This window comes from Phyllostomus discolor, chromosome 9 (assembly GCF_004126475.2).
Source record: "Phyllostomus discolor isolate MPI-MPIP mPhyDis1 chromosome 9, mPhyDis1.pri.v3, whole genome shotgun sequence".
NCBI classification, from domain to species: Eukaryota; Metazoa; Chordata; class Mammalia; order Chiroptera; family Phyllostomidae; genus Phyllostomus; species Phyllostomus discolor.
In genome coordinates, this window is record NC_040911.2 from 8,969,480 (window position 1) to 9,112,117 (window position 142,638).

Below are 142,638 nucleotides of genomic sequence, written 5' to 3' on the forward strand. Positions count from 1 at the left end.
AGAAGAACTGGGCCTCATCCGATCTGACTGAGGGACAGTCGGTTTGGACTGGAGGATCCAGAGGGCCCCTTTAGGTTTGCTGCTGGGTGAGCCTGCGTGGTATAATCAGGAATATTGATTTGGATTTTGTCCCAGGTTCCTGGCACAGAGCTCTTCAATCTCTTGGAACTTCCTGAGTCGTGGGGTGACAGGACCATCTTTTGTTATTCATAATGAGCTCCTTTCAGCCGCTGAGTTTTTGCTAATGAGAGCACTCTTCGCAGGCGGGGGTAGCTTCAGGGTGGGGGCTGGTGGCTAGAAAGACCAAGCAAACCAGGATCAGAAGTTTGGAACTCCCTGAACTCTGAGGACGGGAGAGCAGCTGGAGTTTGCGTTTCATCACCGATGGCCCATGGTTTAATCAGCCACGCCCACTTAACGAAACTGTTATTGGTGGAAGTGGGGTTCTCGCGATGTCTAAAGGAGAAGAATTCCCTCACAGGAGGATGTGGGTCTGTGCTATAATTGATCGATGATGTACAACAAAGGGGTTCCCCTCCCGATTTCCCAATGTCCCATCTCTGCACGTCTCGCCGTGGAAAAAGTCCAATCTTGTCTTCAGTGTGGCCAGGGCGAAGGCCACTGCCCAGAGTCCCTGCTCCATGTTAAAGGACAGTCCAGTCCAGCATCTGGCTAGCTCACATGTGTTTCCAGCGGTAGTCCATTGCTGCACACCAGAGAGAACAGGTGTGTGTACCGTGTCAGTGTGGGTCACAGGTGAGAGAGAGAGAGAGAGGGAGAGAGAGAGAGAGAGAGGGAGAGAGAGAAAGCGAGAGAGCACGCAAGCGTTTCTTTGTGCCCCTGGGGTTATGACCAAGAGCTTGGGTTTGGGACGGACCAGGTGCTTTCTCAAAATGCCCAATCAGCTCCCCAAGTTTCCACGGGCTGGGATAGGCCCCTCCCCTAGTGAGACTGGCAGGCCGCTGTGATCCAGCCCCTCCCCCTGCGCACCCCTTCCCCCAGTGATCCGGAGCAGAGAAGGGAAGGGAGGAGTGGTGGTCCCCCTGGCGAGGCAGGGCGGTGCTGTGCTCCGCTGGAGAGTGACAAAGCTGTAGCTTCCCGGTGAAGCACACAGGTTTTTTCTCCCCAGGTTATTAAGCTCAATGTCTAAGTCCCTTTTGCTCCCCTTCTCAAAATCTAGGTAAACACCAACAGTAACAAACCTTCAAAAATCCTAAACAAGGGAGTTCAGGGATCTTCCAAGTTGGTGAGCACACCTCTGTGTCGGGGCGGGGGGTGCACCCCAACTTCACAAGGACGCAGGCCTCTGCCTTTTGGACCCTTCCAGGCTCGCCCCGTATCCTCTCCTTCCGGCTGCTCACTGGCATCTTTTACAATAAGCTCTCTTACTAAGTAAACCTTTTCCCGAGTTCTGTGAATTGTTCTAGGAAATTATTGAACTTGAAAGGGGGTGGGGCAAGGGAGCCCCAAAATTTGTAGGCAGGTTGCAGGGAAGGGCAAGCAGCCTGGGGGTCCCATTTGTGGCTGGTGTTTGAAGTGAGGACAGTCTTGTGGGGCTGAGCCCTTACTCCCGTGTGCCAGCTCCTGGGACTTAGTGTCAGGATTGAGTTGTTGGACACCCAGTTGGTGCCAGAGAATCAAAGAACCTGAGAGCTTACAATGACCATTTCCAATGAGTTTTGGAACCCTTCCCCCCCCCCCACCCTCCGCCCGTCTCTTGTTTCTAGACCATTAAGTAGAAGGGAGGCTGGAGTGAAGTCTCTCAGGGGCCTGTGTGTTTCTTCCAGCATCGGCACCACGTGTGTGCAGTGACGCTGACCGGGAGAACTGACTGCCTGTCTCCTCTCCGTGCTGTTATCCAATGGGCATCTTCGAGTGAGCAACCAAAGGCGCAATGGGCAAGAACGTAGGAAAGGCAGTGTTAGGTAGCCGTGGTGGCTAAGACGGGACTGGGAGCCAACAAGTTCCAATGAAGGGCTTTTATTGGAGGCGGGCCACTTCGATCAGGCGGGTGGAGTCCAAGCAAGGGAAAGGGTAGAAAGGTTTTGAGGATGTGTAGCAGACCCCTGGGGAGGGTGGGTCAGCCTGCTGGCCTGCCCCTGGTGTCCTGGGTATAGGAGTTTGCAGAACAATGCCCACTGATCAGGGATGGCTGATTCGGGACAGAACGTTGGGAGATTTACGGGCCCCATTTCTGGGAAAAGCTCCACCGAGAGGAGAGGGGCAGTGAGGATTCAACTGGTCTCCAGCAGGACCCCTGCAGCTTTGCCTCAGTGGCTTCTGAGAATGGAGAGTCTCAGGGCCGGGTATTCAGCCGCTGTTGCAGACCGTCTTTGTGCCGGCACAGGCAGAGGCTCAGGTCCTCCGTGTCCCAGTACGTTCTTACAGTTAGTTACCATGGCCAAGGTCATCCTTGCACTGCCAAAGGGGGAGCTATGTGCATGACCGCTGGCGGGTGCCATGGTCAGCCTTGCAGACTGTTCGAGAAGCTGCCCGTCCAGACTGAACATGTGCCCCCCACCCCACCCCCTGGCTCCCCGGGGTTTTCTCATTTGCAGAAGTGGGCCTGGTGCAACAAACATACAGAACTGTCCTGTCTTCACCATCCTGTAACATCACTAGAGTGAATCTCATTCTAAGGGGCGCCCACGCCCTCGGAGCCCTGTGTGTACGCCTGTGGTTCATATTTTCATCTTGAAAAGATGGTTTCCCACAAACCATCTCCCTCCAGTTCTGAGCCCGTGAAATGACGCTAGCTTCCTTGCCCCCTTTCCTGGGGTGCGAGCGCAGCCCTGTGAGGCCAGAGGCCAGGGGACACGTGCCATGATGCTTCATGAGAACGCAGAACTGTTCTCCAGGTTGTGAATTGCTTTTGTTGTTTATTTAACTTCATCTTTCACGGACTATATATTCAGCATATGCCTTCGGAGTCTTTTATACATTAACAATAGAAAAACCATTGACCTACAGTCATATTAAAACTCTCATTTTATCTCCAGTTTACCCATAATTGAATCCTCTTACATGAGCTGGATGGAGGCCTTGCAAGTAATCTGGCCTCCAAAATACAAGCTTTATGGAGTAAGTAGGGATTGCACATTTAAATTGTGGGCCTTTTTATTATTGTAGATTCTGTCATTACCATACACTTATATAGCATTCCAAATTTTATTAGTTATTCTCTTTAGCCACCTCCTGATCTATTTTATTTTACTATTTTATTTTATTTTTATTATTTTGTCAGGATTACTGACCTTCCCAACAGGTGAACATGAAAGCAATTCAGTGAAAACCGCAGCTTCCAGGGGCCTCCAGGTGACAGAGGAGACCCCAGCATCTCAGTGATTCAAAAGCAGGAGGCCATTTCCGCAACCTTGGGTGGGGGGATTGGATGATGTCCCAAAAGCACCTTGTCCTCATCAAAGGTCATTTAAGCTTTGGGACATTTGGAGCCTTATGTGAGGGTGGTCAGCGACTCGGCTGTGAAAGAATTCACAAAGAGCAGGAAGTGAAGAGGGTAAAGGGTTTATTTTTACTTTCCCAAGGGAGGGACAGGGCTGGATTTGGAGACGTGCGCCAGCCCCAGCCCCAGCCCCAGCCCCAGCGCCAGCCCCAGCCCTGAGGGGTCGGGGCTATGAGTTCTCACTGGGTGATGGGGCGGTTGCAGAGCAGGGTGTTTCAGTTGGGCTGCAACTTGTTTCGATGTCATCTTCGGGTGCGGGGTCCGGTGGTCACTGTGGTCTGGTATGTCCTGTTCCGTGGGTTCCTGAGCCTCTACCCCTTCAGGGTGCTTCTAGCAATTCTCTAGTCCTGAGAGTAAAGGCTCACAAAACAATTCGGGTCAGTCCTTTTTGGCGGTCCAGCCAGCTCTGGGAAAGAGGGCCTGAGAAAGTGACTTTTGTCCTATCACCTTCAATGAAGTTCATTTCTCCAGCTAAACTTTGTCGTCCTTAATCGCTGAGGTTAGTCCCTCATCCCGAACCCAAGTGGAAAACCAAAGGCATTCCTTTAAAGTAACAATTATGCTGAATGGCTGCCAGGTTTTGATGATGCAGGCGAGTCATAATGTCATGTTAATGATAGCTTGATCTAAATTTCATTATTCAGTTTTATTGGGGGCTATAGCGTGAGATCAAAGAGAGACAAGTGCAGCGCTGTAGCTAGCTACACATGGTCAGTCAGTTAACCTTCTCTGTAGCTGTTTATTGTATTTGACTTTTGCACAATTATTTGAATACCCTGTAGTTAAGCCAACTGGGTCATTGCAACAGAGATCAGAATCGACTGTGTAACGGCATATTTATTTTGGCCATGTTAGGACAAATGAGATAATGTTTTAAGACTGTGCAACCAGCTGAGTGAATGGAATGATCCCAGTGGACACAAACGGGACGCGGCGGTATTTGTGTTTCCCTCCACAGCTCTGCCGGACCTCTGTTCCCTGACCCGTGACGGCACCACGATGTGCCTCCTTGCTTCTGAGGGGCTTTCAGTGATGAGAGCTCTCTCCCTGCGGCAGCTGTGACTCCCTTTCCAGAGTTCAAATGTCTCCTCTAGTCTAGATCAAAAGTTGAGTCTCCCCATTCAATCCAGAGCTGCCTTCTTCCCCACCTCCGCCTCGCCCTAGGCAGGGGGTAGGGCTGAAAAGGACCAGTTCATCACTCTCCTTCCAGCTTCCCTGGCCCTCCCTTTGTCTTCCCGAAGACCCCGCCCCTACCCATGAGCTGGTCTTGGTGGCTTCCCACTTCTGGCCAGGAGTGGAAGGAAGCGGTCATTCTGACACTTGATCACTTTATTGAATTCCTTTTCCCTATCCCTAATCATTGCTAAATAAGCTGGAGGTGGACCACAGGGATTTTTCTCCTATTATTCTCAGCATTGGGGCTGTCCTCACAACATATGAATACAAGAAATGTCCCACTAGACATCTTTTTACAAACATGTGTATCATCGCACAGGTGGATTCCTGTGTAGCAACTTCACTTCGCATGATCGGAGTTCATCAGAGATCAGCACAATGCTTAGAGGTTCATTCTCTAGGAAGGAAGTGACTACAGAAAGTGAATGGTGAAATAATAGCCAATATTGACCTTTCAATGCTGTTTTTTTACTCATTAGGGCCCAGAGGATGTGAGTGTCCTCTCAGGTTGTCTCCCTTGTGCATGTGGAAGTTGATACTGGTGTCCACATTGACGCCAGGGCTCCCATGGGTTGGAGACGGAATCAAGGCCACCCCTCTCCCCTTAGTACCCACTTGCGCTCTCTTGGGTAGTGGGCGTGGTCTGAATATGGAGACGAGTTCTGAGCTTCATGCTGTCTCTAATTTAATTTGTTTATATTTTCATTTCTTTCGTTATTTACTGATTTTTAGAGAGAGGAAGGGAAAGAGAATGAGAGGGAGAAACATTGATTTGTTATACTGTTTATTTATGCATTTATTGGCTGATTCTGGTATGTTTCCTGACTGGGCATTGAACCCGCAACCTTGGTGTGTCCGACTGATGTCCTAACCGACTGAGCTACCCAGCCAGGGCTGTTTATATTTTTATTTAACTACTCTGTTGGGAACTTTAAAACGATGTGATAATTTCTGAAGAATATAATCTAGAAAACTCAATTATTTCATGCCTGGAAGCACTTTCCAAAGATTAAAATACTGTGTAAAAATGGTGTAAGCATTTATTATTAAAATTAAATAAGTGTTTGCTCCATGCAATTAAATTTCATGGTCAAAATGGTGTCTATAACTCCTCAAAACCCATTTTGTGTTACTTCTGTTTCGACTTTTTTGAATTCCCCCAGGCAGATTTAGAAATTGCTCTCCTCTGTTGCCCCCTTTGCTTTTCCTTTCCACCTCTACTTTAGCTACATTCAATCCAACATGATCTGATTCAGTTTGCAGGAACATTTATTAAGGGTAAACTATGTTCTTGTTATGGTGGTTGGCTCCAAGGGACAAAGACAAAAAGTTGAGTTGTACCTTCCTTCTAACATTAGAATGCATGAAAACACGTGTGTGTGTGTGTGTGTGTGTGTGTGTGTTTGAACTTTAATGTGTGGGGGAAAAAATGTCCAGACTGAGAAAAAGTCTTGTAAGAATTTATTTGAGCCAAACCAATGACAATGGTCGGGAAGCAAAACCTCAAAGGACTGGGGAAAAAAATGCTCCAGAGAATGGTGCTTTTACAGCTTATTTTGGGCCTTAGAATCAAAGCAGGAGATGAGAAGAGGGTTACGTGAAATCTAAAGTTAAAGACTGACCTTTGCCAAGGACCCTACGAACTCAGCACATGACTGTGCACCGTAGCTGACATTTAGGTAGGAATGTTCACCTTCAGACCACGCCGGGTGGTTCCTTTGGTCTTTGAAAAAGGAGGAGAAAAACATCTTCCTGTTTACGTCTTATCTATAAATATGTTTCACAGCCTATTCAAACTCAGAAGCAAAAACACTTTTTAAACCATTTTTGTGAGTTTAAACCATTTTGTGAGCCAGTCTGATCCAATATGAGGTTAACTGAGTGTAAAGGACCAATAAAATAAATAAATGGTGAAAGACAGGGGCAAGAGAAAGTGGAAGGGAAGGAGAACAAAATTAATGGAGTAATTTCCAGTTTTTACATGCTCTGGAACAAATTGCGGAGGATGCGTGTTTTTATTCCTTAGGAATTTGAAAGACTATTAGTAAAATGATTGGATTCTGGAGCCTTTTGGGGAGAAGTGTTTCTTGATTGTTTTTCAGCTTATTTTATTGTTTTTGATACAATACATTTTCTATTTCTGGCTTCAATTTTTGGAAATTTACATTTTTTAAATAAAATCACCAGTATTTGAAATTCATTAACATAGAGTAGAACATGGTATGATGATTCCGTGTCCAAGTATGTGCTACTCTAAGTTTCCCTCCATATTAGTTGTTGCATACTTTACCATTTCTTCTTTTATTTTAAAGATTGTATTTATTTATTTTTAGAAAGAGGGGAAGGGAAAGGAAGAGAGAGGGAGAGAAACATCAGTGTGTGGTTGCCTCTCACACATCCCATACTGGGGACCTGGCCCACAACCCAGGCATGTGCCCTGACTGGGAATCAAACCAGCGACCCTTTGGTTCACAGGCCGGCTCTCAATCCACTGAACCATACCAGCCAGGGCAGCACACTTTACCATTTCTAATTTGTGTTATTTCTATTTTTTTAACTCCCTTGAATTTTTCAGCCATGGCCTATTTTGCTTATTTCCTCTCCAGTTTTTTGAGCACAGTTTGGTCCTTGACCCTCCTCTCTTTCTTTACGGTACTCCTTGGTGATCTCATTCACATCTAGGATTTTAACCAATTTCTACCTGGACTGCTTTAAAATCTAACTCAGACCTAACATCAGTGATTCCGTCTCTCATCTCCAATTGCTCGCTGGCCTTTTCCACCTGCATATGCTACCGGCATCTCAAATACTTCCGGCTCCTGCATTCATCTTCCCTTCCAGCCATGCCCTTAACAGGCTGCCTCGGATCTCGGGGGGCACTGCTACACCGTCCCCACTTAAACGGAAAGTGCCACAGGACTCTGGAGGAATTAAAGACAGTTTCATTCTGATATGATTTGCGAATCACTGAAGGTAGCCTTCAGCCTGAACTGAAGGCACGCTCACAGGTGGAAAGAATGAGACAAAGGCTTTAAGAGTGAGAGTCAAACGGAGGGGTTGCTAGGGAAACCAGACCATAAATGTACATCTTTCATTTTCTGGTCGACGGGGGCGATTGGACTTTGAAGGGTCAGCTGACTCAGGGGTCAGCTAGCAGGGTTCTGGGGTCAGAACTACGGGGAGGTAGTTTGGTTGACTTGTGGTCAGCAGGGTATGGCCAACAGCTAGAGTCAGTTGATGTGATCAGCAAGGGGGTGGGGGTGGTCCCAAGCAGGGGCTGATGCCTCAGTTTCCCTTGGAGTCTGCAAAATAAATGAGTAAAACAGTTTTGTGGTGAAATGGACATGGCAGAGAATGCAGTTTGTCAGGTAAAAGTGTCTGAGTTTAAACAGCCCAATGGCCTAGTTGCTCAAGCAGGGTCAGAGACCAAATTGCAGATGGGTCTCGATATTCAGTCACAAACAGATGGTATGAGAACGCTTGCCATCCCAGTTGTTTCCCCATGGACCCCACTCATCTGGGGACAGTTGCGGGAACCCATGGGGAAACTTACATGGCTTGTTCCCCAGGGGACGATCCAGAGGAAGCCTTGGCCATGCCTCTCCTTTGTAATTAGCCACGCCCCTCACCGCCCCAGTCTGTCACATCCTCACTTGCTGGCATCAGCGGGTGCCGTTGTAGGTCACAGGGAGCATTTTTTTTTCTTTTCCTCTGAACCCTGAATGCAGCTGCTGCAGCGGAAAGCATCCATTGGAGACGGGTGAGATGAGGTTGTGGAAGTGAATTCTTCGGGCTATAAACCTTGTCATCACATTGGTATTTTTCTGCGATTAGTTGTCAAGTCTCATCAATGCTGTCTCCCCATTATCTGCAGTTTGTAGCCAAACGCCCCCCTCACTGCCCCCTCCCCCTGCAAGAGGTCTGACCAGTGCCTGCTGCCCAGAGGTTGTCCAGCCTGGCTGCCGATCGGAATCCCTGCAGAGCTTTTAAAAACTCCCTTGCCTGGGCCTCACTCAAGACCAATTCAATCCGAATCTCTGGGGTGGAGCTGAGACATATTATTGCAGTTCCAACCTGTGGCCCATGGTGTCTACAGGTAATGAGAAAAAGCGTCGCCTTGGGGTCTGCTGCTGGCCTGGCCCAGACATCCTCTCCCCCGGGAAATCGTGCACATGTGGTGAGACTCCATTTCCAGCTCCGTGGAATGGGATAACCCCTCCCGAGCAGGGTTACTGGAGGAGCAAATGAGACGGTGGCGTGAAAAGGTGTGATAACTATAAAGAATTAGGTGCCGTTGTTAGGATGATCACACTCGCTCTGCTGGCTGGCCTGTCCCTTCCAGCCCCGGTCACCTTCTGGGCACCAGGGTCATGGCTGCCCAGTTGTGCCCCTCACTTCCGCTGCCTCTGCCCTTCCGCTCACCTTCCACGCCAGGGCCAGGCCAGCTTTTCTAAACCACACTTGTGCTCAAAAACTATCCTGTTTAGAAATAACAACAATGACAACAAACTATCCTGTTTTTTATTTCCAAACGAAGTTCACCACACTAGACTCCCTCAGATAGAAACTCAAACTACTTTTCTGTCCTAGCTGGGCAGCTAAGTCGGTTGGTGGGTCACCCTGACACGCCAAGGTTGTGGGTTTGATGACTGGTTAGGGCACGCACAAGAAACAACGTTAAGTATAATCTCCAAAGATGCCTTGAATTTTTCCATCTCTCTGCCTCTGCATTTTCCAGTGCAAAGATGGGCACAGTGCAAACTGGGCCTTAAACAGTTCCCGAGCACACTTTAGGAGGTGAGTGGATGTGACGTCGTTGCCGCTGAATGGTAGAACCACTGGTATCTATTTCCCACGGTTCTGAGGATTGTAAGAGTTGGCTGGGCTGGCTTCATGGACCTATGACCTATGTAGTCACACAGGGTCCCACACTCTGAAGGGCCCAATACTTGCTTTTATACTCTGTTGTCACCGTTCTAAAATTCTTAATGACTTTTGAGCCACAGTGTCAGGCTTGGAAGCCACTTGTTGACCTTGAACACCCATGGAAGAGACTTGGGAGAGACTGGGATGGTTTTCAGCCACATCAAGCAGAGCTGCCTTGACCCTGTGTTCAGGGGGAGTGCTTTGGATTCAGCAGACCTGGGTCCAGTTCCTGGTCTCTCTTTACTGGTCATGTCGCGCTGGGCAAGGCGCTTACATTCTCTGGGTACCGGTTTCCTCATCTCTGAAGTGGGGACGATCATTCTGAGGTTCTTGCCAGGGCGAGTGGAAATGTTTCAGGTCATGGTCGGTAACTATCTGGTTCAACAACCCATTCACCAACAAGAATTATGTTATTTACTGAGTTTGGACTTGATTGCTATCCCGAAGTCCCCTTGCCCTGTGGCAGAATAATTTTTGTTCTTTAAAATAATCTACACCTGGCCAGGTGTCTTGGTTGTTTGGAGTGTCATCCTGTACACCAAAAAGTTGTGGGTTTGATTGATCCTGGGTCGGGGCACATACTTGGGTTGCCAGTTCGATCCCTGGTCGGTGCTCAACAGGAGGCAGCCAATCGATGTGTGTCCCTCACATTGAAGCTTTCTCCTTTCCTCTCTCTCTCTGAGATCAATGGGAAAAATACATCCTTGGGTGAGGATAAAAAAATAAATCTGTGTGAGCCTGATCTATGGGAATCTGTGTGCCCAAACCGCTATGGGCACTCCGAAGGGGGAGATACAAAGAGACCGAAGGAAAAAGATTGAGACTCTAATGGGGGTGCGTAACTCCACCCCTCTTCCCAGCACACCCCCCCGCTGGGCAGGGAGGGCAGTGGTAGAGGAGGAAAGGCCCTAAAGCAAGAAGAGGAAGCAGATACGTGGAGGACAGGCTACTAGGCTTTGCCCTGCGCTGACCTCTTCGAGGGCCTGACCTCTGGGTGATGCCAGAGGTTCCTGACCGCCAGAGGATACCCTAACTTGGTCCTCTGGGTCCAGAAGGACTGGCAACACACACACTTGCTCCCTTCTGTTAGAATGGCTGGCCAGTCTTGGCTGAGGGCAGTGGCAGCGGTGAGAAGGGGCTGGGTGGGGCCAGGTCTGGGCCTGCAGCAGGTACAGAGGTGCCAGGTCCACTCGGGTCAGTTGCAGGCCAGGGATGGAGCCCCGAACAATGGATCCCACAGGAACCGGTGCCGGCTTCTGGGGGTCAGTGTGGCAAGACATTGGACTTAGCCTTGGGTCTTAAACAATGGTGGCAGAACTTCCTCCTGCTTTTATTCCTCGTCTCCTGTCTCAGAGCTGCACCATTTCCCTGTCTGGTGTTGTTGGTCTAGTGGCCGGATGAAGACAGGCGCTAAGGAGGTGCCGGGTGTCTGACAGCTGAAGGGAAGGGAAGCGGCTCGGATGAACAGAAAGTGAGGTCGGCTTGGAGGGAAGTCGAACAGGACAGATGACACAGGGGCAAGAGCTGCTACACCTTGCGGTCGTTGCCTGGCAGATCAGACGGAGTCACCCCAAACCCTTGGGCAGTGAGAACTGTGTCTCGCATTCACCACGCGGGAGCTGGCAGAGTTCAGTTTATAACCACTCCCCTCGGCTATGCTCACAGCAAAGTCACTAGCAACCGGCTGGTGGGCATGAGGACCTTGCTCAACCCAAACGGCACAGATGTGGTGACCAACACCAGACACCTGCCATGAAGGAGGCTGTCCAGAGGACGGTGACATCACAGTCAAAGTTGACATGCAGCCAGGACATCCCCAAATGGCCATTTTGTTCACGGCCACCATCCAGACAGATCGGTGCCTATGTGAATATGGTCGCATGGTTGTAACCAGCTGTTTGGGAATGCCTGTTGTACAGGATCAAAGACGAGGTTAAAGGACAAGAGAGATGTCTCTGTTCAGCCCTTCCCACTTGGAGAAAAGCAGCCTGAACGTAGCTGCTGCAAAAAAATCCCGTGGGGTTTCCAGGGCACTTCAGTGTTCTGTCCGGGGGAGGCTGTGCTGTCCTCGGGCGGTGCCTGGCCCCAGACGCTGTGTGGGGGGCAACGCCTCCCTCTCTCGGGAGGTCCGAGCAGAGACAGGGGTCCGCTGGGGTTGGTTTAGGCAGGGCCCCCCCATAAAAGCCAGTTTTGAAAAGTGTGCTATATTTAGCCGTCATTATTACTATACTACACTATATGTATACCATACTATACTATACTACACCACATTATTACTATCTTATACCATATGTGCTTGAAGACTTTCTTTTGGGTTTTTAAAAAGACTAAATACACTTTAAGGGGGCAAATGTCCTATAAGGGAAAAGTGATTTTCAAGTTGAGGAAGAAAAGTTCCCTTTCCCTCCCATGTTTTCCCTCTTTACTTCTCAGACTTCTTCTGGTCAACAAATACGTGGATTCGCCTCCGCCCCGCAACCCGTTCTCTGCAGCGCCCGCTGGGTGTCCTGCGATTTCACTCGTTTACCCGGACCCAGGAGCAGGCCCCCCAGGTCCAGGGCTCGGTCTGAGAGGACCGCTCCCACCCCACCCACTGACGTCAGCCCCGAGTCCAGGTTGTTGCCTGAGCTTCTGACAGAGGGGCTATAAATAGGAGGGTCCCACAGCGACCTCCTTGGGTTTGAGTGATTTGCTGGAGCGGCACACAGAACTCAAGAACTCCCCTTACTTACTGCTTAGCCGTTTATTATAACAGGATATGGGAAAGGACACAGATGAGCACCCAGACAGAGGAGCTGTGCAGGGCCGGGGGCGTGGGGAGGGGCACGGAGCTCCCACGGGCTCTCCGAACGCACCCCTCTGCCCCCCCCTCCACGTGTGCATCAACCCAGAAGGTCTCTGAACCCCATACTTGGGGGATTTTTAGGGAGGCTTCCTCACGTAGGCGTGATGGATCATTAACCCCATTCCAGCCGTTCTCCCCTCTCTGGACAATGGGGGGTGGGGTTGAAAATCCCAAGCTGCTAGCCAGGGGTTGGTCGTTCTGGTGAGCAGCCCCATCCAGAGTCACTTCAGAACAACAAAAGGACACTCCTGCCACCAAGGAAATTCCAAGGGATTTAGGAGCTCAGTGCCAGGAACCAGGGGCGGAGACCAAAATGTACTTCTTATTTCATGCAAATCAGCGGGGTTAAACATCTGTTAGGAGGGAGGATAATGTAGTTGGTTAGTTACCCCCCTTTGTCTTCTCATTGAGGGCACATGAAAGTGGCCTAAAAATTAAGCAAAATAAAAAAGTGGTCTAAATAAACATGGGTGCCTGCTTCAATGTTTTTAAACAAATTTGTGAGGTATAATTTATGTCCCATAAAACCCACTTGTGTTACATGTGCAACTATTGCTATAATTCAGTTTCAAGATGCAATTTTAATGCGTAAACCTCCAGACCTGTTGAACAGAAGACTCAGCCTCGCCGTGGGGCGGGATTTAGGTCCTTAGGGTGGGAAGTGGGGAATGGGTTTGTTTCCCTGTTCTGATCCTCCTTCCCCTCCCCTCCCTCCTTCTCTCCTTTGCTCGGTGCTCTCCCTCCCACCTAGTGGGTCAGGTACAACTGGGAGCGAATTCCTAGCCCGGATCAGAAAGACAGACAAGGAAAGCCATGAAAGAGATGTAGACATTTTTTTTTTTTTGGTGGAAATGTCATTCCCAATTGTAATGCTGCCCTGGGTATTACGGGGTCACCTTTAACTAGGCCCCATCCACGTCCCGGGAGGTTTAAGGGCTCAGCTCAACAAGCATTTATCGGGTACCTGTGCTCTCTGCTGAGGGTACAGAGATAAGGACTCAGCCCTGTCTGGATTTAAGCAGCTTTAATCCAACCTCAGGTGACTTAAGCATGAATCAATGCAGTCGGCCTGACTGACCACTATCTGACAGAGCCAGTACCTGTATCTTGACCTTTGCCCTTGGGGAAATACAGGCAGTCCCATTTTATTGCACTCGGTTTTCATTGTGCTTCATAGGTATTGCGCTTTTTACAAACTGAAGGCAAGACCCGCCCCCACTCCCCCCTCAACCAGAAAAAGAGGACAACACGCTTCTTTGTGGTGGTCGGGAACCGAACCCGCAGTATCCTCTCCCAGGTCTGCCTGTGCAGGCCCTCCTGTGTTGTGTCCTCCCGTGTCCCCTGATAACAGGACGTCTTCCCTGTGGGCTGGCATGGCTTGTTCCCTCCTCCCTCCAGCTCTCCGCTCCAAAGGCACCTCCTTGACCATGGAGCTAAAGGGCCAGCCCTCTCTCAACGAAGACTCGATAACTCCCTTCCCTTTTTCACCCTGTGACACGGTGTATTTTACTTGTTGATGATGCTGTGTACGCTCTGCTTCCACCATTGGACGGTCAGTTCTGCGAGGGCAGAAATGTGGGTCTGTTTTCTTCTCTGTCCTACCCCTAGAACCTGGTTCTCAGTACACAGGCCGAACTCAAGGAATATTTGTGGAATGAATTCACGAACATCTGTCTGCTCCTTATCTCGTTCCCTGATGCTGGGGCCCCGCCCTGCCACTCTGCTTTATCAAGACCTGGGACGCTGCCTGGATCCTGTCTCACCCCCAGGCATGGGCAGGGCCGCAGCCGGCAGTGGGTTTCTGGAAGCTTCAGCCTGTAGCTCCGAACACTGCCGGGTCCCAGTGGCCTTGCTCCTGGAACTGTCTCCCTTTAGAATCTGCTTCCATGACATGTCGTTGCCTGTTCTGCCCCTGCCTCAAACAGTTGCTGCCTGCCCCCCACCCCCCAGCTAGTCTTAAGAACTGGCTTATCCCGGTCTGCCCCAGTTAATTAACCTTCTCTGTGTGACAGCTTTACAAGACTGGACAGAAGGCAGAACACCCAGGATGCTGCGTGAATTAAAACACCAGTCATTGGGAGTGAATGGCCAAGGATGGAACATTCGCCCCACACCCTGCTGAATGCTGGAATCCTGAGTTGCTTTGAACAGGGCTGAAAAATGTTGAAACATTTTTTGAAATCATTACCGGTCCCTGAAATTAGCTTCTTAAAAGTAATCTTTTAAAGTCGCTCTTGTAGAACCATAATCTTTCTGGGCTAAATGTTCCTGGTCAATTCTTGGGTTGTTCTAACTCCCCGTCCTATTCCAAGCCCCCAGCCAACATCAGAGTTTTCAATACTCTCGTTAGCTTCTCATTGAAAGAAAAAAAAATTTTTTTTTTCTGCCCTCAAGTTGAGGTTGAAAATACTCTTGACGTTTTCTACTCCAAGACCCCTTAGGCTTTTAGGACACACGTATTCACTTTCACACCTGCCGAGTGTACAGGAGAAGCTGCAATTTCAGGGGACAAAAGCGCACAGATGAGCCAGGGGAAGGCTGTATATAAATGGGGTCACCAAACTCCATCCATTTCTTGGCAGCCGGCTTCTGCATGTGCTTGGAAAACGTTACTAACAGGCTTTGTTTGTGGGACAAGACAGGACGGCCAGTCAACTTGAGCACCTTAGGGATTTCCGTAGGTCACAGCTCCCTCGGGTTCCCAGGGTCTCCGGCTCACCGCCTCGGCAGAAGCACTCCAGCCAACGATTGGGAGAGGTCTGCGCGGCCGCTCTTTCCTTGGGGACCCGCCTGCGCCTGCGGGGACTGGAAGACGGCTCAGTTCAGGCAGCTGGGCTGGGAAGGGCTCGGGTGGATGACTAAGGGACCCTTTTTTCGAACTGATGCGGCAGTCCGGGAGAGTGGGCAGGCTTCGCCTTCAAGTCATAGAGTTCTGGGCCTAGAAATCCTTCAAAAAGACGCCAGGACATGGAAACCTCTACCGGCGACCTTCCCCCTCCATTCTCCTACTTTATAGTTAACGCCAGAAGCGAGAGACCGTGTTCTTGGGGGAACCAGACATCCTGAGAGGAGTTTGGGTTTAAGGTGGAGATTAGGGTGGGCCAGGGGTTCGGTGGTCCGTGCCGTCACGGAACCCTCAGGACTTGCATCTCCCTGTTCCCGTTACCCCTCTCAGGGGGGCCGGTGGGAGGGGGATGTGTTGGGCCTCGGGTCCACGAAAACAGGACTCGCCCAGGCTGGACTACGTGAACTTTAAGGGTCAGCCAATACGTATCTGCGGTGACGCGGGTCCACGCAGTTTCTGGAAACCAGCCGATCTCAACTCCTCCCTCGCTCGGTCCCCTGGTCGGGAGCGGCGGACTGGTTCCCATTGGCCTCAGCACCCACCCCCCCTTCGCCCCGCCCTTCGGCGGGCTGGGCTCGGCCTCCTTTCACACCTGATTCCAGCGCAGGTCCCACCTGCCAGGGTGGGAAAGATGACGTCAAGGACCCCCGCTAAGGGTGGGCCCTTGGGGGCAAGGCCGAGAAAGGGCAAGAGGGAAGGTGGGCTGCTCCTCACCCCTGGGGGTGGTATGCGATTCTGGACGCACTTACTGACGTCCGGGGCAAGTGGCGTGGTGGTGGGGAGGGGGGGCTGGAGGAGGTGGAGCCGCCGGGCAGGGGCGGTGCCGCGGGGAGCAGAGCCCGGCCTCTCACCCCCCACCCCTTTGGTGCCTTAGTCTGGGCGTTGTTACAAAAAGCTGCCGCTCGCTGCTGAGCGGCAGTGTCCAGACACTGCCGGGAGCGCGAGGGCGTTAGGGCAGGTGGGGCGCCTCCCCAAAGGCGGGGCAGGGAGCTGGGGCTGCGGACTCCGCGCTCCCGGCGCTCGCTCGCCGCGCTCCACGCCGCACGTCTGGCCGAGCGGGTGGCGGGCTCGGCGGGACCACCGAGTGACGCTGCCGCCGCCGCCGCCGCCGTTTCTGTAGAGCACTCCCGAGTGTGCCGCCGAGAGCGGTCGGTGAGTTTCGGTTTGTCTCTCTGCTCTGCCCCTCCTGAGTCGGGGGCGGCCAGAGGGGCACGCCGGGATGTCAGCGCCCGCAAGGCGGCCGCACCCGGAGCAGAGAAGCAGGAAGCGGGGAGCCGCCTCCTGGCGCGTTGGGGATACCTTTTGGCCGGTGGATGGGGGGTGGTAGGGCCGAAGGGGGTTCGGGGAGGGTAGCGCAGGGCGTGGGACGGGAAAGCCCCGGGGCGTGGGGAGGTGATCCCTAGAGTCGTGTTTGTCCCTGGCGCTGGTGGCGTTGGGCTGTCGGCTGGGGCCAGGAAAGGAGGGGTTGGTTTATGGTGGGGAATGGCGCTGTCGGCGGCTTTCGAGTCCTCGGATGCCCCCTGGAGCTCCGGTCCGAAGGAGCTGTCTCGCCCGCGCCGCGCGCGCCCCCACTCCGCACACACTGGAGTAGGTCCTCTCGAGAGCCCCTTGTTGAGCGCCTCCCCCACCCGCAGAAGTTGCCCTCGCGCGCCCCTCTGTGGCCCCACGGCCCCTCCGGGGAGGATAGGACGCGGTGGTGGGCCAGATGTTGGGGGTGTCTTTTGTGCAAACCCACGCGCCTGGGGCTCTTCCTCCTGGAAGCGCAGCGGCAGGACAAAGCAGGCTGGACTGGTGGGACGCTGCTCCGGAAGCGGCGCCCCACACCCCCATCCCGCCTGGGGTGGCGGTGGGTGGGGGGAGCGCGGCGAGGTTTTGGGAAGAGTAGAGGAATCGGCAAAACAGTGACAGTGACTTGATGAGGTGACAGACGGCGTGAAGGAAAGAAGGATGCTCGCGAATGCAGCGCGGGTCTGTCTGGCCGGGGGACGGGGCGCCCCGCATTCCCATCTATCCAGGCGTACCTGGTATATTTTTTGCCAGTGTGTATTTGCCCCAAGATGTTATTCTCCGCTTTCTCTGTATGTTTTTCGAATTTCTTTCTTGAGGGGTTACAGTTGCCAGCAAAAGCGCTACCACCAGGGGAGAACTTGGGGGCGGGGGACACTGCAGAGGAGCGGCGGGAGGTGGTTGTGTCTCCAGTAGAGACAATTAGGAAGCGTTCCGCCCCCTCCACCCCCTCCACCCCCTCCGCGGCCCGCCAGCCCTCCACACCTCCGCCGCCTTCCCCCCACCCGCCCAGGGCATCCGCTCCGCCGCCGCCGCCGCCGCCGCCGCGGGCCGGCAAGATGCTTGGATGTCTTTCTCTGCTGCGCGTATCTAACCCTTGCTGCCTGTGTTTCACTGCAGGCTGAACCCGGCTCCGACTCAACTGTGCTTCCTGCTCGGCAGCCTCGAGTCTCCCAAAGGCGTAGCGTTTCCACTTGATGTCATCGCGCAGAAGGGGGTGAAAGGGACTCGGTGACAGATTCAGGTAACCCCCGATAATCTGGGTAGCCGCCTGGGTGTCTGTGGGTCATTTGGGCCAATGGCGTGTGCACGGGCGGGCGTTGGGCGGCTTCTGCTTCGCACCATTCCTTTCCTGCCTGTGGGGAGGTGGGGGCTGCTGGAAAGGAATTGCCAGTGACTTGAAACCTTCCTTTTGAGGAAGGCACTGAGGCCCGGCAGGGTGCGTTGGGGGTTGTGTAAACTCCACCTGCTTCCCTTCGATGAGAATAGGCAGTTGTGTCTGAACGTGGGATTTGGATCTGTACCTGCTTTCTTATGTGGGGTAGTGTATTTGGGCTTCAGGGGGATAGCGTTTGTTGAAAAGGTATCCGTGTGGCTGGTTATAAATTGGACCAGGGCTCAGCTGGGGCACAGGTCAAACAGAGTGACTTTCCTGGGAAATAGTGTCTTTCCCCCGCCCCTTCCTTGTGATAGTGTTTGCAGCATCAGGGTGTCAGCTGCAAGTCAGTGGGAGGGGGAGGGGAGGGCTGTGGGGGCGGGGTGGGTGGGCGCAGAAAGAACAGAAACGGAGCTTTCGCTAAGTTCCCATTTATAAAGCTGTGAGCCATTAGGCTCTCAGTCTGCGTTTTATCTTGAGGTTGTTGGTTCTTTTCCAAAAACTCTGGCCTGTTCTTTTCTTTCCAAGGATAGTTCTGTTTTGATGTCCACCTAACCAGATCTGGGGTTCTCTTGGTAGAGCTCAGTGGAAACGTCACCTTCAGTCGCAGGAGGACACCTTGGCATTGACATTGTCTCCTAGAGGGCAGAGTCCTGGCGCCCGGCACGAGCAGCAGAGGATGAGGACGGTTGTGGGAACGGACCCAGGGCCTGCTGTGGAGGACGGAGGGGTTGCCGAGGGCCAGAGGCTCCTGGTTGCTGGGGCTCTCGCTTGCTCTGCAGTGGTAGTCCCTGCATGTATGTGATCAGTGGCAGGTTCTCTCCCCACAACCCGAGTCCCTTAGAAAAAGAAAAAATAACTGGAAAGGTTTGTCACTAGCCTCCAGGGTAGTTTTGTTGTGGAAGGTGACTTTAAGGAATATAAATGACACTGGCATTTATCCTTCTCCTCCAAGCCTGCAGGAAGCACGGGGAGAAGGAGGTGAGTGATCTGGTCCCAGCCGAAAACAAAGGCTGAGGCTTTATTTAGGAAGATCAGATTTGTGATGGTGTTGGGATAGAGGTATTTTGACAAGTAATTTTTATGTCAGCAATAATGCAGGGTGTGTGCTGTATTCCTGCGAGAAGAAGAGCCACGTGATGGGGTAAGAGGGAGTGTAACAATGCAATAGAAACAAAGGGTGTGGTTTTTTTTTTTTTTTTTTAGATAGAAAAAAAAATAAATACCTCATACACACAATTCCATTTGGGAAAACAGCTGCCTGTACATGTAAATGCATGTCCAGGAACAAAGATAGCCATGGTGCAGTGTTCGGTTTCACTGTGGTTTTGAACTGTGTACAGTAATAAATCACAACCGAGTGTTGTATTGGTGTTCAGTGTTGTTTTGTTGTTGCTGGTTAAGGCGGAGGCTCGCCCACCCCGGGATGTCTGCAGAAGTGGATTTGTTCAGCTCTAGGCGAGGGCAGCCCTAAAGGTTGCCCCTAGAGGTTATTAGAACAACCTTTTCCCTCCAGAGCTCTTTCTACAACGTTCATTTAATCCATTCAGCAGATGTTTATCAAGCACTTGATAGATAATGGGCTTTGTGATAAGGGCCAAGGGGTGGAGGTGGGGTGTGGAGGCACAAAAATGAACCACCTTCGGCAGCTTACAGGGCAATGGAGAAATGGTGACCTGGTTCTAATTAAGGTCACTGGAGGCTAGAGAGAGTAACAGCGTGGTATGGGACTTGTGAGCAGGGAGCATGTGGTCATTCAGCCTTGGCTTGAATGCTTCTTTCATTGGGGACCTCACTACTTTGTAAATGACTGGACCTGTTGTTAGAAGGCAGCCTTTTCTTCCCAGCCTTCAAACCCTTCAGCTGAATTTCACGAATGGTTAGGTTTCACTGCTGTGGAAAGGTCATTCTGTTTTCATTCCTTACCCTTCAGAGTGGTCTAACCTGTTGGCATCCTCTGCATTTCAAGGTTTTAGGGTTGTTGTGTTTTTTTGTAAAGACTTTATTTCTATTTAGAGAAAAGGGAAGAGAGGGAAAAAGAGGGAGAGAAACATCTACGTGAGAGAGAAATATCAGTCAGTTGCTCCTGTGCGTGCCCCAACCAGGGGACCAGCCTGCAACCCGGGCACGTGCCCTGACCAGGAATCTAACTGGTGACCTTTTCACTTCTCGAGACAACGCCCAACCCTCTGAGCCGCACCGGTCAGGACATACCTTTCGAGGCTTTATTCAGTCCCTACTGCCCTTGAATTTTGAAACAACTTCTGCTTTTCTGTATAATGCGATTTAGAAGACAAGTGAGGGAGGGGGCCTTTGCAGGTGTCTCTCTCGTTTTTAAACAGTGATGTACCAGCAGGACAGGCTAGTTTGCAGTGACAGAGGACCTCCAGATCTCAGTGGCTGAGGGCAGTTTCTTGCCCATGCCGAGTGTCCAGCGAGGTCAGCAGGTGGGCCCCGCTCGTCGCGGTCACGCAAAGACCCAAACCAATGGACGTGAGATCCCGAGGGTGCTTTCGGGATCACCGCAGCCCTGGGAAGGAACGTGGGGGGTCTTGTTTTAGCTTTGACACGACCTGACCTAGAAGTGACTGAACGCCGCTTGGGCCGGGACGAGTCCTGTGACCCCGTGTAGCCCCAGGCCAGTATTTCTTTCACTGGAGAGGGAGGACAGGGCGGAGGGGAGCAGCACCACTGACTTTCCCCGGTGATGGGCCCGGGTGGGGCTTTAAAGTGGGTCCCTCCCGGGCCTCGCTCAGAACTCTGCGGGTGTTGGGCATCACACAAGTATCAGTCGAATGCATGAACAACGCATTTCTTAAAGAATCTGGTCCCATCCCCCCCCATCTGACTGTACACTGGTGATCAAATAAAAGATTACAATTTTCTCTTTCCAGTAGTTGTTTATTCGGAAGTGCCAGGCCAGGAGGCATCTCCAAGGCTGCTCTCAGGAGGTGCGGTGCTTCGTGTTATGTAACAGAGAGGTGTTGCCTCCTGACCATGTCTCCCTCCCCGTCTGCCTCTTGTCGGACACTTCCTGAGTGTGCTCGGCACAGCTCGGGGTAGAAAGGCGGCAAAGGGCCGAGCGTCAGCCAGGATGTGGCCTTGCCTGGCAAAGACTAGGGGGCAACGGGGAGGACCTAGAACGGGCAGGGGTGCTTACAGGGTGGTAGCCTTAGGCCTCCCTCTGGTTACTTCCATGTTCAGAAAGAGTCACTTGGGTCACAGGGCCAGGAGGACATCCAGAGAGTTTGGGGGCATGCGTACTTCCCTTGGCGGCCACGGTGGCTACCAGGTCAGTTCGAAGGCCTTCCTTCCCCACTCTCCCTGCAACCTGTTGGGGGCTGTGAAATGGCATCTCAGAGAGCTGTGGCTCAAGCAGGTGGTGGCTCGTGGAGAGATTTTGCTGTGGGAAGTGCTGGTCACTCAAACATCTTGGCTCGTGTTGTGATAAATACATGTGTGGGTATGAATTTTTAGGGTTTTGATAGTACTTTTAGCATGAGCATGGAATTCAACCGAATAGCATTGCTTCTGACTCAATAATCACCTCGTTGACGTCATCTTTATAATGACGGCTCGCTGTAGACAGGTGACGTGGTGAACTGACCGTTGGTGGCCGAGACCCAGTGACTAGAGGACAGGAGTGTTGGCCTGAGAACGCAGAGGCTGCCCTCTGATCCAGCGTCCCCTGAGTGAGTGACAAAGATTGCACCCAAAAAGGTTCCGAAGGGGGAGCTGAGCAGCCCGGAAACCAGCAGGGGACCCAGACACAGCCTTGACCCCCCGAGAACCAGTGCAGGGTTGAGCTGCCAGCCAGGCCCGGGCTGAGAAGGAAAATTAAGCCCCAAGGGACTTGTCTTGAAATATATTTGGGAAGCTCCAAAATACATTTCTCTGTTTTGGTTGACCACTCACTCCGCACCACTTTAACTTCATAACAAAGCCGGCTGTCCAGGTAGGTCACTTGCGGAGGGACTGTGGTTCCTGGAACGACACACGCAAGGTCAAAGGTCACTGAAGCCGAAGCCAAAGGCAAAGGGAGGGAGGAGGCGTTGGCGTTCCTGCTCCTTCCCTCCTGGCTCTGGGAGCTGCCCTGCGTGTCCCAGGAGTCAGCCTCCATGATTAAAATCACAGTTTGGACAAAACAAGCCCTTGTTTTCTGTTTAAGGGTTTTCTACTGGTTGACTTGCTGTCATTGTAAGAGTTAAAGAGGAAAGCCTCAAGTGGTGGACACGAGGCCCGCATTTCCTCTGGGTGGGTCTCAGCCTGCCATTTCCTGGCCCAGGCCCCCGCCGGCTGCTGAGGCTGGGAGCCCCTCCCTGGCAGAGCTGCGGGCGCTGCTCGTGGGCTCCCCTGGGAGTGGAGCGGATGCCTGGGACAAGAGGCCTTGTTCGCCGCTCGCTTCGTTAGTTCCTGCGTGGATTAACCTCATCGCCAGCGCTCTGGCGTGATAAAACTTACCCTCCCACGCAGGGCTTCCCAGGGTAGCAGACCTCCATGCACTCTCGGGGGCGGAAATACAGGTGTGCCCAGGTGTGCCCAGGTGGCGTGTGGTCTTGGCAGTGGAGGTGCAGGTGCTGTGTCCCGCGTTTCTCTCTGCTCTTGCTGCTCCTCTCCACCCCCACCCTCCTCCTACCTACCAAGCAAATGTAACTTTTCTGGCTGAGTTCCCATTCATCAATCCAGATAATCACACTCGATGCACTCCTCGCTGCGTCTCTCTGTAAGAACTGATGAGGTTCTGGTAAAAAGCTTCTACAGATGCTGTGGAAATAGGGAGCATTAGCATCAATATTGGTGTTCTGTTTAGGAGCAGGTTAACGCTCTCTCCCCAGCGACCGGCCCCACAGTTCCCTTGGCTTCCATCCTAGCTGAGCGCCTTGTCTCTCTCGGGGCTGTTCGAGCTGGTTCTCTCACCCGCTGGCTCTCCCACCACCAATTCACATTACAGAATGCCCTCACCCTCAGGATGGTAGGTTGTTGTCATTGTTCATTCCCCTGCTTTACAACCTTCAGTGCCTTCTGGTTTGAGAGGGTGGGAGAGGGAGGAGTCTATATTCTTTCCTTTAAAGTGACCTGTAGCTTGACCTCTAGACTTCCTTTTCAACCTTGACTTTCATTCTGCCTGACTTTAAAATGCCTCATTAGCCGGGATGATTAACCCACTCTTCCCCCATTGTTAACTCACTATTCCCCCAAAACACTTTGCATAGCCTCTTTCTTAATTCTGGAACATTCTGTGGCCTACAGTATCCTCTCCCTGTGCTCCATCTTTAAAGGTGGACTCCGCTCTTAGTGCTTTTAAAAAAGTTAACTCGCCCTGGCTGGCGTGGCTCAGTAAGTTGAGTGCTGGCCTGTGAACCAAAGCGTTGCCAGGTTGACTCTAAGCTAGGACACACGCCTGGGTTGCGGGCCAGGTCCCCAGTAGTGGGGCGCACAAGGGGCAACCACACATTGATGTTTCTCTCCCTCTCTTTTTCTCTCCCTTTCCCTCTGTCTAAAAATTAAAAAAAAAAAAAAAAGATAACTCTATCACTTTAGACCTTACCAGTCCTTCATTCCTCCTGAGTTCTTTGGCAAAATTGCCTCCATGTTTCATCTCATTCAACATTCATTCATTCATTGTACAAAGGGCACTTATTGTCTCGTATTATCACCTAAGATTGGCATCCTTTTTGTGTCTGTTTAATTGCAAAGAACGGAAACCCATTCAAGCTAAAGGGAGGTGTATTGAAAAGATGTCTCAGACATCTTTTGTCATCAAGCCACATGCCACGAGAGTTCCAGTGGACAGGGCTCTTCCGGTCATTGCTGAGTGTGGGGAGAGGGTGAGGGGGACAGTTCCCCCCCGGGGGCCTTTCGGCGGGCAGCTGTAGAGATCAGGACCAGCAGGGTCTTGGTTCCTGGCAAGGTGCTTAAAGTCTGGATGAGGTTAGGCCCAATTTGTATTCCCCCCTGCCCTTCCACCTCCCCACCGATGTTTACACAAAGTCTCAGTAAATAATCATTCACAACTGAGAGATGATTTGACCTACAGTGATAAAGGAATTATAGGTGCTTTTACTCTATTTAAAGGAAGCCGAGAGACTTATTTTTAAGAGCTTTGCCTACTTGCATGAATAATGATTAAAAATGGAATGAGATTAGAGCTGTTGGGCTACAGTGTGCCCACCGATGCTTGAGAGGTGAGCGGTCTCACCAGGGACCACCCTTCTAACAACAGGAATCGTTATTGACAGTCTGTTTTTTTAGCTTCAATCTGCCTGCTTCTTCTGAAACAACAACAAAACAAAACCACTGTGTCCTCGGTGGCACACAGCAAGCAGCCTAGAAACTGTACACCCACCAGGACAGCCCACGACCTCAAGGAGCAGACTGAGCTGTTGGGGTTGGACACCAGTGGGGGAACATCATCCATAACCGGTGACCATCAAATCTCCCTTCCTAGTTAACTTGCAGTTGGCAGTGCTTTTGTGACAGACATCTGGTCTACCTCACTTCTTTTCTTTCTTTCTTTCTTTTTTTTTTTTTTTTTTTTGAAATACTCATCCACATGCCAGACGTTTTTTAACACCCAGGATGCTTGATCATTATGGATAGTGTTTTTATGAAAGAGGAAATGTGTTCAGCTGCTTGGAGAAAATGGCTAGGAATGTATTAACATTAAAATGTTCTCAGCTTGACAAATAGTGAATGGAGCTAAGATAAATGTCCCTCAAAGAAAGTATTTAGTGTGGCATTCTTTTGTGCAGTCTTATTGCTCTGGGGTAGGTTTGCAAATTGCCTCCTTGCGGGTTAATATGAGATTAAAAGTGGTTGCAGAGCACTGGCTAGATCTCTGCTTGTTGCTTAGGGAATCCGTCCCTTCGTTGCCTTTGGCCCTGCAGGTAGAGGACCACTGTTAACCCGGGAGCCTGCCTGTCCATTCCTGGCCCGCACTGACACTTCAGGATCCATCTGTTCACGTACGGTGGTGGGTGACATAGCATCTGAAAAAGGGAATATCAGTGACTTAAGTATACAATTGTATTTATTACATTTATTTAAATATTGAGTGCCTACTGTTTGCCAGGCACAATTCTAACGGCATTCTGTGCCTTGGGTAGCTTAATATGTGAATTTAACTAATAATTTAGTTGCTTTTCTGCTTTTTAGGCAGAGGGAAAACCAGAAGGGCAGAGAATAAAAGAAATGAATCTGATACCCTCCTCTCTCAGTTGTTGATCCCTTACCATATAGGTCCACCTTGCTTGATCCAAATTCAGTTAAGTGGTTAAAAATGTACAGCAAGATGGGTTGGGTTCCAGTGTGACCTCTGCCATAATGACCTTGAGTAAATAAGGTCTGACTGAGCATTTGTTCCCTGTGACCGAGTGGAGAGATCCGAAGTCCGGACTCCAGTTCACTGGTGTTCCTTCTCTCTGAATCTCTAACTCCTGGGATTGATGGTGTGGGGGGGTTCAGAGCTGGTCACCCCAACATGTACTTCTGTGGTATGTAGGTCATTTTGAGCTAAGGGCAGTTTTAGCTTCAGGCTCGAGAAACTTCTGCCCCTCCCTTTACCTAGAGGAACTTGAACGAGGGGCCTTGACGTAGTAAGAGATTATTTTTTGACCCGCCTATGAGATAGGGCAAACTTGCATTGACTAGACCTCTGCTCTTACTGCCCTGCGATGGCCCGTTGAAGCCCCCACAGTGTGTCACCTCACCACTAGCTCAGGGAGTCTTACACACCTCAGCCCCCTTTCTGTCTCCGACCTTCCTCTGCGCGAGGGGGAGGGGGCGCCTCTGACGCTCACGGATGTGTGTGAATTAAATTTGGTTATTTTCTCTAGGCACTCTGTCTCACGTCTATTTGATTATTTAGACCAGCCAAAGGAACCTTGAGGGCAGAGACAGGTTTGTTCCACCCCCTTAACGGCAACTGATAAGACCCTTAGATAAGCCACCTACTTTTCTGGTAGTAAGCTGATGCCTCAGTTAATAACCCTTTGTGTCCCGTTTCTTCTTTGGAGTGGGACTGTTTTTCTGGGGGTGGTAGGTTGGTGCCAGCTGACCTGCCCCGAATGGCCAGGAACGGTGACGAGCTTGCTGCTTGCACTTCCGTGACTCCGATGCACGGAGCGCCTGAAGGCAATTGTCAGACGTTTACGTCACCCTTTCCGTGGAAATATGCGTTTCCCTGTAATCGCAGGTATGCCGGGGTGTATTCATTCATGGCCCTGATGAGCCAGATTTCCTCGTGGTCTGCGCCTGCAGCTAAGAAAAAGGTAAACCTCTCTTTATGGAAGAAGGGGAATCTTCCAGGCAAATGGAATCCACTTAATAAATTACCTTGATGTCCGTACACAGAATGCAAAACATCAGCCCAAAGAATTAGTGTTTCTTTGCAGAGTGAGTTATGTACTTATTTTTTCCAACACTGGAGTCAGGTCTATCAAAATTTAATCGTTCACCCACCTTGGGTTTATGACAAAATAATAATAGGGTTTTTGAGAATTGCATCCTTTGGCGGTGATGCTTTCCAATATGTTCATTGATTTACAGAAAAATGTCTTCACAAACAAGTAAAGAGAACATGTCGGATTTTTACCCCAGATTTATGTCACCATATCTGTGGCGCCTGCCCGTAGCTGTGCCAAACCCCGTCTTTAACCTGCTCCCCAGAATAACTTTCTCTTGCGGTCAAGTCCAGTCTGCAGTGGAAATTGGACGAAAGCGGCTGTCCAGACAACTTCGAAGTCCTTGTGGATGAGAAGGGCGGTAATGATCACTTTCGCAGTCTAAACAGGATCCAGCCTGCTTCTTCCAGTTCCCTCGGCTCTCATTTCGTTCCTTGCCTCCGACTCACTGCAAAGGGCCCTGCCGTTAGATTCTGTCACCACCGTCGGTGAAGGTGAATGGGGTGTCGGTTGGGCGGAACCCTGGAAACGAATGAGCAATGGCCTGCAGTTCGGAATCCTCTCCCCTCCACCGGAGGGAGCGATTCCGGACACACTCACTCCCCGTGGCTTCTGCAGGCTGCTTCCCTCGTTTTAACTTCTCCCCTGAGATTCTGGCTTGTGAAGAAACACATTTCTTCCTTTTATGAGGCTTTTTAGTGCCAGGTGACTGGTGGTGTTCAATATAATCTATAGTACTTAATAGCTAAATACGCTTTGTTTTCCCAAAGCTGATCACGGTTAAAATGAGAAAAGGAGAGAGAGAGCGGCAACTGTTGGAGGGGAGAAGAGTGAGCACAGCGAAGAGAATAACGGGGTCAGTGATTGCGTAGGAATGTGGTATTTTAAAAATTCAGTGCTAGCTTCAAAATAAAAAATAACTGGTTTTTTTTTTACATGGTGAGGATTTCAGCTCTGTAATCAAAAACATCTTTGCCCCAAAAGCAAATTGCAGCTGTTCTTCATGATTTTGTACAAGGAATTTGATCAGATATTTTCTTTCCCAACCTGTGTTGGATTCCACGATTTGTAACAGTTTCGGGGGTGGAGTGGGGGTGCCGACTAGAGCACAGAGATAATAATATTTGGTGTATGCTTCAGGCTCAGGGCGAAGTGCTTTCGGCACGAGGCAGCTGAGCCTGGAAAGTTAGGTGACTCGTCCAAGGTCATGTGGCGAGCTTCTGCCCGAGCCAGTGTGCCAGACCCTGGCAGTCTGCGGTCTTCCTGATCTTCCCTGTGCCCTGGGACCCACACTCATCTCTGGGATTAAGAATTGAAAGAAGAGAGCCCTGGCTGGTGTAGCTCAGTGGATTGAGCGCGGGCTGCGAACCAAAGTGTCACAGGTTCGATTCCCAGTTAGGGCACATGCCTGGGTTGCAGGCCATGACCCCCAGCAACCGCGCATTGATGTTTCTCTCTCTCTCTCTTTCTCCCTCCCTTCCCTCTCTAAAAATAAATAAATAAAAATCTAAAAAAAAAAAAAGAATTGAAAGAAGAGAAAACTTTAAAAAAAAGCAAATGGGTTCAGTGTAACATAATTTAAAAGTCTGACTTCTAAACTGCCTTATCTTCGGGAACGAAGGTGGACAATTTTGGCCAGCCGCTGAATCAATCTGGTGTTGACTTTGAGGCCGTGTGGTTTGAAGGAGTTGGTGATGGGTTCCGCTGGGGGCTTGGCGGTGAGATTTCCGGTCATTGCCCAAGCTTTGCCTCCCGCTAACATGTCTCTGTGATGCCTGGTGGTGTGAAACGTTTCTGGGGGGACCCCCTGACAGGAGGCCGGTGTGCGTAGCCGTGGGAGAAACCGGATCTGGTGCTGGGAGCTGAATGAAGACTTTCGCGAATGCAGCATTTAAGAATACGTTTGAACAAAACCGCCCTTCCCCACCCCAGTTACTGCCGTCCTCCATGTTGGAAGGTGGGATAAGCCATGTCCTTTCATTTTTCCTTTGCTTTGTTTGTGCAGTTCCTCTCCCTGGAACAGACCCCCAAGTGCCCCCCCACTTCTGCCCCACACCAAACACAAACAAAAACAAACTACAACCCCCACAGCATCTCGATGGAAGCTGTAAGTATAGTCTTCCGTTGAGATCTCCTTCCCTTTCTCCTGCCCTGCGGGTCCTCCCCCCAGCTCTCTCAGGCGGAATGAATTTCCTTCCCATTTGCTCTTTTTAACCCCTCTCACCCCTGCATACGGCGACTCGGTCCGTGATTGCTCCCCCGCTCCATCGTGACTGCTTGGTCTGCAGGCACCTTGTCCCGTTTAGGAGTTCGGATGAATGAATGGGGGAACGAAGGAGCAGATGAATGGACAGACTGCTGACGGTGTGGACTTGTTGGGATTAATTAGAGTGTGTGCTAGTGGCACCCGGTGGTAGACCTCAGCGATGAGATGCGGAGTGGCGTCTGGCTCGATGCTTACGAATGTCAACGTTACCGACATTTTGGTCAGGTAATTTTTTGGTTTGTTCCTGTGTAGTATCAGTCTTATGGCCGTAATATTTATAATTTGTATTTTTATCAGGAAATAAGACGATGATAGCCCTAGGCAGTTGGCTCAGTTGGTTTGGAGCATTGTCATGTGGACCTAAAGGTTGTGGGTTTGATTCCAGGTTGGGGCACATGCCTGGGTTGCGAGTTCAGTCCCCAGTTGGGGCCCGTGTGCGGGGTGGCCCATCAATGTTTCTCACATCAGTGTTTCTTCTCCCTCTCTCCCTCCCTCCCTCCCCCTCTCTCCAAAATCAATGGGTATGTCCTCGGGCAAGGATTAAAAAAAGAAGAAGATGATGATGAGTATGAATTTGTTATTCTACCACTCTAATCATTCTGGCATGTGAATAATGAACAGTTTTGAGCTATAAATAACTTTAGTAAAAGGTAATAAAGCACCAGGTGTTCTAGCAGCTTCCGTTTTACTGTGTATGAATACGTACCTGCAACACAGGGTCAGGTTGAGATATTTGTGGGAATTTATGTTTAATGAGTTGTAACAACTTTGAGGGAAAATGACAGCTGTGGCTCCCCGACAGTCACAGCTGTTCCCCACACCATTAATAAATAAATCACCGCGTGATGTGGCAGGCTTCGGAATGGACTCATATGTGCTCAGTGCAGCCAAGGTGCTGTGGACTCGTGTCTTTTAAAAAGCTGAACTGGAAACCTGGCTTCATCAGATGCAATTCAGTGCCCAGTTCTAGATTCTCCTGCAGCAATTAATTGTATCTGTGGTTGTGTCTACGCAGAGCCGCCGACCGAAATGCGTAAGTCAACCGGCTTCCTTTGGCACCGTCCTGACTGACAACAGCGGGGTTGTTTGGGGAGACAATGGCTGTTTGTGGGCCGGCCCTCCATGGCTGAAAGCTTTGCGTTGGGTTCAGTGGTCCTGGAGCCTGCTCCGTTTTCATGGCACTCAGTTCATTGTCCTTCATTGGACAGAGAGCCACCCCCGGGGTGAATTTCGCCCTACCTATCAGTCCGAGGATCCCTGTCGGGAAATGGAGCAAATCTGGCTTGACGATTTGAAGACGGCAACGTCTCTCTTTCTAGTAAAAATCCTGCTAGGCGTTTGAACGGCCAAATATCTGATTCTTGTGTTTTTTCCCCCGCAGAAAACATTTTTGCAATGATAATAAGACTGACTACCACGTATGGCACTAATGATGTGCCAGGCTCCAAGTGTTTCTCATGCAGTATGTGCATCATTCTCACACAGTCTGCTGGGGGAGGTACTATTACTATCGCTGGCTGAATGTGTTTACCAGCAATTGCGAGGCATGGAGAGATGGACTGACTTGCCCAAGGTCACACAGTGAGTAAATGTCGGGGCTGGGATCGGGTCCCAGCCTGGAACGGCTCCAGGGTGTAAACTAGAAGCCGCTGAGATATGCTCCCTGGGATTTTTCATTCTGTTAAGGAGACTCCTTTTCTCTGAGATGCCTTAGATGTTCATAACTTGAGCTAATATCGATACAGGATGAGTAAAAAGAGTTACTGGAGGCTCTAGGCTTGCGGCTCGGTTGGCTGGAGCATTGTCCAATGCTTCTGAAGCTCACCACGTTAATTCCTGGTCAGGGTGCATACCTACGTAGGTTGCGGGTTCGACCTCTGGTGGGCGCGTGTCTAGGAAGCAACCACTCGATGTTTCTCTGTCTCCCATCCTGTCTTCCTAAAAATCGGTGGGCACGTGTCCTCGGTTGAGGATTAAAAAGAGTTGTTGCTATGAGTGCATGGGTTTCTTCACTTTTGCATGGGTTGAGCATAATTTCCCATGCAGCCGTCCGCTGATGCTGTTCTGTCTCCTGGAACTCTGGGCCTGATGCTCCGCTGTAGGAAGGTGCTCCTTCAGGAGGTGACCCCGGCAGGAGTAGGAACACAGGCACACCGCCAGCCAGTACTGGATGGAGGAGGGCTGCTGGACTTCGGAGGGGGAAGATCACTTCCTGCTAGAGGCTTTAGAATGGCTTCGTGGAAGTGTGCTCCTGCCGTCGGAAGGATAATATGTTGGGTACCACTGTTGGCTTAGTTTGTACTTGTCTACTGTTCAAAAGACATCGACTGTCTTGGCTGAGCCTTCTTCCCGGTCAGTTGATGCCGTGAGATTGTGGCGGTGAGAAGGGCGGATTAGGGCCCATTGCCCTGAGTTTTTTGCCTTTGGCTTCATGTAAGATGTTGGGTACGTTTTCAGGAACCAAAATACACTCCAAGGCCAAGTGGGTAAAACAGCAGAAGAAGCTCAATATTAGTTTTAATATTTCTGAAGGGAATCCGACAAAATCCACTGAGTACGGCATGAGGAATGCTTGCGAGTGCACAGAACGAGATGGTGCTCATTACGACAGATCTGGCACAGACCCCTGCAGGGCATCGGCCTTCTTGGTCATCCCATGAGGTTTGTTTGCTGATGCCGACTCGGTGGGCTCAGCCTCCTAAAGCCCCTCCCCCGCAACTATACCGATCAGTTAGAACCTGCCGCCCTGCACCCGGGCCTCTTCTGTGCTCTCAGAGAACAGGTCCCCTTTCCTCGGGTTTGGGGGAAAACTCTTATGCCTTCAGAGAATGTGGCAGGTGCATCGGTGCTCATCACTGACTTCTGAATAGTCAGGAGTTGAGTACATTGGCAGGAAGGGAAGCACAGGGTGTGGGCAGCCCCGCCACCGAAAGATGCGAGGCCTGCCCATTTGAAGGTGCGAGACTGCGAGGTTGCAAGTAGAATTTTAAACATGGAATATCTTTGAATCGAGTGTATACATTATACGTGAAAGAGATGATTGCTAATGTGGACTTGGCAGGAACTACATCCAGAACATTGTGTGATGCTGTATATAATTTACCCAGTTTAATTCTCAGGATAATTTAGGAATAGGTTCTGCTTTTTTTTTTTTTTTTTTTTTTTTTGTCGCCAGTTTTTGGATGAGCAAAAACTCTGAGGCGCAGAGAAGTCGAGGAGCTTGCTCAGTGTCGTGCTTCCAAGAGGCAAATCCCCATGGAAACCCCACATCTGATCAGTCGTGGCATCGGTGTGCCGGTCCCTTACAACAGCACCTTGGGTCTCCCAACTTTGCAGAAGTAGTTATTGTAGCAAAAGAAGCTGCAGCGGCTCTCAGAGACAAAATACACTAGCCATGAATGTCTTTCTAGTAATTAATTTCTGGACACAAAGATGAACATGGTATTAACAATGAAATACTAAAAATGCTGGCATTTTAATTTCAGTCTCTCTGTGCGCTCTGGCCATAATAGAGTTGTAATTAATTATCTTCTTGTGGCTGTGTTGTTTCCACACCAAACATGCATCTGGAAATTATAGTGCAGCAAATAGCTGCTGAAGGCGTGATGGTAGTGATTATACCCACGGCGAAATCGGGCGAGTATAGAATAATGAGGTAATTTTGAGGGAAGTTGCCTTAGTGGAATAGTGAATGCTTTCCAAATGCAGGACAAGCCAGAAAGGAAGGAGTCCGAATAATGGATTTGTAAAACACGTAATGAAAACGGATAAATTCTCAGGACCGTTTTAGGGGATAAAAATTAGACTACCCAGAGTTCCTTCCGAGTTTTTAACCAGACAGCATCAAGGTCATTAACAATACTTTTGGCTCTGGAAGTAAAAGTTTTTAAAAGTAAACATTGTGACTCTGTAGCCTGGCCTAGGCAGTCTCCGGTTCCAGGTTGGAAGTGACTCTCGTCACCAGGCTGGCTGCCCTGTGTCCTGCAGGGTCCTCTGGAGCCTCCTTCTCGAGACGCTTTAGCTTATGGACATGTTTGCTCCTGCTGTCAGGAGCTCACCCCGTCCCAAGTGGATTGTTCCCATTTTACGGTCAGGGAAACCGTGAGACCAAATGGGGCAGGACTCGGCAGTTCCCAGGTGGACAGAGCATACCACCCGCGCACCCCAGTCAGGCCCCAGGAGCTGCTCTCTGCCCACCCCGGCCCTTCCTTCCGAGAGCAAGCGTGTCATCAGCAGACCGAGGGACACCAGTGTGGTCTCATTCCTATAGGCCTGCGGAGTCTGTGGTTTCACCGTTAGAGATTCATCCCTCGTGCTGTGAAAATGGCGGGAATTGTGGTTCGTTCCTTGGTAGACTGAGGGCTATGTCCCTCCTCTGCTTATCTGTCAGCGGAAGTTCACGGTTATTCTCACGGCCTCCTGTCCACATCTGCTTGTATAAACTTGCTCGTTTTTTGTCTTGATGCGATTGTTGCTTGTATAGTTAGCAGAAGATAAGAATTGTTCGTGTCCGTGGGGTTCGCTAATTAGAATTTGGAAATGATTAAGAGTGGGGATTACCTTAGCCAGTCCTACTAACTGAGGACAGGCATTGATTGGACAAATGATACAACCTGCAAGATGTTAGAATGTTCAGAAAATCGTTCCTAAGAACCTCACATGTTTATGAAAGACCTGTGTTCTTACAAACGATAAGTGTGATTTAGTTCTTCTGTTGAATTGCGAAAGTGGGAACCCTAAGAACCTCCAGGATAAGCAACTCCTTATCAATCCACTTTTAAGTCACGTGTGAAGAATCCTGTGTGTCGTTGACCTTCTCACGAAGCTGCCCTGGCAATAGTGCCCGCTCCTGACTTCCTGCGCACTTTTCTGCTCTGCGTTTTCCCTCCACACAACCAACGACAGGGCAACATACCGGTATGTGCTTCTCATGCATTTGAAGTTGCTTTGCAAGCTGGTGCTGATCCTCGTGACGGGAAGTGGCCTTTTTGGGTGCTCAGTGCCCTGCGGGTCAGCTAAGGGTGATTGGCTGGACTTTCCTCTGTCTTGGGGGTCTCTGAACTGACCCAAGCAGGTGTGGCTGCTCTTGAGACATTGAGTAAACAGAGGAAAAATATATTGGAAAATATCTTCTTTCTGGGAGGAACACCCCGACACGTAACCCAGACCTGTGTTAGGAACCTTCCCCAGCTCTTGAAGGCCACCCTCTGTGTAGTCAGCAGCTTGTTCCGACTGCCTGGGCTGGCTGCAGGGACCAGGACTGGGGAAAGGGGAGAACCCCACCATTCCCCACCCGGAGTCCCCCTGGATGCTGTGTGTGAGACCCCCCCCACCCCACGCTGAGCTTGCAGACTGCCCCCTGGGGGGCTCATTAAGTCCTAAGAAGGTGAGCAAAATGGATTCAACATATTGTTTGTTTCAGCTAGCATATTAGCTTAGGGTGAAACTTACATAACAGTGTTGGTGTTGGGTTTTTTTTTTGGTGCATTTTGTGCATTTCCAGAATACCCAGGAATGTGAATGCATTTGTAACTGTTCCGTTGGAATTTAGGAGCATTATTTTAATGTTTTAAATGATTCCCGGTGAGTTACAGATGGTTGTTCCGCTCTGCTTTTCCTGCTGCATTGCTGTTGGTGTCAGGATTTATTTGAGGTCAGTAATGGATGCCTGGATGGTGGAAAAAAAAAAAAAAAAAAAGAACTTTGAAATATCTCTTTGCTCCCCCTCCTGCCGCCAGGAAACACCAATGAAAAAACACTGAGTTGTGGGTTTAGTTGGTCATCTCTTTGCTTTTGTGGTGCATGGGTAACCCTTGAGTTTTCACTGGTCTCCTTTTAGATCCAAAACAGGCTTCCTTCCTACACCCATTAGCTAGCAAGCAGACACCTAGGTGTTCTCTTCATCCCTGCTTGCCACATCTGAATGCTTGGTGGGGAAAAAAATTCCCTGACAGGCAGAGCTTTTAAAAAGTGCACACAAACCCTCTCTGTGTCCTCCTGCCCAGTCTTAAGAGACCCGACTGGGCCAGTCTGGGACGAGCCCCTCAGTCTGTTGGTTTTGTGTCACTGCTGATTGGCCAGAGCACAGTCACTTGTGTCGAAGGTTATAGGCCTTCTGATCATGGCCCTGCATAAGCTGTAGGAGCACAGGGGCAGGTGGTGGAAGAGCCAGAGCTGCTGCTGCCTTGGAGAAGGTTGCGGGCTCGGGGACACACACGTGTGCACCCCCAGTATCGGTAGAAAGCGAGCAACGGCACTGCAGGTGCACCTAGCAGGGAAAGAGGGACGTGTAGGGGAGGGGTTGGCGATGCAAAGCCCTCCAGAAGGAAAAGCAGAGGGAACAGCCTGTGCACAGAATTTGGAAAAGCCAGGTGGGGGGATGGGTGAAGAAGAGGATGTGGATAAGCTGAAGCAAGAAATATAAAATAGTCACCCAAAGACCCCGAGACCCGGGTGTGCACGTCGGCCCCACCCACTCGGGAATAAGGAAGGAGTAGAACGTTGGAAGCCGTGGGGTGGCATCCCTGGGTGGATTAAGACGTGGGAAATCGATCCGGAAGTGCGGGTGAGAATCCTGGTTCTGCCAGTTACTCTGCACCGGGAATGAGTATTTCACCGTTGGCTGCCATTTTTTGATCAGCAATATGGGGGCAGTGGGGGCGCCTTCCCTGAGTTGTCCCAAGGATAAAGGAGTCCTCTGTTTACGTAAAGCCCTGGCAGGGAGCAGCCCCCCTGAGGGCGGTGGGGATCTGGCTTGTCACTTAGGCGCAGTTCACCGGAAGGCTGGCTTGGAGGCGAGGGACCTGGTGTGTGGTGGTCTGTCCGGCAGTTCCCAGCAAGGTGTACCCTTTGGAACACTGGTCGTCTGAGCTCTGGGAACAGCCCTGCCTGTTTCTGCACTGGCCCAGGGTGGTTGTAGGGACAGACCCAAGAGAAATTTTAGGAGGCAGAATAGCCAGGGCTTGGTAAAAGAAGCTCAGAAGCATTTTATTATCTTGTCTTTTGGATGACAGGGTTACTCCAGTGCCCACTTGTTGGAACAGGGAAGGAGGGAATCACGCCTCAGCTGGCTAGCCTTCCTTGCGAAGGACACGAAAAAAGCCAATGTTAGCCTTTCATGCAGGTTTCTTTTCTTTTTTTTATCCCCATCCAGGGACATTTATTTCATTGCTCTTAGAAAGAGAGGAAGGGAGAGAGAGAAAGACGCATCAATTGGTTGCCTCCTATGCACACCTGGACTGGGGATCAAACCTGCGACCTTTCAGTTGTGGAATGATGCCCCAGCCAGCTGAGCCACACTGTCCAGGCCTCTGCAGGTTTTGGGGGCAGAGGTGGACAGTTATTATGGGGATATTTGCTATCCATGTAAAATGAGTTTTCTTGGAAATCCATTGGACTGTATGTCTAAACACTAATGTTGAGAAAAGTCTTTCCTGAGGCACAAAAGTGTCTGTTACGAGCCTTTGTGAGCTGAGACGGACTTTTTTTTTTTATTTTAAAGATTTTATTTATTTATTTTTAGAGAGGGAAGGGAGGCAGGGAGGGGGAGAGAGAGAGAGAGAGAGAGAAAGAAACATCAATGTGCGGTTGCTGGGGGTTATGGCCTGCAACCCAGGCATGTACCCTGGCTGGGAATTGAACCTGCGACACTTTGGTTCCCAGCCCGTGCTCAATCCACTGAGCTATGCCAGCCAGGGCTAGAGACAGACTCTTGAGTGCGAAATTCTTCAAGTCCTCTAAGTACTGAATTCCTAGCAGCGGGGCATCATCTAGGCCTTGGGTTTCGTCAGTCTGAGAAACAATTCAGCGAAGTCTATAATGGCAACGGGGGGAAATCGTGTTGCTCTTCCGTGCCGCGAACCGGCTTTGTCACGCGGCGTGGCCTCGAAGACTGGGACAGTCGTACATCACCACCTTGAGTTCTGCATTTAGTTTTGTCCCGGAAGCAATTTCCTTTCAAATTTTCAAGCTGTCGTTGTCATTCATGAATTGAACGTTCTGAATCCTGGAGAACTACTAATTCATTTTGAAGTAAGTAGACATTTAAATCTGGGGTAGAAAAAAAAACTTAACTTTTTTTTCAGTCGTGTTCAGTGTTTTCAAGCTCACAAGATACAGAACGGCTTTTTGCGGGCATCGCTTCCCAGGGTGGTTAGTGGGAGGGACTGGGGATCTATGTGCCCAGCATCTTGGCTGCGGGTCGGGGGGTGTTTAAGGTGAAGTCACGGTTTCTCAGTGAGCTGGGACTGGGTGCTTTCCAGAAGGCATTTGGAAAAGGCAGCCGATCAGAGTCAGCTCTCCACCCGAGCTTACTTACCTTCACTGCTTTCCAGCTTCAGCCTCTCGGTGGGATTCCTCACTGGGGCCCCCGCCATGCCACCCCCCTCTGTCCCTGCCGCCTTCTTCCGCTGGCCAAACGCCGCTGTGGGACGGGCTCCCGTGGTCACGAGAGGTTGTTGGACTCGTGTCCGTGGGGGCTCCAGCCTCTCAAACATTGCCCATCCCTCCGCGGGCAGGATGGCGGGCGTGGGAGCGCCCGGTGGTCACGGAGCAGCGCCGGGGGACTTGGGAGCCCAGGAGAGGACGGGACACAGCGGCCAGCGAGAGGCCTTAACGTTTCAGGCCTGGAACACGTCCTGCCCCGTGAAGACGGTTAATGCAGTAGAACGCTGGCCAGGGGGACGGCGGCTGTGTGTGTGCGGGTGCGGCGTTATCCCAGCGGTTGGAGAGGTGACGGCCTGCTTCTCGAGGCCGACAGGTTTGACTTGTTTTGCACGTGGAAGGCTTCTAGGACTTCTGTTCGACTTGTCTTTTTTTTTTTTTCCTTTAAAGACAATAGTTAGGGCTTCGCCTCCCCTTCACCTGCTACTGCACCTTTTGGAAAAGCCTTCTGCCTTGTCAGCTGGAGTTCTTTTTTCCGGGGGGGGGGGGGGGGGGGGGGGGTTACCTCATCTACTGGCACCTCCGATCTCCTCTGAGCCTCAGGACGGAGCCGATCATGCCTGCCCCTCCCCCGCCACACACGTGGTGCTGAGGACTGCGTGGGGTCCTGGGTGTGGACACACCTGGCCGTACCTTTCTGCAGGCCCATGCGGCAGAGGGGCGTGAGGAGGCTCAGGCTGGAGGAGGGGCCGGACTCTATGTGGCCAGGGAGAAAATTGGTCCCCCCCCTCCGGCCCCTGCTAGCATGTCCCCGCTCCTTCCCCAACTTAGGACCCGAATTCGATAGACCAGCTTTTTCAGGGAAGAGAGTTTTCTCTGAGGGACTCAGGGCCTCGTCCTCCTTCCTCCAGTCCAGCCAGGCAGGGGGCCGTGCCGGGAGGGTCGTTCCCGGGCACAGACGTGTGTTTTCTCCTTCCAGTTCGGGGCCCCCTCTAAATCAAGGGGCTTTTCGGGTTCCCCAGTTGTTCTCTCCCCCTCATATTAATTTCCCAGGGCTGCCACAGCAAAGCAGCACAAACTGTGGGGTGCAAACAGCAGAAATGTATTTTCTGACGGTTCTGGAGGCTAGACGGCCCAGGCCAAGGTGTCGGCAGGGGGGCGCTCTTGCTGGAACCCGTAGGGGACAGTCCCTCCTGCTCTTCCAGCTTCTGGTATCACCTGTGGTCCCCAGATGCCTGTGATCACATAGACGCATCGCTCTGCTCTCGCCTCTGTTGTCGCGTGGCCTTCTCTGCTTCTGTGTCCCTTCTTCTTCTCCCTAAGGACACATGTGGTGCTGGATTAAGGCCCTCTGCGCACGTGGCCCCCCCACCCCCAATCCAATGTGACCTCATCTTAACTAGTCGGCTTGTGCAACAGCCCGAGTTTCCCACAATGCCACCTTCTGACCTATGGGGGTTAGAACTTAACATACCTTCTAGGGAGACACCATTCAACCTATGACACACCCCCCCCACCCCCACCCCAGGGGGTTTGGAATTCGTCCACACCACAGCTTCAAGGCTGCCTTCAGAGGGGCACATGCCCCACCCTGGACGGGGGGGAGGGGGTGCTGTCCCCTGGCTCTTCCCGGAACTGGCAGCTGTGACGCCAGGCCTCTGGTGGCGGGAGTCCCTGGGAACACAGGCCGCGAGGGCCCCGCAGCATTCCAGAAGCTGCTCCGCGTTTGAATTAGCACCGAACAGCCCTCACGCTCCGCCGCTGGTTTTACGTCAGTCATCTGAAGCCGAGAGGCTTCCACGGTGCCTCTGGGAAGTACGAAAGTCCTTCCAGTTTTATTGGAAACAATTGGTTTTATCCGAAGAAGTGCTGAGCGGGGGATCTGAGCCAGTGCCCACTGTCCCATCCTGTGAGGTGGGGCGAGGACGCGGCGGCTTCTGAGCAGTGCAGGCCGGCGGCTGGGCTGCCTGGGCCCGGCACTCCTCCGTGCTACAGGGCGGGGCCCAGGGGCATCCGGGCGGCCCACGTGGGTGGGTGAGAAAGAGCCTCCTTGCCCGCCTGCACTCAGTGGTGCCATCCATCGCCTGGTGCCTGAGAAACAGGGACTCTTCCCCAAACGGGGTTCATGCAGGAAGGAGGAAGCCAGGAGACCCCACGTTTAGTCCTGCTTTTGTCCCAGTCTCACCGACTGTAAACTTAAGCACATTGCTTCTTAAAAGGGACCCCCGGGTTCCTCATCTCTGTGAAAATGGTGAAATGTGCTGCCTCCTCCTGTCTCCAGGGCAACGAGCAGGTTGCTGCGTGCGAGCCGCTGGCAGGCCTCAGGTGAACAGGGAGGGTGAGGACCATCACTCAGTAGCCCTCCCTCCGCGAAGAAGCAGTTCCCCTACCCAGCAGGCCTGGAAGGAGGGCCGGGTAGCAGCAGCCTGCACGTCCCCTCTGGGTGATGGCTTGCAGTGGGATGTTGAAGGAGGTGGAACTGGTGAGTGTGTCTGGAGGTGGCAAGTGTCCTAGGACTGGCTCTCAGTCTTGGGGTGCGGGACCATAGGCCTGGCTGGCTCAGGTGGCTCAGGGGACCAAGGGGCAGCCGGGAGTCCAGGGAGCTCCATGCCTGGAGGGCGCAGGAACCAAGACAGGACTCGGAACGGGGAGGAACTGGGGCTGGAAGTCGCTGCTGAGCTGGCAGTCAGCGGGGTCCGGCAGGTCCCAGAGTGTCCCACCAAGGCTGTCTGGATGCCCCAGTTAAGGTTCAAGCTGGTCCTAGAAACGGAGGTGGGGGAAGGGGTTCCGGTTGGGTGAAGGAGGGCGGGGATGGCCTGAGTCCACATTGGGGCAGACCATGCCTGGGACAGAGCCATCGTCCTCCTTTACTTCAGTTGAGTTAGTGACAGAGAAAACCCCAAAATAAAAACCACCCGCCACCCCCACACAGACTAGAGTTATTTTTGTGGCCGCTGATGTTTGGGTTACCTGATTACTTATAATCATTCTGGAGAACACTGTTGAACATAGATAGTTCTACACACCCACGACAAATTTACTTTCAGTGACTATTGATTAACAGGGCTGGGGCTGAAATGTCATGTGATAGGCTGTGGACCGAACAAAGGCCCACAGTCTTATCTTTGACTGCTGGCCGGGGCCTGGGAGACGTGGAAGTGGAGTATGGGATTCTTGGCTCCTGCTGCGCCCCTGTGGGATCGGAAGGTGACCGTGAACCCCAGGGCGTGGCCATGGATGGGAAGGAGGTGGCCGCGGCTGAGGAGGGAACTGCAAGAGTAGCAGCAGGAGGGGAGGAGCGTCCCCTGCCTGTCTCTGCTGGCAGAGACACCTCCGCGTCTGTGGCTCTTATGAACTGGCTTCGTTTTTCCTGGATTCAGACCAGAGTCTTTTGAGGCTCGAAGGGTTCAGAAGCAAGGTGCAGCCTAAATCGATGGCGGCTTTTGGTGTAAAAATGCCCCTGTGGACACAGTGTCCGAGGCCATGAAACAAGGGATTTGGCGATTTGGGTTTTGTTGTGACCTGCTGTTGGACAAATCATTCAGTTTCCTGAAAGTCTCAGTTTTCCCGTCTGCAGGAGAGAAGAATGTCTACACCTTCTCCCCGGTACGGCGTCCGGGGTCATCTAACGAGTACTAGACACAACAGAGTTAGGAGACTGATGTATTTATTATACCTCGGACGAGGAGGAATTATTGGCACAAAGCTAGAAAGTCAAGAGCCCCTCTCTGTTATGCTTGTTCCCCTGCATCTATTTTAATTATATTCGCTCCTGAGTGTTGATTGAAAAATGCTGGGTTTTCCTCGTATTTACTACTTAATTAATTTAAAATGTTGCCCTGAGTAATAGCGCTATAATCGAGGCGAGGGCTGTTCAAAAGAGCAGGAATTGTGCAGAAGGGTGTTTGTAAATAATGCTTAGGTGACACTCTGGTGATAATTATGGCTCTTTGAAGATGAGTTTTATAGCCAGTCCTCAATTTCCCTGTCACTTTTTTTTCCTGTGCTCCCACTTAAGCAAGCACATTTGTTTCCCCGAACTGGCTGTTCCGGGACCTGAATCCCCAGAGAGCGTGGCAGCTCAGCAAATCCAGTCTTCGTTTTATGTGGCTAATTTCGCGGACCCTCACGAGGACAGAGGGGGCTGTGTGGCCCCGCCTTCCCCACCCCTGGCATGGACAGGAGGATGGTGTGCCACATCCCCTAGACTTCAGGTTCCAGCTCCAGTGAGTCACCGTCCCTGGGCCTCAGGGGACTCGAATGGTGGGTCCTCAGTGGCCAGCAGGCCCTGGGGAGGATACCCTGGGGAATTAACCCCCCAACCCCCAGGATGAACCCCATGTTACCGATCCCTCTGTGCCTGTATGCGGGAGGCTCTGAGTGCTGGAGGTGGCATAAGAGGGCAGGGCTCTCCTGCAGATAAGTATAAGTCCCCTCAGGGGTCTTTGAAACAAGCTCTTGGGACCCCCAGGCTTTGTGGCTTTCCCAGGAGGAGGACCCATCACGTCTTTCCCCACGTCATTCTCCAGCTCATGTGTGTTCCCCAGCTCTTAGTTGTTAAGAGTCTCCAGCGTCAGCTTCGTTGTCCTCACTTGACTCACCCACTCCACTGGCATCTCATTTCGGGAGGAAGAAGTCAGCCGGTAAATCCTATTAATGGATCTTTGGGAAGCATCTAGAGTCAGAACTGGAGGAGCCCCGGGGGCTCACCTTGTCCGTTCGATGAGAACTCTGAGAACCAGGAGGCTGAGTGGCTGGTCCAGGTTATGCAGTGCATTAACAGCAGCACCCGCCAGCACAAGAACTCGGGGCTCCTTAACAACGCATGTGCCGGGAGACATCAGGGGGTCACAGGGAAGTCTGAAGTAGGGAATCCTCAGCAGGGGCACTCTCCTTTAGTTCAGCCAGGTTATTCCCAGGCGGTGGTATTGCCAACATGATGAGTCACAGCCACTAGAGCATCCTGACGTAGCTCCACGCTTATGGCTGACGGCTGGTAGACCAGCAGTCCCTTCTGGTGCCACCCTTGTTGAAAAGCTTTACCAAATAAATGCATTGGTTTGCTTTTCTGAATTAGTCACCAAAGCTGACTTAGACACACGGAATCTTGCTGTGCCCCTTAAGATCATCCCAAACATTGGTTATAATTGTATAAAATCACATAAGCCACAGGATGGATTCCAGCACTGCCCCTTCTCCTTGGCTAATTTAAAGTACAGTAGTCTCATCCGAATGCTTCCATGTGATCTTTAAAAGCCCTACTTGCTGTTAGCTTATAGTTTTGGGGAGGGAGTCGATGAGTTGCCTGTATGATACCAGTTGCATTCTGATGTGGCACTGATCGTCTTTTCCTTCCCCACTGTTTTCACGTCAGATTGAAATCAGGCAAGGCACGTGGCGCAGTGAGATGTGCGTGGCCATTGTTAAGGTCGCTGTGATTCAGCACCAGGTTCTTGCCCCACCCCCGATGGGGTAGTGAGAGGGGGGATGTGAACCTGCGATCATCAGTGGGACAGCGGCCATCACCTTAGAATATCCTTCCTGTAGAAAGCCTTCCCCACTCCTTCCCCAAGATCACGGAGACACTAAGGACTCCCCCCCCCCCCCCCCCCCGACTTGAGTCCTCTCAGTTGACAGGAAGACAGAAAGGAAGCATGGGCAGTCATCAAGGGGACGGTTTCCTATGGGATCCTGAACAGGTTGTGTCGAACCTGCAGGACAGGGACAGCATCTGTAACGTGTTTTCCTGGAGACGGTTACTGGGTGTGTCTCAGCAAGTTCAGTTGCTGTTGCTCTCTTAACATTGAGAGCTTGCTCCCCACCCCCTCCCCTGCCCCTGGGGACTTTCTCAGGTACTTGTGGCACCGTAGTCTGTGGCTCGCTGGTTCTTCTGCGCTGTGGGGGTCCCTTTGGAGACAAGTTTACCGGTGGTGCCTGGGACTGGATCTGCCACTCGGCCTGTATTGGAACAGAGATACTGCCTGGGGCAAAGTGAAACCACTTTTTGTTAGCAGTACAGTGAGGGCTCAGAAAAGGAAGTGATTTGTAAACATCACCTTATCGCGGGGGTTGGAGGGTGACAGAGTGCCGGAGAGAAAGGACTTTGAGTTCGAGGACCAGGCTTGCATTCAGCCCAGACATGGGACCTGGGTCAGTCCTGCAACCCTGAGCCTCCATGTCAGTTACAAAGTGAGGCTGTCGAGCGAGGGAATGGGCAATATGGTAGTGGTGGGGAGGTTCCTTTTACTCGGGGGTAGGCTGAGTAATGGCCCCCAAAGGTGTGTCCTCATCCCAATCCCATAAACCAGGAATGCTACCTTGCCTGACAAAAGGGACTTTTATAGAAGTGATTAAGGGTGTGGAAATGGACAGGTGACCCTGGATTACTGGGTGGGTCCAATGAAACCCCCAGGGTCCTTCCTTATAAGAGGGAGGCAGCAGAGGAAGATGAGGAAGTAGCCAAGTCAGGAATGCTGGTGCTTTTAGAAGCTGAAAAAGGCAAGGAAAGAGCTTCCTCCCCTCAGGTCCTCCAGAAGGAACCGGCCGAGTCAACGCTTGGACTTTAGCCCGGGGAGACTGATTTTGAACATCGGGCTTTCGGAACTGTAAGAACATTCGTGTTGTAGTAAGCCACTGAACTTGTGGTGATTTGTTACAGCAGCAATAGGAAATTAATACACTTACCTACCTCATAGTTTTCATAATGGTGAAATGTGACTGTATTTACCTAGATTTATACTTTTATAAATATCCAAGTGCTACCCAGATGTCAGTACTTCTAAAATGAATTTTTATATTCATCTGGGTTTCCCGGTTAAAGGGGTCAAGATACCTCAGGAAGACAAGGACAGTAAGCAGGACTTTTTGGTTATGCAGGAAACAGGTTGTATCTGGGAATTTAAATCCAAGTTACCAAATAGTTCTTCACTGTGCAGTTGCTGATAGCCATTAGTGCCCGTGAGTCACTCATTAGGTGAGCAGGCAGGTGTGTGCCTTCCTTTCTGTACCTGTGGGTTTCAACCTTGGATGCTCATTAGAGTCACCGGGAGAGCTTTGAAAAGTCCAGTGTCCACCAAAGCAATGACATCAGCAGCTTTGCAGGTGGAACCTGAGCGCTGGTATTGTTTTGAAGCTCTGCAGGTGACAGCGTTCTGTTGTGTTTGCTGAGCGAGATTTTTTTTAAATGTATTGAATTGATTATGCTATTACATGTGTCCCATTTTTCCCTCCTTTATTCCCCTCTGCCTGTAACCCCCCTCCCACCCTCATTCCCCCTCCCACCTGCATTCCTGCCCCCACCCCCGCTCCTCCACCTTAGTTCATGAACCTTAGTTCGTGTCCATGGTTGTAATACGTGTTCTTTGGCTTCTCCATTTCCTATACTATTCTTTTTTTTTTTTTTTATTGCAGGTTTAGAGTGGTCACTTTTTAAAAAAGATTTTATTTATTTATTTTTAGAGAGGGAAGGGAGGGAGATAGAGAGAAAGAGAGAGAGAGAGAGAGAGAGAGAAACATCAATGTGCGGTTGCTGGGGGTTATGGCCTGCAACCCAGGAATGTACCCTGGCTGGGAATTGAACCTGGGACACTTTGGTTCCCAGCCCATGCTCAATCCACTGAGCTACGCCAGCCAGGGCTCATTTCCTATACTATTCTTAATGTCCCTCTGTCTATTTTGTACCTACCATCTATGCTTCTTATTCCCTGTATCTTTTCCCCCATTTCCCCCCTCCCTCTTTCCTCTGATAACCCTTTATGTGACCTCCATTTCTGTAATTCTGTTCCTGTTCTAGTTGTTTGCTTAGTTTGTTTTACATTTAGTTTTTTTTTTTTTTTAGGTTCAGTTGTTGATAGCTGTGAGTTTGTCGTCATTTTATTGTTCATAGTTTTGATCTTCTTTTTCTTAGATCAGTCCCTTTAATATTTCATATAATAAGGGCTTGGTGATGATGAACTCCTTTAATTTGACCTTATCTGGGAAGCACTTTATCTGCCCTTCCATTCTAAATGGTACTTTTGCTGGATACAGTAATCTTGGATGTAGGTCCTTGCTTTTCATGAGTTTGAATACTTCTTTCCAGCCCCTTCTTACATGTAAGGTTTCTTTTAAGAAATCAGCTGATAGTCTCATGGGAATTCCTTTATAGGTAACTGTCTCCCTTTCTCTTGTTGCTTTTAAGAATCTGTCTTTATTTTTAACCTTGGACAATGTAATTCTGATGTGCCTTGGTGTGCGCTTCCTTGGGTCCAACTTCTTTGGGATTCTCTGAGCTTCTTGGACTTACTGGAAATCTATTTACTTTGCCAAATTGGGGAAATTCTCCTTCATTATTCTTTCAAATAAGTGTTCAATTTCTTGCTATTCCTCCTCTCCTTCTGACACCCCTGTGATTCAGATGTTGGAATGTTTAAAGTTGTCCTGGAGTTTCCTAAGCCTCTTCTCATTTTTTTGAATTCTTGTTGTTTCATTCTGTTCTGGTTGAATGTTTATTTCTTCCTTCTGATCCAAACCATTGATTTGAGTCCTGGTTTCCTTCCTATCACTGTTTTTTCGCTGTACCTTTCTCTTCATTTCATTTTACATAGCCTTCACTTTTTCCTTCATTTTGTGACCATACTTAACCATTTCTGTGAGCATCTGATTACCAGTGTTTTGAACTGTTCATCTGTTAGGTTGGCCATCTCTTCATTGCTTAGCTCTGTTTTTGGAGCTTTGATCTGTTTTTTCATTTGGGCTATACTTTTTTGTCTTGATGTGCCTGTTACATAGTAAGGGGCAGAGCCATAGGTGTTCACCAGGGCAGGGCAACCCACGTCACTGCGCTGTGGTGCTGTATGTAGGGGAGGGGGGCAAGAGGGAACAGTGCCACTTGTTGGGCTCTCTGCCAGCTTTCAGTCACTTCACCACTACCCACAATCAAATGGGGCCCTTCTGGCACTGATTCCCGGGTGGGTGGGCTTGTGTGCATTCTAGGACCCCGTGGGTGTCTCCAGCAAACTCTCCTGTGAATCTGGGAGTGTCTCCAGCTACCTCCTTAACCCCCAAGGTGTTTTCAGTCAGAGGCTTTGAGGCTTTATTTCCCTGCGCTGGAACCCTGGGTTGTGTAGTCTGTCTTGCTCCCTAGTTGTTCCTCCCAGTTTATCTGGGACTACCTGCTCCACCAGCCACTGCCTTGCCAAGCGTCCTCTCCTCTCCGGCTGCCTATCTCTGCCCCTCTTACTGGTCTGGGTGACTGTTTCTTCTTTAACTCCTTGGTTGTTGGATTTCCATACAGTTTAATTTTCAGGCAGTTCTGATTGTTTTTTGTTTTTAAATTTGTTGTTGTCCTTCTTTTGGTAGTACGAGGAGGCACAGTGTATCTACCTATGCCTCCATCTTGGCCGGAAGTCTGAGTAAGATTTTCGGCTCACCCTTTTTGAATTCCAGTGGTCTAGATGGTCTTCCGAGTGTTTGGGGCAGTGCCCTGCTGAGGTCTCTGTCATTTCTCCCAGTGATATTAACAGACCAGTTTCTGAGCTGTGGCGTGTTTCCAGCAAGAAACACACAAGTATCGGCCAGCATTCCTGACTGCTCAGCACACAGATGGGTGTGCTCTGGCGGCAAACTCAATTTCAACAAGCGAACATTGTCCCCTCATACTGCCCAAAGGCAGTCGTATGGGGGTAAAAAGGAATTTGTGGAGGCTTTCTCTTCAAGTGTGTAAGCATGTTGAGAATGAATAAACATTGTTTTTACATGTGTCATGCACCCTTATGTCTCCCGTGCGGAGGGGAAAATAATCATTCTGACTTGGGAACCGCTGTTGAAAATCGCTGTAGTTTCTGGGTGCTTTGAGCTGCAATGTGCCTGCGAGGGCATCTCTGGACCCCGTCACTGAGAGCGCCCTGGCCTTTGTGGGCAGGTGACGTTATCTGCCTTACGGATGTCACAAGGAAAGCATTACAGATCAAATTCTTGATCAAAATCACAAAGTGAAGACATTTCCATTATGTTTTCGGTGGGAATCCTGGGCTGAAGTTAGATGATGGAAAGCCTGTAGCAAAAGCTTATTATATTTATGTATAAAAAGAGTTGGGTGGGGGTCCTTATTTTCTAGGGTTCTTAGTGACCAAGTAGACTCACTGGCTCTGGTCCCTCTGTGTGGCATGTGCTTTCTTCCTGGTCATTGAATCCATTGCATTTCAGTTTCTTGTCTATTAATGGAAACATTAAAGGCTTGGCTTGCTTAAGGGTGCCCTAGGAGAATTTGGGTGTCTCAACAGTAGGGCTGTAGTTGGGAGTAGCTCTGGATTATGTTGTCTCAGTTTAAGTCTTGGCTCTGAAACTGTCTGGGGGACAATTGGGAAAGTATTTACCCCCCCCCCCCCCCCCGTGCCTCAGTTTCCGCATTTATACAATGGGCAAATAAGATACCTCCTCATAGGATTGTTGTAAGGATTAGCTAAAGCCTGCTGATCTTTTACGTACTAACGGCTGAATGGCAGCTCAGGAACCTGGATAAATGTTTTCTCCTCTTTTCCCTCCTTCTTCTTTCCCTCTCCTTAATAAATATTAATCGAACACTTACTAGTCATAGGAATTACACTATGGCTGTACTTCTAATGCAAAGTAGGCACTCTTGTCAAGGACTGTAATGGTTTAAAAGTTTGATTTAAAATACTGATACAGCCCTGGCTGGTGTGGCTTAGTTGGTTGGAGTGTCATCCTGTAAACCCAGAGGTTGAGGGTTCAATTCCCTGTCAGGGCCCATGCCTAGGTTTCGGGTTTAGTCCCCAGTTGGGGCACGTACAAGAGGCAACTGATTGATGCTTCTCTCCCTTTCTCTCTCCCTCCCTCCCCTCTTTCTAAAATCAGAAGCATATTCTGGGATGAGGATAAAAAATACGCATATTGGTACAAAGTGGTGATGAGGAAGGTCTGGGTGAGTAAAGCCTGTCTTTCTGATAGACCTAAAATGGAAAACCTCAAATGGTTTGCCTGCACCAACCAGAGTGCCTGGTTCTCTGGTCTGATTGGCCATGCGGTCTGTCATCTGTCAGTGAGACCCTGGCCACTGGGCATGTCCACGTGCCCGGCGCCTTGTTAACTATCTCGGGTGCGTGGCCTCCCTGCCCAGCGGGTGGTTCCCAGCACTCGGGACCGCACAGGGGAAGGATGGGGGCCTCCGCAGTGCGGGTGCTGGCTGGGATCCTCGGGAAGCCATTACTCATTCCCTGAGCTCAAAGAAGCGCTTTGGGTATTTCATGGTTCATGAAGTTATTTATTTTTTACCTTATTTTTTGAGGAACATTCACAAACAGGTTTACTTTGCGTCATGAATTTATACCTTTTTCATAGAAAGCAGTTCAGAATAAAACCCCCCTTTTCCAAGCTTTCCCTCACTAGGAATCTCTTGCGTTCCAGTCAATTCTGTGTAGCTTGGCCACGCGCTTCGCTAGCTGGGGTTTTATTCGTGATTAGAGAGCTATTAATCAAGTTCGGCGGTGATTATCATCGCCATTTCTGTTATGTGCAGCTCCACGTTTCAAGACTAAAAAGGGTAATTATTTCAAGGACCTAGAATAATTCCAGAGAACGCCCAAGGAAAATGTGTGCTTCCTCCAGTCCCGCTTTGAGCCGCGCAGGAGAAGCGCTGATGAGGGCCTTCCTGATGACGGTGACCGCCTCCCACCTTTCACTGGGGGTGCTCTGCCGGCCAGTGTCCTGAGGGCTTTGCACGTGGAACCTCACTTTCGTTTTATCACCCAGCAAAAGTAGGAGGGGCGTGCTTTCTCATTTCCCACACTGTACAGATGAGCGGCATGAAGGCGCAACAAAGTTGGATAAGTTGTCCAAGTTCAAAGGGCCCGTCGGTGAAAGGTCTGCCATTTGGTTCCAGGCAGGTCTGACTCGGAGGGGCTTTCCATGCCACTCACTGTGTTACTGCCTTAGGCATAGTGCACACTAAGGAGGTGGGGAGAGCGGAGCCTCTAAAAGACACGGGAAGGATCCATTGGCTAACTTGCTCCAATAGGTTCCTGAAAGGTCTGGATGAGTATCTTGGAGAGAGGGACGCAGAGGTGCGGTGACATTGAGAACTGCCTCGGGTCACAAAGCAAAAATCCCCCCCTGAAGCCGGGTGCCCTGCAAACTCATTCCACGAAGGAGGCTCGGTCTGCATCAGCTTAAAAGAATCGACGAAGGAGGGATCTGCTTTGTTTCGGGGAATCCGTCACCAGAGGTTTAAGAATTCGGCTTACGTTCTGGAACTTCCTTTTCAAATATATTTTAGAAGCCTGCCCAGGCTTGGGCAGGGGTCACTTTGGGGCTGGTTACTTCCCCTGGGCGACGAAAACTCCCTGTGTGTGCGGCTGCCGGGAGGGGAGCACGCCACTGACGCCTGAGCTGGGAGCTGTTAGCTTCAGTGGCCCCAGGACTGGTCGCTTATCATGCATCTGAAACCCTTTTAGAGGGGAGAGCAAGCGTTCTCAGGGGTCTGGGGAGATTCCTCAGGTTCACCGTCAAGTAGCAGAAAGGGGAATTTTCTGAAAAGGAAACGCTCTGGCCATACCACATAGCAATTGCATCTTAGTTCTCGTGTGTTGGCTCCTGGGGATCCTTCGGGAGTTAATAACTTGGGGTGCAAGTGGTTAACAGCACTATGGACTTCCTGCCACAGACTTGGTTCCTCCGTCCCAGGCAGGTAACAGTGAGGAAGTAAGAGAAGGTCACTCGCCCCTGTCTAAGCTTCCTTTCCGTGCTCCTCCCTGGGCTGGTCAAGAGCCCAGGATCCCTGTTGGCTAACGGGAGTGTGCCAACACTCTCCACGCGTCTTTCTAGGTGGTTCCCCCCTCTTCCCAGACCTTCTTGGGCTGCCTCACCTTGACTCCCTTGCCCTCTGGCTTCGGGTTGGGTTTGGCCACCAGCAGGAGATGGAAAAACATGAGAAGACAGAGGTTAGAGCCCTCCTCCCCTCCCCTGCCCCCTGCCCCCTCCCTGCAGGAGCCCCACTTCCCCACTGTCTGTTGGCGCCCGCTGGGCAGGCTGGCTTCTGTGGTCCACAGCCATGAGCTTCTGCTGCCTCTGGTGCCAGCTCCTTCCTCTTGTTCTTCAGCCCTGGGCTTGGTAGGGGCCTTCTCCCGCTGCCAGTCCCTGAGGGCTGGACGGGCCCCTCAAGCCTGCACAGACCTGCGTATACTCCCTTAGCCTGTGTTCAGGTTCCCCTTAGGAAAATGTAGCCGTGTCTGCCTAGGCCACGCACAGACTGGGTGGCAGTGTGTGCAAAGGCTGGGCATATGGGCGTTGCTTGCTGTTCAGTTTTGTTTGCGGGGAGTGATGTAAAGGACTGTATCTTTGATTGTATCTGACATCTAAGCTTTAGGATATGGAACGGTTCGAACGTGGCACAATTATTAATGGTCAGGAACACTGTGGAACACCATGTGCTGCCTTGGTATGCGGAGAACCCTGGTGTGATGGGACCGAGAGGGGGAGCAGGGGCAGTGAGAGCCCGTGCTGCTGCAGCCTCGCAGGCTGCCCTGTGGTGGCTGCTGGAGCCGAGCTGGCCGCTCCTTGCCAGGCACAGCTCTAGATCCCGGGAGCGCAGCACCGAGTCAGACACACATGGAGCTCACGGTCTGGGGACCTGGGGGTGACTCCCAGCAAAGTACAATGGGTGACTGACATAAGGCATTGGAAGGTGCTGTGTGTCTGGAGAAAAACAAGGGGAGAGGGGATGCAGGGAGGCATTGCAGTTTGTGAAAAAGGCAGTCAGGGAAGGTGACGGTTGGGCTCAGAACTGGAGGAGGTGAAGAGGAAAGACTCTTTGACATCAGAGAGAAGGGATGAGGAGAGGAGAGTGAGTCTGTGGCAGAGGGAGCAAGGGAAGGGGCGGGGTGCAGGGCCCTGTGGGCCCCGGTGAGAACTTTGGGTTTCCTTCTTGAGAAATGAGTGGCCAGTATAGGTTTGGGGAAGCCATAGCTTGCTCGATTCTGTTGTTCCCATCCCCTGAATGCAGTACCCAGAGCACGCTGTAGGGGGCACCGCAGAGGGACTTGGAGCCAGACTGGGATATGCACTGTCAAAACTGGTGATGGGGTAGTGGCCTGGGCCAGGATGGGGGGCAGTGGTGGGCGAAAAGGCGGTCAGATTCCAGACATTTTTATACAAAGATGAGGCTGGTGGGGTTGGTGGGCTGTGAGGTGTGACAGAGAGGACCCATGGGTGATGCCCAGGGTCGTGGCCTCAGCTTCTGGGAGTTGCCAGTCACCGGGCTGGGGACACTGCAGGGAGAGCGGGCTGTGGGGCAGGCTGGAGGGAGACCGGGCATGCTGCTCTGGACGCGTTCACTCCAACGCGTGTGCCCGGGCGTCATCTCCAATGAGTGACTTGTCAACCTGGGAACAATGGTTTTGTTTTCTCTTTTACAATTACACATTACCTTCATTTTTTAATCTAAGCTTTATCATATTTTTGTTCCATTACCATGCAACTCCCTATACACCCCCTCCCCCCAGCAATCACCACACTGTGGTCCATGGCCATGAACCCTTCAAGGATGTGGGGGGCATTTGATGGTTGCCAGATGGGAGGGGGGTGGGGGAGAATGGGTGAAGAGGTGAGGGGATTAAGAAGCACAAATTGGTAGTTACAGAGTAGGCGTGGGGATGTAAAGGACAGTGTAGGACATGGACTTACACGCGTGACCCATGGACGCAAACAGTGATGTGGGGACTGCCTGAGGGAGTGGGTGGTGCTGGGCGGAGGAGGGCAAAGGGGGGAAAATTGGGACAACTGCAATAGCACAATCAATAGAATGTAATTAAAAAATAAATAAACTGGGGAAAAAGGAGAAAAAGGAATGTTTACACCAGGTCCGTAGTGGTTTTAGAGCAGGCCTCAAGGCGGAGAATGCACTTCCTGTATTTTCCATGGATGCAAACGCCACCTTTGCATAGTGAACAGATTCGGGGAGACTCGTGGGAATGCCTTCAGAGCCAAGAGGCTTCCGGCTTCGTTCCCCCAGCTCTGACTGTGACTGCACGGGACCGCTTCTGGAGCAGAGCTGCCTGCTGGGGCATCGCACAACGAGGGTCTCAAGTCAGCCACAAAAGCGGGCCTCGTGCGCGTGGAGACGGCATGTTTAGCGAAGCCCCGGTTTGCTGTGTGTTAAAGCGTGGCTGCCCTTTCAGACACATTTTTATTTCAAATGTTAGATTCTGGCCCTGGCTGGTGTGGCTCAGTGGATTGAGTGCCAGCCTGCGAACTGAAAGGTCACCTTTTCAATTCCAGGTCAGGGCACAGGCCTGGGTTGCAGGCCAGGTCCCCAGGCGTGGGTGTGCGAGAGGCAACCACACAATGATGTCTCTCTCCCTTTCTTCCTCCCTCCCTTCCTCTCTTTCTCTAAAAATAAATAAAATAAAAATAAATGTTATTCCGGCATGTTTTTCTTGTGCTTTCTCACACGTCTTTTTTTCTTTCTCTCTCTGAAAGTTCTGTTTTTTTCTTGGTATGCCGCTGTGGCTCCCAAAGTGAGGTTAGACTAAGCGTAGGGGGAAGGAACACCAGTGTTCTTTCAGCAGCTATTGCGTGGGCCAAAAGGTCTGTTTAGTTTTTCTGTAAAATAAAAGACACAGTTTTCATTTTCACCAATAACGTTATTGGTCTGGATACTTTGAGCGTGTCGGTTATCTTCTGCTATTGGCTTCTCGTGCGTAGAGGCCAGGGGAGCTGCTGCTAAACATCTTCCCATGCATAAGACAGCCAGCCCCGCAACAAAGCATTATTTGGCCAACATGTCGATAGTACCAAGAAACTTTACAAGCCACTTCTGACACGTTCGATCCATCACAGCACCTTCTCCATACGCTGCTATGGGAAGCCAGTTTCTCCGGGAGTGGGGAGTGCATGTGCATTCGGGGGTAATCACGTACACTGGGCAGTGTCTTAAAGTGTGAATGGACCCATTTAAGAAGAAGTAGTAGACACATTTTCAAAGCCTGTTGTGCTGGAAGAAAACTTTCTGACTGTGCACTTCAAACTGCAGCGCCTAAGGAGAGGAAAGGTCGGTGCTGTCAAGCATGGCAGCTCCCAGGTGGCTCAACTGGCTCGCGGTGTGGCCGAAGGAATGGGGTGTGCTCTGTGCCCAGTCGGCGTGAGCTGGCATGTGGCCTTGCAGAGAGGCCTGGCGCTCGGCACATCTTTGCTGTTGAACCGGGTTTCATCTGAGGTCCCTGGCATTTCCTTGCTTAGACCGCACAGCCAGCCTGTCACCTCCCAAGTGAGTAAGAAGCTCATCCTAACCCAGCCTTCCTGCCAGTAGTATAAAATCCCGCAATGTCACCACAGTTGTTCTGCCCGAGTGTCCACTCACGGCCCTCGGTAGGAACAGAGCGAATAGAACAGGCTTTGTGTTACTTGCCCTACATCAAATTGTACATCACTAGGGTGAGGAGGTGAATACATGTCTTTCGCAAGGTCACTGTGGCTATCTAAAGGTCATCAGAGCCTCTAAAAACTAGGGTGAAGTGCATTCTGCACATTCCCTCAAGAAATCAAGTTTCACTGCATCTTATTGCCCTCATTGGGGATGCAGATTTTAAGCACATACCGTATTTTGCCATGTATAAGGTGCACTCACATTTCTGTGTGCGGTATACGCGGGATTTTTATACCCATGGTATGCAATCATTATGCCCATGTAGAATGTGCATCCTTATTTTTCCCCTCAAAAATTTGGGCAAGACAGTGTGCATTATACACAGCAAAGTATGGAATGACTTACGGGCCCATGTTATTATTAGTGTCATCTGCTTACAACCTGCAGGGTGTTGGGTTGATGAAAGATGAGTAATTTGTTGGACTGCTTGGGCTTGTGATGTAGAGAAAGAATTTCACCTTTTAGGGAAAAAGTGCTGCTGTGCACGTCCCACAGTCCCGAACACGGCTCACACACAAACAACAGCGACACACACACAACAAGCACAAGAGCCTGCGTGTCTCACACCATCAGACAGCGGATGGAACGATGGCTGTCCTTTGCTGTGCTGAAGGGTGTTTTTGTGACTTCCAGCCTCCTGTTTACTCACTGCCCTTTTCAGTTTAGTTGCATGGGATTTTTTACTATTATTATTTAAGATCTTATTTATTTATTTTTAGAGAGAAGGGAAGGGAGGGAGGGAGAAAGGGAGAGAAACCTTAATGTGTGGTTGCTTCTTGTGAGCCCCATACCGGGGACTTGGTCCACAACCCAGGCGTGTGCTCTGACTGGGAATCGAACTGTTGACTTTTTGGTTCACAGACTGGTGCTCAATCCACTGAGCCACACCAGCCAGGGCTCGTTGTATGAGATTTTCTAAAAAGAGTTTGCTCATGAATTTGACTTTGTTTTCATACAAAATGATAAGCAGCGTGCATGCTTTGCTGAGTTTTACACTTGTGTTTTTAGACACCTAAATAGCACTATAGGTTTTTAAACAACAGCCAACAATCCAGAAAAAAGTTAATATCTAATTTGGCGAGGCGCGACTTGAGAAACAATTGAAAATGGCTGGAAACACACCATTGAACCAAGTCATTTCCAGCGGGAGCTGGCTTCTCTGTCAGGATGTGCCTGAGTCGAAGACAAAGTAGTGTCCTTAGTCACTCGACGACAGTTTCAGGGTAGTCCCCCGGTGCAGGCCATTCTGAAATTGTCCCCGCAGAGCAGGGCAGCAGGCACCTGGCCCGGTCTGAACTTGAAAATGCAGGATGTTTGGGAGGAGACCACTCGCATGCTGGGGAGCCAGGTGGCTGTGGTTGAGGTGGGTTGCAGACCGGTCAGGAAACAGGAAGCGACTCGGTGAAGTTCACCCTGGAAGGTGCCACGCCCTTGACCTATTGCCCTGAGGGAAGGCTAGGTCAGCAAAGAGCCCAGTGCAGGCCCTGGCTTTTTGAGAAAACCAGTCTACAGGATGACAAAGCCTCGTGACAGCTGCCGGGCTCGTTGGAGACGTGACAGTGGCCTCCAGCAGCGACACGGGCCACCCGGGACGGGAGAGGACGGGTTCTGCTTTCACGCCTGGCGTGGGGCCAACTGTCAGTGGAGGGGCCGTGCTGGCAGCCGTAAAGCTCGGCCGCAGGGGGGCTGTCAGGAAAGGCCTGTGCGGTGGAATTGTGCTGACCCTTATTGTGTCGCCTGGAAAACGGAACAATGGCCTGTTCTTAACGGATTGTTCAGGAGGAAAAGTGTGGCGATGGGAATTTCTGGTTGAGTGTATACTCTAGTGAATGTGATACGCTTGTGGGAAAAATACATGCAAACCCTTAAAAAAACCAGCACCGAGTATAGTTCTGTGATTTGCTATTACATTGCTTACATTCCTTGTTCTTGCTTTAAAGTAATGCCTACCAGTACAGTCATGGGGCCAAGTCCAGCCCTCATTTTTGCTGTTTTAAAAGATTTTTAGTATTTACTTTTAGAGAGACGGAAAGACAGAGAGAAAGAGAGGGAGAGGTACATTGATTGGTTGTCTCTTACATGCCCCCAACTGGGGATCTGGCCCGCAACCCAGGCATGTGCCCTGACTGGGAATTGAACTGGTGACCTTTTGGCGCTCAATCCACTGAGCCACACTAGCCAGGGTCCAGCCCATGTTTTGTTTTTGTAAATAAAGTTTTATTGGAACCCAGGCACGTCCATTCGTTTGTCCTTAGGATATGGCTGCTTTCTGTCATGATGGCGGACTTGAGTAAGCTGTGACAGGTACTAGATGGCCCACAGAGCCTAAAATGTTCACCGTCTGTCCTGCACATGATATATACACGAACACACCACACACACACACACACACACACACACACACACACAGGGTCTGGCACAAATAACGCCCCCAGTTTTTATTACAAAAGCATAGGCATGTAATTCTGTAATATAACATCATATTCAAGCACACCATCTGATATATTAGAGGAAATGTTCAAATTAAAACTATAAATGACCACCCCCACATTATTACCCTACCAACCACACTCAAGCAGGCCTTACTGCTGCCAGATCCTGTGTGTGCGTGTGTGTACACACACATGTGTTCAGCCACGTGAAGCAGCGTTGGTGGCTCACCAGCATGTTGGAGTTTGAGAGCACCAGGCTTAGGTAGAGGTTCTTCGCCAGGGGTTTCAGCAGTGCAGGTCCCTGAAGCCACAGGCACGATTTGGGGTGTTTTTCTGGACCTCTACCCTCTCACAGACAGAGGGGTGTGTGCCCTGCCTCCTTCTGACTGGTCTGCAGCACCCCCAAAGTCAAGAATCATTAGGCTAGAAAAGAGATGGTTAGAAAGATCTCACTACTCTACGCCAAAAAAATGCCAGACCCAGCTTGGATGCATTTACTTATTATTTTTTTCCAGCACTTTTTATTTTACTTTATTTTTTAATTGTTGTTCAAGTACAGTGTTCTGTCTTTTACTCCCATCCCAGCCCACCCTCCCAACCCTCCCCACCTCCCTCCCATTTCCACCGCCCCTAGTTTTTGTCCATGTGTCTTTTTTACTTGTTCCTGTAAACCCTTCCCCTTTCCCCCCGATATTTATTTATTCTTAAATAACAAATACCAGATTTGCAGCGTAGCTGGGGGCGAGGCCATTTTGTAACTGTTATTAATGGACAATGGACTGTTTCATGGATATTGGTGCCCCGAGCCTTAACAGCTAGCACCACATCACGTTGTGGTTCTGGAGATATTTATCACATGCCTGTCCCCCGAGGAGAGTGAGAGCTCTGAGGCCCAACATTCTAGGAGTTGGTGATGGACATTGGGGCTGAATTTTTCTGGGCCACAATGGGAGGGACAGCATTTCAAGCAGAGAGAATGATGTGCGTGCAAAGGCCTGCAGGTGAGAGGTGTGTTGTGCTGCCTGTAGAGACACTCCAATGGCTCAGGTGGCTGGGGTGTGGGACTCCAGCCAGGGCATGGCAGAACCACTGGACAGGTCACCAGAGGCCACATTATTTGCTGCAACGCCTGGTGCGTAGTAGGTGCTCAAGTCACCGGGTGGCACTGGGTGGTGGATTGCCTGAATGGGACGTGCTGGCTTGTGGAATAGGGCAGTCTTGCCGTAGCGGTTTGCTAATCACACTAAAAGCAGTCCATGTTCCCAGTGTATCTGATGTTTTATCTTGTAATAAAATTGAGTTTTTTAAATGCAAATGGCAATCAGATTATGGAAGGAGCCGTAATTGAGCAGGGTCACCTGGATGACGTATTGCCCCATTCTGGACTGATGGGCAGGAAGGAAAATCAATCTCCTCAAATTGTTGTCCTGATGTTCCTGTCTTTATCTGCTTATTATATAATCCAGTTTCTGGGATGGATGGCATTTTAAAAATGCATAGCCCCTGTGGCCCTCGGGGCCCTGGGAGTGTTTCCCTTCAGCTAAAGAAAAACAGACGAAATAACAGGCACCGTGTTCAGTGACATTAGCTCCAGGATCACTTCCTCGGGAAATTGTGTTTGCGGTGTATCTGGGGTTCCGTGGTCTCCTCGATATTTCAGGAGGTGGGAGCACAGGCTCGTGGCAACCAAAGCAATCGCTTGACGGACAGGTGCAGCCGTGGGTACTGGAAATCACCGTAGATTTGTATTTCTTTGAGGCTTCACTACCTCTTCTCTCCCTTTAAAGTAGGTTAAATTTGGCCTTGTTCTAAGTGACTCAATAACTGAGAGCATTAGAGAATTATTTTCTGAAAGAGGCTGGCCGCCTCAATAAACCAATGATCCGATTCCCGTGGTGACCTACATCAGTTAATGCTTTGTGAGAAATCTATTTTCATTTCCATCTGTATCTGTTGTTTTACTCCTATTATTGTTCTGTGTCCACGGAAGGTGCTAGAACAGGCATCCAGCAAGGGAGTGGCTGTGTTCTGTGTTGGTGAACGTTGGTAATTGTAGGAGGAGCATAGTGTCAGGGTGGACGGACGCTCACCACCTTCACTGAGCTGGCGCGGTGACCTGGGATGCGTCACCATTTCTCCTGCTTTGACAAAAAGTTTGAATTAGCAGATACATATAGATTCCCTGTGTCATTGTAGGTACTTACAAAATGAGAATAGACCCACAGAAGCTCAGCAGTGTCAGTTATAGCAAGTTTCTGTTTGGTGGTTAAAAACACATTCTTCATTTAGGCAAGACCTAGTACAGATGAACTCACTACTGGGGGGTGGTCCCTAAAACCCTATCCATTTTATTTGCTGGCTTTGAAAGAATCTGCTGTAATTTACCTTCTACTTACAGAATGCATGCTGGTTAAATCAGATTGTTTTAAATTCAAAGGTGGTGTTTGGGTAACTAACTCTTTTTAGACATTTTGTGACTATTCTAAGAAAGATAAGTGAGATTTTAAAATTTTTTTATTATTTTTTTTGCAAATGAAAGCTGAAACTCAGGAAGTCATTGGTAGATTAAACAGGCTTGCTCTAACAGGGGGTAGTCTGTGGCAGTTTGGGAAGTATCTTTGCCTAACTGAGTTGGCATATAGTTTGCACCAACTAAGACTTAACCAGTTACTTTAACTAAAACCACTAGCTTGGGACAAATAAACATGCCGTGCTATAAAGAGAGATATTTTTATGTTTTAAGTAGTTTGTATATACATGTATACTTAACACAAAATTAAATATCTATACAAAAATTAAATATCCATGTATTATAAACAACAATATAGACTTTCCTTCTTGTTCAGATTCAAAATACTTTTGACAATGCCAAAGGTTCTTTTGCGTTGGTAAAAATTACCATTAAGTGTTAAGCATTACTAATTAATTCTGATGTTTAAATGACTCTGATTGTTTAAAAATATGATAGATATTTTACTTCCCCCCAAATTGAATATATTTGTTATGAAGAAAAATAGCAATAACTCTGTAACGAAACCAGTTTAAGACTTAGGATTTACCTGGGTTTCTTTCTTTTTTTTTTTTAATTTAAAAAAATGAATTAGATTTTATGTGGCCTACATATATAAATATGCTTATAGGTCATGACACATATATCTTTACAGTACTATATTTAGAGTACGCATTTATATTCTAAAAGGTTACATAATTAAGTAACATTCAATTTGGAAGTTAGTTGTTTTTATTGGATGATGAGACCTTTGAGCTTCATTCAGCATGTAACAAGAAAACTTGTTTTTTATAGAAGTCATTTACTTGCAGAGTTCTTTAATAAAGTGAATCATTGCCCTCTATCTGACATAAAAGTTATATTTTTACAGTGTTTTTCTGCTTCGAGGGAACTGCATGGGAGTAAGATGTGAGCATTGTGTCCCAAATGGCTCAGTTCATTTTCTCTTGCAACTTAAATACTCGAGGATGGTCTTAGATATAACAACATGGCTCATCCCAGACCTCAACTTTCCAGAAGAGCCCTCCCTGGTGTCTCCAGGCAGATGCAGGAGCTCCTTCTTCCGTCTCCACCTGACCCCTGTCTCAAGCCCAGATCACCCTGTGCTGTGGTTACTAGCATGGCCCACTTTGCAGGGGGAGGGTCTTTTCCTCTTTAGATTCTCCCAAACCTAGAGCAGCGCCTTGTACCCAATATATATTGGAACGAATGCCTTTGTGGTAGGATTTGTCACGCTAGCATTGCTTCTAGGAAACACGAAGATGAAGTGGACTGACTTCCCCTTATTATTTCCCCAAACACGGCCCTAGGTCATATGAGAGCACACTCAGAATAACACCTCTTTCCCCTAAACCAAATCCCATAGATGGAGCTTTAAACACACAAGTTCGAAGCTGGACAGCAGAGGGGGGAGGGGCGGGGGAGGCAGAATGGACCGATGAGGCACGAAGGGACCTTTTCCGAGGTGATGGACATAGCTGAGTGGCATCGTGGTCACACAGCCATGTACATTGTCTCAAAACCCATTGGACGACATATTTAAAATATGTGCATTTTATTGTCATGAAATTTTATCTCAAAGTCAACTTAAGCAGAAGAAAGCCAGAGGAGAAATCTTTGGGATTTATTGTTTGGTTTGGAAAGATGGATTAATTAGTGACCGACGGTAGCATTAGGTTACACCAGTGTTCAATATCGAGTTTGAGGCTTTTCGCATTTTTTTCTCCCCTCCTCACCTTGCCTGAATGGAGCATCAGCGCTCATTGAGGGGTTGCAGCTGGAAGGGAGGAACGGGCAGGAGCAACGAGCAGACTGACAGCCGACTCCCCGCGGCGCTTTATTTTAGTCCCGGCACCTTCAGGGAATCCGCGCGACTTCAGCTGCAGGCGCCGCCGCTGCGATGAATCACGGCTGCTCGGGGGGAGGGGGGCAGGTTGCAGCAATAAACACTCTGCTCAGAGAGAATAATCCTCAAGAATGGCTTTCACATAGACTTAGTTAAAGAAGTGTCTGTAAAACCCACCAGGTTTTTAATGTGCTGTTCTCTTCAAGGGTTTAATATAGAATGTTCTCTGGGTAGTTTGGAGAAATCTGGAGGGGAACAGAAAAATGCATGTTCAGAGTCACTTGGAAGCATGCTCCCTGTGGTGGGGGGATTTGCCCAGTGGGTCTGCTGGGGTACAGGTGGGCCCCCTTGGCTGCTGTGTGGAAGGGAGATGAACCCGGACAAATCCCAAGTTGGTCAGCGGCCTTGCGGCCTGCCACAGCTCTGCAGATGGGTGCAGGAGTGGTACTCAAAGCCTAGGCCCTCACCTCGGGGGCGTCCCAGCTCATGGAGGGTCGTGGTCTTTAGTCTGAGGCTGTCAGCACGAGTTCGAGAGGCAGGGCTCGCTCTGTGAAAGTCGCAGCTTCAGACTCCTGAGTGTGAAGAACATTCTGGAACCCGTCTGTGTTCTCACTGATGGTCGTAGCGCTTGCTCGCTGGGCGCGGGGCAGGTCGTTGTTAACGCCCGTCACTCGGCTCTTGTTCCTTCCTTCCGTTGTCTGGAAATGGTCCTTTCGGAAGACGCTGCATCCGTAAAGCTGATATTCCCTAGCGTCTGCCCCGAATAACTATGAAAATGTTTTGCGTCCTGTGGCTTGATGGGAAATTCAGGTGAGGTAATGAACGTTAGAGCAGCATGCTAACGTGAGGATTGGTGTCTCCAGAGCCACAGATGGAATTTAGGGCACTCAGGGCAGGCCCAGCAAGAAGCCCCATAGAGCCGGGTCCCTCAAACAGTGGCCTGTTGGCCAAACTCAGCCCTGGCCTGTCTTTGGAAATGCAGTTCCCCGGGGACATGGCCTTGCCTGACCTCTGACCCGTGGTCTGCTGCCTGTGACTGCTTTCACATTTTGGTGACAAAGAGCCTAGGCAGAGCCTAACATGCTTATTCCCTGCCGCTTTGCAGAAAAGAGCGTGGGCCCCTGATGTAGGTGAAACGTGACGGAAAAACATTTAAAAACAAATTGCCTTAAGGTTTCGGTCTGTGTTGGAATTTGTGATGGGGTAAAATATAGGCGTGGGGACTGCACGCGTGTGGTTTGCATAATGGATGTGCAAATATTGGCACTGGAAGTTTGGGGCCTTCAGAGGTCCTCTGTACCCCGCACACGGAGTGCAGGCCGTGTGGGGCGGGGCAGGGGGATGGCCGCAGAGAGGGGCCCGTTCCCCACGGAGTTTGCCTGCAGGGGTGGGAGTGGGGTGTCTCACAGACCTTAGTTAACGCCCTCCAGCCAAGCTCCCCAGCCCTTCCCCCCAGCAGTGTGCACCCCGGCACTGGGCTGTCCTTGCGCTGCCTCGAGAGACCGTCCTAAATGTCTGCATCCCTTGAGGCTCCTGGCCCTCATTGCTACCCGGGATGGTGCCCGCATGGGTCAGATGTGATGCTTAACCAAATGAAGGATATTTTGGTGTCCTTTCCTGGTGTCCAATGTCTCTGGAGTGGAATCCACAGTGGACCAGCTTGTGAGCTCCTTGGCTTCCAATAAATGCCCTTTCCGGCTCCAACAGGAAGTGACTGTTCTCTGCGTGGTGGATCTAATCCCTAGAGCGATCTGTTGAAAATCTGGTCACTTGAAGAAGAGTCCCCTCCGGTGCTCTGTCTGCCCTCCCCCTTTCCGGTGGTTCTTTCAGGGGGCACGTCCAGGCTCCCCAAGGTCAGATTTTGTCTGCCATGGCGTCCCCAGTGCCCTGAGCACAGAGCAGGTTCCCAGTGAAGATCTGTGTTCCTTCCGCTACATATTTTGCCTTAGTAGGTGTCCAGCCATTGAGACGACTTAGGGTTTCCATTTGTTTTCCATTTCTGTGGCTTTACTGTGTGTCTGGCCCGTCAGTTCCTTCAGCTTGACTCAGAATTCTGAGTTGGGGTAATTGATCATTTTCCCTTTGCTCCGCCCACCCGCCTGCCTGCCCGCCTGCCTGCCTGCCTGCCTGCCTGCCTGTCTGGTGACATCTTTTATCAGCCCTTCTCGATTGGGAGCCTGGGATCCCCTGACAGTCTTTTATAGCTCTTCCCTGCTTTTATGACTGTCCGCAACTTTGTCTTTGCTGTCACCGGGCGATGAGAGCAAATGAAGGTGAAGCAGTGTGTCTGATCAATGCTGATGTTAACCTTGGCCTTCAGGGGAGCCAGACGGCCAGGCAGGCTTTCTTTCAAGGGAGCATTGGGACCACCTTCATCTAGTAGCAAGTTTAGGTAATAAGGTTATCTTACTTGGTCTGGGGAGGTTATTCTTTAGATATAAAATAGTTATTCTTTTGATCGTTGCTACAGTCCGAGTTGTGGCTGTTTTTGTTAGGGCATTCATGCTGTTTAGACTCATTCATCAACACCGTATAAGGAAGAAGCTCTAGTGTAAGTCACCTCCCATTTATCAGGTACCCAATGTCTCATGCATATGTGCATTTTGAGATCACAAACAGGTAAGGCTTATACGCTGCCTATCAGGTGTGACAAGCATAGGACACACAGCCTGACAAGGCTCGTGCTGCTGTCAGACACCCAGGAGTGTGTTTGGCAATCACTGAGGTCAGAGGTTATTTTTACTAGAAGTTACGCTAGGGATCAGCCAGTCCAGGCCCTTGCAGGTGAGGACACTGGTGTGTGGACAGGTGATTTGCTTACGGTAACCCAGGTACTTAAGGGCAGAATTAGAGCTAAAATCCTCACGTCCTGATCCTTAATAGTAATCATTATCTGGTAGTAAAACAAGCCAATAAACACCAGTGGGTATCATCACTCATGGCAATACTGAAATTTATCTTTAATTCCTTAAGATGTCTCCACTCCAATATTCTTTGATTGTAACCACACATCACTATACTGTGGATGGCTCAAATTCATTCATCTTTTTTCAAGACTTGGCTTCATGAACAGCTCCTAAGTACATTTCTGGAGACCGTGGTTTGGGTTAGGCGGCCTGGCGAGCTGTGTTTTGGCTGCAACAGAGTCTGCACGTGCAGACCGGGGTGGCGCCTACGCTGTGGCCAGCTCCATTGGGCCCAATGGGCAGGGTCAGTCCTTTAGTTGTGTGGCGGATCCCTCGACTGACCTTGGCATTCTGGCCAAAATGCTGCTTTCTGCCTGTTTCACTATCGATCTCTCTGTCCCATGCCTGCCTGCCTCGGCTGTGCCAGAGCCAGCCTGCCTCCAGCACTGTCCCCATTCCCCGCCCCACCCCCCATGGCCAGCCAAGACTTGGAAGTGACAGTTTTCATTTTCTGAATTCTTTGCGCTGTCAGATGCGGCAAAACAGGATGCTCACAGGAGGGAACCGTGCAAATATCGGAGACTGGCCATGGAATTCTCATTGGAGGGTTGTCAGTATTCACTGTCTTCTCCGTCAAAGCAAAGACAGTAGCTTCACCAGTTGGGCTCTACGTGTATTCGGCAACTGTGCCCTGAGTGAATCGCTCTCTGCTACCAGAGGACCAAAAGCCAGCGACATCTGTCACTGCCAGGCCTTTTTCCCTTTCTTGCCACTAATTGAAGTGTTTGCTGAGGTCCAATATAACTGAGCGGTCTTGCCAGCTGAAATGCCACGTTGAATGGGATGGTAATTATTTAGTTTAATCCCATTTCAAATATTTACATTTTTTTCGAAGACTCGAGGAAATGGCCCACATCAAAAAGACTGTGCTGTTTCAGTTAAAAGAAGGAAAGTGGTAGAGTGTCTAGTTTCATCTCTGGGCTGAGAGTTTTCTCAACACGGCCATTGAATTTAAGGTCCTCGTGCAGACCATCCAATGAGACAAAGTCAAGGTCAGCCAGGTGTAATCAATATCATTTATCGCAACAGTTCTGAGGCTCCGGAATGAATGCCGCTGTCGCAAATCTAAATCAGGATGTATGAAGCGTCTTAAGAGTATAAGAGTGAAGGATGATTAGAGTAAAACTATCTGGATTACTTATTTCATTGGCTTTTCTTCCTCGTGCCTGGACTTCTAAGAGCAACTGAGATTACAAAAAATTCAGTGTTGGAGACCTTTGCGATGTATCAGACCCATGCCTTTTATAAAGATGCTTAAAATTACAGGGTTTTTTTTTTTTTAAAGAAGAAATTTTTTGTTGTGAAAATATATAATGTTATCAAGTGCCAGATATTATTGCCCAAAGGACAGTAGGAATAGATCCTTTGGTCTGGGGCAGTTTTCCCCCCAAACCACCCCTCCCCCATGGGCACACATCTCAGTTCGGTTTTCACAGCATTTTAAAACCAAGGCATGCATCAGAACGGAGTTCAGCGATTACTCAAGGCCCTTTATCTGCATGCGGTACAACTGATATTATCCATGAACCTAAGTGCCGTTTTATGAAGATGTTTTTGAACACAAGTTCTACCCTGTAAGCTGTAATTATTTTGAAAATGCTCTCCCTTTTTGTGGCCTGTTTCTCTCTTTGATCTTCACCTGAGGTTCTTTCAACATAAACGGGGGTGACATTTAAGATCGTTCCAGTCTATTTCAGTGTATACGTGTCCTTACGCACCCCAGCACGGGACCTGTTCTTTCAAATTTAATGAGTGCCGGAGCATCCGATCCTGCCCAGCAGTCGCCGGTGCATGCTTGGGTGTTTGGCCGGGATCTCTGGGTTTCTTTCTGAACCGCCACGGCCCTTGTTTCCGTTTCTCCCCCTTCTGCAGTTTCCTCACGTATTTTGCTGAGTTTACGATGAAAGGGAGAAAGGGTGATGCATCATTAGCGTCGGTACACAGCCTCATAAATTTTCTTCGCTTTACCTCACTAATCATCATCATCCTCATCATCATCACCACTAGTTATGCTCCAGAAAGTAAAGTGGCACGCAGCGCAGGCTGGCCGGGGGGAGAACAGACCGGCATGTGGGCATGTGAATCGGAGAGGCTGCTGTCAGAATGACCTGAGTGGCCGCGCGTGCAACCATCTCACCAGCCTGCTCAGCCTGCATGGTGGGGCTGTAGAGCTGGCTTGGATTGAGCTGGAGATTCGAGGAGTGGAATCTAATTGGAAGAGAGCTCCACAGCAATGAAGTGAACATTCCTTGGAACATAAATGCATGGAGAAAATTGCATGTTGGTGCTGCAAAAAAAAAAAATGGTGCGGCAGGTCCTGAGGCAGGGCCAGGGAGAACACTTGCACTCCTCCCGAGTGGTTCAAGTTCAAAACCGCAGTTCCAGGAGGACCAGGAAGCGCTTCCGGTCAGGTCACACACAGAGCTGTAGGAACAGTTGGGAGGAAGGAGGGGACTGGCACTGAGTCCTTCATTGCCTGGCAGTGCCGGACTCCAGACTCACTTGACTGTGAACTCACAATTCCATCCTCCCCGTTTGGCCAGCGGGGAGGCAGGTCCCGAGAAGCTAAATGACTTGCTCCTGTGTGACAGAGCGAGGATCTGACCCAAGATTCTTTGAGGCCAAAGCCCCCCCATCCCTGAAGCTCCCACATTTTTATAAGCAAGGAAAGTAAATAACAGGGGACAAGAGGAAGGTTAAGAGATAAATTGGTGTCAGGAGACATTGTTTGTTCTCAACTCCATCTGCGTTGCGGGGGGGTTGTCCTCAGAGGCCATTGTCCGGGAAGGCTGTCACCGGATTTATCAAGTGGCAGCAATCTGTGCTTTTTCCAACTATCCCTGCCCAGTGCTGTCATCTGTGCCACCGTGGCTCAGAGATCGATCCTCCCACGCCAGACACATTGCTGTCTCCCCGTGGGTAATAATATCATGGCCTGACCTGCATCGACGGGCTTACACAATAAGGATAGATAAGAGGGAGAATTGGCCAGTACTGACCAGCGAATCTCGTGTTTTTGTTAAGAAAAAATAAATTCAGAGCCGTGGATATAAAGTTTGAAGAATTCCACCCTAGCTGCTCCCGTGCTGGGCATCCCCGCTCTAGTCCCCGCTCCCCACCGCAGCCGTCCATACACTTCCCCCCTCCTAAGCTCCACTCCCTGCCTTCGCTTGCTCCTGGGGCTGTGGTCCCCACACTGGGCAGCACACACCTGACCACCCATCTGTCTTGGAGCACCTGAGCCTGCCTCCTCTGCCCCTCTAGGCTCGGATTTCTGTTTTCCGAAGATTAAAACAAGCGTTCCTCATTGTCCTCCCTCAAAGCTACCCCTGGGCCTCGCACCGCCTCTCTGGGGGCTCTCGTTCCTACATTCCAGCAGCTTCCCCAGGCTCCATCCATCTCACGTGCCGACACCACTCAACGGTACTAGCCACCTCCCGTTCTCTGAACCGGGAGGTCTCTCCTCAATGTTCACTCCCATAACCCTTTGCCCGGGACGCATGGATGAGTTTCCTCCTGCTTTGCCCCTATTTTCCTCTAGACGGGGCTGAAATCTGGGTTTCCCCTGAGGGCCTAATCCATTCTGTTTTGCCTGTCTCTGGCTGATGTCTCTTCTCTGTGGGCGCCGCCTAGGTCTCTTGGGTCCGGTCCTGACTCTTCTCTGCAATATCAGCCTCACATTTTCAGCTTCTTTTCGACTCTCTGGTATCTCTCCGAAGAACGTGTTTCTTGTCTCTTCGTGCACCTCGGATGGAATACGGCCACAGAGAACTCATTGTCTTTGTCTTGGCGATCCCTGTGTGTGTCAGGGGTAGATAGCTCCCTCCTCCTCTCAAGACTTCGCTTGGCTTCTTCCCTCCCACGGGCTCCTGGGAAGCCGCAGCCGGGTCCCAACGGCTCTTGTAAGACCTCCCCAGCAGTCTGTGTTTCTTCTCGGTAACCGCCCTGTTTACTTCAGCTACTTACTGCTCTTGTCTAATGTGAGAGCAGTGTCCCAGCAGGTCCTCCGGCTCTCTCCCGAAGGTAGCTACCTGGTGAGTCATGCTCATGCTCCTGACCTTGCTGGTGTTTCCCCAGCGCTCCGCAGACGGCCCCTCGCGCGGCCTTGGCCCGGCACCGGAGGCTATCTGCAGCCGGTGGTCTGCGGCCCTCAGCCTGTGGCTGGCTTTGCTCCCCCCTCCCCTCCCTGCAGGACCTGCTGCCCCTGGCTGGGCCTGTGGGCATCCATATCAGAACCCTTCCTGTAGGAGCTAGAAGTATGACACTCTTGGGGACGGGCTCTCTAGGTGACTCTTGTTAGAAAAAATCCTGTAGTCTGTGTCCAGAAATAATTCTGTGATTGCTCACTTCCTTTCCTCTGCTTGGGCTGATGTCTGACCCGGAAAGAACCTGTTCTCTGATTTGACATGCGGAGATCCTCCCCGTAATCCAGACTTGTCACTGAGTCGCCCCTGGTTCCCCCAGCTCCTGTGCGGCCTGCATCACTTTGTATGGATAGTTGTTTGAGTCCTTCTAGGCTGGGAGTTTCTTACGGGCAGCAACAAGGTCTCAGCTACAAGGAACAAAAACAAGTACTGTGATGATTGACACATGGCAGCTATGTGATGAAAATTGGAATGAATAAACGAATGGAAGAGAAAAAAAATTACATTCATTCTGACCTAACTTTGAATTGCTTCGGGGCAGGATTTGGGTCTGATTCTTCTTCATATACTGCAGTAGCTGGATTGGTGCATGATAGACACTGGATAGGTATTTTATTTTTCTATTTTTTCCAGCTCTGTTGAGACATGATTGACAAGTAAGATATTTAAAGTGTACATCGTGGTGGTTTGGTAAAGGCGTACATCGTGAAGGACCCTCCCTCCTCCATCTAGCTGGCTATACATGTGTCATCTCACATATTTATATTCCTTTTTTTTTCTCTTTGGTGAGACTATTTAAGTTCTACTTTTAGCAAATTTTTTAAAAAGATTTTATTTATTTATTTTTAGAGAGGGAAGGGAGGGAGATAGAGAGAGAAACATCAATGTGCGGTTGCTGGGGGTTATGGCCTGCAACCCAGGCATATACCCTGGCTGGGAATCGAACCTGCAACATTTTGGTTCACAGCCTGTGCTCAATCCGCTGAGCTATGCCAGCCAGGGCTTAGCAAATTTTAATTACTCAATAAATATTTGTTGAAGTAGTGGATAGATAATAATTGATTATGATATGAACTTTCTGAATGCTGTGGTACTATATATTACTTTTAATGATTTAATACAGCTAAAATATTTTCAACATAGGTTGCTCTCTTGGTTGTCACTGTAAATTTTCATCAGTGACTATTTTTTACTTCATACTCTTTCTGTGTTCTTAATTGTGACTTGAACACACTCGTGCATTCTTAATTTCACAAAGGAAGACAGGAAAAGAAGCTTGGCTTTTTAAGAAAAATGTGAAAGAGCTTTTCCACGTCTTTAGCTCCTGCCTCTGGGTGTGGGTGGGGTTCTGGGACTAGCAATTACTTCTACAACAGTGGTTGAATGGTTCTTTCCAGAGTCATCACAGCTCCACGCAGAGACACATAATTTGGATGCTTTCAGTAGGGAACAGAGTTGGGCGGCCTTTATTAACGCTGCTTTGCACAAAGAGGTGCCTCTAGCCCCAGCTGAGTTGTACTGAGTTACCCTGCACCTGGGCCTTGCCAGGAGGCCAACACTGTGCTTTTTGCGGGGAGGGGGTGGGGGCTGTGAAGTCTCGGTGCCTGCCAGTCTTCTCTGACAACCTTTCCCTGGAACACCTGATTAGGATCAATTCATGGTCTTTGCCGGTGGTCTTGTTACTTGGTGCGCGCCAAAGGAGGAATGGAATAGATAAACGGCCTGAACGATATTCCTGATCCCGTGTGCCTTTGTGACCCCTGCTGCCTCAGGGTCACTGGTGGTGTGCGTGGTGGTCTGGTCTTATCTTTTGTGTCTTGTTTTGTGGTTGTCTCTCTGAAAATCAGTGGACAAGAATGACCTTGGTTTGAGTGGCTTGGTGGGCAAGGGAACAGAGGCCAGCGTGTGCTCTCTTGGCATCATTCTGATGACGTGTCAGAGAGGAACAGTTCCAACCCTTGTCAAGGGGCAGCTTACTTATGCGAGGCACCTACACTGTAAAGTTGCTTGCATTTGGCAGTGAATACCTACGGGAAGGCAAGTGGGGTCAGGAAAAGAAAGTGAGAGGATTGAAAGACAGACATTATTTTTAGAAAATGCTACAAAGTTATTGGAAGCCAGAGAATTTCTCCGGCGTGCTAGAAGGATAATCCAGGTCCCCTGGAATGTACAAAACAAGCAACAGACTGGCCCTTTTATGAAACGTGGGGCATTGTATACCCATATATCCCAGAGGTATTTGGTTCTTTAGAAATGGGCAAAGTATTCGCCAGGACGAGCCGTCTGAGACAAGTCACGCACTGACCACTGGACAGAGCGGGAATCCTACAGTCTCGGGGGTGGGGAATTTTTATGTTTTTGACCTACTGTCAAGACTTTTGAGCAATGGCATGAATCCATCCGATATGCCGATGTCTCCACTTGTTTGAAATAATTCTGTGTGCATTTTTGTCTCCTTCAGAAATGAATACACCTGGGCGTGCTCAATGCCTGTGAGCTCCCCCATCGCCTCTTGACTTTGGAAAGGCTCGACGAAGGAAGGTGCCAGAGCGGTGGCCTCTGACAACAAGCTTCTTCCTCTTGGCCTTGCCTTCCCTGCCCCCAGTTCACCATGGAGACGCTCTCCCAAGATTCTTTGCTGGAGTGTCAGATCTGTTTCAACTACTACAGCCCCCGGCGCAGGCCCAAGTTGCTGGATTGCAAACACACCTGCTGCTCCGTGTGCCTTCAGCAGATGAGGACCAGCCAGAAGGATGTGAGGTGCCCGTGGTGCCGGGGCATCACCAAGCTGCCTGCAGGCTTCTCCGTGTCGCAGCTCCCCGACGACCCAGAGGTCCTTGCCGTCATCGCCATCCCGCACGCCTCCGAGCACACGCCGGTCTTCATCAAACTTCCCAGCAATGGGTGCTACATGCTGCCCCTGCCCGTCTCCAAGGAGCGAGCGCCGCTGCCGGGAGACTCGGGCTGCCGCCTGCTGCCGGGGAACCAGCAGAAGCCTGTTACCGTGGTGACCATCCCACCGGAGCAGCAGCCTCTGCAGGGCGCGCCGCCCCAGGAGGAGGCCACGGAGGCGGCGCCACCTGCGGTGGAGGAGGAGCCAGACAGGCGTGGCGCGGCGAAAAGCTCCACCTGGTCTGGGGTGTGCACTGTGATCTTGGTGGCCTGCGTCCTGGTCTTCCTTCTGGGCATCGTGCTCCACAACATGTCTTGCATTTCAAAGCGTTTCACTGTGATATCCTGTGGCTGAAGAGAGTGGCGGGGACGTCTCTCTCGCGGGTGCCTACCAGGGCTTGAGCAGGTGTTGGTGATTGGACCGAGGGGCGAAGATGGGGGCGACGCTGATCGTTTGGTGCCGAGGGTTGGCCTCCGGGGTGCCACTTGATTTCACCCAAGACAAACACAGAGGACAGAATGCGAGGCCTCAGCGAGAGGCCCAGGCAGGCCACTCTGAGCATCGATGGCAGCAGCTTCGAAGACGATTGCATGCATCCTCATAGTCACTTATTAAATGGACTGCAACTTATGATTTTCCAAAATCACGTGGCCAGATAAACATATTCTGCTTGGACGTGGCTCTGTGCAGGCGCACACGGTGCGATCGTCTCTAAGTGTGGTAGATTAAACCGAAGATGCTCTGTACAGATGCCGGAGGGTAGGATCAACCCCACGAACCCATGGACAAGTTCAGTGATGACACCCAGCACCGGTTCCTTTCCTTTTTTTACGGTGACACCCAGTCTTCATTCAGTTGCCAAGGCCTTTTATACCTTTTGAATGGCACCCTGGTCATGACAAGTTCAGCAGACCATCATTTTTTGAAGGAAATGGTTGAACAAGTGTTTCCAAACTGTTGTGTTTTGTCACGCGCCTTCGTTCTCCTTCCCGCGTTATGAGAGCCCGGCACATGTCTGTTACATGGAGGAAGCCCACCCGGGGAGCAGCGACCTGAGTGAGGAGGAGGCATGCCTCGTCCCACAGGAAAACTCTTTGCCAATTTTTCTCAAGCCATCTCACAAGACCAGAATTTTAAGTGTAAATATTGTGCATCTGTGTGTGTGTGTGTGTGTGTGTGTGTGTGTCATTTGATTTGCCTCAGGTTCTGGATCTCGCCAGGAGAATCCCAGTTAGGAAGACGTAGTGGGTGCCAGTGAGTCCCGGGTCTGAAATGGTCACCTCCTGGGCACCGGGACCCACCGGTGAGGTGTCACGCACTTGTCCCTTCCCACCCTTGCCCCTCTTCTGCGGTGCAGTCGAGCCCCGTGTTCGGTGAGGCACACATGGAGAGGAACAGAGCCTTCCTTGCCTTTTCTCCCAGCCTGGGGTATTGAAGTGGCCGTGAACGTCGTTACCTGGTGACAGAGCTGGGCTGGCAGGCCAGCAGGCAGCCCGTGGGTATTTTTTTTGGAAGATATTATTGTCCCGTGAGAGAATCCCATTCTCTCACCATTCAGAATCCCCATTCTAAACCATTCAGAATCCCCGTTTCCTCTTCTTGTAGAAGTAAGACTGTCTCTTGTATTTTGACATGTGTTTTTAGTGGGAAAAGGGGAAGGTAAACCAACAACTTACATTCTCACTTTAAACGGACCCGTTCCCTCCTCCTAAATTCTCAAATATGCTTCACTGTGTAATGGTCTTTGGGTGCTCACGAAGAAAGGTCTGCTAGTGTTAAGTGGTAAATTGCCATGCCTGGAAGTGTGTGCATGCGGAAATAGCTGTGAGCGTTACGGTTCTTTTCTAATTTCTTTCATGGGATTCCTGGAGCAAGTGCTGTGTGACAAAGAGTCCTCACAAATATGTATGTTTGTGTTTCATTTAATCCATGCAGCTGGGGGAGGGAAAGATAAGCAGTAACTAGTTCCAAAAAGCAAGGCTTAGAAATAACCCTGTATGATAGAGACAATTTAATTTACTTACACGCTAACTATTACCTTCAAGCAGCACAAAATATGCACATTAAACTGATGGAAATTGTGTGAGATAAAATGACAGTAGAATGACTAGAATCCAAAGCTAACGCTGTTCAATGGTGTGGGAATTCAATATAAAAATATGAACTCGGGTTTTTCAAATCTTTCACATTTTTTTTTCTGCAGGCCTTTAGGAAATGTATTTGAAAGCTCAAGCTAGAAATTAGGTTAAAATGCCATTTTACTATGTAAGCTATTGGACATTATACAACAAAGCTAGGATTTATTTGGTATTAATAATTTAGGTATCATATTAGCTGAATACTACCCTCTATTATGTAACACAATATACTGTTGGGTTAGTGTCCATTTCTCAAACTCAGCCAGGCTGCTGTAATGCATGTCTGACCTCATTTCCCTTCCTCTGGGGGGAAAAAAACAACAAAACACAGAATCATTGCATTAAAAACACTACTTTTCGAATGGACTTTACCCTTGCAATTTTCAGCCATGCTGTGGTGCAATTCATTGTGTAAATGATATCTGCGTATGTGTATGTACAGTAGGAAATGACCGGCTGTGTAGTGTAGTATTTGATAAGCCTTCTCCGTGTCAAGTAGGTTAAATACAGACACTAACATGTATGACAGTCCAGTGCCCTGTGTTTCTTAGTGTAAAAATACTGAGTAAAAACATTCATGTAACTTCTCCTTCAAAGCAATCCGAAGCTAGAGCTGCAGTTAAGCAGCAGAAAATCAATCAGCTCTATGGTAGATTCTTGGCTTTACAACCTAGAGTAACAATAACAACCAAATCAGAATTTTCTGTGCGAGTGTCACTGACATAAGAAATAGTGTTTGAGTGAATTCTGCCCACAGTTACTTGTGCACCTGTTCGTCAGGGTGTGCACTTTGTGTGTGTGTGTGTGTATGTGTGTGTGATGTCTCGGTCCGCCTGATAGAATTTTTGTAGACTTGATGTTTACTGGACTTGGCATCCCATTGCTCTGGCCTCTCCTGGCAGTCACCCACGACACTAACAACTCATCTACCCCATGTGACCAAAGTCCAGTGACGCAATCGGCTGGAATTTACAGTTGCACATCAGTGGAAAAAAAAAATCACAATGGAAAGCACAGAAAGTAAGAGGTAAAAGCAACCTCTGGGGCCTTTGTTTTGAGGACGGACCCACCGAGGCCCACAGAGTTGCGGAGCCACGCGGCAGTTTGGAATTCTGCAGCAGAGGGGAGGAGAACTTCGTGCCGCAGCTTCCTCTTCCTCCCAAGCCTGCCGCCTTCTCTGGGGGGCTGTGGACGAACTTTTCCAAGGTGGATGAATACCCTTCATGGACTCGACTCTTGCTTTAAAGTTTTTCTTTTGTAGATTTATATATTCATTTTTTAGTTAGCATCTACCTCTCTGGGAAATCAAAGGAGGGTTGATTTGGGGGTGAGTATAGACTTTGAAAGAAAACCATGTGATTTGAATTTTTTAATTGCAAACCATTGTCTCCCCACCCCCCCCCCCTATCCCCAGCCTTGTTTGTAAAGGACAATGAGTGTTGTGTAAATAGCACACTATAAGAAGCATGAATTTTTGCTTTTATTAATGATCTTGACATAAGCCAGAGAATGCTTACTATGTTTGGTAGAGCCAAGCAGGCTATCAAAAAGCATTGTCTTTGGAAAATTTCTGTACAGCGACCTGAGGCATAAGTTGTGATGGAAAGCAAATCCGTTATCAGTTCCCATCATACTGGGTGATCAGAAAGCTCTCAAGTATATTCTTTAAATATATAGTTAAGTTTACTCTTCTGCATAGCTGGAGAGTGGGTCCCCTGAAAGTCAGACCCACGGGGGTGCAGCCCTTGGGACTGTCCAGGTGGGCATGGCTCAGTGCAACTTTCTGTGACAATGGAAATATGATGTAACCTACGTGGTCCCACATCCGGCAGTTGAAATGAGGTTAGTTTGCCTGAGTAGCAGGATTTTATGTTTTATTATTTAATTTTAAGTTATTTAAATGTAGTCACTCATAGTTAGCGGCCAACACATTGGCCAGCACAGTTCTGGATGGTTGTGCAATGGTATCGAGCATCAAAGTATTAGGAGGAACAGAGTAAGGCTAAGGAGACAGCTTGCGATTTAGTAGTTACATGCAGTTGGCTAAACAAAAAGAAAAAGAAAAAACAAAACCTTTCTGGGATTAAAAAGTGTATGATCTCAAGTACCACAGTAAAATTCATTGGTTGCTTTTTGGAATTATCCCTTAGATACTTTGGGTCAAGGCACGATCAGAATGCTCAGTGAAGCTTAAGGAGTGCTGTTGAAGCCCTTTTTCTGGCGATTAGCTGCATGTGACTCCGTTGCCCCCAACTAGTAGTTAACCAGTAGACCACTTGACTTGCAAGTTATGCATGACCTGTAACTGTGAAAATGTGTTTAGGGTTTTGTGGCCAAAAAGTAAATGTTACAGAAAAAAAAAAAGCCTGATGAAATCTCTCTTCGATTCCCACACCTTACCCGGACCTCACTGCTGCATTAGTAAGGTGTGGGGTGGCGGAGAGCACGCATGTTTTACACCGCTCGTGGAGAGCGTCTCTGTTCGCCCCGGGAGTCTGCCGGCATGTCCTTGTCCGTGGCGTGGCGTGTGTGGGCGTCACTCTCCGTTTGCCAGACTCGAACATAGGTACTATTTTGGTTTTAGTCTGTTTTTTTTTTTTTAATTTTCACTATCACTAAAAGAATTGAAGATTTGAAGGCAGGCCCAGACACTTTTTTTTTAAACATTAAAAAAACATTGCCCGTGGAAGTTACTAAAATGGCTTTTTAAGTGGGTAAATGGAAGCAGAAAATTCAATGTGAGATATTTGTTCATAGAAAGATCAGGCTGTTCCTGATGGTGCAGCATTTGTTCCGGTCTAGATTTGGGTGTTAATGAGTTCCCATAGCTTGATTCGAAAACCTCACGCTGTGTCAAAACGGGTCAGTGTGCTTTTCATTGTTCTCGAATATAACATAAACCAAGTGCATTTGCTCCCATTTTGCAGGATTGAGTTGATTCCCCCATACCCAGAACTCATCAATGGGCATTGACTGTTCTTTTTAAGCTTGTTTTTAAAAATTACAAAAAAAAATTTTTTTGGCCAAAATAACAGGTTTTTTTTAGACTATAAGGAAGTTAGAGATCCAAAGTTACTGGCCTGAGAGGAGTAATGTGCAAAAGATTTGAATTTCTGTCTTCTCTCAGAAAAATGATGCTGCTAACCCATCAGCATTTCATTTGCACGTAAGACTAGTCATCAATCTGTTGCTCTGACGAAAAATAAGTGGATATTCAAGCCATTGATTTTTTTTCTGACAATTCATTCACATATAGGCGTAGAGATATAGATGTAGGTCTATGATTTCGCAGTAATGAGTTAAATCAAGTAAAGATGTTATTGGTCATGTTTTTCAATTGGTGAGTTGCATACTGTCTAATTTCGGTGTTCATACCTTAACAAATTCTTGGCTGCATCCAGTATGTCAAGCTGTCCACCTTTGTGAGTGTGTCTGTAACTAAACTCTTGAGACTTCTCAAATGTATCAAGAGGTGGGTTCTGCATACATTTCCTTGGGGCATCGTTGATGGTTGAAGAACTTAAGCAGGTGGGGTGTTTCATTTCTGTCTTCTAAATAGCTTCCTGTTTGGCCCTGCTCCAGCGGTCCTGGGTAGAGCACCATGTTTCCCGAAGTCTTAGAATGTGGCTCTGGTTTTTCTGCACAAGTTTCCTCGCACAGTTGAGCCAGTGATCTTTTTTTTTTTTTTCTTTTTTTCTTTCAGGATTTACTGCCTGGGGTACCCCACTCTCTGCATCTCACTTATGGTGTAGTGGTGCTTGAAAACACTCATCTCGTCAGCTAGACTTTCTTATTCTAATCTGAGGTTTTTGATACTATTCATATTATGAATCCTTTTAGGGACAATCAGTAATTATTTGTGGCAAAGTGCTGAGGGCTCTTGAAGTCTGTAATGGATTTTCCTTGTTTCTTCTGGAGGTGTTTTCTCTAGCTCGACCTGTTCTAGATACTGCCCTAAACTCATCATCTTGGCCGTAGGGCTAGTGGCCCACGTGCAAGTCCTCTGAGGTCTCCCTGGAGTGTGAGTCGCTGGGCTGTTCTAACAAGAGGTTTCCAAAGGGATGCTCGGTTTTTAGTTTGACATTGGCTTTTGGAGAATCCAGGAGTGGAAGGTTGGGTATGATTGATAGTGGTGAAGGCACTGGGCTGCAAGAGGAAGGAAATGGATGAGGCCACTGCCCCTCTGAGGGACCGAGGTAATGTTTATGTCATCTCTGTTCAAACAGTGGCAGGATGGATGAGCTGCTATCTTACCCTTGCTTCAGACAATTCCTGTACGGGTTTTCCTGGCTGAGGTACGTCCCACCCGTTGAGCGGATCCTGTGTGGCACTGGTGGAGCCTTGGCCTTGGACCTATTGCAAAAGATGGACGGATCTGCCCAGAGAGTGAGGAAAGGCGGGCATAAAGGGAAGGAAATCTGGGATGGGATTATAGCTCCAAAGCAAACGGGGCAAGAGCTGGAGGTCAGTCATGGCAGAAACCAGCGGAAGCATGACAATTGGGAAGAATGGCCAAGAGCAATTTGTCACGTCAGCGTGGCCCACCAGATTCAGTCTGCAATGTTTCCATTGAAGACATACAGGGGATGCGCTGGGCGGATGAGAGGGCCCAAGGGCCCCGCAGGTGGTCGGCCATGCAGGGCAATTTCAGAGCCTGCTCCCGAGTTGGCGCTGAGTCCTGGGTGAGCTCCGCTCGCATCCTCTTGGCCGTGGACCACAATACCTGTACCCAGGACGTGTCCTGACCTGACTGTGCTAATACCCTGGGGAAGATGCATTCGAGAACATTTAGGTTTCTGTCCTGGTGGTTGTCATTTATTCTGTTTTCCTTCCACCGCTTGTTCCTGTCTGCCTCCCTTGACGGTGGCAGGCGGGGAGGCCGGTTTCAGCTCGGGGTGGTTTTGAACTCCAACCTCAGCCACGTAGCTGCCGCCCGGGGTCCCTGCCCTCTCGGCTGTACCAGCGGGCTGCCGGGCCCTCCTCATAACCAATACTCCAGTCATATGGCGAGATGAATGCTGCTCAGAGGCCGCTCACTCAAGTCCGTGACAGGTTTCATTTACAATTATGTGGATTATTTATTTTAGGAGCTTTTCTTTTGAAAGGGTTGAATCGCCCTACAGATAAATGAGCTGCTGGGCTGTGTAGAAAACACTGTCTAAATGTTGCCAAATACTGACTTCATAAGGGGGGTGGGTGGGTATCGAGCTGCTGTGTATAAATCTGAATGTCTTAAAAGCATTCTTGCTTGCTCTCTCTGTTGTAGATGGTGTCTTAGTAAGTCCTGAGTTTTTCCGATGAACTCAATTTTAATATATGGTATTTTTGTATGCCAAACTGGTGTCTTGTCCTTTGTATATGTGGTAATGTTGATTTTATGACTACTGTTAAAACACATTTGCTATGATTAAAATTCATAAAACGATTTCAAATAGACTCATGCGTTGGTTTTCCTTCTCCCCCCCCCGCCCCCCCCCCGCCCCGCTCCACAGAGATTTAAAAAAAAATGGCTGGAAATTTCATCATTAGCTACTTTTAGGATTTGAATAGACTAAGCTTTATGCAACGAGGGGCTCCCAAACCAAGGATTTTAAGTGGAGGTGACCTTCAGGTGGCTCCTTGGAGGAGCTGAAGAGCGCATTTGTAGCGAGTAAGCCCAGGCATGTTTTTACAGGTTGGGTTTTTGTGGCTTCTGGTTTATCTTCCACTGCTTAGAAATGACGCCGTGCGTGTCCGGCCCCAGGCGGACGTACCATCTTGTGAGTGCCGATGGAGGACAGCTTCTAGCATTTGTGTCTGGAGAGGTATCCTGCAATAAATGCTCTCGTCAATGGGGCGGAGGGGGTTTCGGAGAGCTGTTTTTGATCAAAGCATCCTGTCTTTCAATAACTCTGGATCATGTCAAGGAATTGCAATTCAGTTTAGCAGGTGGCCTCATCCTAATTAAGAGGTTATTGATGATCTAATATGCATGGATGCTAGGGTAAGCACAGTCTGGCTCTCTGGGAAATTTTTCTTTTAAGTGAGAGGTTATTGTGATTCAATACCCATTTCTTGTGCCAAAAATGAAGCTTTGTCATAGGGAGCCCAGATTTTTGAAAGTGTGAAAATGGCATTTAGCATGTTTTAGAACTTCTGGGATAGATTTCCCCGGTCCCAAGGAGCGTGGCAGGGCGGGAGGGGTCGGGGGGAGGGAGACTCATTGTTAGGGAGCTGCTTGCTTGCTCTTGCCAAGTTTTCCTATCGGCTGGAGATGCCTTAGCTTCTCCACACCTTACGTCTCCCACGCCAGGGCTGGGTTAGAGGCAGCTTCTGTAGCTTTAGTGGGGACCAGGGCCAAGGAGGGGGGGTCACAAGAGAACCCTGCCTGTGTGTCTCATCCTGGGTAAACCACTTGGGCAACTCCTTCAGACGACAGTGTTTGGGTGGCAACGGTTTTCTGCCTAGGGGTCAGGCAGGAAGGGGAGGTGAGCCTGTGGCAGCTCCAGGATATTTGCCGTTAGGGCCCCTCCCTGCAAAGGGGTGTGTGAGTAGCGGGAGTCGGGTGGGGAGGGTACACAGAGGGAGTGGAGCCAGGCCCGGTGACCCCTGGGTCCCACCCTGACTGTCGCTTTTTACAGACATACCCGCCCCTCCAAATACTCGGCCAGATTTCCTGAAATGAAAGACCGTCTGTCTGCCAATGCATTATTTTTCTTAGTGCTTTTGTTTCCAGTGATAATTCGTGGAAGAGAGACCCATTTTCAGCGTACACACAGATGGAGCAACCTCGGGCCGTGTGAATGGCACCTGCAGTGGGCAGGGAGTCAGGGGAGGTGATGCTAGGATTAGACTGAGCCTCTGCTTTTCTTTTTAGAGGTTTGAAACCTTTTGCACGATTTTACTGGACCCCCCAAAACGATACAGCTATCATTGGAGTCTGTCTCTCCCTTTCACGTACGTACCTACTGCACTCTGCATTCCCCATCTTGCTCACACACTTGTGCTTGATAAATGACTGTTTGTATTATCATTTGCAAGTGAACAAGTATACAAATGTGCATGTACATATATATGTGCGTGTGTGTACATGTATGATTGAGGTCTGTCCAGATCATACATCTAGCCATGTAATGTGAAAAATAGAGACGTTTATTGAAGATACCAAGATCCAAGAAACATTGAACACAGGACAACGATGCCTCAGTCCCTTTCAAAGTAGGCTCCTTGGGACCTCACACAGTTCTCCCAGTCACCATCAGCTGCCCCATCATATTTTCCTGAATCTCATCGATGGTCTGAAATCTCTTCCCTTTCAAAGGTGATTTTGGTTTTGGGAAAAGGCAGAAGCCACAGGGCACCAAATCTGGGCTGTAGGGGGGCTGAGTCACCTGGGTGATTTGATGTTTCACCAAAAAAACTCTGCACGAGAGGTGATGCATGGGCAGGTGCATTGTCGTGATGAAGCTGCCAGTTGCCAGTTTCCCATAGCTATGGCCTTCTGAATCATCCCAATAGTTTCCATAGGAATGTTCGGGCTTCATGTAAAATTTGATGCAGATCCGTTCCTCTACTTGCTCCATCATTTTGAATGTGACAGCCACACAGTACACATGCTCACTCAACAGTGTTTACCACTGCCACTGACTAGCATAGCGAAGAGGTCATTGTTCACACATGCTCATTCCAGTCCACTCTCCTTAGCTGCCAGATCACATTGATGTCACAGAAACCATTCTCGTTATGTTGATAATGGTTGGATTTTTACGAGACAGACCTCGTATGTGTATACACACACACATATGTGAATATTTCATGGACACTTGGCATAGATTTTTTTAAGGTTGAAGAGTAAAGATCTTTAGAGAGAAATCAAAGTAGAGAAAAGTACTCAGGTTTGGCTACGAAGAATAATTTACATAGAATCGTGAGGAAAACTGGGGAGGGGGAACTTCCCCTTTAATCATTCTAGTCACTTCATCCTTCACTCAGTTCCTCCTGATGGCCCGGCTGCAGAGACGAGCCAGCTGGAAACATCCCTGTTCTCGTGGGCCTCACGGTCTTGCAGGAGAGACAGGCCTCACTCACTAAACAATGTTTACGCCTACTGCCAAGAGAGGTACCCGGTGTCTGAATGCATGTACAGGGAAGGCATGGGTTGACCTGCTGAGTCCAGGTTGCAGAGAAGGTCAGAAAAGAAAGGCTTTCTGGCAGAAGTGGCTGCCAGGATTAGATCTGAAGGATAAATTGGGACCAGTGAGGGCCATGTGAAGGAACACATTTGAGAAGGAACAATGGGAGACAAAGGAAGCCTTTTTGGGAGTGAGAGATGCCCTTTCTTGTTCGGCTCCCTGCCATTCCTGCATCGCCTTGTGCTGTGTTACCCAGCAGTGGATGACATTTTCAGTGTGACTCTCCAGTCCCCGAGAATATCTACAAAGGGGCGCTTTACAAAGGCACGGTATGGGGGCTATTTCCCTGGAACGTATTTTCATCAGACATCATTCCATGTGAGGCCCGCTCCACAATGGGCATCTCAGCTCATTGTGCTTGCATAACTGGGGCTATTTTCCTCTGCCTGCGCCATGTGCAGAGAACAGGACACGTGGAATCCTTTGTTCCAGCACTCAGGCTGTTAGTGTCTGAATCGGGTGGACTCAGAGTCCGACATTGCTGACGTAGGGCACAGCTCAGCCCCTCTGTCCAAGTAAAAGCCTGGAGAAAAGCATCTTCCAAGCTATATGCTGAGATATTAGCAGGGGTTATGGGAAAAATGTTTTGTGGTAACATAAACTCAGTTCAGGTAGTGTTTTAAATGGCAGAACTTTTCAGGGCTTTAATATATATCTTAGCTTTAGAGAAACAGAATCGATAGGATGTGTGTGTGTGTATCTACACATTTTTATCACATACATATGTAGCACATATCTGTAGCTATGTACTTATGTATCTATGCATCTGTGTTTTATGTCTCTATGTCTATCATCGATGAAGAGATGTCTTTTAAGGAACTGGCTCATGTCATCACAGAGGCCGGTAAACACAAAACCTTCAAAGTGAGCCGTGAGGCTGCGGGCCCAGGGAAGAGCTGATGTTGTAGCAAGGCAACAACATCATGATGATGAGTGGAAAGGCGGTCTGCAGGCAGACTCCCCTCCTCCTGCGGGTCAGCCTTCTCTCTTAGGACCTCCGGCTGATGGACTAGGCCTTTGCACACTATGGAGAACAATCTACTTAACTCAAAGTCTGCTGATGTCAGCGTTAATCTCTCTGAAGCATGCCTTCCCAGCAACATCTAGACTAGTGTTTGACCAAGCGTCTGGGTGCTGTGGCCTATCCCAGTTGACACATAAAGCCAACTCCCACAATGTGCTTAAAGGTCTTTGCAAATCTCTGAAAGGGGAACACAGTACATACCCCTTTCTCCCAACTTATCTAAGAAGGCGTTATTTGCAGAACACCTATTAACATCTAGTAGACCACACATTGGGGGAATATTGACCTTGAGTCATAATTGACAATTTTTATTTATCCCAGATAATCAAAATCTGGCCAAAAAAAAATACATTAGTGTATATAATGTATGTAATACGATTAAACCATTAGCGCATATGTTTGCTTCCGTGTTTTAAAACAATGTGATGCAAATGTAAATTTAATACTTGTGAGAGACTTACCTTATTGGTAGATTTTAAGTAATTTGCATGCTAAAATTCCATGCACTGCACACATTACTAGAAAAATGTTCTCACATTAGCAAATTATAGGGGGGCATACGTGTGCATCTGCTTTAGTAGTGAGGATGCAGATGGTTCATGCTTGAGCACAGCACATACGTGCCGGAATAGTTTTGGAAAATTACAGCCTAAAAAATCATAAATATTCATTAGTACATAGTGTGGGGTTAAAAACAACCCACAACAAACTAAATTGATAATGGCGAGAAAAACTAACAATAATTTGCTATTAAGAAGCAAGAAGAGCAGCAATTAAAAAAACATCATTGCAAGCCACATTCTGTGGCAGATGATCAAAACTGTCACACCATTTGAGCTTGCTCTAGCAACAGAGTTTAGTCCCGTCCGATGCTCTCTGCTCCACGAGACAAGCTGTTCTATAGATCAGACAGTGTGAACACAAAGAAACCGTCATCATGCAAGGCAGTACTGGTAATGAATCCCGATCCCTCCCCCAAAGTATGGGAGTTTGACTGTTTGCATACGCACATGCGCAGTAGGAGTCTTGCGATGTTAGTAAAACACTGAGTCGGAGCCATGCTGGAATTCTCTAAACTCTAAAACGCATTCACGTTAGTCTCAAAATACCAAATTTAGCAGAACATATATAGGCAGTTATTAATGAGTTAATCTCACTCAGGCATTTAAAAAGAAGTTTTGGATGGGGGGGGGGTGGAATCCACGAGGAAGACCTGTGGGCCCCCCAGTGAGCAGTACTTGGAGGACCGCTGCTGGGGGGTTGGGCAAACAAAGGAATTTATGAACATGTGAAAGACGCCCGAAAATAAATTAGATTTCCATTCCATAGAGCATCAGTAGAAATGTAAATTTCAGGAATGAAATCAATAGTTGTAAAATTTACTTTCTTTTTTTTTTTAAAGATTTATTTATTTTTAGAGAGGGAAGGGAGGGAGAAAGAGAGAGAGAGAAACATGAATGTGCGGTTGCTGAGGGCCATGGCCTGCAACCCAGGCATGTACCCTGACTGGGAATTGAACCTGCGACACTTTGGTTCGCAACCCGCACTCAATCCACTGAGCTACGCCAGCCAGGGCTTGTAATATTTACTTTCAAATATACCCAGTATATAGGCCATATATGAACAATCTGTGCTGCTGTGAATTTCCATCTGTTGTGTATTTAAACACAAGTACCCATGGCACGGTTAAGTTCCCTAGTACCATTTCCCAGTTGTCACCATGGAGAATGAAGCACTTCTCCTTCCTAGCTTCATTGCGGGCAACGAAGAAGTGGTCTCGATTTTATCCCAGGTGAAATGCTCCATCCTCACACCATCGGGAAGGGTAACATTCATTCCAAAATAAAATGTTTGTGCCTCCCGAAGTTTCCACCAGCTCTCCGAGCCTTTTCCAAGGAAGATATTTGGTGGTTTTTATTTTTATGGGAACCACTGTTAATTTCAGAAGGACTTCAGTTTATGTAATTCTGGCAGATGGGTTTTGCCCCGAAGAGAAAGGGTAGACTGCCTGTGTAAATTTGGAAGAGAAGCGGAGCGAGTAGTGAAATGCGCCGTTACACGGGGGAAGACTTCCTACAAGGGACTGCAAAGGAGACATCGCTAACAGACGAGATCCTGCCGATCCTGCCTGAGATCCCCCTGCAAGGCTGGGACCTATGCATGCTCCCCACTCACCGTCGCAGCCCCAGCCCCCAGTGGAGAGACTGACGCTCTGTAAAGATCTGCTGAATGAGTGTGTGCCTGAGCCGTCTCGTCTGCTGAGATAAGTCAGTAGCATCCGGCTCCGGGGGCTCTGACAGTTCTGGAGCGGGTGGCTGGGGCTGTCTTCTTTGCCGATCTCATCACTTTCTGCCCTTAGATTCTTGCTATTGCTCTGGGGAATCGTTTGCTTTCCCCTTCCTGCCCATCAGACCCAGTTTAATGAGCTCTTCCTGTTCAGCTGTCTTCCTGCAACGAAGTCATTTCCTCTTCCACAAAAGGTTCATGCCCCAGGCTCATGGGCTTGGGCCACTTAACTCTCGTCAATCAGAATTCACTGATGAGCCCGTACTGGCCCTCTTGGTTTGACCACCTGCCAATGTCGTGCTCTGCCCAGATTCTATTCACTTGCCACACTCTGTTTTGTTGCATTAATTGTGATGTGTGGTGTGGGTTTAGGAGGGAGGGGACAGTGCTCGGACTGGGGCGAGGCCAGTGAGGCACCTAGGAGGCACACACTGTCTGAAAGTCCTCACTCACCTCACCCCAGTCCCAGCTCTGGGAGGCGGAAGGGCGGGTGAGTGTGAGCATGAGCGTGTGAGTGTGTGTGTGAGTGTTAGCAAATGTGTGTGAGTGCGTGTTAGTCGTGGCTGTGACTGGGTTGAAGGTAACATCCAGATATACATCACCGGTTTTCCCAACAGTTGCAAAGACTGTCTTCTATACATCACAGGTGCTCAGTAATTACTGGCTGTGCCCAAGTAGAAAATTACCCAAGTTACAAGGCCATACTTCATCTTCCCAGTTGAAAGAGCTAGAAAAGAATCACGTGACTTAGGCCAGTTTGAATATATATACTTATACAGGGGCAGATGTGAAATGTCTGCTTTAAATACACTTTACTTTTAATTGTGCAATGCACTTTAAATGTTAGGTAATTTTTCTGTCTTCGCCCCTTAAGAAACAGTTTTATCAGGCGACCTTCATAAGAATCTAAAATTAGCAGTTTCCTCGTATTACAATGGGGACGATAATAACAACACATGATTTATAGGGTGGCTGCGAGGGTAGAAACAGTCAATGCAAATAAAGGACTTTGAACAGTGCCTGGCATGTTATGGGGTCTCAGCCAGGGGTGGCTACCTGTCTACACGTGAGTGCATGGATGCATATGTGTGTTTCTAACTCATGTGTCCACCCGAAGAAGAACCTTGTTTGTTTTTTTTTTTTTTAGAACCTTGTTATTCAACAGATACGATCCTCACAGTGGGCAAGACAGTTAGGATGCAAAATCTGGGCTACTTCCTCTTTCTGAGGGGCAGGCGTTTGGGGTGCAGCCTTACCTTCTCTGCTCCACTTTCGAAAAGACCTGAATTCAAATCTCATGAACTGGAGCCTTGTGAAAAGGCAGTTGGAAGACAATGCCTCCAACATGACAATGACTCGCTGTGCAGATACGATTCCCTTTATTTCCAGAATTTTTTTCACGGCTTTTGAGTGACGTTTCATCCCTCTTTTCATTTTTTTCCCAAAGCAAAGAGCCTATTTCTTATTTCATTACAGTATCCACTTTGCTCTTCAAGACTGAGCAGTTTTAGGTGCGTTGAATTCAACTGGATTTATTTGAGAAGTTCAAGCACTAATTTATTTATTCCATTTATTTTTACAGCATGCCCATTACCCGGGGATTCTAGGCACATATAAATGACCTGCCAGGCAAACAAGGACTGGTGATGGATGGATAGTGAGCAGTCAGTCTCAGAAACATTCGTCAAGAGGGCTCTTGCCTTCCAGAGTGGCTTTTGAAGCTAAGTCAAAAGTCTGGTCTTCCCGTTTTCTTGGGCCCTGATATTTTAGGCTCACATTCCTTGTGTTTTTATGTGACACAGACAAGACGAGTCCCCGAGCAAGGACAGAGTGGGTAGAGAGGAGCCCCGTGCAGGGCAGGGGGGCCCCAGAGGTGAGGGGTACCCCCCAGTCACCTGCGAAGGCCTGGGCTCTGTCCCCTGGAGGTCACTTTATTTTGTGATTCATGAAGGAGAAGGCTTTGGGGTAGATGATCCTGCATGTCCTTGAAAGGTCATTTCGACCTGTATTCAAGGAGGAAAAAAAAAGAAAAGGTGCTAATGCCCACTAACGGGAGGCAAGCACACAAGAGAGGGGCCAAATCCACGATTTGCGGAAGGTTCCCACTCAGGAGAAAAACAGTCACATCGAAACGGTCAGCGAGGAACCAGAAGAGCATCACTGTTCCTCTCTTCAAGCCCCGCCACAGTGGAGGAGACCTGTTAGGATGCCACCCTGTCCCTGTCACTTGCCGTCGGCCTTCGAGCAGGTCACGTCACCTCTCTGGACCTCCATTTTCTCCTCTGAAAGATAAGGAAGTTGGTCTGCAAGGGAGGTTTTCGAAAAGTGTCCCCCAGGAGCCCAGGGGCCACCAGGGTTTAAGGAGGAGGGGCAATGCGGGGGAGGCCATGCCAGTTAATCAGCGTGGATTTTTCTTTTCTGCTAAAGGAGTTCTACTGGAAGAAATACACTCGAAAATCAGTCTTCCCGGTGAGTGCTCAGGTGCTTTCCAGTTCTCGACTTTTCTGCAGCTGAGCACGTCTTGCCAACACAGCTGCCTTTCATTAGGGTCTAAACGTGACGTTTTGGCAGCCTCTCCCCGGGGGGCCGGGAAACAAATTGCCACGGTCACCCTCTTCAAGGCTGTTTTCCTACCAGGTCCTTTCAAGGGCTGTACCTGGGGGCCGCTGGTCATTTTCTCGGTTCGATGGGGCAAAGTGGCTGGTTTTAGAGAAGCAGCCTCTCCACAGTGTGGCTTTGAATGGGCCTTTCAGCCCAAAGTGCTCTCTGAATGGGAATTATTATTGCAGCAGGACTAATCTCTTTGTACAGAAATAAAGGGCAGGCCTGGCCCTGGGCCGACAGGGGCCAAATATCAGCCAGCTTTAACTCGGAAGGAGCAAGGAACACGCTGGAGGTCAGGGGGCCACAAATAAACGACAGCTGAGCAAGAGGTGGAAGATAGAGCTTTGCCGTTTGGAAGGCCCTTGTGGTTGGGACACGGGCAGGTGGAGACGCCCGACAACATGAATGGGCAGAGCCCAACTCAGCTCCCGGCTCCCACACATGGCAGAGGCACCTAGAAGTAGAAGCTACCGAATGGGTCACCAAAGGCTTTTTGGTTTTCTTAGTCATCAGGACAGAGCCCCATGGTGCTTCGCCTTCCCCCCTAGAGCAGAGGTTTTACAGATTCCCCCCCCACCCCGGCAGCTGGCAGGAAGCATCCCGTCTGCTGCCCCATAAATCCTCATTATTAACTGCGCCCGAGCTGAGTGTGTGGATAAATGGATTCGCTGCTTGCTTGGAAAGCAAACCAGGAGCCGTCCTGCATTCCCTCCTGCTTGCTGGGCCATTGGTCAATGACTGAGGCTTCTACAGTTGGCTAAACTCTTCGGCTCTCTTGAAATTTTCCATTTCCGTGACCGATAGCCCATTGCCAAGCTGATTTCATTTCCTGGGGATGCACAGGCAGGGAAATGGTTTTGAGCTCTGATGTCATGGGGTGGGGGTGCAGGGCTCAGCTGGACCAGAGTGAGCCTTGGTCCTAAGCTCAGGCTTTGCAGCTTGTTATCTGTGCAACTGGGGGAAGGTGAGTCCAGCTCTCTGAACCTCACTCCTTCATCTGTAAAATGGGGATGCTAGAACTTATTCTTCCTATCTAGCGTCATCGCTCCGGGGATCCGGCAAGGCAATGAAGCTTGTGAAAGTCCTGCAGAAAGCTTTACGACGTGTATTAATGAAATGCTTCAGTGAACAGTGAATGCTCATTAAGTACCTGTTTAATGAAGGACTGTAAAGATTGTAAGGGATAATTAAAGAAAACGGCATTTGTTTTATTTTTTCTCCCCCTTCACTCTTTTGGCCACTGCCCTGGTTTAGATGCTCAGCAGGGGATTCCACTGGACTCCCGGATAAACCTTCACCCTGCCCGCTGCTCTATCCCCTACTGCCCTCCTTTCCTCCTGGGCACTAACATACATGTGTCCTCTCAGAGACTGACGACCCCTGAGCCTGCCCCGCCCCTGATTAAACCCTTCTCCCCACACCCAGCTCCGCTGTGAGACCGGAGGCCCCGCCCCTTAGCGTCAGGCACAGGTTCCTCATTCCGGCTCTCACCCGTGTCTGCAGCTTGTTTGAAGCCCCAGCAGGGTTAAAGGGTTGTACGAGTCCCCTGAATGCGGCCGCCCACGTGTACCCTGCCTGCCAGTCTGGTCCGACTGGGGGACTCTACCTGGTTTTCCAGCGTAGGTGTCTATACACCAGCTCCCTTTCCAACCCTACAGAGAGGGTTGACCAGCCCCTCCTCTGCGGGACCTGGTATCTTTCCGACTTCTCTTCTTGTGCTTTGCACTCTTGTTGGACTAGTGCAAATACACAGCCCTCTCCCCCACAGAGCCGTGGTCTCTCCGGAGAGGGATCTGGCCCTTGACCCCCTGTCCCAGGGCTCTGCAGAGAGCGCTCTCACCGGACCCCTCACATGGGGTTTGACTACAGAAAAGGCGATGCTGCTCTCAAGGGCTAAGGAAAGGCACGTCAGGGTTTCTACACCGACGGCCCCGTTCAGTGGGTTGGATGCCGCCTTTTATTTCGTGTCCTCCCTCTGTTCTTTCCTCTTTTTCTTCTCATTATCTGTCAACTTTCCCACTGAAAAAGTTGTCACTGCGGTCCTGTCGTGTAGCATGTCCTTGTTCCCGAGCTTCAGAGTGAAGACGGCGATGGGGTCACCCTGCAGTCGTGTGGGGGCCGCACACCAGCGGCCCCGGGTCCCTCCTCAGTCCCTGCTTAGCAAGTAGTATGTGTTCACTAACAAGGACTTCTTTTCATAAGTCATTTACCTTATTTAAATACATATAATGATTTATACATAATATATGACCTTTTAGTGGTTATGTTTCCAAAAAATGAAATTACTGAAGTTTTCTAGATAAGTGGGTGCTACTGTGTTCATGTGTATACATGTTATATGTGACATTGGGTATTAATGTACACGTGTGTTATCATTATTACCCTGGCTTGTCAGATAAGGGTTCTCAGGGTCAGAAAGGTTCAATAACATTCCCGGAGCCATATAGGAACTTAATGAGGGTGCCAGGGTTCAAGTCCAGTCTGCTGAAAGGCCCAAAGATTTGGGTAAATCAGGATCCTTCCTCTTTAAGAGAATTAAAGCTCTGAGTGATATATACATAGGTAGATTTTATGCCAAAACCATTACCCTTTTTATATAGATTAACCACTAAATAGGGGGAAAGAGGTGAAGGAGACATGGGGAAAGGAACAAAATAAAAATGGGATATTTGTGCCTCGGCTGGTGTGGCTCAGTGGATTGAGCATGGGCCTGTGAACCAAAGAGTTGCTGGTTCGATTCCCAGTCTAGGGCACATACCTGGGTTGCAGGCTAGGTTCCCAGTAGGGGGCGGTGCATGAAAGGCAACCACACACTGATGTTTCCCTCTCCCTCTTTCTGCCTCCTTTCCCCTTAAATAAAATGTTAAAAAAAAAAAAAAACCAACAGAACAAAACAAGGGGATATTCGCTGCAACACAGATGGACCTTGAGAGCATTATGCTTAGTGACACAGGCAGGGGCAGGAAGACAAATATTGTGTGATTCTACTTATATGAGGTACCCAGAAGAGGCAAACGCAAAGAGACAGGAAGTGGAATAGGGGTTACCGGGGACTCGGAGGAGAGGGAGTTATTTGTTACCAGGTACGAGGTTTCTGTTGGGGGTGATGAAAAAGATTCAGAAATGCATAGTGAGGACGCAATGCATAACACTGTGAATGCACTGAATGCCACACAATGGTTCAAATGGTAAATATCATGTGTATTTTCACACAGTAAAAAAAAAAAAATAACTGAGCAGTAAGTGGGGAGGATTGCTGTAGTGGTTTTCTAATCGTGGACAGCAGCTTCCTCCTGAGGCAGCTGGGGAGGCGTGAAGCGTGATCTGGGGCTCTGCCATTTGCTCTCAGCAAATAGAGTTTCATTAATCACGGCCGGTCCCCCCAGCAGCGGCTCTCAGCAGCGTGGTAGAGGCTCAGGACAATTCCTGTTGACACAGCGAAATTATGTGCAGGGGGAGTGGGGCGGAATAGCTGAAGTTTCCTCTTCTACATCAAGGACTTGCGCAAAGTCAATGCACTCTATCTAATATCAATTCAGCCGGGAATCAGTGTATCCTGCAGACAGCCAAACGAGCATCGTTTGAAATGCAAAGGCTCCCGGGACAGGAAAAGAGAGCTTTTCTCAAGCCGCCCACCTCCCCGACCTCCGCCAGGGCGGCTGAGGCCAGGCCGGTTCTGCCAGAAACCCACAACAGGTGGACATGAGTTGTCAATATTAAACAACGCGGCCCTTCCTTACACATATCTGGCGTTGTGACTTCTGTTGAAAACCAGGAGGCGCAGGGACACAGGTCCCGCCCTCCCTGCTACAGGGCAGAGTCCAGTGCTGCCCATCTGGACTGGGCACGTGGCATGAATGTCGCCACCCCGCTCAAGTCTCGCCCACTCACGTTCTCTGCTCGGCCCCTGTGGACCTTGCTGCTCCCACCTCTGGTGTCACCTCCCCACCCCTCGCCTCTCCTCCTCAGGGGCCCTTTGCCCGGTCCCCACCCTTGATGGCTCCGCATTCCCGTAGCACACTGACTGTGTCTACTCCACTTCTGGCCCTCATTACTTATTACCTTTTATAAGGGGATATGGACGTGACACAGTGTTCCAGATTACAGACACAATAGGCAGGTGCCACAACTGGAGACGACGATTAGGGTCACGTGGAAAATGAGGCACAGCGAGGAGATTCCGAGGGCCTGGGGTTTGGACCAGGTACCCGGGGCACTGCGTGATGAATGTGGTTGTGAATGATCACATTTTTTTCAGGGGCTGTGGGAAGCAGGACTGGGTGGGGTTCCTACAGATTCTACCCCCCTGAGGATCTTAGAGGGGAAGAAGGAGGCAGAAGCTCTTTGGACTATATAATAAAGGTGACATGTGATTTACGTTTTTAAATAGGAGTTAATATTTACTATCAGTGACAGGCCGGGCTCTGTGCTAAGTAAGCACTTCCCATGATTTCACTTATGCAACCACTGGCTGCCTCATTTTTCAAAAAGACAAATAAACATTAGCTGTGACTCAGAGAAGATAAGCGATTTGCTAGGAAGCAGCAGGGCAGGGGCTCGAACCTGTTCTCTGTCTCCTAAGTTGTGCTCTGGACCCCTGCATCCTGCTGACCTCTCTAAATGTGATAAATAGTCCAACAGACGTGTAAGTGAAAGGTGAGAGCCTACTTTGACTTCGGAGGAGGGAAATCAAGAAAGGCTTCTTGGAGGAAGGGGCATTCCACCTGGGCCTAGCTGAATTACTAGAACTCAAGGGGAGGATATTTCAAAGAGGTTCTAATATCAGCAGATATGAAGTTAAAAGGACTCAGGGAATGTAAAGAGAAGGCAAGAAATTTGGGTTTGGGAAGAATTGGTGGGCAGAAAGAATAAAAATAAGTTGGCTAAGAAAGTTTGAGGTCAGATCACAGAAGGTCTTAAATGCTAGGTAAAGGAGTTTGACCTTTGCTGCAACAAAGCAATGGTAGCTATTGAAACTTCAGAGCCGAGAAGTAGGAGGAAAGCCTGGGTCTTAAAAGGACCACACTGGCCAGCCCTATGAAGAGGAGATTAGACTGGGGACATGTGTCAGTCATGTGACTGGGGAGGTCAGTGAGGAACCTCTGAGAAGGGCCTGTGGGTGGGAGCAGGAAGCAGGAGGTAAGCACTCATTTAGGAGCAGAATGATTGGCGCTTGTCAGGAATGTGGGGGGCGGGGAGGGTCAGGGCATAGGGAAGGAAGAATAAAAGATAACTCGACCTGGTGAGTAGTCTAAATAATTCCTTATTTTCTTACGATGTACACTTTGTTTCTGCTTCTGACACTTATCTTTGATCCCCAGACGAGAATCAAAAAAAGGAATTGTACTGCGAACACTTTTTTTTTTTCCTTTGTGATATTCAGTGAATGCAAATGGGACGGAGCTGCTGAAACTGTGAGCCGCAAAGCTTCCAATCTCCTCACCCAATGAAAACCTCATTAGCCTGCCATTGGAAAAGTAGCACATTCAAATCTGGCTCTTACGGTTTGATCCCTTTGAAGTAATAGTTTTTCTGGAGTGTGGCAGGAAGCCTGAAATTTCAATTAGATAAGCCAGAGGTTTACCTGTTGGAGGAGGGAAGGTATTATCTTCCTGTTGCTAGGTGATAGGTCTCTAAAGCAATAGTTCAGTCTTAAAGGATCAGAGCTCTTTTTAAATTCTTTTTCTTTTGAAAGCAAACATCAATTTAAAACTAACCCCAAATGCCCTGCTCTGGTTTTATAAGGAATAAAACAACCTGCCTGCCATAAATCCAGCCAACCTTCTGCTCCCCAAACTAGGGAGCCCTGATATGCACAGAGGACCAGCCCGTACTGTGTCTGAAGGGTATGGGTAAGAATACCGACCACCAAAGTGACTGCTAGGAGCCATGCACCCTGCTTTGCATGCTTCACTGAATCACAATTTCATGATGTACGTATTGGTTTTCTTCCCTTTAACAGACGTCGTGAAGTGAATTTTATGTCAACTCGGCTAGGCTCCGGTGCCCAGGTGTCTGGTGTAGATGTTGCCATGAAAGTAACTGTGAGATGTGATTAACATTGACGTGGTTACACTCTGAGTAACAGCTTACACTCCAGCCTGTGGGTGGGCCTCATCCAATCAGTTGAAGCCTTAAGAGCAAAGCCTGAGCCCTGCCCACACCCCCCTCCACACCCTCAGGAAGAAGCTGTTATCCTGGAGAGCACAACATAAAAACCCTGCTGCATTTCCAGTCTGCCGCCCTGCAGGGCTCTGACTCAGGACAAAACATCAATTTCCATCAGGACTTCCGCCTGCCGGCCTGTCCGACAGCTCTCAGACGGCCGGCCGTCCCAGCGGCACAGTCCAGTCTCTTAAAGTCTCTCTCTCTCTCTCTCTCTCTCTCTCACACACACACACACACACACACACACGCCAGGGGTGGGGAAAGGAGGTTTACAGTTGTGAGTATGCAAACCAGAGTTTATTCTTGTATTGTTATTAATTATCATACTATTTATGTGCACTACAGCTGTAAACCTACTTCGCCTACCCCGTGTATGTGCGTCTACATAATATCCATACTGATTTCCATGCCCATGTTCATACCTACTGGTGCTGTTTCTCTGGCCACACTGAGGCTCGCACAGGCCAGCTCGCTCAGGGTCGCTCAGGTGATGAGTGACAACTGACAGAAGCAGGGTCTCAGAGAAAGAAACCTGCTCTCCCGCCCACTAGACATGCTGCCTCTCACAGAGGGGAGAGAATTACTCACGGCGATCATATTCCAACTCTATGCGCCAAGTCCAGACAAAACTGAGTGTTTAATGAATTTGATCAGATTCTGAGTAAGGAGATGGGGATGGCAGAAGGGATGCTCTGGCTTTTTCCTACAAACGCCACTTTCTCTCATCTCAGAGCACACGGCCCCCTGCTGAGCCTGCTCACCGGGCGCTGTATCTTCTCCCTGATCCGAGCCTCCGTCCTGACCCTGTTCGTGAACTCTGAGTCTCCGATCCGCGGCCAGTGGTCCTAACAACAATTCAGTCACATGTTTGGGTTAAAGAAGAGGAAGGTAGTTTGGATTTGAGTCCTGGGAGAGATGCATTCACAGGCCTTATTGCAAACACTTCTCTTCTCTTCTCTTAAAGATGCAGGCCTTCAGTCCTCAGGGAGATGAAGGGTACGCATGAAATTTATGAGGCCGCTTTAAGATGGAAAAGCATGCCCCCCAGGGTGGAAGTTAGCACACTCCCGGGGATGGAGCAAGTGCACACCTCCAGACCCCAGAACTCTTGAAGGGCGGGGATGCAGCCAGGTGCCGTCTTCCCTGGGCCGCGCTCACTGGGGGCCGGCAGGGCTGAGTGATGTATAGGAGGCCCAGGACCCAAGGGGGGACTTTCATGTATAAAATAGCACTTTCTGAGAGACCCTCCCCTAAAACCTGTACCCCAGCAATGGCACCTTGGGGTAGATCGTTTACACAAACGGCCACAATGATTTCTTCGCTGCCTCTCCGTAATGCCTTCCCACACCAGCTCCGGGCATAGCCATGGGAGCTGCCCTGAATGGTGCATAAGCTCAGACTTTGGTGAGCGCAGGGACTGGCTCTCTCTTTCGGAGTTTTGGAATCCCTGAGGCTGCCATGTGAAGTCTAGGCTGGCCACCTAGAGGAGGAGAGGCCCGTGGAGAACATGGGAGCCGTCCCAGCTGGAGGGCTCCGGACCAGCCAGTCTGCCAGCCACCTGTCACTCAAGGGAGGCCCCCCGCCCCTCCCCCACCTCCCTGCTGTTGCCCACTCAAGAGAACTCCCGGCTGATGACAGAACTGTGAGCTAAATAAAGTGGTGGCTGTTTTAAGTTCCTTCATTTCAGGGAAGTTTATTATGCAGCATCAACGAACTGATAGAGCCCTTCAATAAATCATTCTAACTGGATTTTAAATGTGTCTACCAACTTACATAGACGCAACATACCCGTAAGCTATTAACCTTATGAATGAACCTGGATTCATTACTTTTCTATGCTTTATATGATTTATGATTTGTATGTCAACAATCCAGTTGTTTCAATAAACCAATGTCAAAGCATATTAACTTTCTCTAAAATCTAAGACTATTTTATAGTGAATTTTAGTGGTTTTTGTTTTTTTTTTTAGTATCTTGATGCCAGTGTCATGAAAGGCCAGGCTGATGTCAATATAATAATGCGTAGAATTTGCATCATGTTTCACACTTCCCCAAATATCCAACTGTTGTTCATTTAGACCATTTCAACAGGATTTGGGGAAGTGGGAACTATGCATTCTAATATGTGCTAACCCAAAATACAAAGGCCTTTCCTGCTGAGAGGCAAACAAACGCTCGTTGAGATCAATAGGAATAGCTATCTGGGAATCAGACATTCGGGCAGAAGCCCAAATAATGCTCCGAGTAGGAGACGCAGCAGGGGTGGTGACGAGAAAGGGGAGAGGAACAGTTCCATCCACAGAAGGAAGGCATTGCTGTTGCTGCAGATAACACAGCATCGTGATATTAACGCTGAACAAGGTTTTTAATCCTCAATCCAGTAGCCACAATAACTGCTTTCTTGTTGCCTTTGCAGACAGTTCTTTGGGAAACAAGGTTCCTTCACCTGCGTTTGACATTCGGAGGTGTGAGAGGCAGGAGGTGGTGTGTCCGGCATGGCGGCTCCGGCTGCGTTTGGAAGTGGCTCCATTCATACTATTGTTTACACGTGCCGCCAGAATATAAACTGTGTAACAGCAGCTCTGCTGCTTGTTTGGTTAACTGTTTACCCACAGCACCTAGACCCTGAAATGTAGTAAGTGCTCAGGAAATATTGTTTAAGTGAATGAATGAATGATGAACCGGAAAGACTTGGTTAAGCATGTAGCTTCACTTCTTTGTCTTCTCTGTTCTCTGTCAAATGGATTGCTGCCTTCATTCTTCTTACCTTTCCAGCATGGCTACCAATGCTAAAATATATTCTGCCCTGGCTGGTGTGGCTCAGTGGATCGAGCACTGTCAGGGAACCAAAGGGTTGCTGGTTCGATTCCCAGTAAGGGCACATGCCCAGGGTTGTAGACCAGGCCCCCAGTGCGGGGTGTGTGAGAGGCAACCACACATTGAGGTTTCTCTCTTTCTCTCTCCCTTCCCCTCTCTCTAAAAATAAATAAATACATAAATAAATGTTCTTTTAAAAATATTCTATTAACTCCTCTTTAGAATGAATATTTTAATTTTCTTTAAGGTCTGCAAATCACCCACCATTTCAGAGTTCTAGGTTGCCACTGTTTATGTTGCTGTTTATGCTCCTTTTAATCTAACAAGGAGGAAAACCCTGTAACACCTGTAAGAGCTGATTAGGCCATTCCTTAAGCAATCTGAGGACACCAACCGTGATGGTGAGCAGTCATCTTCACTTGAATGACTGCCAGCCACATTCTTGACCTCGGGCTGTTATACTGGGGAAAAGTATTGAGAAAACCTGGAAGAGTTTGGGCTGTGGTTTGATCAGAAATTATTTTTTCAAAGGCTGTTGAATTCTAGCTCTAATGATTGCACTAAATCTGAATTCTTAGCCCTGCCTGCACATTTGAATCACTCAGGGCATGTAAATATATATATATATTCTATATGATATATATATATTCTGTATGATATCTGGGTAAGGGTATATGGGGACTCTCTGGGCTCTGCTCAGTTTTTCCAAAAACTTAAAGCTGCTCTAAAAAAGTCAATTAAGAGCAAGACAGACAGAAGAAAGACAGAAGGTGCCAACACACACACCCACAAACGCCGATGCACAAACACTGACGTACCCGATGCCTGATCCCCAGACCAAATGAATCAGATACTCCTGGGGCCGAGGCCTGCATGTCTGGGTGTTGAACAACTCCCTGGAGGCTGCTAATGTGCCACGAGTGTGCGGAAGGACCGCCTCACAGGTGCGGCAGCTTTTCCAGCTAGAGGAAGCAGCGCTGTGATGGCAAATGGGTAAAGAAGCTCGTTTTTGCTTTAAGATGTCTATCAGGTGCGGAGTGGAAATGATGTATCGAGGCGTTACAGGCCCAGAATTGAGCTCATGTCTGGAAATAGGGAAGCACGATTAAGCAATGCATTCATCACCATTGTGCTCAGACACCAATTGTCTAAGAGAGCACGGTTGGAATCCGCGATCTTCTTATTTTATGAGAGCCTCGGCTGCCTGTCTGTGCAAGATAATGGGCTTGAATTTAGCAACCACGAGCACAATGGGTTCAAGGAGACAGCCTCCTCCCCCCACCCCCCGTGTGTTTACGGTGAGAGAGGCTGGGGTTGGCTCAGGGTTCTAATTACAGTAATAACCGAGCATCTTTCACAATAAGCTGCAGGCAGAATCCTAATTAATGAGCTCAGTTCATCTGAAGCAAGGAGTCCACCTCCTGCGCAAGAGGGGCACGCATCCATCAAGCCCGAGCGAGACGTGGGGCCTGCAGAATGGGTGCTGTGAATGCCCCTCGATGCCTTTGATCTCGGCGTTTGCAGCACTTTATACACGTGGACTCTCCCCTTGCTCTTGGGAAAGTTGCTGGGTAACACGCAGGCTGTCGGGTGTGAGCAGGCAAGCCTTTGCCTCGGTTCACCCCAGAAGAGCGGCCTTGTCAGCAGCTGGCGGGGGCCCTGGGATCCTGCGGGCTCTACTCACAGCCCAGGCTGGAGGAGGGCCAACGGGGGAATGGGCCGTGGTTGGTAGACCAGAGAACGTGTAGAAAGTGGTGTTTCTGGTCCAAGTTCTGACTCACACTGGGGCCTGAGGCAAATCTCAGATTTCAGCACCTCCATTGAGAAATAAGGATGATGTTTGTTCCCAGTTTCGAAAAAGTGTTTGAGATGTGTGCTCCCTTTCCCTTAGCGTCTCTGCTTGCTCCTCCCAGCCCTGGACCGTTGTCCCCCAGCTTGCCTCTGCAATATAGTATCCCAGGAAAGAGTACACGAGCTAGCCAGGCCGGAGTTCAAATTCCAGCTGTGTGCCCTTAGGCTAATAACTCACCCTCCCTGGGCTGCAGCCTCCCTGTGCCCTTAATGCCCCGAAGTAGCAGGATTGTTGTGAAAATTAAGTTAAAGGGGGATTAGGATCCTGCTAGGCTTCTGCCTGTACTTTGACACACGGTGGCCTGCTGCACACAGGGTCAGGAGCACAGTTCTCACTAAATGTGATTTTTATTGCTGTCACGGTTACCCCTACCTATTGGTGCAAGACTGGCGTAGGTAGACCAGCCAGGAGACCATTATGAAATGCAGACAAGACAGCATGAAGGCCTCGTTGGGAGAAGTGGGTGAATCTGAGAGCCATTAAGATACAACGTATTGGCCCTGGCCTGGTGGCTCAGTTGGTTGAAGCATCGTCCCATACACCAAAAGGTCAGGGCACGCACCTAGGTTTTGGATTCTGTCCCTGGTCGGGGCATGTACAGGAGGCCACCCTTCGATGTTTCTCGCTCACGTCAATGTTTTCTCTTTTCTTCTCTCTCTCCTTTCCTCTCTCTCTAAAATCCATAAGGTAAGGATTAAACAAACCAAAAAAGACAACGTATTTCCTGGTTAGGGTGCCACTTAAATCTGTGGCAGAGGTTCAGAGGTTCCGGGGGCCCCCCTTTTGGGTCCTGTTTCTATCCCATCCGGGGGTTCCCCATTGCTTTCATCTTCTCAGGCTGCTGTAACGAAGTGCCACCAACTGCGGGGGCGGGGGGTCAAAACAATGGAAATGTATCTTCTCGCAGTTCCGGAGGCCGGAAGTCCAAAACGAAGGCCCCCTCTGCGGTTTCAAGGAAGCGGCTGCTCCGTGGGTCTCTCCCGGCTTCAGACAGCTTCTGGCAATCCTCGGTGCTCCTCGGCCTGTGGACACGTCACTGCGTTGCCTGCCTCAGTCTGCACCCGGCATTCTTCCCTGCGTCTCTGTCCCCAGCTGTCTTCTTGTAAGGACCCCAGGCGTTAGGTTAGGGCCCACGCTAGTATGACCTCGTCTTGACTTGATTACATCTGCAAAGACCCATTGCTAAGTCAGGTCACATTCATAGGTGCCGGGGATAGAACTCGAACATGTAATTTTGGGGACACAACTCCATACACACACCCTTTAAGAGGTTTCCGTCGCAGCCAAGGCAGTTAGTTCAGTAGCCAACCATGTTGTTTTACTTGCATGAATTTTAAAAATGATACCCACCCGTTATCTGGTGTCTTTGCTCCAAGTTGTCTGGAAAGGAGGGTGTTGGAGGGTAGGATGAGGCCACTGCCCCCTGGAAGTGAGTGAGCCAAGTGTTTGGGCTTCCAGGGGCTTTGGAAATCGGGTGAAGGCTCCAGCAGGCTGTGGAGCAGGAGGCAAGGGCTCCCCCCGCCAGCCCTTCCCGGCCGACTCCAGCCGACTGCCTGCCAGCCACTTATCAGGGCCTTATCATCGAACAACATGAGTTGTTCCCGGGCTCCTGGGAGCAACTTATCACATTCGCCAATATTACATTTTTACAAGAAACACAATTCAGATGATTCAAAAGCAGACTTTACAGAGCATACTCAATGCCAGGTTAGTACATCATCGCAAAACATTTATCACCTGCGAATGTCAGTCATCTGAACACGCGCATCCCTTTTCCTAAAGCATTTCCTAAAGACACAGATCATACCACCGTTAAAACATTGCCTATGACACACTGCTAAGCTGATCAATGGCCTTTCGGATGAGCAGAGCCTCGTACAGTTTCTTCTCAGGGCCACTGGCCTGCCTGGGGATTTTCCAAATTCCCCGGACGGGCAAATCAACATGATTATAGCCAATGGGACATGGGCACGAGAGTGAGGGAGAAGTAAAGGACGATGTGAACTTCTGGTTTGGGTATTTAATGGTAATTCTACCAATTTAACAAAGGTCATATGGGAGGAGGAGCTGGTATGTGTGCGCATGTGGTAGGGGCCAAAATGAGGTCAAATGTGAAGGGCTATAGGAACTTTCACAGTAAATCTTCCCCCCCCCCCCCCCCACAAACGAATTTGCCTCAGGCCTTTTCACTGCATAATTAATTGGCTGCAGAAGATAAAAGAACAGAAAATGAAAGAGGGCCATTATAAAGGACATAATGAAATAGATTGCAAAAATGAAAATGCATCAGCTTAGCAGTCTTTCATTCATAGTCTTACACTTTTTTTTCTTTGCTTGTTAATTCATCTCCTTGTTTGGCAGCACATTCTTTTTCCTTTTTTTGCTAAAATTTCTTCCTTCATTAAGAGAGGTGTCAATTTCGTTCTGGTTCGTGTAGCTCAGTGGATTGCACTCGGGCTGCAAACCAAAAGTGTCACAGGTTCGATTCCCAGTCAGGGTACATGCCTGAGTTGCAGGCCATGACCCCCAGCAACTGCACATTGATGTTTCTCTCTCTGTCTTTCTCCCTCCCTTCCCTCTCTCTAAAAAAAAAAAGAGGTGTCAATTTCCAACTAAAAAATTGATCATGCTCTTGAAGACTTGTGCATCTGCAGCCAGCTCTTTTCTGTTCGCCACAGCTCGGGAAACTTTCGGTTTTGACTGTTGGGAGGCATCGCTGTGCTCGCCGAGGGATAGACTGTATTTCGCTGTGTCTAGTGCTCACTTTTTTGCCCAAATTTCTGAGGGGGAAGTAAGGAGGGGTATTATACATGAGTATAATGATTACATGCCATGGGTATAATGATCCCATGTATAATGCGCACAAAAACATGGGTGCACATTATATATACATGGAAGTGCACTACATACAGGCAGCGTGCAATCTGGCTTCATGCCCAGTTACCATCCACTCTTTTAGGGGACACCAGGCTCCTCCTCACTGAACAGACTGTCAGGAGGACGCAGGTTTACATCATACAAAAGGGGAGTACCGCAAGACCTTTGTCAACGGGGAAATGAAACCAAATTGACCGATGACGTTAAGTCTGCCACACGGCGACCAGATAGTTCACCTTTTACGGCAAAATTGCCTTACGGCCCGCCAGTGATGCAGCCAAAGGGCGGCAAGGGTGCTTGTGGCTAACCCCGCGGCCTCGGGAGTTGGGCTGCGCGTGGTTTGCGATGTCCGTGGGACACCCGTGTGGACGTGTCCACAAGGCCAGTGGCCATGGGGGGAAGGTTCTGCAGCGAGGGTGCTGCTGCAGGTGTTGACTTTGGCGACGTCAGAAGGTGACAGAGGCCAGCACTGGGGGGCCGCCACTCGGGGAGTGAGAATGAAAGAGAAGCCAGGCTGGAACTGGGGGCCCCTGGCACCCACACGCTCGGGAAGAGTGGCCATGAAGGAGCCTGAAGGGAGAGGGTTGGCGAGACGAGAGGTAGCTGACAAGCGGAGCCTGGTGTGAAGAATGGAGACAAACAGTTTAAAGGAGGAGGAGGAGGACGTCCACGGGATGGACTTCTGCTCCGAGGTCCCTCCAGGTAAGGGCTAAAAAGTACGCATTGCATTTTAGGGGAAGGGAGCCTTGGATTCCTTACACTTAGCATTGTAGAGGTTAATTCTTATTTCCCTGTGGGTGTGAACCATCTGATCTATGGGTGAGATTATAAAGTCTGTGAGAGCAGGCTGTTTCTCTCTTAACGCCTTCCCTGCATTCTCTGCTGCACGCAGGGAAGCCGAGCTGGTGAGCCTGGATGCGGACAAACGTCTGCCTGAGAAATGTGAGGCAGGTTGGTCTACTCTGAACAGGCAAGTAAGAGACCAAAAGTTGAGGCTGGAAAGGACTGTTGAGTTCCAAGTCAGCCCAGACAGGTGAAGAAGCTTGCTTAAGAACATACGATTATTTAGTGGCAGAGGAGGGACTGGAACTTAGAACTCCTGGCTTTTGGACCAATGCTTTTCTCCCTACAGCACACGCGTGAATGTTTTGCCGGTGATAGCAGCAAGTTCAGGCTGGGTGTGCTTCCACTTGAAGTGGAAATTCGTAACTCTGATTTCTCCTTGTGTCCTATGCTCTTTAGTCACACGAGCCTGTCCACCTCTGGCTTATTGTCACATACACCTTAAGAGAATCAGAAGCATGGCTTTGAAAGCAATCCTAGAATTCCTCCAGCTCCTTCTTGATACCTCCATCACTGAGAGGCTCGTGGTCTCAAAGAAGCAGATTAGCCTTCGTGGCCACCTTATTGATAGCGTTAAGCTAGCTCCCAGCTAGGCTTGCCTGAGATAGTCTCTTAAGACCTATTTCAGGAATGTGGTGGGCAGCAATAATCAATTTAAGTGGTAATTAGATGGGCAGAATGGGTTTCAATTATTTGCATTGCAATGATGACTAGCTACCAGTATCACCAGATTAAGTTTATCACTAGTGGAGGCCAAGTTGCTTCTCAAGGAGCACATAGCTCATGAATAGCCACCTAGTCTGGGAGACGCTGCATGTTCAGAACTTGAATGCTGTGCACGCAGACGTGGACTACCACAGCGGGTCACTGTGTTCGTTCGATGATTCGTTAATATTCCACGGTGACAGACGTCTTTGCTGGGAGTGTGCATACAGCAAAAGATGCAACATCACGTACAAGCCTCTGGAGGTATTTAATGCTAAGTCAATGTGTGACCGAATTCTTTTGAACAATTCTCATCTCCGTATGGCCTCCTTTTCCCTGATAACTCATGCTTTACATTTCCCAACATCCCAAATCTCAAATGTCCCTTCTTTACTTTACAACAGATCCGTATCTGAGTCATTGTTATTCCTTTTCTAAAGTTGCTTTGTAAATTGTATAATTAAGAAAAAATTAAGAAAATAATTAAGTCCCCCCATGGAAAAAAATTCCTAATGTTACTATTCCCTGGGCGATAGATAGTCTGCTATAAAATAACGAATTCAGCATTCTTTATTAGTGGAATGAGATATATCACAGTTAATGATGTATCATCTTTCTTTAAATGCTTTGTTTCCAATCCCCTCTCTTCCACTCTAGTATCATAAAATCTTGGTTTTTCCGTGGAAAATTGTCAAAATTCTGCTGCTGTTGACACTGCCCCTCAAATTATTCCACGTGGGCCACATGTTCTAATCCCATTACCCATAAACTTGTTACTGCAAATTATAGGTGGGCCATAATTTATTCCTAGAAATTGTGGTCATAAAGTGACTGTCATAAAGCAAGCTATATTTTTCCATAGGAACCATATTATGATTGGGGGGTTACATTTCTGATCAGGAATGCAATGTAAAATAAATAATGAATACGCGAAATGTGTGCCATAAAATCAAACATTCAAACTATTAACCTTTTCAATTAATTCAAATAGTAGTGCCTATAAATCGGTCATAAATGCACTGTGCTTATTATACAACAGGCTTCCAATGGGCTATAAAGTGCAAAAATGGCACATCTAAAATTGTAAGTGTCCAAATCAGAGATATGACCTAAAATAGATGCAGAAATTCATTTTCAATCACCAATGAACAATGTTTATGTGTGTTTTATTAAGCGCTGTAAAAAAGTTTTCCTGGGAGGATATTCGTACTTATAAAACCTCTAAGATCATTTCAGAGGGTGAAATGATCATAGCCCCACTGCTCATTCAAGAGCTACGAGTGGTGGGGCTTGGTGCAAAGAAAGCAAGATGGGACTCAGGCCTCTTGAATCAAACCTAGTTGCTACCTATGAGCTACTTCATGTACAAGGTGTAGTAGGTTTAGTTGTGGGGCTTCCACTGCCTGAGCTATTGAATGAGGGGTTGGAGTAATGACCTCCAGCGCTACACCATCATGACACAGTAACGAAGAGGGCATCTCGAGGATTTGGGTAGCCAGGTTTCTTGAAAAGCCAGCTAAAGGTGTTTACATGAATATACTTTCAATTCTCCTAGATAGATTCATCTTTAGCAAAGCAGAGGGATTCAAGGCCATTCCATCCAGGTTAGGGATGTCTGAAAATATTTCAGTTGTCCCTCTGTGTGGGGGTGGATATCGGATGAGGCTGAAAAGTAGAGAGGGCATCTTCCTGAAAAGTTTGCTTAAGGTGACAAGAAAGCACAATCACCTCTCTTTCACCTTTTGAATCTTCTGGATTCAGAGCTGCACATTCAGCTGATGGAGATCAAACCATGTAAGTGGAAAACAATAAGTCTGCTATAGACCGAATGTTTCTGTTTGCCCCAAATTCATATGTGAAGCTCTAATCTCCACTGTGGTGGTACTGGGAGGTGGGGCCTTTGGGAGGTGATGAGGTCATGAGGGTGGAGCCCCCATGAATGGGGTCAGTGCTCAGAGGAGAAGAAAGTGGAGAGAGATGATTGTTTTCTGCTTACTGCCATGTGAGGACATAGCAAGAGGATGGTCATTTGCAAACCAGGAAGAGGCCCTTCACAAGACACAGGATCTGCCAGGACCTTGATCTTGGATTGCCTACCTCCAATGCCCCCCAGCCTCCTAAACTGTGAGAAGTGAATTTCTGTTGGTTAAGCTACCAAGTCTATAGTATTCTGTTACAGTGGCCCGAGTGACTGAGGCAAAGCCCTGTGAATTATTTTACTAGACACATGGTTGAACATTGTCACATTAATTTCACTTCCTTAGAAACCTGCACAAATTAAAGGACCCCTTCTATTTCGGGCAGCAGTCGGACTTGATACCATACTGACTCTGCCTCTGAAGCTATTTGAAAATTATGTTCAGATGCATCAGAACTAGCAAGAAGGTAGGGATACTCCAGCACCAAAGCTAAGGAGAAGCTTTAACCTGTAGAAGGAGGAGGTGGAGCACTAAATCAACCTTTGCCTCCAGTGTCTTTCCTGAAACCCAGGGAACTTGAGCTTGGTTTTCAAAGCCTTGTGGAGACGGTAACATTTGACAAAACCCAGGACCCACCCACAGAGTGTCTAATCAGAGGTCCCACACATAGAGATAAGACTCAAAGTGCTATGTCCTGAGGATAATGATGAATTGGAAATAAATGCACACCTAGGTTGAAAGGCAAGGGAGGGGCTATAAGGAAACTGCTTCCCTGGAATCTTGGAGTGAGTCCAGCAAATCAAATCTTTCTTGAGAATTCAAAATATAAGCTTATGTTCATAAATATTTGTTGCCAAAATTTACAGTACCTGGTGACTCCCTAAAACCTTGAGGTAGGAGGTTGTGGAAGGAGCTGCAGGATGAACTGGTACAACAGGCATCTGGCAAAAGGAATGGAAACCCTCTTGGGAGGAAACTGTCTTCAAGACAGGCCTCAAGGAGTTCCAAAAGACAAAGTTCTCAGAAATATGAGTCAACAGTTAAAAAAGGAGAAAATAACAAGGAAACAAAGCACAGTAAATGCGGGCTAGCAGAAACAACAGATAGTAGAAGCTGATACAAAATGACTTCAGATGTTAGAATGATCAGAAAATAAAAAATAAATATGCTGAATGTTTAAAGAAATAAAAAAATGGATTGAAAGCATGCACGAAGCAGAGGACATTTAAAATGAAAAAAGAACCTGTAGAACTTTAGGAATGAAAGTCCTCATCATTAAAAACACCAAGTTTCGTAGTAGAGTAAATGCAACAGAAGAGGGGATTACAGACTGGAGGACAGACTTGAAGAAATGATCTAGAAGGCAGCAGAGAGAAACAAAGAGACTGAAAATGGTCCAAAGGAGTTAAGATAGGTGGGAGTGAGAGTAAGAAGCTCTCATGTACATTTCCTCTGAGCTCCAGAAAGGGAGATGGGGGAGAAAAGGGGAAGACAGAGGAAATACATAAAAAGATGATGACTGAGCATCCCACGGCAGCTTGTTTTGCAGAGAAGGGGAGAGAGGGGCAGCCCAAGGTGGAAGCTACCGCCTTCTTGTAACCTCGCTGCCAATGTGATGTCCTATCAGTTCTGCAGTTGTCCATCCATTAGAGGCAAGGCATTAAGTGCATCTGTTACCTGAAGGTGTGAACACAAGGAGGTGTGGGGTGTTGAAGGCTGTCTTAGAGGCTGCCTCAGTGAAATGCAAATTAAAACCAAAATTTGAGATACCATTGCACATCTGTTAGAATGGCTAAAATGATAAAAAATGACAGTGCCCATGGTGACAAAAGTGGTGTGCAACTGGAATTGCCGTTGGGAATATAGGATGGCATCAACATGTATCAAAATAAAATAAAAAACACAAACAACAGCCCTGGCTGGCGTAGCTCAGTGGATTGAGCGTGGGCTGGGAACCAAAGTGTTGCAGGTTTGATTCCCAGTCAGGTCACATGCCTGGGTTGCAGGCTATAACCCCCAGCAACCGCACATTGGTGTTTCTCTCTCTCTCTCTCTCTCCCCCCCTCCCTTCCCTCTCTAAAAATAAATAAATAAAAATAAAGTGAAAAAAAACACACAAACAACAAAAATAAAATCAAATAAAAGCCATGTACTGAAAGGCCTTGACTTACAACAGCTCAGCCTCCCACTCATGTATTCATCTATGGTTGGCATTTAACACATCATTTTATTAAATCTTTTCAGTGACCCTTTGGGCTCTGTCTTATTACCCTATTTTACAGAAAATGAACGTTGAATCTTAGAGAGGCTGAGTAACTTGACTGAGATGAGCAGTAAGAGATCGAATAGGAATTCCAGTCCAACTCTCTCATCTCACACGTATATTCCAAAACCGTGTTATCTGCTGAGTCAGATGGGGAACCTGGAGACAGGGCTCTCCGGTGGGCGGAACCTTTTTTCAACCAGCGGGAGGCCAGGCGTAGACACTGTCCCAGCGGCCACAGCCGGGGACACATTCCCAAGGGAGAGAGAAAACAGGCTTAAGGAAAATGGAGCCCATTTTCAGTCCAAAAAAGATAGCGTGCAGCCCCAACAGAAGGCCAGAAACGAATAGACTGGAGCAACCAGGGGAATGAGGAAGGGGAAACACAGAAAGGTGTCGTGTGGCACTTCCAAGGTGAGTGACACAGGTGAGTCACGGGTGAGGTGGCGGAACCCGTCCGCAGTAAAACTGCGCTGGGGCTGCAAAGGGACAGGGTCCCGCCTGCTGCCCCGAGAGGCTGCTGTGCGCAGATACGGCTGTGAGTCCGTGCGGGCGTCCCCTTGCTTTCTGGTGAGGACAGGGAACATCACTTGTTTAGAAGGACACCTCTCCTCAGGATGTAATCCTCCCGCAGGGAGCTGGGGTCAAAACAATGCAGCAGACGTGATTCAGGGAGTAAACACTCAGCACGCAGCAGAGATCTCTGATGCAGCGTGGTTGCTAGGGTCTTTGCCAGAGCTTGTGTCTCTGGGCTGGCCTCCTTCCGCACTGTGGTCAGAAGTCTGTGTCTTCCACTTTTCTTTCCCTTTGTGGCCCATTCGACTTCCCATAACCACCTCTTCTACACCGGCTTTGCTCTGAGGAGTCGGAGGTGTGATATGTCACAAAATTGTGCCCTTAACACTCTTGGGTTTTCAAAGGAGACTTGTGAAATATTCAGTGTCAATGAAGTCTCCTCAGCAGCCAGTCACCCACATTATTCAGGTGGTAAAAACCTAGCTTTCATGGTTAGCGACTTCTTGAGATCTCATATCCACTGCCTTCTGAAACTTCCTGAAGAACGAAACGGCCACTCAGCACCCCCAGATCCGAGGGGGCAGCTGGGGGGCCTGCTCAGTGTTTCTGTCTAGAAGTCTCACTCTCCAGGTTCTGCTTAGTTTCTGAAACCTGTTTAAAACTCGGCTCCCCGGCCAGCATCTCCCCAGCCGAAAATGTTGCTTCACTTTGCTTCTTCACACCACGTAATTGAACTTTCTGGATGAGAAGCCGCACCTCAGACATTTAGCGCTGGTTTTCACAGTCAATAAATGAATACATTAAGGCGCCGCCTGGCAGCTGTGTTTTCTGAGGATGAGAATTCTGCCGCCTCCCTCACCTGACTCGTCTCTGTCCCCTCCCTTTTAAGGCTGAGGTTGAGGCGAATTGGGTGGGTGGAGAGTTTCCCCTTTCTTTTCCATTATAATTTGTAAATTTGCCTTTTGTAGCTAACCAACCAAAATCGTTTCATCCTTGTCACAATTTCCATGCTCAGAGAATCTAGACTCTCACTGCAATAGGGGGGTGTCTCGTGCTCAGACCTCCATTGTTTTTTTCTACTGCAGATACAACATGACATAAAAGTTACCATTTCAGTTATTTTTAAGTATGCAATTCTGGGGCGCTAAGTACATTTGCAGTGTTTTGCAACCATCACCAGGATCTATTTCCAGGACGTTTAAAATCATTCCAAATAGAAATGCTATACACATTAAGCAATATCTCCCCCTCCCCCTCCTTTAATCCCTGGTAACCACCACTCTATTTTCAAACTCTATAAATTTGACTATTGCAGGTACCTCATATGGGTGGAATCATATTATAGTTATCCTTTGGGTCTGGCTATTTCCCTGAGCGTAATGTCTTCAAGCTTCATTTATGTTGTAGCCTGCGTCAGGATTTCATTTCTTTTGATGATGAATAATATTCCACCGTACATATCTACCACATTTTGTTTATCCATTTGTCTGTTGTTGGACACTTGGGTTTTTTTCTACTCTTTGGCTCTTGTGAACAATGCTGCTGTTCACAGATCATCTGTTTGGGTTCAAGCTTGCAAGTGCTTTGCATACGCTTAGGAGCGCAGTTGCTGGGTCCTGTGGTGAGGCTGTGTTTGACCTTTTGAGGAGCCAGCCCCTCATTTTTAAAGGATGCTAAAAGAGTTGGGAAGGACAAAATGCTTTTTTGAGATCATACGAGGAAGGTTAAGTTATCACAACTTTTTTTTTTACATACACTTCTTCCTCCTACCTTAGAGCGTATCTTCAGATCTTCTAGGGAGCGGGAAGCTTACTCAATGCATCCATCTTTGGATTCCCCGTGGCTAGCAGTGCCTTGCCAGGCACACGATCGATATTCAAAACGTGTAATAGATGTTTATACATCAACATTTAGAAATGAGATGCTTTCAAAGACTCAGAGCAAAATAACAGATGGCAAGTACCCCACCCCGTTGCAAAGTGGGGTGCTGGACCACCTTTGTAGGACTTGCAAAGGAGGTTTCTGTGAGCCTGTCTTGTTCCCGTTCGTGCACAAAAGGATTGGCGTCAGGAGCATTCTTTGTTAAGGTCGTTGACAGGCTATGGCATTTCCCCTCACTGAGGTGCACTACTGTTGGGAGAAGGCTGGGCTGCTGGCGGCAGGGCAGAGGTGCCCTGTAGACTAAACACAGACCACTCTGGGGTAGGGGGGTGCCCTGCCAGGAGGAACCTGGAGGTGCTTGCTGGAACGCAGAAGCTGATAGGAATGTCATAGCAAGACAGCTGGAGGGGGCCTTTGCCTTTTGAGTCAAGGGAGCTGCCAGTGGGTATTCTGGGTTCACAGAACACTTGAGCAGATCTTGACCGTATCAACCAAGTAAGCCTTTCCAGGGCTTCTCTTCCTCCCCAGTCACTTGGCCCTGCCCACCTCCCACCTTCAAGCTTCCGTGGTGAAGGATTCAGAAATCTGGGCTGCCCAGCTGGGGGATGGGAAGGGAAAGGCAGGGGAATTGGTAAGAAGTCAACCCTGCCAGCCCTCCTACTGAGGAGCGAAGCTAATTTGTGCAGACAGGAAGTTGCAATGAAATTCATAGTTTTGTGATGACACAGGAACGGAAAGCTACTGAATGGAGGCCGTCCTTGGTTCGAAACGTGAAGAACTCTTTCTTACCCAAGGGTGCCTGACACAGACATGGCAGGCAGCTTGGAGTCCGTCCCAGTGGGCGTGGGGCAGAGACAGCTCAAACAGTGACGGGAAGCAACAGAGGTGTTTTCTGCTTACATCCTATTGAGTCCCTCTTTCTCCAGGCTTAATTTAAAGTGCATTAAAAGAAGTTTTTGTGACTTCCAGCAAGATGGAGGAATAGGTGGATGCACCGTACCTCCTCGCACAACCAAGATTAGAAAACCAATAATTTACAACAATAATTTACTATCAGAATAACACCCAGATCCGGCAGAGGATTTATCTGAATGGAAGTTGGGCAGCCAAGAAGTTGAAGTAGACGCGTTCATCCGGACTGGTAGGAAAAGACGAGCCTGGCAGGCGCGGGGCTGGCTCGGGTCGGCGGCGCGCGGAGGTCGGGGGAAGGTTTGGTGCGAAATCGGCGCAAAAGCCATCCGGCGCGCAAGAAGGCAGCGGTGATCCCTGAGTACGCAAGCTGTGGCTGGCAGACCCAGAGGGGCAGCGATTGTGGACCAGGGCAGAGCTCGCGGCCCAGAAGCCCAGACAAGGGTCTGAGCCCAGAGGAACGGAACTACCGCCATTGTTTTCTCCCGCCCCGCTCCCGCTCCCGCCCCGCCCCCACGTATAACGTCACAATCTAGCGACTGGGGTGCCCAGCCCCAGTGAGCACCTAAGGCTCCGCCCCCCACCCTAGCTAGAGCAACCAGACCGGAAAAAAAAAGGAGAGACAAGGGGGAAAAAAAACCATGTTTTCAACAGAGCAGATCAGTCCCCCAGGACTCATCCTTTTGAGCGACCAAGAATTAGCCAGTCTATCAGATGCGCAGTTCAAAACACTGGTGATCAGAAAGCTCACGGAATTGGTTGATTTTGGTCGAAATTTAGATGAAAGAATGCAGATTACCATAAAACAGATGCAGGAAGACACGTGGAGGAGAGCCAATAGTGAAAGGAAGGAATATGAGTCTCAAAACAATACAGTGGACCAGAAGGAAGATAGAATCAACCAAGCAGGAAAGCATGATGAAATAAGAATTCAAAAAATTGAGGAAAAGATTAAGAGCATCCAAGACACCTTTAAACGTTCCAATATCCGAATTATAGGGGTACCAGAATCGGAAGGGGAAAAGCAACAGATTGAGCACGTATTTGAACAAATAATAAAGGAGAACTTCCCCAAGCTGGCAAAGGGAACAGTCTTCCAAGAAATCCAAGAAGCTCAGAGAGCCCCAAAGAAGTTGGACCCAAGAAGAAACACACCAAGGCACATCATAATTACATTAGCCAAGGTAAAAACGAAGGAGAGAATCCTAGAAGCAGCAAGAGGTAAGGGGACAGTCACCTACAAAGGAGTTCCCATCAGACTGTCAGCTGATTTCTCCAAAGAGACCTTACAGGCAAGAAGGGGCTGGAAAGAAATATTCCAAGTCATGAAAGACAAGGACCTACATCCCAGATTGCTCTATCCAGCAAAGCTCTCATTTAGAATGGAATCCAGATAAAGTGCTTCTCAGATAAGGTCAAGTTAAAGGAGTTCATCATCACCAAACCCTTACTTTATGAAATGCTAAAGGGACTTATCTAAGAAAAGAAGATAAAGAAAAGACATGTATAGTAAAAGGACAGCAAACTCACAATTATTAACAACCACACCTAAAGCAAAACCAAAAGAAACGAAGTAAACAATTAGAACAGGAACAGAACCACAGAAATGGAGGGCACATGGAGGGTTAGCAGCAGGGGGGTGGGAGGAGGAGAGAGGGGGAAAAGGTATAGAGAATAAGTAGCATAGAATGTAGGTTGAAAATAGATAGGGGGAGGGCAAGAATAGTACGGGAAATGTAGAAACTAAAGAACTCATAAGTATGACACATGGACATGAACTAAAGGGGGAAATGTGGGTGGGAGGGGAGTACAGGGTGGAGGGGAGAGAAGGGGGGAAATGGGACAACTGTAATAGCATAATCAATAAAATATATTAAAAAAAAAAAGAAGTTTTTGTTTCAAGACAATTACCCATTATAAGTTTACTCAGGCTAACAAACATGTTAACTTTATCTGCTTCTGATTACAACTTAATTGACGAGTGTGGTAACACCGCATATTTTATGAAAGTAAGGATGCTTTTTGACTATCTACCACCCAGCACCTATTTTAGTAATTGTACTTCAGTTTCCTTGTGGGAAGTTATTTTCTCCACTATAGTCTGGTGAAATCGTTACTCAAGATGCCCTGTCTTCCCCTAGCTAAGGGCTGGTATCATGGCCCAGGGCTCCCTGGAATTTACATTTTGAGCAGAATGAGAAAAAGATGCAAAATACTTGGTACCCACGGTTTCCAAAGGCAGCACCCTGATAAGACTATAAACAGTAAACAGTGGCCTGAACTCTCTGACCCACCTCCTTCCAGACTCAGGCTTCCAGACTTGGGTCTCCAGTGTCGAAACCACCAGGCACGCTGCCCTAATCACGTGCCTATTGCTTGTCACCAAAGGAACCTGACTTGTGCCAATGGGAGGTTGGTATACATTTATTTATGTCATTGGTAACCAGCAAAATAAAATTGTATTTATATACGCAGTTTGGGTGGGAGATGCTTTCAAAAGGGAAATTGATGGCGGTGGCTGCTATTAATGGTCTGTAGGGTCATGGCCAGTCCTGGAGAAGCGATGACTAATAAGATTGATATGTCCCTGGTCCCGTGAGGCTTACAGTGTAATGGGGCATGCACAGTCATAATAGCACTTGTTTCACTGACTATTAATTGGCTACAATGGGAAAACAAACAGGGGCTAGGGAACATGTAGGAAGGCAGGCAGGGCTTTCTGGAACAAAGGCTGCCTGTAGGGTAAGCCATAGGAGTCGCCGGGCAGAGTGGGGAAGGGGTGATAATAGTTGTTATGATGGGCAGGAAGTAGTTTTGCAGGTAGAGAGACAGAGGGTCAACACCCAAGAGACCCAAAAGGGCCCAGTGCCTGCAGAGACTTGGAGGCAGGTCTCTGTGGCTCAGTTATGGAGACTCGACAAGGTCAAGAGGCTGACTGTTGACCTTGAGTGAGAGGGTGGCAGGGGGCAGTGCCTCAGCCCCAGAGAGTGACTCTCCCCGCGGAACTGTGCCCAGGCACCATCTCTTCAGAGCCAGGGTAGGGGGTGTTGGAAGCCTGGGCAGGCCAGTGAGAAGACTGCGCTGTTCCTCTGTGAGCTGGGTTGGGGGGAGCACTTCAAAGACCTGTGTTCGCTGCATCTTTAACCTGCACTTAGAGGTGGTTTTGCCAGACTGAGTACAACCAGAAGCAGAAACTGCTGCAATTATCCCTGAAGAGCCGATTCAGCCCTTTTGTCTCAGTTCAGTAAGTCTGGATGAGAGCAGAATAACAATCTGGGTTGGAGGAGGTGAAGAGGCCAGCGTACAGTTTTGCGGGCAGAAAATGGCAGGTCGGAACCCGGGGACAGACGCCATCCGGTGCTCCTGCTCACTGCCCTGCCCGATGAGGGGGAAAGAGCACGTAAAGGAACCAACAGATGCTTCCCAAATGTCTCACCTCTGCAGATCCCTTTGAAAAGCCAAGAGCTGAAAAACCCAAAGTGGGAACCGCTGAACAAGGTGTGCCTTGCAAATACTGAGACGTTACAGTTTATTTGGAGGATGCCACGTGGACCTAATACAATGGAGGGTCTGAATGTTTGGAGACAAACTGACTGGTTTCCACAAATAGTGATTGAGCCCTGCTATGCAACCAGCACTGTGTGTTTTTAAATTTTCTTGGACAAATTACTTACTGTGTGATGATATACATTGTCCCGAAGGAAAACACGTATCATCAGCCTATGTTATCACACATGGAATAAACTAGTGACTGATGTGCTACCATTATAGGAAGACATCAGGAGGAAAAAGAAATGTTTGTGGGATAGGGGCCCAGTGGGCCGTTTAATTTCTTCTGCAACCTTGAGATGTGTACATGAGTGGCCCCATTCCACAGTTACAGAAATGGAGGCAAGGTCAGGGAACTTGCCTACAGCCACACAACCAGTAAAAGCAGGGCTGGGTTAGGGACCTGTGTCTCTGGCCTCCAGTGCCCACACTTCCCTCCGGACCACGCAGGCGCTTAGGGCTTCCCACAGAAGGATCCACCCACAATCTCATCAGGTCCTTGCTGTGCCCCTCCCCCCACCCCAGTGCTTCTCTGCAGACCATGAGGTCATGTAAGTAAGTGATGAGCACGTAGATGAGAGAGGCTTCTTCTACATATTTCTCTTGTCCGTCTGTCCTAGAGGAAGCGGGCCAGATTGGGTCTGAATCACCACAGAAGAGACAGGGCTTCTGTGTGCCCATGACTTTTTTGTACCGTGGAAGCCACAGCCTGTGACTCTGAAAAGCCGTCGTTGACAACAATTATTCGCTGTAACTGAGGAAGGGAAAGATGAACGCTCACCAAGTGATAGCTAGGGTGCGGTGCAGGTGCTTGGATGGCATACACCCCACGACAATGATCCCCGTTTTTTAACACTCTGGGCCTCTCTTCTTCCCACTCATCTCAGGTTGCTACAGATTCTGACAGCTGTCAGCCCCGTAGCAGTAGGAGGTCGCTGGAGAACAGCACATATCCAATAGGGTTGTTTTCCTTTAGGTGCCACAAAGTGTGATAGTGACTTCCTTGGACACTTCAGCTTCACAGAATTCCCAGGTAGTTATGATTCTCCTTACTTTCAGGTGAGAAAGTGCAGTTCAAGGAGATGAAGAAACTTCTTCACATTCCTGCAATCGGCAAATGCCGCATCTGGGATGCCCTGGCATCCCCGACTCCACTCACTGCTCTGCCCACGAAGGGCTGAGAGAACGCCCCAGGTTTAGAAAGCCCAAGGGAACTGGTGGTCAATGGGAGGAAAGTCCCGAAAAGGTTGTTGCTCTGGGTTCTGACTGTGTCTCCCCGAAATATGTGTGTTGAAATCACGGTAGTTGGGGGAAGGGGCGGGTTGGGCCTTTGAAGGTGATTAGGTCATGAGGGTGGAGTCTTTATGAATGGGATTAGTGCCTGTATGTAAGGGACTCCAGAGAGCTCCTCCACTCTTTTGTCCCTGGGGGGACATAGCAAGAAGATGGTCATCTGCCAACCAGGAGGCAGGCTCTCCCCAGACACCCGATGTGCTTACTAGTTCCTTGATCTTGGATTTCAGCCACCCAGTCTATGGCATTTGTGTTACAGCAGCCTGCACGGACTAAGACAGTGGCAGAGTAAGTGACAAATATTAGTTGACCACAAACATAATTTTCTGTTATTTAGAGCCCTGTCCCAAGCAGACCTCTCTCAGCTCCTTTTGCAAAGGGGCTGGTCTCCTTTGACAATGTACCCTGACTGCTGCTTCCCCCTACCCCTCCCTAAGTCCTCCTCTTCCATGTGTTAGATGATCCTTTGCATCCTCAGGAGAGGTGCTGCCATGGAGCTTTCCAAATCGTCATCCTTGGTGTTCTAGCAGGAGGATTCAGGAGGAATAATGCTGCGTATGAACAGGCTCGAGTTTTGTGTGTAGCTTTGCCTCTCATTTAAATGCAAAGTGCTTAGCACATTAGGCAACATGAAAAAACATCCTTGGATTCCTGGACATTTTCACTGCTAGCACTGAGAACTGAGAAGTTCACCTGGCTTGTAGCGGTTCTGGGAGCGGTGGTGCGACAGAGCTGGGGAGAGGGGGCGGAGGTTAGCGACAAGCACGGCCCTTCACTTTCCCCTGCGAGCTCTAAGCTGTGTGGTCTGCTTTTCATTAGGAACACAGAGCTGAGGCCATGGATGTTAATAAGAGAATTAAGTGGTTTTGGTCACATGATCTTCATGCTCTGTTTCATCTAAATATTGAGGCCGTTTCACAGAAAAGCCAGAACCTGCAACTGTATTTACTGAGCAAATTCCATGGCCAGGCAGTTCGTACCAGGAGTCAGTGGAGAACATCAATTTCTTTGCTCCTTTCCAGAAGAGGAGAGAAGCAATTAGAAAATGGCCTGCCAGCAACAGTGCACTTCGCTTACTTATACCCAAAAGACAGGTTTTTGCCATTCTTTATCCCTGAGATCTGGAAGCAGCAACGTCTGAGTACCGGAAGTCCCAGGGTCTGGGGTAGCTGATCCGGGCAAGCTGTCTGTGCCTCAGTTTCTTCAGCCGTCACACAGCGGCTGTGCAGCGGGCCTGCTTTTCCCTTGCACTTGTTCTTATCAGAAGGATTCGTGATTTTTAAAAAAAGAGTTTATTTGTTTATGTTTAGAGAAAGGGGGAGAGAGAGAAAGAGGGAGAGAAACATCAATGTGTGATTGCCTCTCAGGTGCCCCGCAGTGGGGACCTGTCCTGCAACCCGGGGATGGGCCCTGACTAGGAATGGAACTGGCGACCCTTTGGTTTGGAGGCTGGTGCTCAATCCACTGAGCCACACCAGCCAGGGCAGAAGGATTCATGATTAATGCCACAATTCCTAGAAACTCAGGAGAATAATCACATTTAAATGAATTATTACACTATTTAAAACTTTAAGTGGTTCAGAGCCTTTCGATTTCTGGGTTGCTTCTCCCCCGACATGGATTTCTTTAAGAGTTATAAAAACTCTTCCATAGCACCGATGTGCTGTGAGGGCATTTCAATAAATCATGGAATACACTCATTCATTTAGTTAGTCAACAAACATTTCTTGAACACCCATTGCATGCCAGATGCTATGTTGGCCACAGGGGTTACCAAGAGCTCTAAAGTGGCTCCTGAGATCAGAAGTTGTCCTTGTGGAAGAGTGTCTTGGCATGAACTGTTGCATTTATCCTCAGACAACGTGGGGGAGTAGGTATCATTAGCTCCATTTTACTGAGGAAGAAACAGAGGCTCAGGGAGATCAAATGCTGTGTCCAAGGACTTCTGTGTAAAACCTACCCTCCAACTTTTATTTCCAGTACGTTATTCTCACTTTATATGAACTTCAGTTACTAGAGTTTAATCAAAATAGAGCAACCCTGGTCATTTGAAGATTAAACTTTTTTGGCTTGAACTGTTTGCTAGAGTGTTCTTGGGTACCAGGGTACCATCAACAAATGACCTGGAAGAGCCATGGCTTAGGGACTTAAACTGCTGAGACATGACGTGAGTCTCTTACCTTAGAGACTGGGGCATGGGGCCAATCTCTCAGGTTCAGATTAGCATACTGAGCATCACATCTCGATGTGGCTCCATTTCTTTATATTTTCCTTTATGTATTTAATAGGAAAATGCAGCCATCAAAAGTACTTGTGGATATTGGAATTTCAAGAAAAAGCCTCAGGAATTGTCCATGGTAAATGTTAACACAATCCAAGTTGCTAACGTGGGAACGAACAACTTTGGTTTGGAGATTTGGGGATGGAACAGGGCAGAGGGCTTTGGTTTGGTCACTTTTGATGGGAACTGGAGCGCTCATGCCTCATTGCAGGAAAAGCTGCCAAGAGACTCCTCTGCGCCCTGCAGGCTTCCACACTTCCCAGGAGTTACTTCTTCCGAACTCGGAAAGATTGGCTGGGGTGGTGTCTGCGTCCATTCGGGCTGCTGTCACCAAGTGCCACAGACCAGGTGGCGTCTAGAGAGTAGAAATTCATTTCTCACCTTTGTGAAAGCTGGAAGTCTGGGATCAAGGTGGCCGAGTGGCTGAGTTCTGGTGACTCCTTTCTCATAAGAGCCTTCTACCTGGTTCAGAGCCAGCACCGCCTCCCTGTGTCCTCACATGGTACAAGGGTCCAGAGATCTCTCTGGAGCCTCTTGTACAAGGGCACTGATCTTATTCACGAGGGCATCATCCTTGCTTCATAATCCAGGCACCTCCCAAAGGCCCTACCACCTAACACCCTCATCTTTGGGCAAGGATTTCAACCTATGAATTTGGAAGGGGGACACAGAATTGAGGTGGCACGTGGGTATTACCGGGAACAGGTAGTTGTATGTAGCCTGGCAGATTTGCAATACTTTTCTGTAATGTCTATCTGCTGTGAGATTGGTAGAACGAGCAGGCCTTTCGCAGATAGAACTGCTGCGCTCACATCTACTTTGTACTCCTTATCACTGATGGAAGCCGAGCCCAAAGGGACTCTTAACCCCGAAGTCTTCATTAAGCATTCCATTCCCACAGAATGCCCGTTTGGAAGGATTGTGATGGGAATGGAGCGCTTCAAATAATGGATTTCAAAAATATTTTAAAACTGCGAAATAGGTATCAATAAAATAAAACTCTCTCTATTAGTTAAAAGCTATTTTAACAAAGCAGGAAAAAATGATAAATGGGTTTGCAGCCTCCCAGCCCCCAGAATCGCAAAGCGAATTTAGAATGGTGGATTTGGAGCGGAGAAGCAATAGCTTAATAACCCACACCACTGCCATTTCCAAAGCCCATTCTGGTGAGTGAAACTCATGGCTGTTTGATAAAATAGCACCATATGTTCTGCCACAGGAGTAGTTTTGGGGGGGAAATCTAATTTTCCTCATTTGTAACCAATGACTTTAAACGTCAAGTCAAGATTCTGTGAAAATATCCTAATTGGCCATGTGCACATTCTCTTGTAACTGCGGAGTTTTATTTCACCAAATGTACACATGTGACCTTTCTTGGTCGCAAATAAAGACGGCACTTAGGTTTATTTATCTTAAAACTGCCTCCCCCACCATTCATTCCTATTGCATGGAAGAATTCGAAAGTGTTTTTCAGAGGTCAAGAGCCAATCTGTGAAATCCTGGAATGAATTGCAGGCTGAATAACTTCTGTTCAGCTCCTTCTTTGTCCAAGAGAAGGAAAAGAAGAGTTGACCTAGACCAGATGAAATTAAGGAGAAAACCCCCCCACAAAGTTTTGCTTGGAACTGGCCTCACCCTCAGCACATTATTGAATTTCAATGCCGGGCCTCAGCGTGAGCAGGTGCTCTTTAAGGGCAAAGGAAAGTGCTGAGTCTGCAAATGTAAACACCCAAGTACCAACCAAAGCCTTGCTGCCCTCCCGCGGAAATGCATAATGAGATTCCCCAGCTGCCAATCAGTGCACCTCTGACAGCTGGGATGAGAGTCTGGCCTCATGTGCACTTCCCAGCGACTCGGGCCTGGAGCGGGGGCCGTCCTCGTGACAAGACACCGCGGATGTGGGAGAGGACGTGGGGAAAAGGGAACCCTCGTGCACTGTCGGCGGGACTGTCCCTGGTGCGGCTACCCTGGAAAAGAGCGCGGAGGTTCCTCGAAATATTAAGATTTGAGCTACCATAGGATCCAGCGATTCTATTTCTGGGTGTTTATCTGAAGGATATGAAAACACTAATTCAAAAAGATGCATGCAGCTCTGTGTTCCCTGCAGCGTTTTTACAATAGCCAAGATATGTAAACAATAGTGGGTCCGGGCACCAGGCACTGGAAGGACAAAGAAAATGCGGTGTCTACGGAAGGGAGCACCACTCGGCCATGAACAAGATGAAATACTGCCATTTGCGACATGAGTGTACTTTGACGTTATTACCCTAAGTGAAATAAGTCAGGTGGAAAAGGACAACAATTGTATGGGATGTAAGAGAAACAAACAAAACAAAGCGAATAAATATGGATCGGTGGTTACCAGAGGGACAGGGTGGAGGGGGATGAATTGGATAAAGGGGGTCAAGTACATGATGACAGACGGAAACTAGATTTTGGGTGGTGAGCACACCATAGTGCATGTAGATATTGAGTTATTTAGTTGTCTACCTGAAACTTACATGATGTTATAAACCAGTTACCATCCCCTGCCCCCCACCAAAAAAACCCAAAAAGGACAACTTGCAGACTGTCAACCAATTTTTTTCCCATTTAAAAGGGGGAGGCCACCCTCCTTGGTCTGGCATGAGAGGGGCAGCCCTGGAATTGGGGCAGGTAAAGGCTGCATTCCCTCCTCCTCTACCTCCAGCCACGGTTCAAGGGAATGGTGGTTTCCCACCGCAGGTGGTCTTAAAGAGCAATAGTGTAGCATGGGATTGTTGAATCTGGGAAGGCCGGTTGTTTGAACTTGGGAGTGTTACTCTAATTGCAATGGAAAGATCTCCAATAATAGAGATTAGTTAAGTGTCTGTCTGTCCTCGGTAACAGAACGTATTTACGGCTGCCCTCTTTTGAGATAATTAAATGCCACTTAAATTACCCTCTCTCCTTGGTAAATCTGAGCAGAAAGCAAACTCTCCTGAAGTTTCCTATCATTCCGCAGGGCCCGGAACCGTATCTAGTAATCACTGCAAGCCTCAGTGGGGAGGAACCACAGGTAGGAAGCTGTTTGGGATTTATAGTGCCACTTACTTCAATGGGCAAAACCAGAGTCGTAAAAACCAAGAGGAGAGAGTTCTTGAGCCCTCCAGGGTAAGTAAGGGAATACACTTTAAAATCTGGAGTTTTATTACCCTAGACAAAATGGTACACGTTAGCCAGCCCATTGCTGGGGGACTGAACCTCAGCCATCCTCTGAGGCTGTTTTTCAACTCTCTGCCTCTCTGTCTCCGCGGAGCTTGGAGAGGTCTGGTGCTCACTCTCCCTGACTCGGTTTCCTCCCCTCTGAAGTGAAGCTAGTAATATCGCCAGGCTCTTCCAGCACTGCGTGTGGGGGACTTAGTAGCAAAAGGTGTCGTCCCCGGGCTCTGTAGTTCTGTAACAATGAGCAAGAATCACTGAAGGCAGAGAAATCAAAAGCGAAATGTAACCTTTTCCCAACTTTTTCATGCTGAAATGGGTCCAGGCTATACCCTCTTTCTGTTGCCATGTCGTGGATCTCCCTATTTTCTTAGACATTTCACCTGGGGTAGCAAAGGCAGGCAGCGGGAGGGAGAAAGGCGTGCACATAGACTCAGTAACATCTGAGCTTTTCTAGGCAAACGTGGCCGTGACTCAGCAAGAAATCCAGAGACACCTCACTGGCTTACACTTCCCAGAGAGGGGGCGAGTGCAAGGCTCTTGCAAGCCACCCTAAATGGAGAACAAGCCCTGGTCCCTGATCTCCGGTCCTTTCCCCCCTTAACTCTGGCAAATAAGGGCCTCCCTCCTGATCCCCGAGTCCTTCCTCTTGCTCTTTTTCTTCCCCAAGCAGTTCACTCTGTCCTAACGTAAAAACAGTTATTCACTGAGACTCGTTGCCCCTCCCAGGTGGCTGTCCTGCTGCCCTTCCCCTCACCCCACGCAGGACCAGCCACGCTGGAAAAGCAGGGCTGGCACTGGGCTCAAATCCTCGCTTCCTGTCTATCGGTGTGTCTCTGAGGAAGTGATTCAGCCTGTCTCCCCTCGGCTAAACCAGAAACGAACCAACAAAACAGTGATAACGATGCCGGTAAGAGTTCCGGGGCTGAAAAGACCTGGAGCATTTAAGGGCCCAGCAGAAGGTCTGGCCGCAGAGGAGGGAGCCAAGGTCTCGCTTCCTCCCCTGCACAGACTGGCTGGAAGAGTGGCTGGAACCCGCCCCCTCCCCTGCCTGCTCTCATCCTGCTTGTCAGGCCCTGGAGGGACTTCCACGTTTGTTGCCCTTGCACCCAGGTAAGAAGGGTAAGCAGCACCGTGGCCTTGAAATCCTGCCTGCACCGGTTCCCGTGACCCAGCGATGCTGTCTCAGGCAGTGTGCACACAGCGGCTCACAGCAGTCCTCCTCAAGTTGAAAGTCAAAGAGGTGGTCGGTGTTCTGCTTCCCATGTAAGGAGCTGAGCTTCCTCAGAGCCCCTGCAACCAAAGGGTTCGGTCCCTAAAGTTCGGGAAAACCTGAGTTGGGGCAGGGGACCATGCTGAGTGGCCTTTATTTTGATGCATGGGGAATGTGCTGGGTACTCACTCGGAAGTGAGCTCGGGCCTCATGCTTGCAGGCCCGGGAGCCAGGACGTGGTGGAGCTGTGGCTGGTATGTGGGAGTGAGCGTGTTACACGAGGCCAGCAGAGGGTATACCTACTGTCCCCTGCGCACCACTGTTTGCTCCTCTGGAGCCTGTTACTCCCATCGAGTCCCCCTTCTTCACTGTCCACGGGAGACACTGAGGCGTGAGGCCGGGGCGGTCACAGCAGGCCAGTGGCAGCAGCGCGGCTGGGTAGAAGCCGGTCCTCCTGTCTCAGCGGGGAGCTGACTCCAGCACCCTGCGGCCTGCTGACCGTGTGTCCAGAGAGACCAGATGCCAGGCTCTGTGTGTCTCACGGAAACAAAGGTGTTTGTGGGGAGACAGGCGAGACAAGAGAGTGGGACGAGAAATAAATCGAAGCGGCAGGGAGATGGGCTGGTCGGGGCAGGAAGCCTATGGATGGAAGCCTTGAGTTAGCTGGGAGGTGGCTGCTGGGAGGTGGCCGCCAGGCCAGGATGGAGCTGAGAAGCTTTGCATGCATGCGGAGACCGTTTCTTCCTTCGTTACACCGGAAACGGAGGTGCGACCTGGAACATCGGACAAAATCCTTCCCAGCCAGAAGGCTCCCAGGCTGATGGGGGGAGGGAGAGCTGTCATTGGCACCAGCCCCTCGCCTGGAGTTGGGGGAGAAAGTGGAGGAAACATCACAGGAGAAAACAGATTCGCAGCCCTTAGCCCCAGAAGAGACTGTCTAAGTGAGCCCCTTCCTTCCTAAGTAAGACAGCTGCTGGCCAGGGAGGTCACACGGCAGGGCAGCCGGTCCCCGAGTCCGTGTGCAGGGCTCACTCTGCCCGCTGTCTTAGGTACCCGGACTCCGTGGGTTAGATAATGCCCCCTCAAAAGATACACTCAAGTCCTAACCTGTGGTACCTGAGAACGTGACCTTGTTTGGAAGTAGGGTCTTCGTGGATGTCATCAAGTTACAATGAGGTCAAACTGGAGCAGGGTGGGCTCCAGACCCCGCATGCCTGGTGTCCTTGCGAGCAGAGGACAGGAGACCGGACACAGACACAGGGAAGGGGGGTGCTGAAGATGGAGGCAGGGACTGCAGTGATGCATTTACAAGCCCAGGATGCTACGGGGGGGGGGGGGCAGCCCCCACCAGAAGCTGGAAGAGAGGCCAGGAGCAGACCCTCCCCTCCCTCCCTTCAGCAGGAATCAACCTTGATGCACCTTGGTCCGAAACATCCGGCCTGCAGAACTGTGAGACTGTGATTCTGTCATTTTGAGCCACCCAGTGTATGGCGCTCTGTTCGCAGCAGCCCAAGGAGGTGACACCCGGCTGTGGACACCGTGCATTTGTCAGGTGCAGAGCTTCCTTACAAACGAAGCAAAGCACATGCCATGACTTTTGGTGGCTTTCTGTGGAGTCTAGATGCACCTTCTACAAGTTCTAGGTTAACTGTGTGGCCTGAGCCATTGTGGAGAAGTGACAGGGGACCTGGGAAGCAGGGCAGAGAGCCAGGACCAGGCCGAGTGCTGTGACTGGTGTCCCTGCTGACAGGTTCGGTGCCCGGGTTGACTGGCTTCCTGCCCAGTGTGGCTTCTGAGCTGCCTTGGTTCTTATACCGGCTTCTGTCGGGTGACCCTGGCTGATCTCCCGCCCTGGGGTCACATCAGTGCCTCAAGGGTCTCCTCCTTCTTCCTGCCATCACTCTGAGATCCCATCCAGCCTGGTTCCTCCCTGCCACCTGCCCGCCCCCTCAATCTAGCCCTCTGGACCCCTCTGAAAGAGGCTCCGCAAGGGCCTCTTGTAAATGTCCGGTCCTCCTTGAGGCTCCATGCAGTCCTAGAGGGGGTCCGGCCAGAGGGGTAGAGCAGACACTCCTTGATGCCCTCACAGGGAAATACAAAGTGACCGAGCAGCCGGTGCAAGGAGGAAGAGGCCCCACAGCCCCTAGGCACCAGCAGCTCTCCTCGGGGAAGCATCAGGGTTACTGGAGACCCAGACCTGGGCAACCCCTTCTCTCGTTCAGGCCTCCCCAGCCTTGGGTCCCCTGGGCTCCCACCGCTGCGAATGGGCTAGTCCGCTACCGTTCCCTTGGGCTGCCGTGTGAAGGGAGGCCTCTAGCCATGGCTTTCCAAGTCTGCACGTGAGCCTTTCATTCAGAGTTCAGGCAGGGGTGTCCACCCTGCGGCCCACGGGCTGCGTGCGGTCTGGGATGGCTGTGAGTGCGGCTGAACACCAAACCGTAAATTTACTTAAAACCTGATGCGATGAGTTTGTTTTCATTGGTGTTTGTGTGTTCGATGTGTGGCCCAAGACAACTCTCCTTCCAGTGTGGCCCAGAGATGCCACAAGGTGGGACGCCCCTGTTTCTTGTTTATGCTGTCACAGTTGTCCCAATTCTCCCCGCTCCACCCAGCACCCCCACACGCCCTCAGGCAGTCCCCGCAGCTTCGTCCATGCCCATGGGTCACGGAGTCTGTTCTTTGACTGATCCCTTCCCCTCCTGACAGTCAGTCCCCACCTCCTCCCTCCCTCTCACCGCCGTCTGTCTGGGCCATGTTTCTCTGCCTCTGCTTCTGTTTTGCTCATTAGTTTGTTTTGTTCATTAGATGCCGCTTATACGTAAGATCATGCAGTGTTTGTCTTTCACCGACCGCCTTACTCCCCTTACGCTAAGGTTTCGGTTTCTTAACCATGAAGCATGTGCAGCCTTTGGTTCTGGTTTACTTGTGGAACCACTAAGGACAAAGCGTCAGGGCCATCTCAGCCTAACCACCACCCTTGCTTAATGAGTTTGACAGAACCGGGCAAAGAGAATCACGTGCTGGGTTGAAACGACGTTGTTTTAATCAAGTCTAGGTCTGCCCCGTCACCCGGCGCTCACAGTGGTCCTTCTGGGTGTTCTTGGCCGTGACATGGGAAGGGGAATGAGGCAGGAGCTGCCTGTTCTTGCTCCGTCGGGCCTGCTGAGGGCTCCGTGTTTCTCTGTGGAGCCGCCTGTTACGGGGAGGGGCGCACTGGGGTGATCAGTAAGAGTATGGGCCCTGCAGCCAGACTGGGGTTGAGTCCTGGCCGTGCTGCTCATCGCCCCTCTGGCCTTCGGCAGCTGGCGAATCCTCTCTGAGCCTCAGCGTCTCATCTGTAAAACAGGACTAGTGGTGGCCCTTACAGGGTTTTTGTGGAGGTTAAATGAGTGAGTAACGTGACGAGCTTAGAGCCGTGCCAGGCACATGGTGAGCACTCCAGGTGACTTGGGTTTATTCCAGTTTATGCTTCACAAGGATCTGCCATCGCTTCCTGTTTTGAGAGCTGCTATCAGCAAGTAGCAGAAGTCACCATTGTCAGAATAACAAACTGGTTTGCTCCACACGCAGCCCCCGATTCTTCCACGTGCAAAACACCGTTTACGGAGACTCTTTCCGTGAATGCCTGCAAAATATTTGTTCTTCCTCCGAAGCGCCTCTTGCTTCAAGATAGCCTTTCTGAGCGTGGAGGGACTGACCACTGCTTTTACAGTAAATTTGGGGAAGTTGCGTCTTTTTTATTTGCCCAGAAGGTGGGCTGGAATTCTGTATCCTCAGTCCTCATGCCCGGATGTCTTTGAACTTGTGCCTGGGTTTGGTGTGGGGGGGGGGCGGGGGGGCGGAGTGTCTGCTGGGGACTCCATGACACCATGCTCACCGAAGTGCCAGCCTGGTGCATGCTGGGTGCTCCGTAGAGACATGCTCCCATTCTTTGCTCTCCCGGCCTGCTTCCCAGCCTGAACTATCACTGCCAAGGTGGCAGGGCCCCTGCGGTGACGATGACTCCGTAAGGACAGACGTCTTACCTTTCAGTCACTGAGCAAGGGGGAAGGAGATGCACACAAGAAGGTTTCGCAAGTAAAGTAGCCACTAGATCGTCAAAGCCAAGAAGCATTGAATGAGTGGACTTTCTCATGAGTGGAGTGTATTTTCTCTTTGCCAATTTCTCTTTGATTTTGAGGAAGCTGTCGCACCAGGCGGCGGGGGGTGGCACCTCATCACAGTGTCTGACTCCCTGTCTAGGGTCTGATCTGGGAGAGTCCTTCGGTGCCCAACATTCCAGCAGATGGGATCCTCCTATTCTTTCTCTTTGCCTGCAGCCACGAGTCCACTCCAGGACCAGCCCTGGCTGCCCTGGGACAGAACTCATCAAGAAAGTGAAAATCAAGTCCACGCTGCTCTCTGAGAACTCCAGGAGCTCCTGGAAGGAGATGCTTCACCTCTTCCTTGCTGGGACCCTGGCTGTGAGACACACGGTAGGTTTACAGGATTCGAGGAAAATAGAACCATCAACCTAAAAACTGTACTGCTCGAGTGTGCTGTGTAATGCCATCCTCTGTAGCAGTTTGTCTGCTGGAGCTCAGGACCAAGGTACTAAACCAATTATTTGTAGACACCCGCCCCTGAGGATCTAGCTTCTCCAAAGCATTGAGTCCAAAGCTGTCCTTTCTCGTAGAAATTTATTCTCTTCTTCGTCTCCTGGGAAAACAGTTGCCCCTTTAAATATAGCTCACAGAACCTCCACGGGAGCCAAAAACCACCCGTTGAGAGAACACATGATAGAATAATCTTTATACAAACACTGCAGTTCCCCGCCAGAGAACAATGGCTGGATTTCCCACCTCCCAGCCTCCCGCATCTCCTGGCGCTGCAGCTGCACAGCTGTGGTCCGTCATTCACAGGGAGGCTTTGGAATGCTCACGTGTTTCCTCCCGTCGCAGCTCCCTCCCGACTCGTTACCTGCCTGTTATTGTTCTTGTTGGCTGGGGAATGCCTTTGCATTAGGCCTCCCAAATGGGAGTGACAGCGACCCCAGGCATTCACGCCAAGGCGCACAAGAAGGCCAGATGGCTCCTGCTTTCTGTAGTGCCAAAGCCGCCGGGATTCTCTGAATGTAAGACAGAGGCTAGAAAATTCTTGCGCAGGCAAAGAAATGTGTCTTGTATTCAGGAAAAAAAACAGAAACAAAACATGACTGGTTATTGTCGGGGTTTTGCAAAAAGCCTGGGGCTTTGCACGGGCTGTGGAGTGGCCCCAGAGAAAGACCATGAGGGCAACCACCCAGCAGGCCGAGGAAGCCCCCCGACTTCTGGAGGGCACGAAGAGACATATTGGTGGACATGCTTTCTGGAGTCGGAACCAGAAGAGCATGAATTCCGAACATTTCCTGCAGCTGCTCCGAGCTGCCTGGACGTTTTGTTATTCTGTATCAAAATCCTCCCAGGCTCTGCTGTAAAGGAAGAGGTATGGGCAGTGTGGAAGGCGCTGCACCTGTCGGTTCGGAGACACTGGTCATGGGTGTATATCTGGGTGTGTGTTTTCATTTACAGGCTCACATTTTTTACACAGGAAGAGAGACAGGTGCTTTTGAGGAAATGGTTTCCAGAGGAATGGTTGTATTCAATTTCAGTTTGTACAAGAACCAGGGAGCTGGAAGGCCTGTGTTCTAAACTTGTGTACAGGCAAGGCAACTTCTGAGTGAGGAACGGGTGGGTAAGTGTATCCCGATGCCTACTAGAGACATTCCAGGGTCAGGAGTGATGTCCCCGTGTGGGCCAGGGGACAACGAAGCAGCCGCTCTAAAGGGTGGACATAAAATAAAAAGATATAGAGCCGCAGGACTGTTCAAAACCCCAGAGGGTCAGATTTATCTTACTAGGGAAATCATAACGTCGGAAGGAGGCAAGTGTAGCCCAGGGATCAGCAGACTTTTCTGTAAGGGAACACCAGATGATACTAAGTCTATTTTAGACTTGGTAGGCACAAGTAGACTTGCCCCTACTACTCAATTTTACTGTAGTAACAGAAAAGCAGCCACAGGCAATATGTCCATGCATAGGCATGACTATGTCCTAATAAAGCTTTATTGGTAGACAGTGAAATTTGAATTCCATGTAATTTTCATGCATCACCAATATTCTTCTTCTCCCTTTCCCCCAACAACCATTTTAGAATGTAAAAACTGTTCTTTGGCTGGGGCTGGACGGAAACACAGAGGGCTGGACCGGGTGGGAATCGCCAGCCCCTGACATGACAGTAAACTGGCGTGAAGCGACATAGGGCACCAGACGGACCACACGACTCCAGATGAAATTCTTTTGTAGGGACAGTGAGTGCAGCATTTAAGGAGGAAAATGCCAACACTTACTATGTCCCCTGACACACGTGGTGGCGTATAAGCAAGGGGGAAGTCTCCTGCAGTGGTTCTCCCAGTGCGCTCCGGGGACCAGCATCCCCGGGGAACGTGGGAGAAATGCGCGTTCTCAGGCTCACCCTTGGCCTACCGAAGCCCAGAGTCCAAGGTGAGGGGGCCGCATAGTCTGCATTTCAGCCAGCCCTCAGGTGCTGATTCTCCCTTAGTTAATTACGGCCATAGGTGTTTGCTTGTTGGATGACAGCATCGTCACAACCACAGCAGGGCCACCCCCTGGAGGGGCTGTGTGGACACTGGGAACCCCCCAGCGGATCGTGCTGGCACTTGTGCTGGACTTGGGAAAGGCCAAGGTCTCAGCTCACCGCAGGTCAAATCCAGCCCATGGCCCTGCTGACAATGGTTTGTGTTTTTAAAGGATTAAAAAATAAAACATAACAAAAAAAAAACAACAAAGGACATGTGGCAGAGACTGTATGAGGCCATCAAAGCCTAGAACGTTGACCCCTCTGGCCCTTTAAAGAAAGGCTGTCGCCAGGCCCTGCAGACTGGGAGGAGGAGGAGAGGTTGGGTGCCATGGCGGGGTGAGCGGCGGAGGCATCACTAGCGCCCCAGTGGCTCTGAGTGTGGGGAGGCTGCTCCCTCCACAGGGCGCTGTGCTCCTACCCTGGCAGCGTGTCTGGTCCAGGCACGGCCTCAGGATCAAGGTACCATGGCCCTGGAGTATGGGGCCCAGGGAGGTCAGAGCCTGGTCTGAGGGCTGAGGCTGGGTCGTGCGGAGCCACAGAGGTCTGACCTCCTCTGCCCCCAGCCTCCCTGAGGCGGGGTCTCTGGTGGGGACAGTGGCTCTGTCTGGGGGTGAAGCAAGGACGGGGCACTTGGGGACAAGGCCACCATCTGTAAGGGTAATACAAGGGGGCACACAGGCCCGTGGATGGGAGGGGACTCTGAGGGAAGCCCACCTGGGCAGCTGATCCCACAGGGTGGGTGGGCCCAGGGGACAGGCCGCTTCCTACAGGAACCTGAGCTCTGGGTCAGTGCGGTCCAACAACAGGCCACACGGGGAGGCCCACTCCAGTGGCCTTCGCCTGCCTCTGTGTGAACTCCTGGTTCACGATCCTCTCCTCACTTGACCCCGCCACACAGCTGGGGAGAAAGAGAGGCCCCAGCCTCCAGAATCCTTCCTTCCTGAGGACATGCTTACTGCTTTTAGCAAGAGGGGGAAGGAGAGAGAGAGTAAGAATAGAGAGATTGAGAGAGAAGGAACCTCTATGTGAGAGAGAAACATTGACCGGTTGCCTCTCGCCCGTGCCTCAACTGGGGACTGAACCCTCAACCCAGGTGCGCACCCTCACCAGCATCAAACCTGTGACCTTTCGGTTTACAGAATGGTGTTCTAACTGACTGAGCCACAGGCCAGGGCTGGATTTATTCATGCACAACCAGGGGGCTGTTTGGAGTCTCAGCAAGTGTGTGGTTCAGAGCAAGGGAGGCCGTGAGATCCGACAACAAGACTCCATATCAGAATGCTCTGTTTTAGATCCTTCTTTTTTTCCCCATGTTCCTTTCTGGCATCCTGGCATTCCTGCAGAGCGGAGTTTGGATGGAGATGCGTTCTTCTTAGGGGAAAGTCCCACTGCCTTGCCCAAGGCTGAGCTCTCGGGCCGGAGCGCACGGTGCCACAGGTGGCAGTGTCCAGTGAGTGAGCAGGTGCCGCCTGGCTGGGCCACTTGGTCTAGGATGTGCCCTGGGCAGGGTCTTGGTGGCCCCGATAAAGGTCCCTTGGGGTTGGGGAGCTGGCAGTGGTCAAGTGGGCCTGAGCAGGGGGTCACGATGCTGAGACCGTGCAAAGGTGGGGCCTGCGTCTGGGGCCGCCCGCTGTCAGGGCCGCGGCGGCTGGTGGCTGGCATTTCCCTGGCGTTTGTCAGGACCCGGCGAGGTCAGACCAGGAGACAGCTGTTTTCAGCTCCCGACAGAAGGGACCTTGTCTGTTTCACTCCCGGCTGAGTCCCCGCTGCTCACTGCAGTGCAAAAGGCACTCAGATCTCTGGTGATTTGGGGCATGTTGGAAGCTCTGGGGATTTTTTTGTTTTTTGTTTTTTTTTTTAAGCTTATTTTGTAAAGAAGGAGTGACTCACTACCCAGTGGTTGGTGCAGCAATCTATTCTGGAAATGCTTTCTCTCTAAATCCAGGCACTCAAGTCCGCTGAGCCGCTCCGTGCGTTTAACCCTGTGGTGGAAAGGGAAATGTGACTGACTCGGGCAGCTATGTGCTCCGCGAGAAAATGAACCAGGAGCCCACGCTCTGACTGACTTAACCCTACAACTCGAACGCGCCGTTCCGTCTAGGACTTAAGTCTGAGGCACACTCAGTTGTTTTTTATAGTTCCCGAACAGAGTATATAAGGTAAAGCTGTAGCAGTCAGAAAGACCTGGGTTCAAATCCCAGCTCTTCCCCTTTCTGACCTGGGGCAAGGAATTCCGGTGCTCTGAGCCTCCATTTGCATACAGTGGGGATAATAGTGTGCATTGTGAGTGTTACAAGGAGTGAATGAAGTGAGGAAGGTGATGTATCTAGAAAAGTGTGTGGAGTTGAATAGAGGGGGAATTTCATAGAGTTTAGCTATTTTATATAGATTTTCAGAGCATTTAAATATATATTTTGTCTCCTTGGCTTAGAATGCACAGCCTAACCCCCCACTCCTTCCCTAGGGCTCCACCTGGCCCTCAGGCCTTTCCCTCCAGTTTGCGCTTCCCTTGTAACTCATGCACGTCTTTGTCCTTGGATTCGCTGCCTTGTCCTGTTGTCCTCAGTTCCAGGACCCGCCTCATCTCCGGACTGAGAGCTCCCTGATGTAGGGCGCTGTTTGCCTTAGCCCCTCGCCTTCAGGCTTGCAGGACTTCTTATTGTTGGGGGTTCGAGTGGCTGCTGAGTAAGTGCACGGAAGGTTATATTGCCCCAGGTGGGAGAGAAGGGGCGGTTACATTTCTTCAGGCCCTGCTTAAAGTCCGAGGAGGAAGAGGAACACGCTAAAGCTTGTGGGGTGTGTCCCAAGGGGAAGGAAGGACAATGTGACAAGGAGAAGTGGAACTCTGCATGGCCTGCTGCGTGAGCTGTGATTTTTCAAAGGAGAACTCTGTTCAAGCAGGTGATGGTGATGATGATGATGTGTATTTGAGTTTGTTTAATTGCTCCTCGAGACATAGTTACTTAACAGTGGCAGTTCCCTGATACTCTTGGGTTCTCTGGGCGCTATTGAGGAATATACAATATTTACAACGTCTGTTGTATTCCCGAGGCTGACGCTGACCCTTCGGTGAGATTTCTTCCAGCGAACATCAGAAGGCGTATCAGCTAGCACCCTGGGCGTTTGCTCGAGTTTATTTTTGCACCAGGACTCACTGACGTCGGTCGGGCTGGTTAGACAGGTTGTGCGGGCAGCCCGGCCTTTGCGTGAGCAGGGAAGGAGCGTCGTCGCCTTAGGAACAGCCTGCCGTCCTGGAATCCCACCAGATCCTCTGTCCACCTGCCTAAGGAGAGCCCCATCATCCTACCAATTAACCGGCTCTTGCTGCTGGCTTCTTGTGACATCTGTTTTGAGTAAAAGGATGGCGAGCTGGGGCTCTGCTGAGCATGCGAACCACATGGTCTGGTGTTTGCTCCTGCTGGCTGATAAGCATCTCCGCGCGTCAGAATTTGGTCTGAGACTTGCGCACGTTGTAGCAGGCCACCCGGGCAAGAGGCGGTGGGAGAGAAGACCTATGGCCTTCACTCCCTCTGGCCTCAGAAGGCTGCCAGAAAGCTAACAGCCTCGTACAAGAACAGGGAGGAACCACTGGCTCAGGGCGACTTGAATGAGTGGTTTAGGAGGGCAGCGGCAGCCGTAAAAATGGAAAAGCAAAATGGGACCCCGTGGAGAGCAGAATAAGCAAGGTTTGGTGACCAATGAGAGGGGGCATGTAAGAACAAGACCACGTGTACATAGAGATGTACGACGTACATCTCATGCAGTGCCTCTGATTCTCCCGGTCGCCCAGGGGGTGGGTGGGGCAGTGGTTGGAATTGCCCAGGGGGTGAGTGGGGCAGTGGTTGGAAACCGAAGCTCAGAGGGTCAGACTAGCAGGGACTTGCCCCAAGGCACTTGAATGGGAGGTCAGAGTGCTGGGACCCAGACTCAGGGGTTCAGACTCCCAGGTCCAATTACCTTTTCATCCTACCTCATCCACTCACAGGCTTTGAGGCTGGACGCCTGGGAGGAGTGGGGGGCTGGGAGAGAAAGCAAACAGGGTTGAGATGAAGGGGAAGGGGCAGTGGGGGCGGGGGCAGACGATGAAAGACGGTGGGTAGCGGCCCTCAGGTGGAGGAAGGATGGTCCCTCTCCGGTGGGACCTTTGACCCATGTGGTGGGTGCCACTATGGTCTAAATGTTTGTGACTCCCCTCCAACATTCATATGCTGAAATCCTAACCCCCAAAGGTGAGGATATTAAGCTTTGGGAGGTGATGAGCTTATGAGGATGGAGCCCTCGTGGGTGGGGTTAGCGCCGTCCTAGGAGACCCATCTGGACAGCCATCTTGCTCCTTCCACCGGGCGAGAAGCCTGCCACCTGGAGGAAGGCCCTCACCCCATCACGCGGGCACCCTGATCTCGCACTTCCAGCCCCTACAACTGTGAGCGCTAGATTTCTGCCGTTTAGAAGCCACGCAGTCAGGGGTGTCCTGCTGCAGCAGCCCGGACAGACTAGGACAGGTGCCGGCATGGACTTCGCCCCTGAGAGGGGCAGGCACGGCTTCTCCATCCACCCAGAGTCAACCTCTGCCCTAAACCGAGGGCAGTTCCGCTCACTCTCCAGGCCTCGGGCATCCTTGGATGCTCCCTTCTGTTTGGGGCCCTCTGTCTTACCCACCCCCCTTCACACTTCCTCCCAGTTGGAAACAAAAGGGGCCCTCTGCCCTGTAACTTAGCACGGGTACAAGGGTTTCCCATTCACCAAGGGGAAACAAGGGGACCGAAGCCATGGAACATATTATCGTTGGACTTGTCGCTGCTGACAGTCGGTGGCTCTCCGAGTGTGAAACAACAGGTCCTTTGTGGTCCTTTAGAGCTGCCCTGTTGAGCACGGCTTCCCCTCCCAGCATCTTCCTGCTGTTTCCAAAAATAAGTAAATAAATACATTAAATATCACATTCTTTCTGGTTGGTGTTCACAGTGCCAGACCAACACAAAGCACCCTGCTTTGGTTTTTTTATTTGCCATCACTTTAATTCGAACTGTGGGCTTTCCCGGGGAGCCTTTGAAAAGCCTGAGTCCTCGGTCCTGGCCCCCACCGGCTCTGGCTGTGCAGATATGAAAGAGAGCCTGTCTTTCCCCCCAGAGAGTCAGCGGTGTTTGTGTTGAAGGAACCTTTGCTCCTTTGTTCCAGGACAGGCGACAGGCTTGAGCGGAGATAGGACTTGCCTTGTGCCCTTTGCCGGCGTCCATGCGGGATCATCTGGTTGGAGCTGCTCACCGCATTAGTTACAAACAACCTTCAGGCCTGGGCCAGCTCTGTGCACCCCGCGTGCTCCCCCGCCTTTCCGTTTGGCCTCAGCGCGTGCGTGCATCCGACTTGTCCTTGACAGATTTAGAAGGTGCCTCGGAGACGTTTGTGGGCCCTGTGAGCAACTGAACTTGGCGTGGGGCTGTGGCCAAGAGGGCAGGTGGGTGAGAATAAGGACTGGGCTTCTGAGAGGAGCTCATGAAGGAGGACCTGACCGGGGAAAAGACTTCTGGGGAGAAATCTCTAAGTTCGTCGGAGGGGTGCAGGCGGAGTCTGATTTTGAGGCATAGACAACAGAGCTTGGGGGAACGCGTCAGAGAGGATGCAGATTCTGTTCCCACGGCTCTATTTTAATTCTCACTCAAGCTCAGCTTCGAGATGAAATGTAAACATTCCTAGGTGGGCCGTACACATCTTCTTGGACCCTCGCGCCCCAGTGGGAAGGAGGGCGTCAGATCCGCTCCTGGAATCAGGGGAGAAAAAGGGAACGCTGATGGGCGAAGAGCAGCAGAAGGTGGGGGGTGGGCGGGAGCGGAGGAGACACAGTCCGGCTGTTTTCAGCGACTCTGCGCGGGCATGCGGCGGGGGCGGGGCGCAGAGGCGGATGCGCACGCAGCGGGCGGAGGACCCCGGGACCTGGGCTGGCGCGCTCTCGGGGAAAGGTTTCACCTGAGCGCCTTGAGCTTGAGCAGACGCAGGCACGCCTCCAATGCCTTGAAGTCTTCATCTTCACGTGCTCCTCGGCCACGTTTCTTTAAGACGTGGAGAAACCTCAGTCGTGGGCTGCGTGTGTCTATAAATTATTGAGGAAATCAGACTGTCGTCACGGACTCTAGTATTTTTTTTTATTATGGCTAAATATACGTAACATACAACCTACCATTTTAACCGTTTTTAAGTGCACAGCGAGAGAGTACAGTGGCACGAAGTACAGTCACACGGTTGTGCAGACACCGCCACTGTCCCCTCCAGAGCTCCTTGTCATTGCACACTGACCCTTTGCACCCATGTGGTCCTGACGCACCCCGCAGTCCTGGCAACTGGTGTTCTGCCTTCTGTCTCTGTGACAGAATGACCCTAGAATTTTATCATGTGGATCCTCGAAGTTACAAATGCCTTGCTTATACTCTATAAATCTCTCTCTCCCCCCGTGGATGAAATCAATTCTCTTCTCCCGTGTGTTTTCCTATGTGTTAGCCAATTACGTCTCCAGGGGCCCTTGGCTCCAAGGTCTTCTTCTCCCTCCCTTTTCCCAGCCAGAAAGTCAAACTGCTTATGCATCTAGAGAAACCCACAGGTTTACAAGCAAGAATGGAAGGAATGGGTTCTTCTAAGACAGCCCAGGAATCTAGGAAATCTTGAATGAGTACCTGAGAGGTGACCTTGCTCCCTGGGACAATTGTGAGCTGTCACCCTTGATTTTCCTTCCATTCCACCTCTTTCCAGAGAATCCCAGGACCAACCAGCCAACCACAGTAACAGATGAAACAGCCTCAGCTATGTCTTTGCCTTAAACCCTCCCTCATAACAGGCCCTTTCCCTCCATGTGCTTGGAAGAATATTCGTTTCTGCTTCTGTGTCCTTTGCTTGCTATGTGTTCCACCTTCACCTGGTGGGTGCTGCAGCCGAGGGCCCAGGTCTACCACGTATGGGTAGGAAAGTTCCACCAGGTCCCTCTGATTAGGCGCTGAGCGTCTTGGCGGGCAGCCACGGGGGCTGCCGGCCTTATGGGCAGCTCTGGTCATTTGGCCCCGCCCTGGACACTCATGGCCCGTCTGGTTTATAAACCACGACGGAGAGCAAGGCAGACCGTTTCAGCTCGCTTGTAAGTTGGCTGTCTCCCCAACCCTCTGGCTCTCTGGGAGGCAGATTCAAGGTGGCTAATAAGTAACTCGGTTGTGATATTTTTATGTAACTACGTGAACTTAGGCAGCTTGATTGCAGTTGCATAAATATGAACCCTGTGATCAGAGACTTGGCCCTTTATGTCTATCACCTGCCACTGAGAGACATGCCCTGAGTGTGGGGGGGGTCCTTATTTTTGCATGGGGTTAATACTGAATCAAACGGGGTTTTAAAGTGAGAGAGGAGAGAAGAGCAAGACATTATTTCTGTTGGGTTTAACTCAGAAACCTTAAGTTCCCATCTTGCCTGAGCCAAACAGCAGTTCTGATTCCTCTGGTAGCTTGTCAGCGGGGATCTAAATCCCAGCTACTGAGTATCGATCGGCCTCCTTGTTTAATTACGCATCAGAGCGTGTTCAGGAGCCAATCAATTTCACTCCTGGAATGCCAGCGCCCTGCTTCTGGGGGAGGAGGGGATCAATTCATCCTTGTTTGCTTTTTAATTCCTCTTCGGAACATAGTGCATTCACACACAGGTTAATTTTTAAATCCACTCCCCTCGGACTTCGCCGCTTTCTTTAATTCGCCCTGGAAAGCTCAGTGACATTAAAACCCTGCGAACCTCTTTTTATTGCTTACGCGGCCTCGTTAAAGGGCTGAGCAAATACCTGACTCAGTTGTTTGCCCCACTTCAGCGGGTCCCGTCGTCCAAAGTCCCTGCGTGTTTCTGTTCTTGTCTGAAGTCCCCCGGGGCAGGGGTTTTCAGGAACTGCTGACACCCCTCCATTGAAACCTGGCGTGGAAGGGAGAAGGGGGTTCTCCCAGCGCGCCACCCAAGGACCCGCCCCCAGGTCTGCTTTCTCAGCAGAGCCAGCAGATCTGAGCGCCCGGGTCTCAGGGGATGGATGTGATGGGGGGAGGAGGCAAGGATCTATGTAACACACCAGGAGCCCACAGACAAAGACCGGCGCTAGAGGGTGCAGGCACTGCATCCTCTTTGGTAATGACCTTTCCAGACATACAAGCAGAATCTCACTCTTTTCATCTAATGCTGATTTGCCCTTACATCTGAGCTTGAATCGTTGGAGGCCGAGGGGAAACCGTCTCTGCGGCCCCTCACTTTCCATCCCTGGCCTCCGACCACTCCGGGGGTCCCAGGAGTGCATTTAGGGTTCAGACTCTGAGCGCAGGGCCTGCGACATCTCTCGGCCCGTGGAAGAGGTGTGCCGAAGGTCTGGACCGGTTTGATTCTAGTGAGCTGTCAGTGTTCGAACACATCAGCTCCCGGCGCAATTTGCTTGGCCGTAACCTTGAAGTCGAAGATCAGTCAGGAAAGCTTTAAGGAGCTCTACTGGGAATCTTTTATAGCGTCTGCGCCGTCTGCCGGCACTTGGCTCGTGTGCGTGCTCCCTTGCGCCAGGCGGACGGTGAAACGCCTGCCAGGCCAGGAAAGGGTCCCCTCGGGACAGGCGTCCTCCGTGTCCTCCACGCGCTCCCGGGGCGCTAATGCCCTGGGATTTGGCGGCTCTGAGCTTCTAAGCAGTTCTGAAACCCCAGCCGGGGAGCAGGCATTCAACCTTTGGGGCCTTTGATCTTATGTTTTTCTGCTGGAATGTTTTTAATATCAGAGTTAAAAAATAAACAGACTCACGGGTGCTTTTTCCCAGGCCATCCATCAATCTCACAAAACTCCTCGGAACACAAACACTTCCAGTCCTTTCTGGTACCACAGAGGGAGGCGGACTGAGACCCAGATCACTGGCCGTTTCCCTCGTGATCAGGGGCAGCTGCTCCCCAGGCCCCACGGCTGGGACTAATGCAAGTCTGGCCTCTACAAATTGCTCCAGACGGGCTGAAGGCATGTTAGACAGGTGGGGAAGAGAGGTGGCGTTGCACACGGAAACACACCTTAGACGAAAGCCGTGAGGCAGGGGCTGTGGAGAGGCAACGGGTCCCCGGAGAAAGGCTTTTAGCTTTGTGGTCTGTGTGGTTCCTGTGTGGTTTCTCACAGCAGCAATCCATGTGATGTCCCGGCATCTGTGTTTTTACCCCGATACCCTTCCAGGCTCGTCTGGAAAGCCACCAGGGGAGGACGCGAGAGGAGGCACATCTGTAAACCCGCGGCAGTCGGTTTAGAGTAAAAATTTAAATGCCAACCCCCTGGAAGAGGCCAGAGTGCCGAGTCCATTGCCTGGGAGGCATTTTAGTAACTTCCACGGTCAAAACTGTTGTAAATATTATACATATCAGTGTTTGTGTTGTAGGGTGATAACTTTGCAGTAATTTTGACTTGTGCAAAATCTGAGTGTGCAGAACTGTCCAGAAGAGAGCAGGTTCTGGACAGCTCTGGACAACGAGAGTGTGCACAGGCCAGGGTGTGACGGTGTCCAGTACCAGGTGGCTGAGTGGGACTGAGGGCAGGAAACACTATGTACGTGTAAACACACACACACACATACACCTTATTTGTTTGCTTGTTTATTTAACATCCTCTGTCTTAGCTTAATTTCCCCCCAGAGCAGAGCCTAAGAGGGTCTGCCTGCCCAGTAATTTACTTGGGGGTGTGTGCGATCCCAGGGGGAAGGGGCGAGAGCAGAGCGAGATGCCAGAGCAAGCCAAGCCGGAACACAGATGCATCACTGGGCACCACTACAGGCATCTAGTGCTCAGTCCTGCTGGAACCTTCTGAAAGATGGCACGAGATGCTCTTGGAACCGGTTTGCCCCCGGGGGCCAAAGACAACCATATGAATTGGCCAAAGGGACCCCCGTGCGTCCCAGCCCGTGCCACCCACTGGGTGGCCCGTGTGAGTGCAGAGCAGCCCCTAATCAGGCAATCTCTGGGGCTGGAAGCAGGAGACAGGGGAGAAGGTTCTGAGCAAGGCATTGTCAGGCTGTGTCTGTGAGGAGCTGGCAAAGCAGCCGCAGACCTGGTTGCCATGGCAACGGCTGGAGCACAGGCGAGGCCAGGAGGAATCTGAAGTGACGCCTCACAGCTGAGCCTGAGAACAACAGAGCGGGCCCGGCTTTGGGACTGCGTGGTGGCGTGGGATGGCCATGAGCAGGAGGCCACGTCCCAGCCCCAGCACGTGCCCTGACAGGTAGAAATGCATTTACAGAGGCAGAAGATTAATTTGGTTACCGGCATCCACTGAGCTCTGGGGAAAATATATTGAAAATAGGGACCCTCTTGAACATGTCAGATTTGCCTTCAGAGCAAAAAGCGATAGCCCTTCAGTTGCTGCTTTAATCCATGGAGTAAGAACCAGGACTGGGCAAGGGAGCCAGTCCCGGAGCAGCCGTTGGAAGGACACGGGACACCTGCAGAACGCAGTCAAGTCCAAGTTTCCCGTCACCAGAGATCCCGGCACGGAAAACCTTGGTCGGGAATACTGAATACGGAAGGGTGCTCCGACATGGTGGAACTTCCCTGCTGGAGTGGTTCTGCGGCGTGTCATGCCCTGCCTCCTTCTTATCTTGAACGAAGAAATGATTTTTATTGTGGTAAGAGCACAACTCGAGATCTGTTCTCTTAACGAACTGCAAGCGTGCACTCCGTTACTGTTGGTTGCGGGTACCGTGAGCCGCGGAGGTCTGGAGCTTCTTCATCCCCCTCAAGTGAAACTCTGTGCCCGAATCGCAGCTTCCCACTCACCCCTCCCCACCGCAGCCCCCGGTAGCCACCACTCCACTCTTCGATTTTACCCGCTTGACCACTTTAGATTCCTCGTGTTGGTGGAATCACGCAGGACTTGCCTTTACGTGTCTGGCTTGTTTCACGTCACGTACTGTCCTCAGAGCGCATCCAGGTGGCCTCACATCACAGAACACTCGACAACATGTGTGGGCCTCAGCGCCCTCTCTTAGGGATGAGGAAACTGAGGAAGGTGAGAGGTGGAAACTAGTGTGCCCATGAGAAGGAAAAGGACGTTTTGGACAGACTGGGGTTTGTGTTTCTCACGTGCTGTGGGGCCCGCAGGCAGACAGTGGCTGGTGTCGTTGGTTCAGCGATCAGGGGTCTGTGACCGTGGCTGCCACCCCTGCTCCCCACACCCTGGTCATCACAGGACGGCTACTGCGGGAAAGCAGCTGTGTGCCGCGAGAGGCTGGCACACAACAGCCCCCTTAGCGACTCCAGCTTACATGGTATCTGTCGGGTCTGTGTCCCTGGCCACTCTTCTCTGTGAGGGAGGGAGGTCGGGGCGTATCCTTTCTCCAGCTGGGTGCGGTACCACCCTAAGTAGAAGGGGGCCTCTCTGGGAAGAAGGAATGGGAGAGAGGATGCTGGGTAGGAACGGGGTACAGAACGTGGTCCCCCCAAAATGGGGCACCTTAGCATACTGAGCATTTTACGCTGGAGGAATTTGAGACATGGCGGGTGTAGCAAGGACTCTCTGACCTTCTCGTCTCCCCTGAAGGTCATGAGGCCCTCGAGTGAGCCGTGCCCTCGACACACCTGGAGGAAGGGAGCGCCCTTATCCCTGAAGACGGAGGGGCAGGGGAAGGGACAGGAAAGAGGAGGTGTTTCCAGAGAGCCCTCCAAGTCCTGTCCAGCACCCTTAGTGCCCACCTGTTCGTCTGTCAGGTTTTCCTCAACCTTCCACCCTGCTCAGATCGGGTACAAAAGCACTCAGGTTTAACCCTCTCTTCCGATCTCTGTTTCCCTGCACAGGCGCCTTGTCATGCAAAACTTATTTTAAATGACTGTCTGCTCTTCTCTTGTCAGTGTCTTTTGTCTGTCCAATTTACGGGACTTGCCTGAGAACCGAGGGCCATAGTAGGAAAAATACGTCTTTCCTTTTCTCCGCCCAGCATTCTCACCCATAGCAGGCAGAAAGCCACCAGTGCCTTCTCTCCCCCTGGAGATTCAAGGAGAGGCGGGTGTGCTGAAAAGCGGTAACCCGTGTGCCAACCCGCGGTCTCTCTGGGATGCTTGGCTCCACCGTGCCTTGCCTTGGGTTGCCAGCAGAAATTCTTCACCAGGGGCTTAGTGTTTTATTAAACAATGGGTATTGTCGTGCTCCCTTTAGAAGGGAAATTTCTCCTCCTCGTCTCCCCCAAAGAACAAAGAAGTCAGGGGCCGGTCCCTAGAAGGAGTTAGAGATCACGGTGTGGCAGCCAGAGCTTGAGTTGGGAATGATTAGGAACAATGTCCTCCCGAGCAGCTTTGTTGCTTTTGAGACCGAACTCAGGCTGACTGTGAAACACAAAAGCTAAGATGCCCATTTGCATCAGCAAAGAAAGACACAGACATCCCATGTACATGCTTCTGCCTAAAATCGCACTAGCTGCAGGAAGCAGGAGCAGAGGAAAGAAAATAACGGGAATAAATAAAATGCCAGGAAATCAAGAGATGGGGTGAATGCAGGGAGCAGCTTCTTTTGAAGCCAAAGTTTGGACTCCCAGTTGTTTGTTCCCCTCCCCCACGGGCCGCTTCTGCTTTGCGGATGGCAACAGGCACGGGGCATGGGGCATGGGTTCGCAGTTCCAGGGACGCTGGGCCAGAACATTCTTATTGGTCAAAATGTAATGGCTTTCTCATGCCACAGACAGGGAGAAAATATTGGCAAAACACATCTCAAGAAAGGACTTGAGCCCTGGCTGGCATAGCTCAGTGGATTGAGCGCGGGCTGTGAACCAAAGTGTCACAGGTTCGATTCCCAGCCAGGGTACATGCCTGGGTTGCAGGCCATGACCCCCAGCAACCGCACATTGATGTTTCTCTCTCTCTCTTTCTCCCTCCCTTCCCTCTCTAAAAATAAATAAATAAAATATAAAAAGAGAAAGGACTTGTATTCAGCATATATAAAGCACTTTTAAAACTCAATAATAAGAAGAAAAACAGCCCGATTGAAACAAGGGCCGAAAAGGTCATTGGAAACTTCATCCCAGAAGATGCGCACATGGCGAATAAACCCACGAAAAGAGGCCCAACGCCAGTAACCAGTAAGGAAATGCAAATGAAAACCGCAGTGAGATCCTTCTGCACAGGCACCAGAGCAGCTAAAATTAGAAAGATCGCCCACGCCAGATGCTGGGCAGGGGTTTGGAGCTGCCAGAACTCTCAGGTCCTGCTTGGTGGGACTGTAAAATGGTATAGCCACTTTGGGAGAGCTTGGAAACTCCTTTTAAACAGACACTTACTATAGGAACCAGTAATCCCACTAATTATTATTATGCATCATAATCCCAAACTGGAGACAATCCACATGTCCACCCGCTGACATTCACAGACAAATGTGTTGCGATCATTCACACAATGGACTATTAGCCAGCAGTAAAAGTGAGTGAAGTACTAATACCTACAACAACATGGATGAATCCTGAAAGTGCCAGGAGCCAGACACAAAAGACTAGATGTTGTAGGATCCTACTTGTAGAAAGTACTAGGAAAGAAAAACCTAGGGGTTGAAGAAAGCCGACCAGTGGCCACGGGGACCTTCGGGTGGGGAGAGAGAGAGCTGCCTACGAAGGGGCACAAGGGAACTTTGCGGGGGAGAACGAAACATTGTCCATCATGAATGTGGTGACGGTGGGCAGCGACACCCATTTGTCAAAACTCATCAGACAGCACACGTAAAAAGATGAGTTTTACTGAATATAAATTATACTTGAATACAGCTGATAGAAATGCCCATTGCCTTCCTGCACATCGTTTAACACCTCAGCTTCTGGATGGGACGTCCAAGGGGAGCTCTTGGTCACCCTGTGGGTGCGGCGTGGAGACCCCCCAGCGTGCGGAGGGTGAGCGTTACTGCTCCTACGATTTGTGTTTCCCTGGTGGTTAGTGAGGCTGAACATCTTTTCATATGTCCGTTGGCCATTAGGATGTCTTCGTGGCCCCGGACAGCAGGTGCACACTTACGACTGAGACAAGCACTTCCCGGGGAGTGCGGGGCTGCACTCTGGGCTCGGACCTGCTCGCTGCTTGCTGGGAGCCTTTGGGCTGATGGTTACTCCATCGTACAGTGGCAGCTACTGTGCGGATCCGATGAACTCATTCCTCTTGTGTTCAGCCCACTCTGTTGAGCGCTTTGTAGACACCAGACACTGTGGGAAGTGGTGGAGGTAGAATCATGGTCAGTACAGACAGGGTCCCCACCCTTGTGGAGCTGAGGGTCCGGTGGGCATGACATTGTGTTGGCAACACTGTGACGTGGTCACCGTATTTGTTTGCTGGGGCTTCTGGAACGAAGTGCCGGAAACTGGATGGCTTCAGACAGTAGAATTTGGTTCTCTCACAGCTCTGCAGGCTGAAAGTCCAAATGCAAGGTACCAGCAGGGCTGGGCTCCCTGCGAAGACTCTGGAGAAGGATTTTTCCTTGCTGCTATTGACTGGCACTCCTCGGTCTTCCTCGGAAGATGCATCACTGCAGTGTCCGCCTCAATCTTCACGTAACCTCGTCCCCTGTGTGGATGTATCTCTGCATCCAAGTTTCCCTCTTCCTGGAAGAATGCCAGCGTGACTGGCATTTAGAGTCCCCCCTAGCCCACTATGACCTCATTGTAACTCGAGCGCATCTGCAAATTGGAAATACGGCCACGTTCACAAGTTCCAGCTGAAATGAATTGGGGGGAACACCGTGCAGGTCGGCAGTCAGGGTGTAGCGAGTACGTTGTGGCACCGCCAGGAGGACTTGATGGTCCCCGAGGGCTGGGGTAATGACTTGCATGTCTCTCTCAACACGGAGCAATCGATTAAAATGAGCTAGTCGCACTCCCAGCCAGCTGGTATTCTGGGGATACTTTCTAGTGGATGCCTCTGTGCAGCCAGACACCCCAATTCACCCGCTTTGTGTGCTGATACTAAAACGAGGTGCGGTGCACACACGCCAATGATATCTCTTGTCTGCCCCAGAATGATGGGCCCACAGCTATGGGATCTGTGAAAAACGGGTACAAGCCCCGGTTCTCTTAGATTTTGTCCCGAAATAAACAGGTAACATTTGGTATACCCAGGTAGCAAGGTGAAAAACTTATCTATAGGGCAGACCACAGACCTAGGGGCAAATGCCCCAAATAAAAATGTAAACGGTGACTATTGATTGAACCAGAAATTGTGATACAACTATATGGGGAGGGCAAGAAGAGAGCAGTGGATTTGATGTGCGTGTTTGTCGGGGGGGGGGGTGGTGGTTGGAAGGTTACTGAATGTTTATCTTCAATGGAAGGAAATGAAGAATGATGGGTAAAGTGAATCAAGACGTGTAAGTACAAGCTT

The 142,638-nt window shown here is 49.8% G+C and overlaps 1 protein-coding gene and 1 non-coding gene across 4 annotated transcripts; both read left to right on the plus strand.

Moving 5' to 3' along the window:
* The first annotated feature begins 16,154 nt into the window (after nt 1-16,154).
* Nucleotides 16,155-71,708, plus strand: RNF152 (ring finger protein 152). Of its 3 annotated transcripts, XR_004899488.1 has the most exons (4): nt 16,155-16,403; nt 17,662-17,785; nt 24,639-24,641; nt 27,151-27,161. XR_004899488.1 is itself a non-coding variant. In XM_028524339.2 (3 exons), the coding sequence occupies exon 3, from the start codon at nt 69,894-69,896 to the stop codon at nt 70,527-70,529; it is 636 nt and encodes a 211-aa protein (XP_028380140.1). In that variant the 5' UTR covers nt 16,170-16,407; nt 17,662-17,785; nt 69,744-69,893; the 3' UTR covers nt 70,530-71,708. The 3 variants fall into 3 exon arrangements, 2 of the variants coding, with proteins under 2 accessions (XP_028380140.1, XP_035866063.1); XM_028524339.2 differs by lacking the exons at nt 24,639-24,641; nt 27,151-27,161 and adding an exon at nt 69,744-71,708 and having other exon boundaries at nt 16,170-16,407; XM_036010170.1 differs by lacking the exons at nt 24,639-24,641; nt 27,151-27,161 and adding an exon at nt 69,744-71,708 and having other exon boundaries at nt 16,170-16,403.
* Nucleotides 71,709-82,299: 10,591 nt separating this feature from the next.
* LOC114507162 lies at nt 82,300-82,422 on the plus strand. Its single transcript, XR_003685433.1, has one exon. It is a non-coding gene; the product is annotated as a small nucleolar RNA SNORA28 (small nucleolar RNA).
* Nucleotides 82,423-142,638: the final 60,216 nt, after the last annotated feature.

Bases quoted from the DNA above. Each gene is read 5' to 3' on its own strand.
- RNF152 (XM_028524339.2), top strand. From the start codon at position 69,894: ATGGAGACGCTCTCCCAAGATTCTTTGCTGGAGTGTCAGATCTGTTTC.